The 141,706-nt window shown below is 49.8% G+C and overlaps 4 protein-coding genes across 7 annotated transcripts; 3 read left to right on the top strand and 1 right to left on the bottom strand.

Annotated features, from left to right (window-relative positions):
• The first annotated feature begins 25,038 nt into the window (after positions 1 to 25,038).
• VSX2 (visual system homeobox 2) lies at positions 25,039 to 65,278 on the top strand. The gene is made up of 5 exons (XM_074998802.1): positions 25,039 to 25,471; positions 26,560 to 26,644; positions 30,802 to 30,925; positions 63,034 to 63,214; positions 64,762 to 65,278. Exons 1-5 carry the CDS (start codon positions 25,039 to 25,041, stop codon positions 65,088 to 65,090), a joined length of 1,152 nt encoding a protein of 383 aa, XP_074854903.1. The 3' UTR covers positions 65,091 to 65,278.
• Positions 65,279 to 76,795: 11,517 nt separating this feature from the next.
• LOC142014351 (acetyl-coenzyme A synthetase 2-like, mitochondrial) lies at positions 76,796 to 94,189 on the top strand. The gene is made up of 14 exons (XM_074996789.1): positions 76,796 to 77,354; positions 79,113 to 79,209; positions 79,419 to 79,618; positions 80,677 to 80,852; positions 83,771 to 83,923; positions 88,676 to 88,823; positions 89,516 to 89,653; positions 89,894 to 89,986; positions 90,434 to 90,546; positions 91,196 to 91,322; positions 92,025 to 92,152; positions 93,147 to 93,210; positions 93,758 to 93,879; positions 94,013 to 94,189. The coding sequence occupies exons 1-14, from the start codon at positions 77,042 to 77,044 to the stop codon at positions 94,187 to 94,189; spliced, it is 2,049 nt and encodes a 682-aa protein (XP_074852890.1). The 5' UTR covers positions 76,796 to 77,041.
• A 1,551-nt stretch (positions 94,190 to 95,740) lies between these two features.
• On the bottom strand, positions 95,741 to 121,772 carry ABCD4 (ATP binding cassette subfamily D member 4). Of its 4 annotated transcripts, XM_074996793.1 has the most exons (19): positions 121,602 to 121,707; positions 118,602 to 118,729; positions 118,307 to 118,434; positions 117,800 to 117,939; positions 114,391 to 114,507; positions 113,931 to 114,056; positions 112,864 to 112,914; positions 109,987 to 110,081; positions 108,969 to 109,090; positions 107,366 to 107,457; positions 106,466 to 106,555; positions 104,743 to 104,948; positions 104,329 to 104,420; positions 104,085 to 104,121; positions 102,017 to 102,066; positions 101,550 to 101,602; positions 100,961 to 101,037; positions 96,096 to 96,211; positions 95,741 to 95,877 (listed from the first exon to the last, which is right to left on the bottom strand). In XM_074996793.1, exons 1-19 carry the CDS (start codon positions 121,646 to 121,648, stop codon positions 95,782 to 95,784), a joined length of 1,863 nt encoding a protein of 620 aa, XP_074852894.1. In that variant the 5' UTR covers positions 121,649 to 121,707; the 3' UTR covers positions 95,741 to 95,781. The 4 variants fall into 4 exon arrangements, with proteins under 4 accessions (XP_074852894.1, XP_074852893.1, XP_074852892.1 ...); XM_074996792.1 differs by lacking the exon at positions 121,602 to 121,707 and adding an exon at positions 121,744 to 121,772 and having other exon boundaries at positions 95,784 to 96,211; XM_074996791.1 differs by having other exon boundaries at positions 95,784 to 96,211; positions 118,602 to 118,726; positions 121,602 to 121,718.
• Positions 121,773 to 137,398: 15,626 nt separating this feature from the next.
• VRTN (vertebrae development associated) lies at positions 137,399 to 139,435 on the top strand. The gene has a single exon (XM_074998800.1). It carries the CDS (start codon positions 137,399 to 137,401, stop codon positions 139,433 to 139,435), a length of 2,037 nt encoding a protein of 678 aa, XP_074854901.1.
• The last annotated feature ends 2,271 nt before the right edge of the window (positions 139,436 to 141,706 follow it).

Below are 141,706 nucleotides of genomic sequence, written 5' to 3'. Positions count from 1 at the left end.
CAGTAAGTATGGTCCTGTTTTCTTGTCTTCCCACCTCCCCTCGATTGTAAGATGTGGACTTTGATCCTGTAAAATGTGTGTCTTCATTTGTTGGAAAAAATATCACAGAAATGTTTGCAGAATCAGGGCCATAGTTTTTCAGTGTTTTGTCTAATAAGTATGGTGTGGGTTGTGATTTGTAAGAGGATCATGAATAATCTGGTAGAAAATACAATTTAGGATAATATATCTTCACTACATTTTATGATGTACAGTACAAAACAATGTTCTTTGTATTATCTATATGTTGCTTCCAACTCTCATAATTTTCATGAGTATCACAGTATTTGCCATTTTCTTTAAGACCCAGCTGCTAGAGTCTAGTAATGATATGAGATTCTAAACTCTCATTTTAAAAGAATAAGTTTCTGTCCTCATGGGTGCAGAGAAAAGTTGGAAAATGTGACCTGAGTGCACCCTAAAGGCTCAGAAACCAAAGGTAATTAAAATGATCTGTCCCTCTGTATGCATATCATGATATTGGGCAACCTGACATACAATTTTTGACTGCTTGTGGCTTGCAATATTGCTGTCTGTAAAATTGGATAATTAAACTGTTAGTATTTTGCAGACAGAAGATAGACTGAAGCAGGGATGTCCTTACCTATATCCAGAATATACAGCTGTGTAAAGCACACACAAAATTGGGGCACTCCTGGATCTTAATGTCCACCCATCTGCTTCTTCCTATCCCTGTTCTGTGGCTGTTGCAGCCTCGTGAGTCATCTTCCGGAGAAGAGGTAGTTAACTTGAAAGTGAAATAGTCTTCCAGCTAGCCTATTAGCAGAACCCTGAACCTGTGAAAGAGTCATTCATGTGGTAATGAAGCCAATTAACAGGTATATACTGTCAGTTTCTGAATTTACTGTGTTAGTAATTTTCTTTAAAAATATTTGTACATTGGTGAATTACGATTATAAAATCATATCTTTAAAAATCATCCCTTCTCCTGGGACGCTGTCAGGCATAGAGGCACCTGTTTAAAAGTAACAGAGAGGAAGCCGTGCTAGTCTATACACTATCAAAACAAAAAGCAGTCAAGTAGCACTTTAAAGACTAGCAAAATAGTTTATTAGGTTTAAAAGTACTGTGTAGGCCTCCACAGATCCAAAGGATGCCCCTGCTTTGAAGGGTGTTATTTAAAAAGTAATAGATTATGATACAGATACAGTTCCATTGCTTTATTAATAACTGTGAGTAAGAGTACTACAAAGTGGTCCATTGATTGATGCAAGACAAATTATAGGTACTGAAACTACTTTAATGCTATATATGTTGAAACAAATAATTTGATTTTTTGTTCTACCTAAAATATGTAAATCGAAGTATATGTTTTTGGTGTCGGTATTAGAAATTCAAGGTTAAACTGTGATTAGATTGTCTATTGCTAATTTACCTATGCTTAGATTAGTGTTAGATTATTGTTACTCTATGAACTATAAGGATATTCAAATTTTTATGTACATTACAATAAACAGCAAAAATAGAGAAACAAAAGGGCATCTGCATAATCTTGGTATTAATTTTTCTAATGTCTGCTAATTTCAGTCTGAACCTTCAATTTGATGTCTTTTCTCTGTAATCAGTGCTCTCAGAGATATTTAGATTAATCTTTGTTATTGTGAAATTTGTTAAAAGTCACGAGCAGGAAGGATAATCCTGTGGTTACAGCAAAGAACTGAGAGCCTAAGAGTAACCTGATCTGTTCTCAGTCCTGCCACGGTTTAATGTTATGGCATTGGCTATGTCATTTGACAAGCTATATTTTCCATAAAAGCATACTGACTGGTGTTAATTTATGCTACCATCTTTTAATTTTTTGCCAATTCACTTCCATTTCTTCCTTCCCGTGACTTTGTATAAGATAGGTGCACTGGTCTATAGTTTGTTGGATCGTTCCATTTAACCTTTTAATATATTAGCTCATGATTAGTTTTCCCCAGTTCTCTGAAACTTCTCCAGTATTACAAAGATTTTTTTAAAAAATCAGCATCAATGTTTAAGAGAGCATCTCAGCCAGTTCCTTTAAAATTCTTGATGGCAAATTATCCTGTCCTTGAGGATTTAAAAATATTTAACTTTAATAGTTTCTGTTCAAAATCCTCACCAGTTAAGATGGAATAGGAAGTATTTCATTGTCACTGTAAGATTTGAAAATGTCATTTATCTTCTTATCAAATACAGAATTTCAATATTTATTGAAAATATCTGCCTTTGTTTTATCACTGTTGGCAGTTTTGGAAAACCCAGCTAGTAACGGTCCTCCATCATTGCTAGGCTTTCTTTTGTTCCTGATATATTTTAAAAATTCCTCCTTACCATTAACCCTACTAGCCACAGAGTTTTCTTTAATACCTTTAGCTTCCCTTATCCACTGTCTTAGTTTAATGTCTGCTAATTTATAGTCATTGCTTTCAACTTCTCCTTTTTATTTGCCAGGATGTTTAAATTTATTTTTGTCACTTCCACTTTCATCCTTACTGGGGCAGATTTTTAACTGAATAAGCCTTCTTTTGGGTTTAAAAATTACATATTTGAGGGTATTTAGTAAAATATCAAATCATTCTCCATCAATGGCCTCTTTAATTTTTCCCCTCTCTTTTTTGTTGCTTTCAGCCTTGAGAAATCATTTCTTTTAAAGATCTGTGTGGGTGTACGTATGACTCCTCAGCAATATGGTAACAGAGAAGTAGCCCTGTTAGTTTTTATCTCAACAAAACATAACAGCTGTCATGTCACAATTTAAAGACTAACAAAATAATTTATTAGGGGATGAGTTTATGTGGGGCAGACCCACTTCTTCAGTGATATATTCTGTTTGCATATTGAGAATATGGTCACTAATATATTCTGTTTGCAGGTGATGCATATTATTAACTCCCACAGGTCATGGCCACTTGTCCCTAGACAACCATTCGTTTGTAGTCATCCCCTCACCTGTTGCACAAGAGGTGCGGCCCTTGCCCTGGGCTCCGTGGTTGGCGGGGCCCTGGCTGGAGGGTTGCCTTTGTTTGGACTGCCCTCTGTTCGGGGAACGCTGGCTGGCACCATGGCTGGGGCACATGCGGCAGGCGGGCATCGTACCTGGGGGGTCGCCCTTCTGCTGCAGGTGCGGGGTTTGGGGGGCGCCCCGCTTGGCGGGCGCGGGAGCTGCGGGCTGTAATTAGCAGCACTGCGTGAGTGTGTGTGTCTCTGCTCTGATCGTCGGCCTGAGGCCGCCCCGCTCCTCACTGCTCCCTTCCACGCCCGGCCCGGGTGGGGCGGTGCCTGTTTGTATTTACCAGCAAACGCTTAATTGTTGCTCTGCATTTGCGCTTAATGCTGCTAATCCGGGCGGGCTGCTGCGGGCGACCCTCGGGGCTCCCGCGCAGCGGTAATTACTCCCCAGACAAACAAAGCTGGGCCGAGAGCGGAGCAGGGAAACCGCGGCCCATATTGCCGCGATGCCCCGCCCCCCTCTCCGCGGGATAATTTGAGACGCAAATCCCAGCAAAGACCTGCTACAAATTGCTGCAAATTAAGCTGATTTTGCCCCGAATGAGGGATTTTCTGCTGCAGATCAGCCCTTGGCGGGAGCTGATGAGGTGGGGATTAGAGCAGGGCCCGGAATCACAGGGCCGGGCTGGTGCGGCGGGCTGGGGGGAGGCGGCGGGCTGGGGGGAGGCGGGCGGGCGGGCTGGCAGTGAAAGTCCCGGGACATTAACATTTATCGATTTCTACTTTGCTGACATTTTATTCTATTACCAAGTTTCTGAGTAGCCTGCAATAAGATCCGGGGGCGGGAGGGGGGAGCTCCGGGGAGGGGGGGGACACACGTGGATTTTACCATCCACCCTCCCTCCTGGCACCAGGCGATGCCACCTCCGAGGGGCTGCCCAGTAAGTACTTAGAGCTGAAGACTTGACAGGGGAGCTCTGTTCCTAGCCATGAAGGTCCCACTGTGCCAGGGAGTCAGAGGTCCTTTAGCTCTGCAGAGATGCAGCCCATGTGTCAAAGAGCACCAAGCTGCTTTCTAACCCCAGAACTGCAACATGCCCAAAGCACTAGCACAATGGGTGCTAGGAGGAGCTAATTTATTCCCTTCTCTCCTCTTCCCGTTCATCCCTTTCTCTTCCCCGTGGCATCTCTTTTCCACCTATTCTGACCAGAATAGCAGTGTGTGTTGCAGGTATTTCACATTGCACCATGAAAGATTTTATGCTGTTGATGGTAAAATTAAAAAGATATATGTGCAAACAGTCCCTAGGAATTTAATCGACTTGATTTAATACTAATAGGAAACAGCAAATGGAATTTATGACTCAAAAAAGGAAGGGACTATTTAAAAAAAAATACAAGTACTTTGTGCAAACCAGAAAAAAAAATCCCAATCTGAAGAATTTATTAGAGTCTAATCCCCTCACAACAACCAAAACCGGGGCTGCCTACCCAATAATCCCGCCTGCCATTAAAATATTAAAGATAAATCTAATCGTCTCTTTATCCAAAATAAGCGACTTTTACGTGGAGAGAAAATGTCTAACCCTTGGGGAAGAGAATTACTCCTAATGCAGCAAATGGAATTCAGTCAGAAGGGCAAAACTGGGTTTAAAAGCAAATGAGATGGTAATAGAGATAAAGCCCAGTATAACAAATTAAAAACACTCATTTACATGAATTAAAATCTCTCCTAAAGGAGGATAAATGTTCCGAGTGGGAGGCTGTTGGACAGCCTTATTCCTTCTTGGGCCACAGGAAAGCACACAGACCTTCTAGACCACATGGCGGTCTAAGATGCAGTAATGGGAGGTACAGGGAAGGCTTTCACTGGCTCCCACCTCCTAGAGGCTGGTCTAATGTGTGCCCCACAACTGGCCTCATGCTGCAAGTCAGAAACTAGGGCCTCCCAAGTGACAGAAATCCACACCCCACAGCCTGGCATTTAACATGCCACATGGTAGGTATCCAACCTATGGCACTTGAGTGTGCATGATGAAAAAATGTATGTTGGATTATTAATTGAACACAGGTTCTCTGAGCCCTGCTTGTGTTAAAGGGAAGTGTTTAACTAGACCTGTCACTATGGGGAGTGGAGTTGCCCAGCCCTTGCCCAGCAGTCCTAGGGAATCTCTGGTGTGAGCAACAGTGCTCTGAGCAACCCCTGTCCCTTCCCTGCAGCAAATGCTCTCCCAGTGGCTGCATCACGGGGGAGGGAAGAGAAGCAGCAAAATAAGCGATCTTGCCTGCTTCTCTGCCAGGCTGGGGGAAACCTAGGGAGTAGAACAGGTTAGGAGGTGGTCACGTCTGCCCAGAGCTAGAGGTCATGCAGCTAAGGATGGTCCCTTCTCCCACACAGCCATCCAGCGCAGCCCAGGCCAGGGGAGAAAGAGAAGCTGAATTGGAAGACCAACAATCAGTTACAGTTTTCTTATTCCTTGCACCAGCCCAAACCAGAGATCCTGACAGTTGCTGTAGCTGCATCCAGCTGCCAGTGGTTACCTGCACGCCAGCTGCAAGTAGCTGGAACTCAGCAAGCTTCAGTCACTCCCACTCTCTGGCCCCTGCACTCCAGAAGGAGGCCCAGGAGATGGCTTTGCCTGTGTTAGCTCCGTGGAGGAATCCCCAGCAATAGACTTCAGAGCTTTCTGCTACAGCAGGGTTCAGCGACCTTTCCCAGGCGGAGTGCAGAAATTTGACCTTTTGACCTCTACATGGGGTCCAAGTGCCAGTGATACTTTTTAAAGTCACTAAGGCTATGTCTACACGACAGCCTAGACTCAGAATAAGCAGTTTCCGCTGTGTGAATTGCATAGCTTTTTTCGAGTCAATTTCAAAACAGGCTATTTCAAGGCACTCCTTGCTCCCCCTGCGATGAGGTGTACCGGGATCTCAGAATAGCGTGCCCATTGTTTTGAAAAATAATTCAAAATGATGGGCATGTGGCACAGACACAGGCCAGCTATTTTGGCATACTGCAGTATCCCAAAAAAGCTCCCACCTTGAAACATAGCCTAAGAGTCCTACTTACAATAGCTTCATTGCTACATTAAGATGCAGAGCTTTACCATTTAGGTGGTGGTTGGTAGCATTAGCTGGTCTTTTGGTGAGAAAGCTCCCGACTGCATGGGGAGGAGGGGCAGACCTGAGCTCCTGCTTTGCGTGTCAATGAAAATTGTCTTGTGGCTCTGGTGCTGGAGGTTGCTGACCCCTGTGCTATTGTCATGACTCCTGAGCGGCACGTGGGAAGTGCATGCCCCCAAGTACTGATTGCGGCTGCTTGACTGTTATGAAATGAGGTGCTCAGCCCCTGGGCTGAGAAGATGAGATATCCCTGCCACGCTGGGTTCCCAATCGCATACTCCAGTCTTCCAACTGCATACATTAGAAAATCCACATTCTGGATTCTACAGTCCCACACACAATCCTGACCCCATGTGCTCAGTCCCCCAACCCCACATACTGGATGGATTTCCCAGTCCTTCCACAATCCTCCACCCTGCACACTGGGAGTCCCAGTGCAACGTGGTATCTCTAAACTATCCCTTCCAGTCCCATGTGGCCTAGAATCCTGTATTTTAAAACAAACCTTCCGGTGCTCATGGTCACTCTGCCAAGTTCTCTGCTCTTCCTCTCTCCCCAATTACCAAAATGTCAGCTCTCAAAGTGGAGCACCTGATATCTAGTTTTCAGGAACAAAAAGAGAAGACATTTCTTATTTCACACAAAAGGGAAGGGAATTTTGTGCGGAGGAAAAAAGTCTTGTTGGTTGGCCTGATCTCTACTGTGAGCAAAAATGTCCATCCTCAAGCAACACCTGAAGGGAAAAAAGGTACTGTTCTGCTGAGTTCTGCATTCTGAAATCAGCTGCAGCCTCTTCTTCCAGTCCCTTGCACCTCCCCATCCATCACCCCTGTTGCTTTCCAAGTCCACCAGGAATTGATTGGTCTCTCCCAAGGCTGGGATGATGGGACAGTGTAGTACGGTTATTGGGGTGCAACAAGTGTGACCAGATGTCCTGACTGCACAGTCCCAATAGTCAGGATTTTTCTTATATAGGCACCTATTATCCCCCAACCCCATCCCACTTTTTCCAACTTTCTATCTGGTCACTCTAGCTACAACGTTGTCTTAGCCTAGGGAGGAGCCCTCTCGGGTGTGGTAATGTAGCCACTGTAGAGGCTCTTATCCACCTGCACTGCAATACTGAAATGAGACCTGCTCTGATGGTTCAGAAGCGTGTGGCAATTACGCTGTGGAACCTTGCAATGCCAGACAGCTACCAGTCAGTGGACAATCATTTCAGAGTGGGCAAATCTATGGTGGGGGCTGCTGTGATCCGGGTAGCCAAGGGAATCAATACCATTCTGCTATGAAAGATAGTAACTTTGGGAAATGTGCAGGACAAGGTAGATGGTTTTGTTGTGATGAGGTTCCTTAATTGCAGCAGGACAATAGATGGAACATGCATCCCTATCTTGGCATTGGACTACCTTGCCACAGCGTACATAAACTGCAATGGGTACTTCTCTATGGTGGGGCAGGCGTTGGTGGATCACAAGTATCATTTCACCAATACTAGTGTGGGATGGTCAGGAAAGGAGCATGAAATGCGCATCTCTAGGAACTCTGGTCTGTTTAGAAAGCTACAGAATGGGACTTTCGTCCCAAACCAGAACATCATCATGGGAGATGTGGTGATGTCAGTAGTAATTCTGGGTGACCCAGCTTGTCCCTTGTTCCCTTGGCTCGTGAAGCCATACACAGGTATGGACTGCAGTAAGGAGCAGATCAACTACAGTAAGCCCTCACTATGATGGACTAATCAGTGGTGGTGGTGGTGGGGAGTTGTCCACTACTCCTGAAAGTCCATTATATGCATAGGTTTACTGCCCACCCACCCCTGCCAGGCTCCCCCAACCCCAGCCCCACCCTCCCCCCACAAAAAATAAAACCCTGCCACTCACCAGAGCCACTGTGAATGGAGGAGCTGCTGCACCCCACTACGTGGCTGGAGGCACCTGGCCGCAGGGGGGAGCTGCCCTGCTTTGGCCAGAGCTGCCTTGCCATGCATGGCTGGAGGCACCCTGCTGCGTGGCTGGAGCTGCCTCGCCACGCATGGCTGGAGGTGTCCTGCCACACACAGCTGGAAGTGCCCCGCTGTGCAGCTAGAGGCACCATGTGGCCGGAGGTACTTCACCGTGCACGGCACCACTGCACAGCCTGGATAAGCCACCGCCATGTATGCATGGTGGCTCCGGTGGAGGAGGTGGCAGCTCCTCCAGGCTACACCAGCCATAAGTCTTAACTTTTTTTTGCAGGGGAGGGGGATGATTTTACAGACCCCAGGGGACTGTGGGGACCATAGGGGAGATGTCTATTGTTCCCAAAGTCTGCTAAATCGGGTCCATAAAATCAAAGCTTTGCTGTATAGGCTAAGCAAGTGCAGAATGGTAGTAGAATGTGCATGTGGCCATTTAAAAGCCAGGTTCAGGAGCCTCCTGACTCAGTTAGACCTCAGGAAAGGCAACATTACCTCATGGTGGCAACCTGCTCTGTGTGCCATAATTTATGTTAGAGCTAGGGGGAAAATTTCATGGCTGGAGGACAGAGACAGGTCACCTGATCAGTAATTATGAGTAGCCAGACACCAGGGCAGTAAGGAGAATACAGGAAGGGACACTACTAATCAGGGAGACTTTGAAAAACAGCTTAACGAATGACCAAACAGCAACATGACTGTCATGTCTGCTGCCCTTAAAGATGTGCCCCCTGAATGATGTGTGCTTGCCTGTAAACCACAACCACCCTCCTTCAACACAAGTAATAAAAACACTGTTTTGTTTTAGCTTAATCATTTTTATTTAGGGAACACTAAAGGAGTTCATGGCAGGGGCTTTGGGGGTGGGTAAGCAAGGGCATTTTGAAATCACAGATGGGGGAATGTCATCCTTTTGCTCTTGGACGCATCCCTGGGAGTGGAATGCAAGGCTACTCTTGACTTTCACCCCTGCATTATGGAGTGCTGCTGGTGGGAGGTTAGGGAACATGGTGAGGAGGGCACTTGGGCTTTATGGGCTACAGTGGGGCTCTGTGCTCCTGTACCAGGCACTGCAGGAGCTTTGTTTGCTGCCTCATCAGCTGCAACCTCTCCTGAGTCTCCAATTCACATTCTCTGAGCCCTGTCCTCACCTCACGGTCCGCTTTCCTTTCTTCCAGATCAGCTCATCTCTCCTCCTGCGTAGTTTTCCTCTACACATTTTACTGTGCCCTCTGCCTGCAAGTGGCTTCCATGTGCTTTATGGATATATTGTCCAGTGTTTGTTATTTCCTGCAGATGTGTGTCAGTCTAACAGCTGGAGGGAGGGACCAAGTGGTGGTCAAAGGGCCCACTGTTGAGTGCACTGCAACAAAACATATGTGAAGACCAGATATTAAGGAGATACATTTACTGTAGATAAGTTTAACAACACACAAAGGAACCTCATGAATGAATCTCTGTGAAAGACAATGGGGATGTATTCAATGCAAGGACAAATTTTTACTTTTAAGCATCCTCTCTGCAGCAGGTAGTACACAGAGATTTTAAGGGACCCGTTGACTTGGTTTGCTTCCAGCCATGGTAAGGCACAGACTGGGGGCATGCTTTCAAGCCTGTGATTGCAAAAGCAGTTTCTGCAGCTGTGCATGCTGCAAGCCAATGTGGGGAGCCTAGGGGCTGTGGCAGAGGTGTTTGCCGTGTGTCCCTAGCTCTCTCTCTCTCACCATTTGGTCACTCTCCCCTCCCCCTTGGCTGGGACAGTGAGAATTTCCCTTCCCTGAGCAGCCCAGGGAAGGGAGGTAGGTGGTCCAGGCATGGCTGAGCAGCTTGTGCTATCATATAGCAGCATAATGGTCTTTCCCCTGCATCCTCTAGGTTGCAATAAGAGATATTAGTCTCCTTAGACTAATCAACACTGATATGGAATGGATGCTGACTGAATGTGGGTGCAAGGCCGGTTGTTATGCTGTGCTCTGTGGTGCCATGACATCAGATTACTCACTGGTGGCTTGACATGGAAAGATGTTCTATCAAGGAGGTTGGAATAAGTCAGGCCTCCCCAGGAACCTCGTGGGAAGAATTAAAGAGTACCTGTCTGAGAGCTTCATGGAGACGTGCAAAGAGGATCAGCACTCCGTCCCCAGACATATTAACAAGTTGTTTTGGGGTCAGTGTACAGTGGCCACCACAGACCACACCCAATTCCCTTGTCCCACTTGTAGCATGATTAAAATGAGAACTCGTCAGAGGTGCCCTCCCCACTATCAGGGTCCATCTGAGAAATATGTTGGGAGGAGGGAATGAGACCCAGCAATACAAGAAGTTCCTGGCTGTCAGTGAGATCACCTGCTCCGTTCGCCTGCTAGCCATCGTTGTCCTCCTCTTCTTCCTTGTCCACCACGTCCTCCTTGCTGTTGCCAAAAGCTTCCTGAGGAATCTCTTTGGAGGTGTCCATATACTCGTTGGGGTTACTCGCTAGAATCCCACGTAGCTGCTCATAGAAGCGGCATGTTTGTGCGATGATCCAGAATGTCAGTTTGCTTCCTTTGTTTTATGGTACACCTGCCTGAGGGCCTTTATTTTCATGCAGCACTTCTGGGCATCCCTGGTTTATCTGTTTTCCTCCATGCCCTGTAAGTTCTTGGTATGTACATCTGCTTTCCTGTTGCTGCTTCAGAGTTTTGCCGGTGCAGATTCACACTGCCCTCCCCACCAGCAATGAGGTACTGGATCTCCTGCATGCTCCATGCTGAAGCTCGTATGAGACTCTGGGAATCTGTGGCCAGATGTGCTGCTGAACTGTGCTGTCTGCTCTGCTCCCCTCACGGGCCAAACAGGATATGACGTTCAAACTTCTCAGGCTGCTTCCTGCACACCTGGAGAGCAGACAAGCTGAAAGTGGTGGCCAGAGTGGTCACTGGGGCCCTATGGGACACCTCCAAGAGGCCAAGAATGTCAAGTTTTACAACGCTCCATCTGCACTGCCCTAGGGCCAACCACGCAAGATCGAATTTGCTGTTACTCCTTGGCTGTGTCTACACGTGCCCCAAACTTCGAAATGGCCATGCAAATGGCCATTTCGAAGTTTACTAATGAAGCGCTGAAATGCATATTCAGCGCTTCATTAGCATGCGGGCGGCAGCCGCGCTTCGAAATTGATGCGCCTTGCTGCCGCGCGGCGCGTCCAGACGGGGCTCCTTTTCGAAAGGACGCCGCCTGCTTCGAAGTCCCCTTATTCCAATGAGCTCATGGGAATAAGGGGACTTCGAAGTAGGCGGCATCCTTTCGAAAAGGAGCCCCGTCTGGACGCGCCGCGCGGCGGCAAGGAGCATCAATTTCGAAGCGCGGCTGCCGCCCCCATGCTAATGAAGCGCTGAATATGCATTTCAGCGCTTCATTAGTAAACTTCGAAATGGCCATTTGCATGGCCATTTCGAAGTTTGGGGCACGTGTAGACATAGCCCTTGTGTGCAAAAGTCAGCCTTAGGAGCCCTCAAAGTTAACAGAATGGATTCTGTAATGTGGACTAATTGCTTGGAAATTCAACCTAAGTCACCTAAATTTGACCTAACCTCCTAGTATAGACCAAGACTGCATGTTTTCTGTGACGAACATGGATTCTGGAGCAAAAGATGACAGCCTCCAAAAACTGTGATGTTCTTCAAACTGCCATACGTACTCTGTTTTGATCACTGGTTCTCACCTTCAGTAGAAGGCATCTATCTTCTCAGTGATAATATGCTAAGTATTCTTTGGGCCCTTTTTGGACGCATAGCATCTCATTGATTGTCTAGCTAGCAACAATAACCAGAAATGCTTACTTTCACCTTAGGCTTCCCAGGAGCACATGCTCTGGCCTGCGGAATTCAGGTTGCATCTTGGTGATCAGTTTTTTTCTACTCATGTTACAATGGAACAGTGAGGTGGCAAAAATGTGGATAATAACATTGTTTAGGTTTGTGAGGGAAAGACGGTGAAGAACTCTCGCAAATTCTGACAGAGGTAAGTGACTGGGCAGCCCAGTGAAAGCCTCTTCTTGGTGTGGAAAAATACTCAGAAACACAAACAGTGTGGGTGGATAACGAATTGCTTAGAACATATTCTAACAGCTTTGGTTGACCTCAGTCCCCATATGCCCTTAAAAGGGATGGGCCACCCTGTTGCAGAATGGTGTGGAACAGTAATTTGAGTTCTTCTAGTTACTGTATCTTACACTGCAAGAAAAGGGGGGCAGTCAATTAAATTGAGACAACAAATTTAATACATTGAAGGAAGAATTATATTACATAATGGATACTTAACCAGTGGAACTCGTTGCCACAAGATACCACTGATGCCGAGAGCTAGGCAGGATCCAAAAAGGGATCAGACATTTGTATGGCTAATGTGATCATTGATAGTTACATTAAACGGCATAAATCCTTCTAAAGGCTTATGCTCACGTCTTCAGTTACAAGACGTCCAATACAGGTCTGTCTACAGTGGGGCAATTTTCTAAATGATCTTTAAAAAGGTTTGGTTTAACTGATTTTTAAACACTCTTTTGTAGTGTAAATCTGGCTTTAGGTGGTTTGAAGTGTTCTGGTTTGTGTTCACTCAGTCAGGGCAGGTGTGCTACAAAGGAAAGTCGAATTAAGGTACACAATTCCAGCTAGCTTAACTAGGTAGCTAGAGTTGACGTACCTTAATTTGGACATCTGCTAAGGGGAGGTCGATGGGAGTTTGTGATATGGTTGACTTCCCTTACCCCTAAGGGGGGTGCAGGAGTATTGCAGTCAACAGGGGCGTGCTGTTAGTTCAATTTTGCGCATCCCCACTAGGCACACTAAATCAAACTCCAGAAGACTGACCACGGCAGGGTCGATCTTCTCTGTAGTGAAGACGTACCCAAAGTTTCCAGACTGCTTGAAACTGGTTTAATAAAAATCAGCAGCCTTCGACCAACTAAAACTCACCTATGCTATGGTTCTAAATAGTTTTAAAATCAGATTGAAATTAACTGGCTTCAAAACAAATTAGAAAATTTCCCTAGCACAAACAGGTTAATGTCTCTTGCCATATTGGCAGCATATGCTGTGAGACTGTCTTGCACCGTTCTCTGACTCAATAGTATAAGCCTCTGTCAGAGGCAAGACACTGTAGTAATGAAGCACTGTTCTGAAGAGGGACACCAACCCCTTAGTTCATAACAGTTGAAGTGCTTTTATCTGTTTAGGAAGCAGCTAATATGAAAATGTGTATATGGGAACCAGCAACCCCCAGAGTCTACTTCTTACCATTCAGCAGCAACGGCACAGAAAAGACATCTACTTCCTACTCTTGAGCATGAGAGATTCTTTATATTGTCTCAGGCCCCAAGCCTGAAAGGGCCGTTGCCATAAGCTATGTTTCACCTGTTGCCCAATACCTGCCACAGAGGAGACCTAAGCAGAGGAAATATTTTATCAATAGCTCCCCATTGCTTCAGCTAATCCCAAGCAGAGGATGCTCCATCCAAAGAATATGGAGATGTTCTACCCCAGGAGATGAGGAGAAAGAAGGATGTTTCTGCATGTGTAACAATCACCAGGTGCATGGGAAAAAAAGGAGACTCAGCACCTGATGGTGAATAGTGGAGAAGCAGAGCAAAATTCACTCTACTGATGTCAATGACAAAACGCCCATTGACTTCAGTGAAGCCAGGATTTGACACTCCAGTTTAATGGATGTAAGTGGAAACTGGACGGATGATTCTCAATAGATAAAATAATCAGTACTAGTCAGTACTTCTCTAGTTCCTTATTAAACACTGTGCTGAAATGAAACAACCTTTATAACCCTACTTGTGAGGTGGTCAAGTATAACAACTGACCATCAACTGCTAATAGGGAACAATCTGAAATGTATGTAAAAATGTTATATTCCATTACGCTTCTTGTATCCTGTGTATCCCACTGTATAGTTACAAAAATCAATAAAATGCTATTTAAAGAAAAAATATATCCAAGGGAACAGTTCAGTTATCCAAGGCCTAACAAGAAATCTCATAAGTATGTGTTTGAAAAGCATTACACACAAAGAACACCACAAGATCCATAGACTCAAAGATTTTGAGGCCAGAACTGACCATCTAGATTGACTGCCAACACAGTACAACACAGGCCTCACCCAGTAATTTCTGCATTAAGCCTATAGCTTGTATGTAATGTACGTAAAGCTAGAGCGTATTTTTTAAAAAGACATCCAGGCTTGACAAAAAGACTTTAGATGATGGAAAATCACTCTGCCCCGAAATAGATGTTACAATGAGTGATTACAATCATGCTTACATGGTGTATAACCCTTTTTTGTATGAATCTGTCAAGCTTCAGTTTCCAATGGATTGATCTCAGGTAACAGTGTACTGTATTTATTGATACAGAAGGTATTTGTTCTTGACCCAGTAATCCTATTATAGCCTACACTGATATGTAACAATACCCCATCCTGAATAATAATGATCACACCAACAGGTTTATTTTGTCTAGTGTCTTTCATATAAGAAGGATCCTAAATGCATCACAGCATAATGGATGTTTTGAATTGGAGAGGCAGAACCCACAAAGAATGGGGAGATGATATAGTAGATTGGTGTGGAGCTAGTCTACAGAAACTAAGCCACTCTGTACTGGACAGGTAAAGATAGAAGGAAATAGGGAGAGAAGCATCAGACACCAACAGGCGCGGAGCCCATGGTTGTTTTGATGATGGAATGCATCAGCTAATTAAATGAGGGAGGAGTTAAAATAAAAGTGAAGCATGAGAGAGTTGAAGAGTTTGAAGCAACATGGGAAAAATTTCACATGAAATTTGAAAAGAGATGGGTGGTAGATGAGCTGGAAAGATACAGGGGAGCCATTATTTGGAAGAAGCAGCAAAGGGCAAGGCTCTCATGCAAAGAGATGGCATGAAGTCAGAGGAGACTGGTGGTATCGAAGCAGATGGAGGAGCGGAAGTGGAGAGGAACAGCAGGAGAGATGGTCTGTGAGGCTGGCTGGAGCAAATCCACAAGAGGTTTTGTAAACAACGAGTAGGGCAATTTTGAATCAGATGCTGAAATAAATGGGATTGAGTGGGAATTGCACTGGGGGGGAGGGTGCTCTAGTCCTGTTTCTTCACAAGTGTGGGGGAATGGTGACCACTCTGTGCACACTGGACAACTGGGACTTCAGATATCAACAGCTGAGAACACTGTTAGCAAGAGGAGGTGAAGGCAGAGAGGGAGCCAAGGTAATAGAGTGCGTGGCCGGTACTGTGGATGGATAAGTGGGTTTGCTGACACAAAACCTGTAGGAGAAGAAAGCAAGTTCAGAGTCAGGACACTGCTCAAGTTAGAGATAGAAGAGGCAAATCATAGAAATGCAGGGCTGGTACAGTTTTCAACAGGTCACTTGGGTCAGCCCTTTATGCTAAGGCAGGATCAAGGGAACATAGACCCTTCCAGGGTGTTTTTCTAACATGGTCTTACAAGCCTCCAATGAGGGGGAGATTCCACAGCCTTCCTTGGAATCCTTTTCCACTGCTTAACTATCCTTGTAGCTAGAAAGTGTTTCTTAATAGCTAACCTAAATCTCCCTTGTTGCAGATTAAGCTGCTTATTATTCTTCTGTCTTCAATGGATATGGAGAATAATAGATCAGTGTGCTCTTTGCACCAACCCTTAGCATACTTGACGACTAGTATCAGGTCCCCTTTCAGTCTTCTCTTATGCTCGATTTTCTAAACTTCTCCTCAGATGTAAGGTACACAAAACTCTTTACTATTTCTCTTGCTGTCCTCTGGACCCTCTCCAATTTGTCCCCCTCTTAAAGTGTTTTGACCAGAATGAGACACACCACTCCAGCTGAGGCCTCCCAAGTGCTGAGTAGAGTGGAACAACTACTTCTTGCTTTTTACATTCGATACACCTGTTAATACACCCTAGAAGAATATTTGCCTTTTTCACCACTGTCACATTGTTGGCTCAATTTGTGATCTCCTATAATCATCAAATCCTCTTCTGGAGTATGCTGCCTAGCCAGTTATTCCTCATTTTAGAGCTGAGCATTTTATTTTTACTTCTTAAGGGTAGTAATTTGCCCGTCTTTATTTGATTGCATCTGGTTGATTTCACACCAGTTCTGCAATATAACAAGCTTCGTTTGAACTCTAATCATGTCTTCCGAAGTACTTGCATCTGCTCTGCTTGGAGTCATCTGCAAATTTTATAAGCATTCTTTCTACTCCATTAGCCTAGTCATTAATGAAAAAGTTGAATAATACCAGACCCAAGACAGATCCCAGGTGGAATCCCACTGGGTACGGTCCTCCTAGTCTGACAGTGACTCATCAATAGTTACTGTTTGAGTACAGTTTTTCAACAAGGTGTGCAACCAATTTATAGTAGTTTCATTTAGACCACCTTTCCCTATTTTACTTAGGAAAGTGTCATGCTGGATTGTGTCAAATGTCTTACTAGAACTCGTGCCATAATTACATCTACTGCTTCCCTTTACTCCAGGAGGCCAGTAGCCCTGTCAGAGAAGGAAATTAGGTTGGTTTGTTGTTATTTATTACAATAATTCCATATTGGCTATTACTTATCACCATATTATTTTCTGGGTGCTCACAAACTGGTTACTTACTAAATTGTTCCACTATATTTCCCAGGTATCAAAGTCATACTTACTGGTCTATGATACCTCAGGACTCATTGCTCCCCTTTTTAAATATGGTACTATGTGTGTCCATCTCCAGTCCTTCGGGGCCTCAAACTTCCTTCATGAGTTCTCAAAAATAATTGTTAACAGTTCAGAGTTTGCTTCAGCTAGTTGCTTAAGTACACTAGGATGAACTTCATCAGATCCTGCATACTTGAATAAAGCTAATTTATATTCTTGAAACTGTTCTTTTGCCTCTTCTGCCTTGTGTTCCTTGCCCCTAGTTGTTAATATAATTTGTGTTAAGCATCTGTTCATAATTAACCTTTTATGGGAAGAGTGAAACCAAATGTGCATGAAACATCTCAGTCTTGTTATTCTTGATATTGTTTATTAATAGCTTGCCTTCCCTGATGAGGAGTGGACCTCCTTTCTCCTTTGTCTTCCTCTTGATTCTAATGTATTTATAGAACATCTTCTTATTGCTTTGTATGTGCCTTTCTAGGTGTAACTCATTTTGTGTCTGAGCCTTTCTGATTTTGTCCCTACGTGCTTGATATTTGATACACATCCTTAGCATTTTGTTCATGTTTCTACTATTTGTCTGATTCCTTTTTGATTATCAAGTCACTGAAGAGCTCCTGACACAGTTTTTTTGGCCTCTTATGTTCCTACATTTTCTTCACATGAGAATAGTTTGTTGTTGAGCTGTAACTGTATCTCTCAGAAACTGCAGTTCTCCAGAACTCCTTTTCTCCTTAATTTTCTTCCGATTGGACTTTACCTAACCTTTCTCTGAGTTTGTTAAAGTCTGCTTTTCTGAAGTCAATTATCTGTGTTTTACTGTCCTCATTTCTTTCTTTAGAATCATGAAAATCGTCATTTCATGATCACTTTTACCCAAGTTGCTTTCCTCCTTCAGATTGGCAATCAATTCCTTACTTTTAGTTCGAATCAAGTTTCCTGGTTATTTCCCCCATTCTTTTGAGATCAGAAGTTGTCTCCAGTACATTCCAAGAATTTACTGAACAATTTGTGTTGTGTTACTTTTCCAATGGATATCTGGATAGTGAAAAGTTTTCAGTTGCTACCAGGTTTTGTATTTTGGATATTTCTGTTGCTTATCCTAGAAATGCCTCATCTACCTCCTCCTCATTGTGAAATGGAAGATCTGAGTCTGGGAAGCTCAAAGAGATGGCAGTAGACCTGAGTGGGGTGCCTTTTCCTAGGAAAAACACCTGTGTCTTTGAGACATTCAGCTGGAGGAAGTTGAGAAGAAGCCAAAGGTCCACTTGGTCAGGAGAGGGTAAAAGGATGAATCACAGGAAGTGTCAAAAATGAACAACAAGAGTCCTCAGCACAGAAATGATGGCTCAATAAAAGCCAGAGAGAAATTGATGAGGTAGGTAATTTGGCAGATGGTTCCGAACTGAGCTTTGTGGATCTCTACAGAAGAGGTGATCTTAGCACAATGTAGGTGTCACCACGAGAGAAGTACAAAGGGTATGATGGGAGGGAGCCAAAGTTGTTTTCGTAATTATGGAGGTAAGGTGAGGAAACTGGGGAGTTCCAAAACTATCTAAGGAGAAATAGGAAAGAAGAGAAGGAAAGATGGTAATGATATGCTAATGGTAATTACAAAGCTCATGAGATTCAACTTGATGAGAAGATGGGGGGTGAAGTATGTGGGGCAAAGGCAAACGAAAGAAAAAAGAAAAATTTCTATATTGGCATCCCACTTTCTTACTTTGTTCCCTGTAGTTCCTCATCTACTGAGATTGGAGGAAGATGAGAATGAAAAATCTCTGGCCCATATTTCCAGGAGCTTGAAACTACCAGATAGTGTTCTCATGGGGCAATTTATCTACCAAGGCATTTGTTTACCATCCACCTGCATAGCCCAGGGATTTTGTTGCTGGGCTAAATGAGTGTCTTTGTCATTGTGTTTTTACAATGATCTCACTTGCATTCGCAGTGGGGTTTGAACCAAGCCTTTCAATGCTCAGCCCAGGCATGTGTTACTTGGACTAATAAAGTGATTTGTCTACACAGCAGCTGTTGGAGATCAGTCACTTGAGCGGGGGATAAAGATCCATATACTCTGTGAGTGTGGGAAATCTACAGAGGGAAACCTCAAAACTGTTAGTTCTTGGCTTCTGAAAATGCCAAATTAATAATTATATTTTCCAGAGAGCTTTCAGGCACTGTGGCACCCTTGGGCTTTACCCAGGCCATGAGTGGATCTCTTCTGAGGTTTGGGTGTGAGCCAGGGAGGTATGTACTAGCCAATAAAGAGCCTTTGAGGCCTTCTGGCGGGAGCACCCACACCTTGATTTCCCCCCCACCCCCCATGCCTTAGTAGTGTCCCTGGCAAGAGGCTCTCCTGAGTCAGTTCACGGCTTGGCATTTTGGGGATTAATTCCCAGTCAATGTTCAGAGAAAGCTCAGGAAAGCCCAATCAGCTAAGAGCTAATTAAGTGCAGATGAGCCCATTTAGCCTGAATACCTTAGGAGAGGAAACGTGTAACCTCAGAAGGAAGAAAGCCTGAATTGGATGGTGATTGCTCAAGGCCAGCCATAGGCAAACAGAAATGACCTGTATTGGTTTGTTCTTTTTGTTCTATATGTTTGCAAGACTGGATAGACAGAATGGAATTACAGATCCATGTCCATCTGGACTAACAGCCTCCTGCAGTGAAGCCTTGTTCAGAAAGGTGGATTCTGTTTTCAAAGAAGAGCTACACAATGAATTGTTGCTTTCTTCCTCTCTCTTTTGCTGTTCTGCCCTTGGTTCTGTCTTGTACCCATGGGGCGTTCATGGTCACATGGGTGGTTGGTGTAGTTGGAGATCAAAGCAACCCAAATACAATCCAGAGTTCCAACAAGAGAGGACGTGTGTAGGTGTGGCTGTGTTTTGTCTCCAGAGTCTTCTGTACCTGACACACTTCCAGGAGAAACTGAGAATAAGCTAATCTATCAGGATGGAGATCTTGAAAGCTTAGGAGAGATCTCTGGCAACTGGCTGTCCTCAGCCACTGAATTTATGCCTGTTACAGATAAAATCTTGCTGGATCTGCCTATGGGTGACAGTTGAACCCAGTATCAGAGAGGTAGCCTTGTTAGTCTGTATCTTCGAGAACAACAAGAAGTCCTGTGGCACCTTAGAGACTAACAAATATTTTTGGAGCATGAGCTTTCGTGGGCAAAAAGCTGCTTCAAAATGAAGTGGCAGGGAAGGAGCCTTGCATGCTCAGAAAACCCAGGTGGATGTGGTTTATGGAAGGGTTATAGCACAGGCTCTGTTAATTTGTTATAGACATAGCAAAGAACTGGGCAGTGGAAGAGATCAGACTGGTGAAGTCTTGTGCACATGCTGTCATCTTCCTATTCCATTATTTATTACATAGTAATTTGTGCTGCTATGTGAGTCCAATATGGCTTTCCAGATGCCTTTTTCTACAACTCCTCAGAAAACACCATAATTGTTAGGAACTGACAATGTATCTGTGATTTGAGCAGCTAAATTGCTAATAATAAACATCATTTGGACACATTCTTCCTTGAAGGGTCAACATTTAAATGATGCAAACAACTTCTTCCATCATTATCTGCATTACTGTCAGCTGTGGGTTGTTCCAGATGGGGGACTTGAAGAATGCATGCTCCAAACATTTGCAGTGTTGCCAGAGGTGTTGCCAACAGACATCCAAACACATTGAATCTGTGGAGCACCTCTTAGCACCTGTTGACAGCAGGGCTACTCTAGAACCTCTACCTGCAGATAAAAGTTGTCCTCCTCTGATAGAACCCTAAGGGAAGTTCAAAGGTGCAAATGTATCTTACTGAGGGTGAGTTTCTTCCTGAAGACATACAGAGGTCCTAAGGGTGCCTAGATCCAACTCCAGTTACATGGGATTTGTCTATGGTCATTGCCTTCATTTTTCCTGAATAACGTGAGCCCAGCAGAAGCATGCCAAAGCTTTAACCTCTGCGAAGAAGCCAGGGGTTGACACTCTGTACCTACCCAACTATCTACTCTGTGTTGGGGAAGGTTGTGGCCAAGTCCCCGGAAGATGCATATTCTTGTGACTCTGTGATGGGCCTCAATAATTGCGGCCAGAGCAGAAAACAGCTCAAGACCCTTTTGCCCAAAAGCATTGGAGGTACTTCAAAGCCTGTTAAAATACAAAGCTTTGAATGACATAGAACCAGTCTAGGTAAAATATTGTTGAGTTGATTTATAGCCTATCTTCTCAGTTCAGATGTTTGGGATTGGAGCTGCTAACAATCCTGTGGCACAGTTCAACGAAGGCAGAGTAGCACATCATCTCTTGGGGCCCATGATGTAGACTCTTGCTCCCTGCATATATGCCAGGAGAGCTGTGGCCTCCTGGGTGAGACACAGGAAGATTTAGTTTCTCTGTTTTATCCCATGCAGTTGGGGTGAGGGCTGGGAGGAATGAGGCACAACATAGTTCTTCTGTTCTTGTTGAAGGATGAGTCCTGACTTTTGGGTTAAAAAGGTTTTTGCCTGTTGAAAAATTGCATTCAGTTCTATTTTCCTAGGCATACAGGAGTCTTTGTGCTTGAGGTAGGGGGTATCCTTTAAATGCAATGTAATCACTAAAAATGTTCTTCCGCCGTGGACTACTCTAATACCTAGTAATCAGAGAATTCCTCCACCTGCTAGAAAAGCCATTCTCAGCCCAAAGTCAATAGCCATTTCCTATTCCAAATGATGAGAATGATAAGATGAAAAATGAGGAGGGGAAGAGAGATGGGCAAATGTGGTACTTCTCTTCAGGAAGAAAAGACTGATCCTGCAGCAAAGTGTTACAGGAAATATCTCAGAGGTCTCAGTTATACATATGGCTATGTCCACACTAGAGGATTTTGTCCGCAAAATGGCTCTTTTGCTGACAAAACCCGTGGAGTGTCCAGATTCCCAAAGCATTCTGTCAACAGGAAGTTGACAGAATGCAACACTTTTGTCAACAGCTGTACCCAGCTTCCCACGAGGAATAATGCTGCTGTCGATAAACATGCAACAGAGGCTGGCCTGGATGTTCCAGGGGGCCCTCTGTCAACAGACAGGGCTTCCAGGACACCAGGCAGGCCTGTCTGCCATGCCTCCGGTTGGCCATTTTGCCAATGGAGCAGCTGGACAGTCCAGTCACTATCTGTTGACAGAGCAGCTCGCTCTTGCGATCTGCTTGGCAGTTTGGCCATGATCTGTTAACAGAAGTTTTGTCGGAAGATATCTTCTGACAAAAACGTCTGTTGACAAATCCCTACCACCTAGACATAGCCTAAGAAGGGGCTGGGCTGCACAGGGGATAGGAGGAGAAAGGCCACTGCCCACATAGCAATGGTGAGCTGTTGTGTCCACCTCGAAAGTGACGGAGGGAGAGGAGCATACTCTGCGCCACCAGCCGCTACACAGCTACAACAGGCACAGCATGTGATCCTCTTAGTGCTGCCCTGAACCTGGGAGGCAGAAGGGGAATTGAGGACTGGCTATGGCCTCACATTCACATCAGGACACTAAGACCTACTGGTAAAGCTGGAAAAACCTCACCACCCTGTGCACTCTGAGGGCTGACTTTGTACAACCAGTTAGCTGCCTTGCTGGCACAGCTGGGAATCCCTTGGAGAGAACTCTGCAGTCAGTGCTGTCAGTTCCTGGTCCCTCTACCTGACAACAGGTGATGCGACCCTGGGGTTCTACTGTCTCCAGTGATTCTTTGTCAGCAGACGGATCGCTGGGTGACCCTGCCTCTGCCAGTGCAACATTAAAGTTCTGCCTCAGAGCTCTACCATGCAGGGGCCAAGATATGCCAGGGACCAGACCAGCCCCAAGACTGGGGAACATAGGTGTGGCTTAGAAGCGCTTTCCCTCCCTGTGTGCAGCTCAGACATGCCAGGAGCTTGCCCTGAGAGTTCAGGCCATCACATTATCACTGTTTTTTCTGTGGGAGTGTTGTGTGGGGTGTTCTGCCCAGTCTGCCACTCTCCCCTGGCCCCACCAGAACATGGATGGTTGGACTTAGCCCTAAACACTGAAGTGTAATGGAACCTTGAGCACTGAGCAGCATCTGAGGGTAGGGTGGGAAAGCTCTGTAAAGCACTAATGCTGGCAGGCAATTGACATCTCTTTTCTTACCTACTGATAACAAAACAGCCTAGCCTTGGACCAGAGGGTGGCCATCGTCGCCCCCTACCATCCAGGGAATCTGGCTGCTCTTTATAAGTCATGGCAATTTCAAGCTGAAAAAGCCAGATTCTGAGTGATGCTTCTTTAGGGGTGGGGTAAAGATGGCTTTAAGATACCTCAGTGTCCACTGAATTCTGGCACTCTGGCTGGGCCAACTTAGAGCAGACCCAAGGCTGTTTGAATTTAGGCCAGTATTAAACAACTCTCTAGAGGCTTCTCTGCTGGCTCAGAAGAGCCAGTTGGCCACATACCCAGGGCAATATAAAAGAAGTGGACAGGAGGGGGCCCAATTGTCTTAATGTCTTAACCTTTGTCCTTTGCTTCTTCATAGAGGTCCCTCTTGCAGATGTTTGGACCTTCTTTTCTACCTGCTATAAACCTCCCTTCCCTTCTCCCCTTAGCTCATGTGTTGTTCCTCTTCAGTGAAAGACACAGGTGGGTTTTTTTTTCCTCTTACGCACTCAAGCTGGGATGCAATTAACTCGAAATCAAGTGTGATCAAATTTTATCTTGATGCGTGTGTGTGTGTGTCTTCCTTCTGTGGTCGAGAATGTTGCACTGAAAAGCTGAATGACCTGACAACTGGGATTCACTAAAACATTTGTTCTGTGACTCTTACGCTGTGGGAAGGAGAGTGCAAAGGAACTTAGCAGGCTTCTTCTCTCCACCCATTCTCTTCTAGTTCAGTGCAATGGGAATCCCACCAACTTCCAATTTCCCTTCAAGGGATTCTTGGGGCAGGAGGGAGAACAGGGTACTACGACTCAGCAGAGAAGGGTGCCATCCACTAACTGTCCACACAGTCTTCTAATGTGGCTGGAAAATTGGGGGTGCTACTGTAGTACTTGAGCAATGTAATAATATTAGCTTGGCATAAACTTCAAGGAGAGGATCATCAGGGTGACAAACAGGTTATAGCAAAGAGGCTGGGGATAAAATATAGGCTTGACAATTAGGAGAGCTTTCCTGAAAGTGAGGATCAGGGCTCCTCTGATGCTCAAGCACCAAGGAGGTGCTCTGCCTGCTGCTCAGGTTCTGGTCCTGAGGTGCCGCAGGCTTAGGAGTTGGGTGGGACTTCCTCTGTCTGCACTTCTTACCTGACTGTGAATCCCAGATGCAATGTACAGTGTGTATCTCTTATGTTCTCCACTTACCTTAGGTCAAGGGACACAACTCAGTTCAGTCCCCAGGTTACCGCCTTTCTATACAAATTGGCTAAATGCTCCATTTTGTAGCTTAAACTATTTACCTCAGAAATAATCATGCAACTAAGAAGGCTAACTATTCTGGGAGGAATCTCACAGCATCTCCAGCATCCTGCATCAATAGCACTTTCTGCCTCTCCCTCGGGGTGGGACATACAGTGCCCTCACACCTGGGCCTTGGCAGGCACTTCAAATTCCAGAGTAAAAAGTTAGGGTTAAAGCATTCCTCAGGCACCAGGATAACCCTTCCTGCCCCTGCCCTGCCCTTCCCCCATCTGTCCTGACAGCTTCCCCACAGCACACCCTCAGAGTGGGCTCAGCAGTGCCCCCACCCCGGGTGTCACATGCTCCTAGGTCCTCTCCTACCCTTTCCCCCTTTAGCACAGGCGTTGAGAAGGTTATGGGGCTGTCCAGCCCCTGCCCCAGGTCTCTCTCAGCAGGGCCTGGCGGGGATTCCTGCCCTTCTCTTGGCTTATTTCACATGCCAGCTGCGCAGCCTGCCCTGGGCAATGCCCACAGCCTGCTGGTCCTCCGGGGCCCACCTGCCAGGCCTCGTCCCCGTTCAGACCTGCCGGCCAGGGGCGTGTGGCACCCGGCACCTGCAGGCCAGAGGCTGGCTGGGGCGGCAGGGCACCTCGCGGACATCACTGATAGCACAGGACTCCTGGTTCCCCCAGGCCGGGCCCCGATCGCCCCCTGGCCGGGCTCCCCCGGACGCCGGCTCCCCCAGGCCGCCTCCCCGCGCTGCCTGCCGGCTTTTTGGAATTCCTAATCGCGTCTGGCCCCTGTGATTGGCTGCTCGGCTCTGACCCCGCTCGGGCTCCGGGCTGGGCGGATAAAAGGGGCCTGAGGCGGGGGCTCCCGAGCATTCCCGGGAGCGGGCACCAGGGACCGGCCGGCAGCAGCATGACGGGCAAAGCGGGGGACGCGCTTGCCCACAGCCTGCCCGCCAAGCCCAAGCCCGACAGCGCGGCCGGGGGGCCTGGGGCCGCGCCCGGGGCCGGGGCCGCCGGCGGGGCCAAGCCGAGCTCCGGGCCCACCCCGCCCCGGTGCACCGGCTTCGGCATCCAGGAGATCCTGGGCTTGAACAAGGAGCCGCCCGCGCACCCCCGGGCGGCCCTGGACTCCCTGCCCGCCGGGCACCTGCTGGCCGCCCGCTCTGTGCTCAGCCCCGCCGGGGTGGGCGGCGTGAGCATGGGGCTCCTGGGGGCGGGCAGCATCCCCGGCTTCTACGCGCAGCCCACCTTCCTGGAGGTGCTCTCCGACCCCCAGAGCGTCCACCTGCAGCCCCTCGCGCGGGCCCCCGGCCCGCTGGACGCCAGCCAGACGGCCAGCTCAGGTAGGCGCCGGCCCCGCGCCCCGGATCGGAGGGGCTGGAGCCCGGGCGCAGAGCAGCCCGGGGTGTCCACCCCACCCGGCTTGCTAAGAACTCGTCCAGGCGCCAGGGGGATGGAGGCGGGGTGGGATCCCCCGGCCGGCGGGTGTTCCACGCGGGGTGGCTGGGCGGGGACCCCCCCGGGGCGCCAGGGCCCCGAAGTCGTTTGCGGGAAATCGGGGCCCCCGCCCGGCGTTTGCTGGACGGCGGGATCCTCCCGGTCGCCTTCCCCGGAGCCGCGGGCCGGCCGGGCGCGCTTCGCCCGCAGCTACCGGGGGGCAGTTGGTACCTATGGAATTAATTCCCCCGGCCGCCCGCCCCTCCGGCCGCCCGGGGAGCACCGGCTCGGCTGTCGGCCCCACCCGGGGCTACGGGGCCGGAGCGGCCGAGCCCACCCAGAGCCTCTCCTATCGAAATGAGGGTCCCGGGGCCCAGCCCCAGTCGCGGCCGGGCGGGGAAGGGGGCCCCCGAGCTGGCGGAACGGGCCCCGGCCGGGGGGAACGAACCACCGCCCCGCGGCCCAGACCGGGAAGCAATCGCGGGCGGCCCCGGGGTCTGCCCGGGCGTGGGCCGGAGCCTGCTGGGGCAGCCGCGGGGTTCGCTCCGCCACCGCCGGAGTCAGCCCCGCCGCTGGGAGCCGGCGCAGCCCGGGCGCGTTCCGCCCCTCCGGGGGGCTGTTTGCCATCCGCCGGGATTGAACCGCAACGAAAGCGGGGCGGGGGATCGGGGCAGCGGCGCCCAGAACCGGCCGCGGGCAGCGGGGCTGGCGGGGAGCAAACGAGCCGGAGCCCAGAGCCAGCCCCCGGACGCCGGCTGCGGAGGGCCGCGCTAGCCCAGCCGGCCCGCGGGCTGCAGCGGCGGGAGCGCAACGAAATCTCCGCCGTCCGGCGGGAAAGCGAAGCCGAACCCCGGCGGGGGGCCAAGGCCCGGCCGGGCCGGCCCCTGGAACCCCCCGCCGGGCAGGGAGAGGGCGCTGGGCGTCTGGGGCCCCTGCGGACGGGGGAGGCGAGTCCCGAGCCCGCCCTCAGGCTGCGCCGCCGCTCTCTCCCCAGACTCCGAGGATGTGTCCTCCAGCGACAGGAAAGTGTCCAAGGCCGCCTTGAACCAGAGCAAGAAGCGGAAGAAGCGACGGCACAGGTAGGCGCGCCGCCCGCCCGGCTCCCCACGGCCTCGGCCGATCCCCCGGCCCCAGCCCGCCCGGCTCCGCGGGGTTACCCGCAACCCGCCGGCCCCACCTCGGCTGGAATCGCGCGGCCTTTCCCCCTGGCAGCCCCCGCGCCCAATTTCCCGCCGAGGGGCATCTGCGTCTGTGCGAGCCGTACCTCCCGCCTGCTGGGCGCCAGCGGCTGCGGGCCTGCACTGCACCCCCGGGGCGGCGTACCGGGCTGGGGAGACCTGCTGTAGCGCGGGTGGGTTTCACATACAAGGACATTTCAAGACAATCGAAATAAACATGAAATCGGCAATCTCAAGGAACCATCCCGGGCCCCCAAGCGGGTCTGGCCTTCTACTCCCCTCCCCGCCTCTGTTTGAGTCCCAACACCCCTCCCAGAAGAGCTAATTCAACCTCTGCTCGGCTGTGAACTCCCCTGACAAAGGGGGCAGGAGGGAGGATCCAGCTGGAGGGAGTCTTGTGCTTTTTGCTCCCCAGTCAAAGGCAGCAGGGTTGGGGACTGATTGTGAATCGCAAGAAGATTCCCCGCAGAGGGCATTTGACTCCAGTTAAGTAAACCCTGTTTTGGCTACTGGAGAGGCACTCTGTCCACAGGGATGCAGGGAGCTGAGGACCTATTTGAGCATGTGGCGGTTATGCCCGAGAATGAGAAGGTTTGGGGAGGAAATTAATAAAGAAATCCATCTTTTGACCAACTACCGGCTTCCTAGAGCTCCCCTGACCCCTTTACTTAATGGTCTGCTGAAGACTCCGCATTTTAAACATAACAGCAAATTATTATTATTTTTATTGCTGGCTGTGAGATTTTGTATTGGAAATAGGTGACCCTTCCTCCTATGCAATTCTGATGTATTAAAATATATACCGCCCTTGTACTAGAAAAGCTTTCACACCAACTACCCCGAACAAGAGAAATGCCGGGAAGAGAGGACAAGTATTAAAAAATGCAGTGATCTTTGCTGGTGGACTCTGAGGAAGAGGAGGGCTCCCCATCCAACCTGGCAGAATCTGTAGCCAGTTCCTTTGAATACTGATCTGATTCTGAATACGTAATATTTAATACAGCAACTTAAAGGTTTATTGTGAGTTTGTTACAATAAAAAGCTTGTTGGTTTAGATTTTTTTTAATTACTCCTTGGGATTTCTGCCCATTTGCTCTGGATTCTGGAACCTTTGCTCTGGATTCTGGAACCTTGAAACCAAGCAAGTACTTTACTGAAGTGTGCAGGCTCCAGTTGCGTCAATAGTTTTAAAATATTTCCTAAACTGAAAAACCATTTTTTTTTCCCCAGGACCACTAGAAACGGGAGTAGTAAGGTTATTGAGTCTGGACTCTGCAATGCAGTAAAGCAATCTTACCACCATTTATTAGGCGAATAGGAGTTTCTGTCAATCACTTATTCGTTATTGATAAAGTATTAAAGATATTCAGCAACAGGGAGACCAAGCAGCTGGATAGATACAAGAGGCTGGCTTGTTGGTTAAGGCACTTGAGTCCTACTGTGGAAATCTAAGTTCAGTTCCTTTCTCTGCCATGGGTTATATGATATTTTGCCTCTCCCTGCACCTATTATCCATCTTTAAAATGCAGGTAAAAATCATTGAGCCTCATAGTCTTTAGACCTGACAGTGATGGCCACAAGTACCTACCTTGATTCTAGGATTGCCTAGGAAATTCAGGATAAAAGGAGGTGAGACAGTCATCTATCAGAGATGGTTTAGGGATAATTAAATCAATCCTGCCATAATTCAGGATGGGTGGATTAAAAGATACCCTAGTGGAAGCCTAGCAAGGATGGTGTGCAAGAAGATATAAATATCCCAGGATGAGCTAGATTCCCTGCTAGAAGTCTCACTCCAATCCCGGGGGATTGACTAGTGAGCTGTGTGATGTACTTTCAAGCCAAACAATTCTATGGTTACCCCCAGTCACTACTAGTAAACATGGACTAATTTCCTCACTGAACAGGATTGGGCTCTGGGATGGGGGAGCTCTCAATTAGGATTGGAGTAAAGATTGCAATTGTATCAGGACTAGAGATGGATCGTGAGACTGGAAACAGGTTTTGGATGTGTTTATAATTTTCAATTTTAAATAGTAACTAACTTTCCATTCAGTGATTCTCTTTTTTAATAAGAAAAGCTTAAAACTGACAAATCTGTCTGCTGTATCTGGGCTAAGTGACAACTGGAGGAAGGATTATGTATTGTGGTAAAAGGGACTTGGACTAATCAGATATTTAGAAAGGGAGAATTCAGGATGAATTTCAGGATAGAGTTTCAGACAGTGAGCTGCACTTGGGTGGTGGCATCATCATTTGATGGTAGAAGTTCCAAAAACATGAGGGATTTAACAACTAGAGAATGAACTATCAAAAATAACCCTGCGTTGTGTTGGGAAAAGAGAAACTGAATTAGCTAATTGATCTTTTTTCATACCAGCGTCCAGGATTTCTACAAGAGCAGGAGAGCACAATGCAGATTTAGGAGTGAATTTAAGTAAATATTTGATCGCAGACTGGGTTCCCCTGCATTCACAAGCCCTTTTTGTTAATAATGTTATTCATTGGGTGGAATTCTTAGGTTCTGAATGCTGGAAGGTAATTCTGAGACTTTCTGCTCATGCTGTTGGGATGGTGTAGGTTCTTTTGAAATTCTAACTTATTTTAGCAAACGATTTTTAAAGTCTTCTGTCCTTTAGTTTGAATGTTTTACTTGAAGGGCAAGTCAGGTTAAAAAAAATGAGACTGCTGACAACTGTGTAGGCGGACCACACTTAGGCATCAGCGTTTCAAAAGCTTTGGGGATAGCTTGATGTGCAGGGAGGATTTCTGGCACCAGGGAACTGGAGAAAGGCCAGGTACCCAACTTCTCTCTTGCTAGAATCTTTTTGTGTTCCCCTGGAATTGTGCTTCCATCTATCTCAGCTCCCAGTTGCTGATGGTTTTTTTTTTTTTTTTGGTTCACCCATCCCAGGTTGATAACTGGGATTCAGGTGGAAACAACTGACTATTCAGGAAGGATTCCCAATGGGTAACTGGCAGTGTTCCCCGTAAGCTGAGTGCTTGGGAAGCCATCCTGGAGAGATTCAGGTGCTGCTCAGCTGATGAGTAGAGTGCCTTCAGCCACCCACAGAGGGCAGCAGGTATCAGAGCAGTAGCCGTGTTAGTCTGTATCCACAAAAACAACAAGAAGTCCCATGGCACCTTATAGACTAACAGATTTTTTTGGCATGTAAGCTTTTGTGGACATACATCTGACGAAGCGGGTCTTTGTCCACGAAAGCTGATGCTCCAAAAAATCTGTTAGTCTGTAAGGTGCCACAGGACTTCTCGTTGTTTTAGAGGTCAGCATGTGTTTCTTTTGGCAGTGCACATCTGCACATGTTCTGGGGCACAGAACACAATGTATTCTGCCCATGGATGGAAAAAATTAGACGGAACATTGGTAATGAGGTGATGCAATTCAGGAGGGAGGGAATTGCAAGTGGGAGATGGGGCTGTTGTGGGTTCCTGTGTAGAAATCAAGGAAGGGAACTGGCAGTGGGTATGTAGCTGGAGATGGCCTGCATGAGGGGAAGAGCTGGCTGGTCATATGAGCAAAAGCTGTGAACAAAAGCTTTGGGGGCTTGGGTGTGAGAGGATTGGCCTGTTTGTAAGCAGAGAGAGCCTGGGGAGAGATGAGATGCTGGGAACAATGTCACACCTCGTCGGTGCCTCAGTGCAATTTTCTGGAGTGTCTGGGTGGCAAACATGAAGGGGACCATATTGCTTGTGAAAAGGGAGAAAGGTGCTTCAGTGCCTTTTGGAAGGAAATAATGTCTGATACCTAATCTAGAGATTAGTCCTCTCGCTGTTCCTATTGGGAGGAGGGGCTGCCTAGGGGAGGCAGTGGCTAAAAGGGAAGGTGACTTGTAACTTTAAGAGAACAGAATGTCCTGGCACTTTCTGAGCCTTTTCTCAGCCAAGGGCCTGACCCTCTGTCCACAGAAGAATGGTAAAACACAAATCTGCGCAGGTTGTCCAGTTTTACAGATTTTCCTTTTCCTGGTTCTCTCTCTCCCTCTCTCTGTGACCGTGTTCAGTTTTCTGTCTTCTGATCATTGTTCTACTCCGTTCAGGACAATCTTCACATCCTACCAACTGGAGGAACTGGAAAAGGCCTTTAATGAGGCCCACTATCCCGATGTCTATGCTAGAGAGATGCTGGCCATGAAAACAGAACTGCCTGAAGACAGGATACAGGTAATCATCCCTCTCTGGGTCCCTTGGAGCAACCCTTGCATCCCTCCCTTTCCAAGCAGTGTTTGCTCTCTCCCTAAGGAGAAGATGCGGCAGCTACCAGCATAGAAACGGTCACATCACCATGAATAAAATTTGGCCCCTTGTAACAGAAATACCTAGGGAGTCATAGTCTCTGTGCTGCTTTGCAAACATCTGTTTGATGTATGTGTCTGATGTAGCCTGGTGGGTGTGGTGTTTTGTATATGAGGCTGTGCTGTGTGCTGCTATTTGTGTGTGTGTGTGTGTGTGTGTGTGTATTATGCTGTACTGTGCTGCTTTGTCTATTTATTTGTTTTGTTAACTTCCATGGCAGCTGACCCAAGGTGCACAGGATAATGGTTAGATTTTACAATAGGCAGAATAACCCAAAAATGAGGAGGTGCTGTACTAAAAAAGTCTGCAATGGTCAAAAAGTCCTAGATAGCCATGCCTTGCAGCTCCTAAGGGTCTCTGTGGACATTATCAAAGAGGAAGCTCCATAGAGACCTGGTCCCAGAACTGAGAAATCCTTCATCCCAGTCCAGTACAAATTGAAGCACTGACACGGGGGACCAGCTAGTCTCTATCCTCCTGGAGGTGCGTAGGAGGAAAGAGGAGGAGGGTTAGATCCCATTGTCTGGGGGTGCATCAGATTGCCTAGCGTAGCCATGGATAAGATAGTGTTATGAATGCCTATATGGAAGAGTTCCTAAATAAGGCCCATGCATGCACCTTTTATGCTCTGTTTTGAACTCTCCAGACAGGAACTTAACAGCTTCCCAGGAAGCCCTTTGGGGCTGATATTTTTCCCTTTGCACCTCTGCCTTCTTATCCCTCTGACATAAAGAGGGCAAAAGCAGCCATTAGGAAATACCCATGTTAGATTCTCTGAGTGGCACGGAACAACCAGAACAATTCTGGCTGTGCCAATGCCCTAAAATAGCTTTGGGCTTAGGACACATGAGGGTCGGGAGGCAGATGGCGTGTTTGGAGAGTGCTGTTTTCTGACTGTTCAAAGTCCACAGTGGAAGCTAGAAGAATAAGTAGATCTGCCACAGCTATTGTCCGATGTGGTGTAGGACCCTGTCAGCCCAAGAATGTGGGGATCACAAAAGTGGCTTAAAGTTATCTCTGCTTTCCCCTTCTGCAACCCCTGCTCCTGGTTCCTGAACAAAGTGTCAAAGTGTGGAGCTCTTCTGGATCCACTTACTGGGTGGATTCATTTGGAGTGAAACTTCTGGGCTGGCAGGGTTGAAAGTTGGCCTTATTGCCCTGCATACACGTGGCAGCTGCTTCCGTAGCGGATGCATCTCAGCTTCTCTGTGAATGCCTTGGCCTGGGTTCCTCTTTGTGCCACACTAAGCTGTTTTCTTACTGTCCCCCTCATTCTTTCAACTGAGCACCTCACACAGATCTGCTCTTTGTCTGTGCCTCCTTCAGTGCCTCTTCCCTTCCCCCAGGGGGCCAGCATGTCATTACCTGCCTAGCTCCACAGCACTGGTAGACTGCCCATTCCATGGGCTCACAAGAACCTTAGAGAACAATCGAGGGCACAGTACTTATGCTGAAAATTAGTGAGTTGGTGGGGGGCAGCGAGAGGGGGCATGGAGAGGAAAGAATGGAGAGAGTCTCCCAAACCCAACAGCTTCGTGGTTTTCTTCACATGCCACATTTCTCCCCACCCAGTGCTGTGTTAATCAAACGTACCATGTTGATAAATTCAAGTCCCAATCCTTCTATTGTTCTGGCTTGACTCATAGTGACCTCACTGCTGTTGCCCTAAGCAGGGGTTTCCAGCCAGCCTAAGAAATAATTAATTGACCTATTATCTGAAATAGGAATGGATAGAATAAGGTCTCTTGTTCCTCTTATTCCATGCTGGGATTTCATTGTCATGGGTAGAGCCTGACGCTCTATGCAGACAGAATTAGATGGAGAGCCAGTTAGGAACTTCTGGCTTTCCAGGATGTTGTTTCTCTGTAAATCAAGGTGCAAGAGGCCTGTGGGGAGGCAACACTGCTTGCATTTTCCAAGTGGAGCTGGATTATAAAGGCTAGTCTTTGATTTCCCACAGAAGGGACTTTGCCCTTTGTCTGTCTGGGAGTGAAACTTAGACAAAGACAGAACCACGCTATTGAAATGTAGAGAAGCCATTTACAGATCATGTTAGGCTGGTAGGTGGGAATTGACCAACATCTTCATATGTTGCAGGTCAAGGTTGCACATATAACTTCAATATCTGGGTCACTTTGTGAGCGTGTGAACCAATGCTTTGTTCTCTTATTTGGTAGCTGAATCATTTCTGACAACTATTTCTTCTTTCGCTGAAGTGCTAGCCAGTGATGAAACTGTTAGATGACTTCTGCATCACAATTTGTCATTGCTGTGATCTGCCTGGTCAACTGGCACTGGATGTGAGACCCATATAGCTGGGGCTGTTGACCCTATATGAGGGCATAATAAGCATCAGCATCAGTAAGGACACTGGTATTGATGTAATTCTGTGATCTCTGTCCTGGCATGAGATGCTCATGTTCCCCATCCCATAATGCCACAAAGACCTGCTGTTTCCCATACTGTTTCACTTTCACTAATTAAAGTGAAATGGTATTAGTGAAAGTGAAACAATATGGGAAATGGCAGGTCTTTGTGGCATTATTGGATGGGGAACATGAGCATCTCATGCCAGGACAGAGATCACAGAATTACACTGAGACTCTTAAGAGCTACAGAAAGAAAGGAACTTCCGTGTCATGCAGGCTGTCTCCAAGGGCCAGTACCTGACTTTTCCTTACTGTATGTTTTCTAATGTTTCCCTGGCTGCTCTTCCATGTTAAAAGCCTCTTCATGTACAGGGAAGAGGGTGTCGAAGATTGAAACACTCCTTGATATTTAGCCTCAGTACCTCCATTTGAAGTTTTATCCAGTAACACTCTCCTTTGTACCAGCCTGAATAATCTGTCTCCAGCCTTGGGAGTTATATCTTTTCAATAGCTGTAGACTGTTAACCTATTCTTCTCTCCCCACTGCCCTCTGCCCTCCAACCCATAGTCATTGCTTATCCGAGCTATAATATCTGTTTTTAATCATTCCTTCATAAATCAGTCTCCAACCCTTTACTCATTGGTTTCTCTTTTCTGAGCGCTCTCCAATTTGTCTTTCTGGTAACAAGGGCTTAAGAGCCTCTGGAAACATTTCAAATGGATTTACACCGGTGCTGTAGAGTGAGAGACAGCTACTTTCCTGAACCCTGCTGCCTGTCTCGCCCCAAACTGAGGTTGGCCTTGTTTTGATTCCACATCCCACTGCAAACTCCTGTCTGTCTAGTGGCTGTCCGCTATCGTACCTCAGCCTCCTTTGGACGTCCCTGCTTCCCAGCTTTCTCTCTTGCATTCAGCACTGTGGATTTCAAATTATCTTTCTATTTAAAATATTAGCTATATTTTTTCCTAAACTGAATCTCTCTGTATTCCCTGCCCAGGTTTCTAATATTTCCAGGGCCCCCTGTACTTCTCTATTCTCATGGGATTTGCAGCTCCTCCCAATTTAGTACCATCTGTGAATGTCATTAACATGCTGTACACTCCCGCTCTGGGTCATTAATAAAGAAGTTATATAAGACTGGCCCTAATGCCAATCCCTGTACATTCCCACTGGACTCATCTTGCACGTTGCCATTTATCACTGCCCTTTGCTTCCACTTTTGGATTGAGTTTTTGGAGGGTTGCAAGCACAGACCAATGTTAAAATAGATACAGAAGTAAATGGAAAAAACTGAAATTGACTAATTCTTATACACCACTCTTATAAGTAATATCTGTAGCAAAGCATACTAAGTTAGCAGATATCAAACACTAATCATTTCCTATTTTCATACAATATACAAATCAATAAATGTTCCCTGGTGCACAGGCAGTGAAATAACATGGGCATTAATTTTGGGGGGCAGTGAGTTTCCTCACTGTAAAGATGTCCCATGCTTTACTGAAGCTGGTGCTCCTTGAAGGAGCAGGAAGTTTTCCTCATTGGGCAGGTTTGGAAAGTCTCTTCTGTCAAAAGTAAACAGAGGAAGGAACTAGTTTTTCTACCAGGTTCTCTTGCTCAACATACACTGACTTGCACTGTGACCATTTCACAAGATATCAGCATTTATATATAATCCCATCACCCAAGTTTAGAAGAGACTGTAGCAGAACTGAAGCAACTTTTATCAAAATAAATGGCAGCCAATCTACATGGGGGCCAAGCAGGCTGCTCCTGGGTATGCATGCATTTAGTACATAACAGGGTGTGCCTACACTGCAGTCTCCCGGGCTAGGTAGGTAGAGTTGCACTAGCAGGCACTAGCAAGGTCTGGCTAGAGTATTGAGTGTAGCAGTGTGAGTGTTCCTGTTCAGACTGATCCAATCTGATCTCTTAGGCTTCAGAGCCCACACTTCAGCCGAGCCAGAATGTCCACACTGCTATTTTTAGCACAGTGGTCTGAACCTCACTAGGTTGAGTCTGTCCTCCCAGGCTGGGGGACTCCACTCACAGTTGCAGTGACAAAATGGATGACTTCAGAATCTGGCCTCTCCCATAAAATATAGACAGCCTATCAGCAGGAATCTAGTATTCATCTTTACCAATACGCTTCTTCCAGGAAGGATCCTGGTCTCTTACATGTGTTGTGTAGAATAAATTTTAGATCCATTTAAAAAATGTTATATTTGCCTAGCGTGGTAAGCCTCTTTTGTTCAAAGTGCTATTGCCTGTAAAAATCCAAGTATGGGATTATTGAAATAATGGTATATTGGTATAATTATACTGTTGCTTTCTGATCAGAGGAATATATTTGACAGCCTGATCAAGAAATTGGGTACATCCAGGAAGACAAGGCCTTTTTTGGTTTTAGATGGAAATTAGGATCATTTCCTGCGTGAATGATCAGTCATTGCAGAAGAGAGAAGGGAATGGAAAGTATTTAAGAATTCTGGCAACTCTAGTCAGTATAACCTTTGTATGGTGAGTATTCGAGCAGGTAAAATCAGACTGTGTAAGAAAAGAGAGACATTCAAACAAGATCTCTAGGATATGTAGTTCCGTAGGGATTCAGTGCTGTTTGGAATGGCCTGGGCTGTAGCCGCACCCTCCTGATAATGAATCCAACAGTGCTGCTGAACAACAATGGGTTAAGTTAAAAAATCCAAACAACTGATGGATTTCTTTCTGGTACAGAATTATAAAGATGATATTTTATCTGCCAGCTGTCAAAATACATTTTAATATCACACTGCAGTTGTTAAAGAAGTTTAACTGAGATTGGGACTGGAAGACTTGGGAGAAGGTAATTAATTGCAGAGTGAGGGAGAGGGGAGTTCATCCTAATAGTGTTTATCCAGGAAAATAGAGATTATGTATATTCTAGTTATGCAAGGCTGTTTTCTAAAGTGAGCGACAAAGGGAGGATAATTCAGCTTGATAAGGTCTGAAGAATCACTAGCTATGTGAACTCCAGTACCAAATTCTAATGTTCCAATGTCTCAACGAGCTGGAGCCCATGAGAAAGCGCCACTGGGGACCTCTTAGATGATGAAGCGCAGAAGGTCCAACTTGGGAGGGGATTGTTGTTCGTAATTTATTTTCCACCTGGAAATACAGTTGTTGGCATGAGTCCTTTTGAGCTAGAGGAGCCATAGTAAAAAAAAATAATAAGTGGTAGGACATTTAATTTGTCAAAGGCCAAGTTTTTGGAATCATAACCATTTTCATTAAAGGTCATGGCTGTTGAGAACTGGTACACTTACTGTATCAAAGCAAGGAATTTTGGCCCAGGTCCTATTGCTCAAGGCTAGAAAAGAGGACTAACCTCCCAATGGGATCAATGGCCTTTCTGGAATCTAGGGATGGAATTGCTGCAGAAATATGCAATTCATTCTACTATCTTAAGCAATATTAATATTATGAATTCATCTCTTGCCTGTGTAAGTACCATGTAACTGGTAAAGACCAGACCAGGGAGAAATTCTTTTGGCTTTTTAAAGTTTGGGATGACTGTATGCTCTTATTGAAGGGAAAAATAGGCCAGCATAAAGCACAAAGGCAGGTCATGATTACACACCTAGTTGGGGTAAATCTCCAGTGAGTATGGGGTACTTAATTGGGAAACAGCGTTTTTGTTAAATAATGGTTAAAAGTAAATAGTCTGTTTATCAGGGTTGAGAGCTTTGCCATGAGGTCCATTTGAAATAGCCTATTCTATCTTCTCAACAGATACATCATCTTCCTCTGACTCCTGGGGCATGGTTGGGCAATGAAATCTCAGATGAGAGTTTGTTAACGTCCTCTTGGCTTTTAGAAGTGTAGGAAGTGTAAAGGTGAGAGAAAACTGAGCAGAGGTAGATTAGTAGATTATTGTTCCATGCATTTCTTGAGGCATGTGCTGTTTGCCTGCACCTGTGTTTTAATTGGTATGTGAGGCATTCTCTGTTTTACCAGCTCTTCAGTAAAATACTTGTTTAGTTCTAAATTCATATTTATTTTGTTTTCCAGTGGAGTTTAGTTCTTGCGGTAATGGAATGATTTCATTCTCCTTTGTGGATGGCCCTACAGGTGGTTTTCAGTGTGTCATGCTCATGCTTGTATTCAAACTAATAATGTTTTGCGCAGGTACAAACTAACACCGCTACCTCTATGAGACTGTTAGTATAGCAGTGCCAGAAATGCACTAGTTGCTTTATGGACACATAGGAAGATGTGAACCCTGACCGAAAGTTTGACTTATAGGGAAAAGATGAGCTACAGTGTAGGCAAGAAAAAATGGAATGTCTGGAATACCTCTTCTTAGTGTCATATATTTTGCCTTTGTATTATGTAAGCTATCCCTGACTATCCCTCTGGCTAGCCATTAATGGCTGGTTAGTTTCATATAGGCATTGCTTTGGAAATGAACCGTTGGAAGGCATTAAAAGAGAAAATGGACCCGGTCATGCAGCACCCCACATGCCGGGGCTTTGCTGACGAAAGTACAGGTATAGCCAGCTAAAACAAATTAATATTTTGTGACTCAGATATCAAACATTTTATTTAACAGCAAATGCCTTAAATCCACTGACTTCCCTCAGCCACAAATTAATGTTTGGAACTCAGTGTGTTGTTTACGCACCACTCTGCTTCTTGTCTGTGGCTCTGCCTACTAGATGTTAAGGGCCATCTCAAAGAAAGAGGGAACGCATTCAAGCTGCCTGCGGAGTGACTGTTCTTCCCCCCATATCTCCTTGGGCTGCAAGAGTTAGTTACTGAGCCACTAGGTAGGGAGTCACTTACTCCCACCCATGGGGAATTTTGGGTACCTCGCTCTTGCTTTCCAGGCTACAGCTGGTGGGACCATGGTCCAGCAGATGTGAGGGAGGTCTCTGCATGGCTGAGTACAGCTGTGAGAGTGTAGACACTAGTTATTCTCCTCAATAAATTGTCCTAGAGATAGAAGTTAGGGGTAAAACTTTCAACTCACTTCAGCCCTTTTTTCGACAGTGACTTTGAAAATGGAAGCGAGATGCTCCTGAAAATTTTATTCTAAAATGCTCTGCTCGTAACTTTTATGTTCTGCACACTCCTTCCCCAGACCGACGAAGTCACTTCTCTAAAGCATACTTGGCTCAGTCTAATTCTTGACCTTCCCCCCCGACCCCTCCACTCTCTGATTTGCTCACCTTGATTATCTTTTTTCTGATTTGTTCTCCTTGCTTACTGTTTTTGGTTCTCTGTGCCTTAAATATTGAGTCTGTTCTGGTCTGGCTATGGTCTGAAGAAGTGGGTCTGTCCCACGAAAGCTCACCTAATAAACTATTTTGCTAGTCTTTAAAGTGCTACTTGACTGCTTTTTGTTTTGACAGTGTATAGACTAGCACGGCTTCCTCTCTGTTACTACTCTCTAATTCCCTGCAACTTCTCCAACTTCTGAGTTGGAGAATTAAAAAAAATTGAGGCTGGCCTAGTATCTTTAGGAATTAATTCTCATCATGGTGCATGTGAAAGGGACCAGATGACTGGTGTGTGTTCAGATTTTCTCTTGGTTTTTTTTTTATGACTATTATTTCTTCCCTGCTTTTTTTGAGTACCGCAAACTCTCAATATGCATGATTTCGACTTGCACTTAAGTTACATTAATCTAAGTTAAGCACAAGTTGAAATCCCATCCCCAGCTCCCTGCTGTAATCCCTGGCTCCCACAGCTGGGGGAAGCCGGGGAGAAGCTGCACCTAGCTCCCAGAGTGGTGGGGAGCCAGGAAACTCACCCACATTGGTCAGTGTCCTGGCTGCTGCACATCTAGGACTTGCATAAAATTTGAGTTACGCGAAGGGTGCACAGGAGCGCAACCCTCTCATAATTTAGGGGTCTACTGTGCAGACTTTTTCAAAAATTCAGTTGAATATCCCAGCCTTTCAGTGTCATGGTTAACTTCACACACATCCGATTTCATTTCTTAATAGTGCTTCACTTTTCCCTGATAGATCTCTGAAAGCTGTCTTGATTCTTCTTTGCCAGAATTAATTCGTCTTGCCTTTTGGCTGCCGTCTCTCTTACTCTGTGATTGAGCAGTGTTGCCCCAGTTCTTAGACCCTATATATAAACCTAAAAAGCATATTGTCATTGTTGTCTTGCATCCTAACCATTGGGGACATCAAAACCAGGAGAGAAGATGCAAATTACTCTTGTCCTTCCCTGACTTAGAGTCTGTATGGGCCACCACATGGGCGAAACCAGAGAATGAAATGAAGGATAAACTGCAGTACGGGACTGGTGGCTTCTGAGGCCTGCTCCAGGCCTCTTTTGCTGGAGGCTGCGTGAACAGACAGGCATCTCTTCTCTCTAATCTAAGCACTGCTAAGGCCAAGAGGGCCTTGCAAACTCCTGTAAACAGATCAAGTGTAGCTAGAAGCATCAGCTTAGAGCAGAAGTGGGCAGCCCAGGCTAGTGAGTGGCTCCCCCTTCATCTCAGTTCATTGCAAGATTGTTGTAACCAGCATAGTCCCCCAAGATAGAGTGGTTTGGCTAACTGCATTTGTATACCTAGAATTTGCAGTTTGTGCCAACTGAACCACAGTAGTGCTTTGACTGAATGCAAGAGCACACTTTGGGTCTCACAGTCAATGTTATGTGCAGTCAGCATGCACCTCACTTTACATTCCCAGGTCTGTATGTTGGGGGGCACCTCTCTCTGCCACAGGTCCAGTTTGTCTCACTTCCCCTGCACAGCACAGCAGGGTGGAAGCCAGCGGGGCATAAGGGGGAACCCAAGGCACCCTGGGAGCTGTAGTTCATTGGCCAGTCCCTTCCTGGAGCAAGGGACTACATTTCCCAGCATGCCCTGGGCTGCTAGCAATAGGAAAAAAAGAGGGATGCGGGAATATTGTTTTTCACTTATGATATTACAGCAAGCTCCCAGAAGGTAATTTCTGTAAAACCTTTATTACTGTATACTTTTTTAATGTTATAACAAAATCATGTTACCAATCATTGTTTCCACTCAAATTTTTCATTAACCTCTCTTATGCACACTCATTTTACATCTATTTTGAACTCCTTTCTATTTAAATAAATTGGGGTCCACATTTACCCAAAAAGCACACACACGCCCTAGAAATTCCTGTGTATGGGCCTGTGCATTCCTCTGCTTTATGTGTGTGTCGCTTTAGTAAAATACTCGGAAAAAAATTACATGGACAGACACCAGGGAGTGGAATCTGGCAACCCTGTGCATGAGCAACAGGAAACAAAATGTCTCTCAGGCCACACATAGAACACTGCCCGTGGACCACAGCTTGCCACCTCTGCCTTAGAGACTGCCATCTGACTTTGGGTACAATGTGTCTGCTCCCCTGCCCTGCAGCCAGCCTGAGAGGGACTGATGCTGTGCAGCCTGAGCAAAGACGTAGCTGAAGCGCTTAGCTAATACAGCTTGAAGCTTTATTAAATATTAATACATTAACATTAATATTAATATTAAGAAAACTTGTCCCACTGCCTTGATTTGCAGTACTTCAAACCCCCAACAGGGGAGGTGTAAGTGGAGTTTAACTGGTTTGTTTGCCTCCCTCTTCATGCCAGCATGTAGCGCATCAAACACAAACTCTTAGGTGAAGTTTTGGGATAAGGAACATGACCTTATGGTGGAAAAGTATCTTTCCTGTGCCTTAGGAGTGATAGCCATCTCTTGGCTCAGTAGGATCCCTACTGGATGCAACTTGGGGAGGATGCAGGGAGCCACCAAGGGCAGGGAGCAGTACTTTGCCAGGATAGACTGTCCTCCCGTGATACTTCCTTTTGGTTTATTCCCTTGACACACGCTCTCCAGTAAGTCTAGATTTTAATCCCTGTATGTCCTTCTCCAGTAGCATCTGCTCACATAACTGAATCTATTGTTTTCTGCTTCTGCTGCCCTCCTTTCCCCCCCAGTTCCCTGCTTTTATTCATCTCTTCTCCTTTCATTACCTCACTTCCTGCCCTAGCTCTGATTCCTCTGCTAGCTCAGCAACTAGATCCTTCTCCTGCTCTCCTTCTTCCCTCATCTCTTTTCCAAATGCCCCCTTCAGGTGGTTTCTGTACCTCTACCCCAGCTTAAACCACCTTCCCCTTGTCTGGCTTTGAGCCCAGAACAGCGCTCTGTGCTGCTGCATCACAGCTGGGGCAGGTGCTACTACCAGCGTGAGGGATTCTACACTTACAACTAAACTCTTATCCATTGTCACCTCTTTCCCCTGTTCTCTTGCTCCGCCTATGGGCATCTCACGGGTTGTGCTGCCTGGCAATGCATCTCGTCATACTTTGCTTTGTGCTTCATCTGACCTGGCTCCTTGGACTGCTTGGTGTTTCTTCCCTGCCCCATGCACATAGAGGTCTGGGATGAGAGCTGTCATGAGCATAGTGTAGGAGTTCTTACTGCACGAAGCAAGGATTTGCTAGTGCCACTTGCTATGTAATGACCGCAGGTCATGACTATCTTGCTCCCTTTCTCCTTGATTGTTAAATAATCATAAATTGGGTATTATCATTTACAGTGCTGCAACAACTGGGGACCTACATCAGTAGCAAGACCCAGCTGGGCCAGGACAGGAATGTCAAATGTATGTACTGCAGGCTGGGGCTGGCCTGTCTTGCTGTGTTGTCATGACCTGCATGACGTATTCAGATTGTGCAGAATGGCATGAGCCTCTAATTCCTGGCCAGGCTCTGTTAGCTAAGACTATAAAACCCACCTCGCACTCTAGCTGTGATTCAGTCAGCCATAGAGGGAGACAAAACACCAGACTGATTGGGATGCTGACTACCCTGTTAAATTGTTAGCCTTTAAGGTGCTACAGGATGGCTTCTTTTTTGTGATACTACAGACTACCATGGCTACCCCTTTGAGACTATTTTGTGGGGGAAAAAAAGTAAGTTTCTAGCCCTAATAGTTGTAAATAAAAGCTTCCATCAGAGAGCAGAACTCCCCCCTGCTTTCTAAGTCTGCAGCCTGCCTGAATTGATGACTCAGAGAGGCAGTCACTGTTCAGACTCCTATATTTCATTGAAGAGTCATCCAAAAGGACATATTAACATGGACGTGAATTGCATTACTGGTTCTTTTCACACATGGATTGGGGTCTGTATTTAGAGAGGAGTCCAGGGGGTTGGGAATTGGTCAGGAGAGACCAGATGAGACCCAGAAAACAGAAAGAAGGAGAGAAATGGACAGAGAAGGAAGAGAAAAAAAGGGCAGAAATAACTGTGGCCTAAAGGGGAGACACATTTTTCCTGCCAAAAGTGAGGGAACATGAGGCCAAAGTTCTTTACAAAGATCAAGAACCCAGATTCTACCCTTGATCTGTGTTGAATCTCACACTGATGGCAGCAGGTGTTCTGCTGGGGATGGAGGTGGGTGTGAGGTCGTAAAATTCTGCTCCCGTCCGCTGCCTACGATTGGCATCCAGCCCCCCTCACTGACTGAAGTTGGAGCCCTGGTGCTAGGGCTCCCCAGCGATAACGCCTGTCTGAAAAACTTTACAGCCCAAGTCATTTGGTTAATGCCCACATTACACCCAGCTCAGGTGTCTTGAGGATCCTGCATGGAAAGCTCTGCAGTGTGGAAAATCCGGAGAAGTGGACACTGGCTGAGGCACTTCTGGGAATTTTTTTCTATGGTAGGTGCTGATGGATCCCATTAGCATAACACCTGAGCACTGCACAGTCTTTTACAGGCTGAGCTTCCCAACAGCCCTCTGTGAGTGGGAGGTGCTGTCATGCACACTCTGCAGGTAACGGTGTGAGGCACAGCTGGACTAAGGGACATGCCCAAGGTCACACAGGAAAACTGGTAGAGTGAGGAATTGAATCTGGCTCTCTGGCTAACATCCGAACTCCTGGATCAACTCACTTATTGCTGGGTGTGCTAACTGGAGGTTCCACAGACTGTGCGCTAGCCACCCCTTGGCAATGTAAGCCTGGCATGGAGCTGTGTGCACACTTTCCTTTCCCTCTCCACCCGTGCAGATTTCACTTGGCTGCATGTAAACCTAGATGAGCCTCTGGCGACCTCTTGCTCCCCCATTCCCCTTCTTCCTTATGGGGTGGTTTCCACCCAGGGGAGGTGAATATTGCACAGAGCAGAAGAGGGGGAGTTGGTTAGCTGCTCAGTGTCTTGTAATCTTGACCAGCTGTCTGCTAGTGGTGGCTACCAGTCAGGGATCTGGGAGCCCTGATTAAAGGCGAGTTGCTGCCCAGGTACACACGCACTGTGACATTACCCTCCTGGTTCCATAGTGTGGGTCACCCTGAAGAATGCCAAAGCTGCAGCACTTCCCTACTATACCAAAGGTGTGGCTTAGAGTTTTGAGTGTGGGCTCCAACATCAGGCCTATCCCACTCTAAGCCTTACTCTTCATGTGTGATTTTTTCTGATCGTTCCTTTGGTGCTCCATGCCTCAGTTTCCCCATTTTTAATATAAGGAAGATAACACAGATGCATACCTCAAGGTTGTAATGACATTGTTTCAGGGTAGCAAAGCACCTTGCACGTGGCCGGTCCTCGGGATAGTGCTAGGTCTTGCTCTCTGCCAGCCACACGGCAGAGGGGGTTTGGGAGGGGAAGTAAAAGCAGAATGAAATATTCCAGATGGGACCTTGGCTAGAGGTGGATGGATAGCCAGATGGACCTAGAGCAGAGGTGGATTCATCTCGGCCATGAAGACTGTGCAGATATTCCTGGGCTCAGTTTATCCCCGAGGCTGCTGCTCCCCATGTTACAAAATTGCCAAGAGAGATATAATGAGTTGAGCTTTTGATGTAGCCTGACAGGAAGTTGGTCTTATATCTCCTCCAGAAATTTGCACCTTCCTATCACATTTCTCCCAAGCCCAGCGGTGGGCAATAATTTTTGATGTGGGGGTCACTCCAAGATTTTGGTAAGTGGTCAAGGGCCACACATTTCTGTGGAGCAGGTGTGGAGTCTGGGATGGAGATTGATTGCAGAAGGGAGCTCGGGCTAAGGGACTAGCGTACAGGGGAGGGTGTGGGGTCTGAGAGGGAGTTTGGGTGAACGAGGGGTAGTGATGGGGGCAGGGCATTGGGGTGCAGGGTCTGGGAGGAGTTATGGGGACAGGAGAGGGTTCTGGCTTGAGGGAGGGATGTAGAAGGGAGTGTAGGATCTGGGAGGAAGAGATGACCTGGGGTCAGGGAGAGGAAAGTGAAGAGGTTTTGGGTGCTGACTTGAGTTTTGGGTGTTGATTCTGGCCTGGAGGAGGAGTATTGAAGGGGGTACAGGGTCTGGGTGGGAATTGTGACTGGGGTCAGTGGGGTGCAGAGGGTTTTGGTGGTGACCTGGAGCAAGAGTAGATGGTGACCTGAGGCAGGGAGTTGGTGTGTGCAAGAGGCTGGGGGTGCAAGATGCAGGCTCTGGCTGGGATGCAGTTACTTAGGCAGCTCCCGGCCAGCAGCCCAGCAGGTACCTCAGGCAGGCTCCCTACCTGCTGCAGCCCTACAGCTCAGAGCGGCTGGCTGCTCCATTTGCTTCTCTGCCTCAGTGGGGAGGCTTCACACACTGCTCCTGCCCCCAGTACAATTTCTCAACTCCCATTATCCGGTTCCCCATGGCTGCCCTCCACTCCAACACAATCTTTCAGCTCATATTGGCCAGAACCAGCCAATGGGACATGGGAGATTGTGTTGGGGAATGCCAGTGGGAGCTGGAAAAATGCACTGAGAGGTAGATGAACCAGCTGCTCTGAGTCCTGGGGCTGCCTGAGGGTCCTGGCAAGACAGCCATGGACCAAAATGAAAGGCTTAGCAGGCTGGATCCAACCCACAGGCTGTAGCTTGCCCACCACTGCCCTAGCACCATGCTGGGGCACTGAGGGCAGCACTGAGACAGGAGGGAAAGCACGACCAAGCTGCGGCCTAGATCTCTTCTTTGGAGGTCCTTCTGCATCTAAATGATTATCTGTGGATTTCTGAGGAGCTGACCAGCAGAGCAGGGCCACAGGTTCCCAGAGAGAACCCACTCAATGTGGAAGCAACAGACAGGTGTCTGGCTGTGGACAGACTCCAGCGGGGCTGGCCTTAGCTCTTTGGGCGCTGCTGCTGCAGTTAGATTATTCCACTGGCCTTCAGGAGATTAGGCCACTTTCTACTCACCCTCATAGTTTGCTCATTTCTAGTGGCTCCTCAGCTCAGCCTGACACGTGCAGGACAAGAACTGGCAAAACCCTGTGTAGTATCATCCTTTGGGCTAACGTAAAAAGGCACCTTCAGATTTGTCTAGACCAGGCTCCGTGTGTATGTTTAAAATGCGTTAGCTACTGTGTTGTGTCAAGCATGTTTGAAACCCGGCCGGCGTTGCCTGGGAAGGTTGCATTTTGATGTGTTCTCTGAGTGAGGTGAGCCCAGGACTCCCCTCTCTAATCCCGTTTTTTTGTCTATGCCACATTGTGTCATGTCCTTCAGGGCAGGGACTGGGTCTGTCTTGGTTTGTAGTGCTCCCAGCATGCTTTTTGGGCGCTGTGAGGACAATCCATAACAATGAAGCCCTAAAAGTGGCAACATTCTTGCTCAGCCTATTCTCCAGCCATGGTGAAAGCCACAGCCGAGCGCTCCATGACTTTAAACCTGAACTCCCCTGCCTTAGCATCAGCAGTGACCATGGCTCCCCTGCACAGTGGGACAAGGTGCGTCAGGAACCCAGGCCCATCATCACTTGGTGCTTCAAAGAAAATGACCAAAATCTAGTCGTCAAACCAGGGACTGGGTAGGAGAGCAGCAAGAGGTGTGGAGTGCTGGTGCAATGCACTTTTGTGGGCTACCCACAAAGCGCATCACATGACTACACGTTCAGCCTGCAGGTGACCAAAGTGCAGACTGCTGTTGTCGGGTCCCCATTTAAGAGGCAAAGGTACCGTTTCTTGGCTGAGATGGAACACAAGCAGTTCTGGCTCCACCTTCTATCTGAGCTTCTGTGAGCAGCAAGGAAGCCGCCTTATGGCTGGCAAGATCAACATGTTTTTCTGAGAATGCAGCTGTGGCTACTTCTCCTTCCACTCTCCCAGCAGCGCCTTGTTTTCTCCAGGATTGATCTTTAGCTATCTGTTTCTTCTCCCTGTTCCTAACTCCCTTAGATGCTGGGCCATTAGTATGATAGTACGGCCATGCTCCATGAGGAGAACAAGAATAGGGTGGCATCAGTAGGCATTGTAGCCTAGAGTGTCCCACAATCACCCCTGCAACCGAAACTTGGGGATGAACAGGGATGAGCTTGGTAGGGTGTCACAGGTGAGAGCCCTCAGTGGGGTGCAAGAGTGCTCATCAGGACCTCTGGGATCTACTCTAGAGGAAGGAGCGAAGCCAGGTTAACATGACTCCAGCTACCCACGCTAGACTCCCATAGGAGAATCAGCCATAGCCCGTGTTCGGAGAGATGAAAGATGCCACCAGATCCAGCAATATCAGCATGTCCATAAACGGTACTATTACATTGGCTTGTCCAGCACTGATTCCATCCCACCTGCCACTCTGAGATCGGCATGGAGGAGATCCAAGGTGTCGGAGGAGAGGCGCTAGTGTAGTCCGCCTGCAGCAATCTTGTGGCCAAGGTAAGCTTGGAAGAGGAGAACTTCCAGACAGGTCGGTGGGTGGTGAGATCACTAGTAGCAAGTGACAGTTGCTCAAATGAAGGCCAGGCAATTGCATGTTTGAAAGTTGCTCATAAATTTACCCTCCCCCTCTAGAGGTATGGATGCAGGTCCAGAGGCAGGGGTGTTGCAAACTGCTGAGCCTGGAAGTAAAGGCCCTTGTCCTACAGCGTGGTGGGGTCCATCTTTCTGGTGCCTGTGCTGCACTCCCTTGTGATGGGTGTAGGCGAGCAGCTGGGACAATGCTAGTCGTGACTCCTACGATCAGCCATGCAGGCCATGTGCCACCTTTACTACGCTCATTTAACTTTTACACCCGCCATAGAAAGTAATTTCACTATAAATAGTGCCAATAATCTTGACATTACATTTAAATAAACAGCAATAAACAGCTTCCTGGTTTATCAACATGCTGCGACTTCCTTAAGCAGCCTGGAAGTTTCCAAGTCAGGCTGAATCCTCCACTCCTGAGCACTTAGAAGGAGAGCCCAGTACCAATCTGAGAGCAGTGGATGAGACAATCCTGTGATTGAATCCCTGGACAGCAATCCAGGGTCAGTGGGGAGTAATCAAGATCCCATCAAGATTTGCATTTTTATTATGATTTATTGAGCATCAGCAGTGTGATGGTGAGATGCAAAGAGAGACAGTGAGTCTCCACCCCAAGAAGTTTGCTTCTTAAATCAGACCCAGACAATGCAGGGGAACATATTTGGTGCAAAGGTAGTAGAATCACTATTGCTACTCCGGAGTTTTCATTTCAGTGACTCTCACTTCAGTGGATTATCACTTAAAGTTCTGGGGTGAAAATGTTTTTTAAGAAGGGTTTTGAATGAGGAGAAGGAAGCTATCTAATTGGTGCACAAGCTGAGGAAAGCATAAGGAGGCAGATTGTAGAAGAAAAGGCAAAGCCAAGAGTGGAAGGAGGTGGTCAGGAGAAGGTTGCAAAGGCAGGTGTGTCTTCATAAGGAGAAGGGAAGGAGAATGAGGGCTGAGATGCTGATAGGGGCAGAGTTGTTCAAGGCCTTCAAGGTAAAGAAAAGAAGCCTCCTAAAGACGGGAAGAATCCTTCCATCAAGGAAGAGTGAAGAGATTAAGGAAGTGGCATGTTCTCAGCTGCAGAAGGGGAAGATGAGTGAACACCTCCTGAGGTCACTTCTAGCCCTAGGATTCTATTACTCTGATTTTAGAAGCATTGTTTCACAGGCTGGAGGGGAGGGAACTGCAATGATGGAATGGAGGAGGTTGCAAGAGAGGGCCAGCCTGTTGTGATAGGTTTTCAGGGGTTGGAATTGAGAGACAGGGAGAGGTTTAGAGATGATACAAAGGAGGAACTGTCAAGACCCTTCAAAAGCTGCATATGTTGAGGGAAGGGAGCATCCAAAATTAGAGGCTGACAGCCTGGATGACTGGGTGACATTGGTGTTCTCAGTGGGCTACATACTGTGAAGCAAGGAGAAAGCTTGGGAAGAGGTATGATCAATTCAGCTTCTGCCTTCTTTAATCTGAGATAATTGCAGGACATCTCAGAAAGGTGCCAGCCAAAGATGCCAGATCAGACAAGATGTTAGGGATTGAGGTAGATAAGGAAATTGTCCAGGTAGAGATGACAGATGACCCTGTGAGAGCTGATCAAATCACCCAGGAAGGAGGGTTAGTGGAGAAAAGCCATCCAGCAAAGCTCATTAGAGCCTTGGCCACATTCTCCTGGCCGTCAGGTGGGGCTTATTATTCCCAGCTATATTCTCAGTGGGAGACCCCTTGCTTTAAGGAGTTATTCTTTAGTACCAGGGAACAGGTCTGGTAGCCTGAGAAAGCAACAGGAAGTCTGAGATGCAGCTAGTATTAGACCTTGACGAAATTTGTGGTGAAATGGCCGAACGTTGGTGCATCAGCAAGAAAAGGGGAGATTGGCTATGAAACAGAGTTGGGCAGAGACAATGGACTTTTTAAGGTCAGCTATTCATTTTCTCCATCTTAGACTCTCAGACGGCCATATACACCTGAATCCTAGTGACTATGCACAGTAGGTGCTGAGAGAAAGACGGAGGCAGAGAATTTGTTCCTGTCTGTCTAGAGGTATATATATTTGCTTGTGGCCATCTAGTGGACATTTCAGGATGTGTTTGTTAGAAGAGCATTCCATGCTCAATAACGTTTATTACTTGACAGATCTTTACTGAAATATGGTGTCAAAGTGCAGAGCAGGACTTGGTGTTTGTAAGCTGCTCTGTCACGGACACCCAGTAATTTAATCAGGTATGAGCCTGAAGAGCCACAGAAGGACAACATGTGGATGTGCAGTATGAAACTTTCATTAAAAACGACAAAAAACGGTCTTGTCCATCTCCCAGAGATTGGAGCAGAGGCTCTCTTGCATGGTTTGTCCCCACCAACCACAAAAAGCATTTTGTAATAGCCCGTGTTTTGTTTAAGCCCATGGACAGCCTTAGAAACTAGACATCTTTAAAATTTCTGTTTGCTCATTCTGATTCCCAACCACACGCCAAAGATGAAGGAAGTCTCTCTTTAGCGGGCACTGCTTCAGGAGTTCATAGACTAAACAAAGTAAGATGATTCACTCAATTGACTAAAGCACATTCTATCTCATCTTCCTTTGCAAAATGAGAGAATCTTTCTGACACAATTTACTAGTAGCAGCAGCACCAGTCATGAATTAATCATATCGATTGTGATTAGAAGAACAAAAGAGACAAGAATAACTTTGTCAAGCCCTTACACCGAAAGGCGGTGTGTATACTTGCATTCCTCTTTTGAAAGAGGCATGCAAAGGAGGGAAATGGCAAATGCCAATGAGGTGCAGATTTACATATCTGGTGCCTCATTTACATATTCTTCTTTCGAAAGAAGAAAAGCAGTGTAGATGCGGCTCTTTCGAAAGTTAACTCCATCTTTGAAAGAACTCTTCTTTCTATTTTTTGAAATAACATGCAAATGAAGTGTCGATATGCAAATCTGCATCTCATTTGCATGTTCGATATCCCTCATTTGCATGCCTCTTTCAAAAGAGGAATGCAAGAATAGAAACAGCCAAACAGTTTTACCCTGAGATACAGTGTATCATAGCTGAGATTTTGCTGTTGTGGGGTTGTGGTCACTCCATTGTTTAAGTAGTTTCTGAACACTCATGTATTCCAAGATTTTACAGTGAAGCCCTATGTGATGATGCAACATCACAGGTGGAGTGTGTGAAGTTCCAAGAGGGGATATTGTGGCACTCAGATTGTGATATATACTGGAGCTATGCAGTTGCTGTTTGAAGCACAGAGTTTCTTGATGCATCGGTTGCCTGTGTCTTAGAATCTGGCAGAAGGAAGGGGCTCAGTAGCAGGTTCAGAGGAGCTATGCTCTTCTGCTGTCTAAAGCAAATTACAATGAGCCAGAGGATGTTCACATTCATCTTTGGTGAGAATACTATGTGATCTCTCCATATTTGCTTCTTCCAAACTGATGGCAGGTTTCCAAATGAACTAATCCTAGTGCTCCGGGCACAGCAACTAGACATAACTAACACACACCTGGGGAGCAGGGTACTTGATCTCTAAAGATACAAGTCTCTGCTATTTGTCATAATGGTGAGCTCCATCAGTCAGTAGCAGTAACAGATCCTTGATCTTCTCTAACAACAAGAAGTCCTGTGGCACCTTATAGACTAACAGATATTTTGGAGCATAAGATTTCATGGGCAAAAACCCACTTCATCAGATGCATGGATGTGGCAGCAGTAAGGAGCTGCAAATGGCTTCTTTAAGAGCCCCAGGCAGTTCTAAGCTGCTGGTGACCCTTAGCAAATCTAATTGCCACCCATGTTTGAGTCCCGACCCATAGGTTGGGAATCCCTGGACTAGACAAAGAGAAGACCATTCCCTCTCATCTGAAAGGGACTGCCTCCCCATCTATTCAATGAGAGCCAGGATATGGAGCTAATGGAACCCCTGTATGCCTGGCTGAGGGAAGGACAGCTCCCACTGGCCCTTAAATATCAAAACCTCCCTTAGGAAACATTTACAAGTGTCAAAGATCTGGCCAACCACTGCCCTGTCTCTGCCTTCCGCTCCTTAGGAAAGGATATTGGCAAGCTTGTGGTGGGCCAGCTTCAGCCCTGACCTTTTTCTAATACCTCAGCTCTTGCAGGGCAACAGCAAAGGCACCAAGTGTGGTTTGGTGTTTTAGGTGCTTCAGAAGAATATCAGCAGCAACAACAGTAAGGGACGGGTATTGCAGAAGGTGGCTGGTGTGTGGCTGTCGTGAGAGAGTGGAACGGAAGAAGCAGTAACTGATCGTAGCAACATACTACAGCAAGCCAGGAGAAAAAAAGAGTTTCCTGCATTCCATGTGTTCAGTGCTGAGTGCGTGTGTCTGAAGACCATAAGTATGGCCATACTGGGTCAGACCAATGGCCCATCTAGCCCCAGGATTTGCTCTTCCAACTGCCAGTGCAACACCAGGTGACCCGGAGGGAATGATCAGAGCTGGTAGTCATCAGGTGAGCCATCCTCTGTTGCTCATTTCCAGCTTCTGGCAAACTGAGGCTAGAGAAGATGTGTGCAGTTCCAGCTACATCTAAGGTAGCCTGTGTGCTGGCAGCAGAGATTTGATGGTGGCCAGCGTTCCCTGTGAGCTGAGCACTTGAGCGGCCACCAACAAGAGATTAAGGGCCATCCAGCTGATAACCAGAGCACTCACAGCTAGCCTCACGTGTTTCTGTGGTGGTGCACATGTCTGAGTGCACATAACAAAATTCATTCCACCCAGGGATGGAAAAAATTCGAGGGAACGCTGATGGTGTCTATGACTTACCTTCTCTCCATTTTTGCCCTCTTGTACAATGTGTATAAATCTCTCCGTCAGCTGTCAGACAGGGACACTGGGAGTGGCAGTCAAGCACAGTAAGCCTCTGAGCCAGGAAAAGCAATCATCACCTGGATACTAAGCTGTCAACAAGGATGAAACAATTCAGAGTGATCGAGGCAAACAGCCCTAGGTTTGATCTTGACAGAGGAAAGACAGCCTGCAGGTCTCAAAGCCTCTCTCACCGCGGGAGCTGCTCTAGGCACCGATTTAAAAAGTAGCGCCAGGCTACAGTGCTCACAGAGTGGATTTGATCTGCATGAACGCCAGGTGATCAGAGCTGATTCAGATCATAAGCCTCACGGTCACATCTTTCCATGCAGTTTCCCCTGAATCCTTTAGAAATATGGAGACAGGATATAGTCTGAGGCATGTGCTGATCATGTGCTGCCTTACACAGACCTCTTCATTGGCTCCCTCTACTTTCCAAGCTTTCTCTCCTTACCGTCAAGCCCCCACAGGACTCCAGTCATTTACCCCGGTGCTTTGTCTCTCCATCCCCTTCCCACTTGCTGCCTGTGCTCCATCCAAGGGTCTGTCTTTCCTCTGGTCCCCATTGTATCCTCTCACTTTCCTCTTTGCACCTTCTCTCCTGCTTCTCCCAATACTTGCTACTCTTCCTTTTCTCATTCAGAGCCTTCCTTAGAACAAATGCCTTTCAAGAATGATTTTATGATGATTTGCTTCCAAATTAAAACTAACAAGAGAAGCTGCCATGTTTACGACATTGTCTTGGGCAGTTTTGCTTATGGGCTACTTGGGGCAGGTTCCGCGTATTCTGTTGTCTCTACAGGGTTGAGCACACAGATTGTGCTCAAAGTAAATAAAAAGGGTTCTGAAGTTGACACTGCAAACTTCTCCCAGGAGGAGCATCGTTTCAAGATGCTTTGCGTTGGTCCAAGAGGGAACCATCAGACTGGGGGAGATGCAAAACATTAAAGACATCCTTCAGCAGAATCTTGAGAAATTAACTGTCTCCATTTTTAATGTGCCCGTCAGTTTATGTATCTACGCGCATGTGTACATAAATGTAAAAAAATCAGGCCTTTCAGAGAGGACGCAGCTCTTCTTCTCTTTGTGGTGTATGCCTCTGTATGTGAGATCAGTACCGAGCTGGATGATAGATGAGAAATACTACAGGCCCTGAAAGGCATGCTCCAAGCTGGAAGGTCAGATATAAAAGACAGAGTTCCTGACGTAATTAGGGAATACTTGGTGCATTGGGAGGAAATCAGAGAGCAAATCAGAGTCCCCCTACAAAGGGCCCAAAATAGCTCTATTCAAAGTTATTGGAATGCAGAAGTCATTGAGAATTCATGTTGGTCACCCAGGCACAGAGAAGATGTTTCAGCAAAGTCAGGGATGCTGTTCTGGCCAGGCAGGAACTCCAGCAGCCTGTGACAGACAACGCAATGTTCAATGGTTTCATAATGATGAGAAGGAGCCACTAAGGCAACGCGATGTTCCCTCAGGCCTGGAGCAAAGCAAGTGTAAACAGATAGCTTAAGTCTTTCAGAGTAGTTAATATTCACTTTGACTTCCAGGAGCTTGAACTTCCCAAGGACATAGTCTCTGCTATGGTAGTGCAGTGCTACAGTGAGCAGTTTAGTCACCTTTGCGTTTCTAATGTTAAAACAAAACAGCCGTCGTGTAGCACTTTAAAGATTAACAAAGTAATTGAGTAGGTGCTACACGAGGGCTTTTTTGTTTTGATAGAATACATACTAACACGGCTATCTCTTCTCCTAATGCTGTGGCAATTGCCAGTGGCTTGCACATCACAAAACCGTTCCTTGTGAAGTTGGGGAGTGCAAATACTTAACTTTCTTGCCCTATCCCAAGCAAAGGTCAAGCTTCTATTAGGTGAGAGCAAAGTATATAGTACGTGTCCATGCAAAGCTATTCTGGCCTGCCACGATGGATGGCACCAAGACCAGACCTATGTATCAGCTAATGTCTTGATTAAACCTGTATCAGAGAGGTAGCCATGTTAGTCTGTAGCTTTGAGAACAACAAGAAGTCTTGTGGCACCTTATAGACTAACAGATATTTTGGAGCATGAGCTTTCGTGGGCAAAGACGATAAAGGGGGTCTTATGCTCCAAAATATCTGTTAGTTGATAAGGTGCCACAGGACTTCTTGTTGTTCTTGATTAAACCTGGACACTTCTCGCAATGCCCAAAACGTTCCTGCTGATTCAGCTTATGGAAAGAACTACAGAACAACAGTACCAGGCCCTTCTCAAAGCAAAGCCTACTCTGATCAAGGCACCGTAGCACTAACTAAGCTGCAAAGAGATCAGAGAGTAAAAGTGAAGCCATTTTCTCCAGGGAAAGAGAAGGTGGAGATAAGATGCCTGCCTGCATAAAGTGACTCCTCATTCGTACATTGTGGTGGTGACTGAATGGTTGTACTTGTGTTACAAACAATTCCACAGAATGACTGAGAATGAGGCACCAGGAAAATCAGAGAAAATTGAAATGGTTCCTGTTGTCTTAAAAAAAGGGCTTCTCTTGGCCCAGAGTTAGCTGAGAAACTGATCAAAGAAAACTGTGGACTGGATGTCATGAAATGGTTCCCCAGAATGTGACCTCTTTGGCCATGGAATCATCTCCCAAGAAAAGTCCCAGGGCTTGGGCCTTTCACATCTAGATCACGTCCTGAGAATAGACTGCGGGAAATGAGTCTGCACTGTCTGACAGCAGTGGACTGAATGCGATCGACTAAATCATGAGTGTCCAACCTTTTGGCTTGCCTGGGCCGCATTGAGTGAAGAGGAATTGTCTTGGGCCGCATATAAAATATATAATATAGTTAATGTATATAAATCACATAATAATGTTAAAAGTTTACGATCTTGTGGGGCTGCATTACTAGCTGTCCAGGGCCACATGCGGCCCGTGGGCCACGGGTTAGACACGCCTGGACTAAATCATAATGTCTTCCACAGTGTTGGAGAATAGGAGGAAATCTAAGGGTTAAAGGATTTCAGGAGAACTGTCAGTTACTGAAGGAGACATTATTAAAGGCACAACTGCAAACTATCGTGTTGCAAAGGAAATACAAGAAGGCTAGCAAAAGACCAATATGAATCCATAAGGAGATCTTTAATCACCTTAAAACCAAAAAGGAATCCAACCTTGGCTCGGTGTGCAGGGGCCATCAAAAAAGCAAACAGAGTGTTAGGAATCATTAAGGAAAGGATAGATAATAAAACAGGAGAAAAACCATAATGCCACAATACAATTCCATGATTTCTCAAATGTTGAATTCTTGAATATTACATGCCAATGTGGTCACCCCATCTGAAAAATGAAGTTGGTTGGAAAAGGTCCAGAAGAGGTCAACAAAAATATTAGAGGTATGGAATAGCTTCCAAATGAGAAGAGGCTAATAAAATTAGGACTTTTCAGTTTGGAAAAGGGATGACTAAAAGGGGATACGATGGAGAGCTATAAAATCATGATGTGTGTAGAGAGTACGTAAAGAAGTGTTAGTTACTCCTTTTCGTAATACGAGAACTTAACAAGCAAAAGGAAATAAAAACAACCAATCAAAAGGAAATATATCTTCACAAAATGCAGAGTCAGCCTATGGAAGTCATTTGCCAAAATTAGTGGAGGCCAAAAGTATAATAGGGTTCACAAATAAGCATATAATAAAATAGTATAATAAAAAATTAAAATAAAATAAAAAAATAATAAAAGCATAAGGACTCACAAGATAAGTTTATGGAGAATAGGTCCATCAATGTCTATTAGCCAGCACGGTCATAACCAGTCTTCCCTCTAATTCTTCCCACCTGAGTGGAATGAATTTTCTTATGTGCACCAATGTGGCGGTGCTGTGCGTGGCAGAGTTGAGGTGTGACACCATCATCTTCCTAATGGTGCACATAGGAAAATTAATGGGGTGCGGGTGAAGGGTTCTGAGTGTGGGAAAGGGTTCGGGCCTGGGGCTGAGGATCATGGTGCAGGAGTGTGAGGGCTTTGGCTGTGGGTGTGGCCTCTAGGGCAGGGCTGGGTTTGAGGGCTGGGACAGAGGGTTGTAGTGGAAAGGCTCTGGGGTGGGGTTGGGGATGAGGAGTTTGGGGTGCAGGTGGGGGGGCTCCAGGTTTGGGGAGGGATTGGACTTTCAGAGTGGGCACAGGCTCTGGGGTGGGGATGTGGACTTTGGGGTGGGGATGGAGATGAGGATTTTGGGGTGCAGGAGGGTGCTCAGTGCTGGGGAGTGCTCAAGGTAGAGCGGGGGATTGGGGATCCAGCTTACCTGAGCAGCTCTTTGCTGGGGCTGGCTGCGGCTGTAATCCCTTCTGCTGGCCACTGCAGATCCCTGCTTGGCCTGATGGGAAGGGGGTCCCCTCCACCAGCTTCACCAGCTCCCTAGTGAGGCCAAAGTGGAGGGGTTCCTCCCTGCTGGCCTTGGTAGATTCAGGGCGTGGGAAGAGTTATTTCTCGCCGCTGCAGCCCTGAGCTCCTGCATGGTGCTTAGTGGGAAGTTGCATGGCCATGCAGCTTAGGCGGAACTATGGACATAACCCCAAACTCTGGGTATATTTAAACCTCAATCTGCCAGAAGCTGGGACTGGACAACAGAAGATGTATTGCTCAGTAAATCACCCTGTTCTGTTCATTCTCTCAAGCATCTGACAGACAGGATACTGGGTTAGCTGGACCACTGCTCTGACCAAGCATGGCCATTCTTATGTAGAAGGAAGAGAAGGATGAAGGAACATGTAGGTCCTCTATTTAGCAAGGAAGAAAAACTAATATGAGATCAAGACAGCTGAGGTTTAATGCTTATTTTGCTCTATTCACTGAAAAGTTGAGCAAAATGATGAGCAGATATTCATCTCAACTAACCTTTTAACAACAAGGGGGAAGGAATGAAAGCCAAAACAGGGAAATAACAGGTTAAAGACTATTTAAATACGTTAGATGTATTCACTTTGGAAGAGCCTGATGAAATTCGTCCTGGGGTAAATAAGGACCTAGCCAAAACAATGTCAGAACCGCTAGCAATTGTCTTTGAGAACACGTAGAGGTCTGGTGAGGTCCAGGAGGACTGGACGAGGGCAGACATAGTACCTACCTTTAAAAAGGGGAACAAAGAGGACCCGGAGAGTAACAGGCCAGTCAGCCTAACTCTGATACCTGGAAAGATACTAGAACACGTTTTTAAACAATCAGTGAGAACCTAGAGGATAATTAGGGTTATAAGGACTAACTAGTATGGACTTGTCAGGAACAATGATGCCAAACCAATATAACATATTTCTTTGTTCAGGGTATTGGCCTAGTGGATTGCAGGGGGGGCAATAGATGTGCTATTGTTTGATTTACTGAGGCTGTTTGACACAGTTCCACATGACTATTTCATAAGCAAACTCCAGAAATGGGGTCTAGATGAAACTACTGATATGGTTGCACCACTGGTTGAATGACTGTTTTCAAAGAGTAGTTATCGGTGGTTCACTATCAAACTAGAAGGGGGAATCTACGAGTGGGACTCTAATGGAGTCCCACGTTTATAAATTATATTATAATAGTGACGACAAAGCCAAAATGAGGTGCTTTGATCTTATGGCACTTAAGCACTTTCATAATTTTTCATCAAAATGGTGACCAAATTGACAGTTCACATGAAACATTTTGCTCTTGCTGAAATAGCATTGGCCTATGGAAAATGGTTTGCCACCTGGCCGTGTGTTGCTGCTGTTTTCTACATTTGCTGTCTCTCCTTGGCTGTGGAAAAGGTACTGAGTATATTGTATCAATGCCCAGAGCCACCTAGTGGGCATTACCGATGCAGTTACATGAAAGAGCTAGGGAAAAGAGTGGCATGAGAGGTACCACCTTAAAGACTAACAGTTTTATTGATAAGGTGGTAAGCAGGTGGCCACGAAAGTGCATTACCTAATAAATAAAATGGTTAGTATTTAAGGTGCTACAGGACAGCTTCCTTTTTTTTTTCCTTTTCTTGAAGCTACAGACTCACCCAGCTACCCCTCTGAGCCTGGTCTGAGAGCTGTGTCCCTAATGGTGTGCATTCCACACAAGTGAGAGAGAGAGAAGTTCAGACCACTGTGTGCCCCAGGAAGGAGTGAAGAGCGGAGCAGCAGGAAGCATGCGGGGGGCTGCAAGGGGTGGGGGGAATGAAGTATTGAAGGGGAAGAAAGTGAAGAAGGGTGATAAGAAGCAGGGGTTGTAGTGGGAAAGAAGGGGGCATGTACAAGAAAGAGAAAAGGATGGGGAAGAGTTAGGAGCTACGTATAAATTGTTATACATTTTTTCTGAAACAAACACTTAAAATTAAGACCCCCCACCTGCGTACAATGCATTACATGTAGTAAATGTACAGTACAGTACAGCTCTTGGGGGAGAATCTCTGGCCAGCTAGGGTGTCACTGTATGATAATTTTTGACAAATGCCAAGATAATCTTGGTGCTCAGTTACTGCAGCACTGAGCATCTTAGAAATTGTTTACAGCAATGTAATTATTTGCAGCCAGCTTCCCACAGAAGCAGTGCCTAAGGTAGTTCTAATAGGATATCAAGGGAAGGACATGGGGCATCTATAGATAGGGAGATAACTGTATCTCTTTAGCCAAGGGAAAATCAGCACGCTCCCTTGTTTGGAGGGGAGAGGTTGGAGGAGAAGGGAAATGGTGCCTCTTTTTGGCAGCTGCTTCATGGGTCAGAGGTGTTGTGGTCTAGTGATATTTGAACCTAATCAGTTAAGAAAGGGCTGGTACTGTTTTCACTGTCGTTTCAGAGTGGGGATTGTGGAAGGTCCTGCTTTGTCCTCTTTGTACCAGAGAGGAAGGAGCTAGTGTCCTCTGGCTGACAGGCCTGCCACTGCAAAGCTCCCAGATAAAATGAACAAAGCAGTTCATGAGAAGGAATTCCTCTACCTCCTGACTGACAAAGAGCTCTCCAGCCAGGAGGGTACAGATGAATCCCAGAGTTCTCCTGCTAGAGATCTGTGCCTTCCAAACCATTAACAGTCCAGAAATCAGACAGCTGCAGATAGAAAATGCAAAGGATGTGTCTTGAACATTTAAGGAAGCTCTGACAGGCTGAATCACAGAAATCCCAGTGGGTTTGTCCCCTGATGTGCTGCTGGTCAAGCCACTGATGCCTTCCTTCCTGCCTCATGGGGCTCCCCACCAGCCTGTTCTGATGGACCAGAAGCTCTGGCCTCCCACAGCCAAGGCACAGAGGTAGGGTAAACACTCCACAGCAGAGCAACACAGACACTGAACCAGGTCAGCTCCAGGAGGGCTCAGTTAGAAAGGCTAAGCACTCAGAAAACCAGCCCCCAAAGGGACGAAATTTACATTAATCTGTCTTGTGCTGTATAAAAGTTTTACAATGAGAAAGCTTATAAGTCTGTCCTCTTTATCAATGAAAGATAGAGATGCACAGTGATTGCTCCCAGGTAATAAATATTTACACTGGGCTTGATAATAGACAAAATTGTTTCTGTTAAGTACAAAAAGTACGATTTAAGTTGTTGCAAGTGAAAAGAGTGAGATCAAAGTAAGTTACAAAGTTAAAATAAACAAAAGAATGCCAGTTAATTCTACTATACTAAGAAACTTGTTACATGTGAATTCTTACCCTAAACAGTTGATCTAAACTTCTTTTTCACACAGTAGGCAGCCTCCTAGCTTTGTACCAATCCTTTCCCTTTGTTCAATCTTAGATGTTTCCAGCAGGCATCTTAGGCAGTAAATTGGAGGGGGTGAGGGGGAGTATCCTGGCAACTGCCCCCAATTGTTTATTTTCCATCTCCTTACATCCTTTTTGCATAACGTTGGAATTCTTTGTGACCAGTTCAAACTTTTGTCACCTTGAGTGCAAAAGTATCAGATTAAAAATGGGTTTCAGCACCAGATGGCCTGGCCGCATCTCTTTCTAGGACCAACCACAGTTTGGGCTTATGGGACAAACAGGGCTATTTAAGATCATTGACTAGAACACTGAGCCATTCAGGTTCCAGGGCATCACTAATGGCCCTCATCAGCACACTCAGAATTACAAACAGATGCACACATCATATTTCAAACTTCATATACAAGAGTGATACATGCACAAAAATAGGAGATATGGATTCAGAAGATTATACCTTTCAGATTGCTTGATCACATGATGCATTTTGCATAAAGGGTCTTTGTGTTACGCATATTCGTAAACCAATTCTCACAAAGAACGGAGGGGTGTGACAGAAGCTATTTAACATTACTGTTTGGTGACGGAGCCATTGACTGTGAGTGCTTTGACTCCATTCCCTACAGGGCCTGCTATTGAGAGGGGCTGGGATGGGTGCAGCTGGGACAGTCACCTGCCATTCCTGACAGCAGTGGGTTCCAGCCATTTTTCATTTGTGGACTGCTAAAAAATGGCAGCATGGCCCCTTTGGAAATCTGAGCTGCAGACTGCAGGTGCTAGCTTGAAAACGACTCTCCTATAGCAACTCCTGCATGGAGAGGCTGGGGCCAGAGTCGCTAGCTACGCCTCTACAGCTAGTGTCAGGGTTGGCTTCCTGCTGCCCCCTTGTGGAAGAGAGAGGGACTGGAGGACTGTGCCACTGTCCCATACCTTACCCAGCGCATGGCAGAACAGGCTGGTCCCAGAAGGAGCAGTATCAGCCGTTCTGCTGGGCAGGGCAAACACCATTTTTGGTGCCACCGCCTCCTCCTGAGCAGAAAAAAGCCAAGTGCCCCCCCTTCAACAAAATCCCCCAGCAGAGCAGCACAGCGGCGCAGCGCACTCTGGAATTGGCACCCCTGCTCCCCCGCCCCAGGGTACAGAAGTAATTGGTAGTGCTGTGCTCTCTTTCCAGCAGCACCTCCTTTTGAGAAAGGCTGGCAGCTTCCCCACAGGGCTGCTCCTGTCTCCCCCTCCCGCTAGAGCTCCCTTCTGGGAGTAGCTGGACCCACAATTTTGCCATAACCTGGGTTGCTCCCCACAGCCATTATAGGTTCGGCCCAGACTTACGCATTTCAAATCGGCAAGTGCCGTGACTTTCCGCTGTGCCAAGGAAACCTGCCAGCCACAGCCCCACCGCCCCCACCTGTGATCCAGCCCCCACCGCCAAGTTCTCTCTTGCTGCCTGAATGAGCCTCTGGAGCTCCTGCCTGAGTGTCTCGCCCCAGCCCAGCCCACTTCCAGCCTCAGGCCCCCAGCTGATGCAGTGAGAGCTGCTCCCTTCTGGCTCCTGGCAGTGGAGGCACCAGAGGGTTAAGTTGTCAGCTCTGTAATGTTAAACAGGTGTCAAAGGCGCCTCCATATATCTGCAGAGTGAAATCAAATTCTTTGCAGTATAAAAAGATAAATTACCCAGGCGATTCCCGCCTCATCCCACTCATCAGGCCAGCGCCAGACGGCAAGCAATTTTTTTTTTAATGTGCTAACGACCTAATCAAGCAATCAAGTTGGAGAAGATTGCGGAGTGACCCCGAGCATCCATCTGCCAGTGAGACCCCGCCATTCATTTCCACTCCGCCATGTACGTCGCTGGAAAGGGGAAAAAAAAAAACCAAACCCTAAACAAATTAACACCCAATTTTCCATGAGTCTAATTAGTTAAATGAGGAGCTGGTTGGGGTGTCCTCAGGGAGGGAGGGGCTGCCTTGCAGAGAGGCGAATGGTAACTCCATGGCATTAATTAGCGCGGGTCAATGGCATGGTTCCCTGGGGACCAGCTGCTTTAATTTCCCGTGATATTTCAGTGCCTGAGGCCCATCGATTCAAACTGAAATTAACTTATTTTTCAATCAGGCCCGGGCTGCCCCTGGGGCTGACTCTTCCTTTGCCGCCTTCTGAATAGACCTCAAGCAATTTTTCATCTAAAGCTGATGCCTCTCCGCTGCAGGAAGGGAGGGAATGAGGGGAGGGCGATAGGAGAGCGAGACAAGAGGAATGGTAATCGGAGTGAGAACACTAATAGATTTCTGAGTGCTGCCCCCACACCCCCTTGGTGCCACCCGAGTCTGCTCACTGCCCTCTGGGTCACAGCCCAGAGACTATGCTGCCAATTTTTCTGAGCAGATGAGGGGCTTTTCAAGTGGGGAATTCAGGGCAAGGTGTGCCACTCCCCCCCCCCCCCCCCCACACACTCTGTGCACACCATCCTGGACCAGCCACCCCCCCCCTTGCCCCCGAGACCCTGCCGCGCACAGCCTCTCTCTGCAGCTCAGCCACCCAGTAAATAATGAAAGAGAAAATCCCAGGCACCCCAGCCAAAAGCTGCTAGCAAGAGACACTGCAATGGGAAATTAATTACATCCTGCAGCAAGGGCTGAGACTTGGCTCCAGCAAGGGTGGGGAAAAGACACAGTCTACTGGAGGGGCGCAGGAGGAGAGGAAAGACACAGCTGCTCCGGTAGGAGGCATGTACAGTTGTGTCGCGTGCGCGCTCTCTCTCTCTCTCTCTCTCTCACAAACACACACACACACACTCTCTCTCTCTCTCTCTCTCTCACAAACACACACACACACACACACACTCTCTCTCTCTCTCTCTCTCTCTCTCTCACACATACACACACACACTCTCTCTCTCTCTCTCTCTCTCTCTCTCTCTCTCTGCTGCCCCGGAGGGTAGTGATGCAGTCCCCAGGGGAGGTGCACACAACCACTCAGGGACAGACACAGCTGCTCCTGTGACATCTCCATGGCCCATAGATAGGCACAGCCCAGTCTCTCCTGAGAGACTGAAGGACATTAGCAGAGCTGTGTATGGAAAGGCCCATCATTGGCATACCAGGGGGGCCTGTGGGGTAGGATTGGGGGGGGGGGCAAGAGGGTGGCAGCTGGCCCATTTCCAGCCTGCCTTGTGCCCTGTCTGTTCATCAGGCTCAGTCCTGTACTTCTGTCATGAATAACGGCGCCTAAAGTCCCCCACAGCATTTCCACTCCCTCTGTCGTTTGAGCTCGTGACTCCTGAGGGGCACAGGTGCCCTTACTCTCAGGCACCCAAAGCCTGAGCTCCTGGAAGCGCATAAAGCCGCCCAGGCTAACCAGGGGGCAGGGCTGATTCCCCAGGCTGCAGTAACCGCTCTGCTTGTTGCAGGTTTGGTTCCAGAATCGGCGGGCCAAGTGGCGAAAACGGGAGAAGTGCTGGGGCAGGAGTAGCGTGATGGCGGAATATGGGCTCTATGGCGCAATGGTTCGTCACTCAATCCCGCTGCCAGAGTCGATCCTCAAATCTGCCAAGGATGGCATCATGGAGTCCTGTGCCCCTTGGCTCCTGGGTAAGAGAGCAGCACCCTACCTGGGCCCAGCCAGGATTCCAGGGAGGAAATTATCCTGCAGTCACGCTTTCCCCTTAGCACAAGGACATGACTTTTTCTGTAAGGGATTGGGCCCTGCGGCATGGGGTGGGGCTGCCAGCCCTGGGCCCTGGCTTGAGGGGTGAAGTTATCAGCCCCTTAGCCCAGGGATGGAGTGGGGTCCAGACTGATGGGGTGGCTGTCAGCCCTGGGCCCACACTCCTGTGCCATGGGGTGAGGGACACCACCCCTTTGGCCCAGGTTTCTGTGGTGCAGGTGTCAACACCCACCATATCCAAACCCATAGCAGGCTGGTTTCCCTGCTACACAGTAAGAAGCTGTCTGGGTCTCACTCTGGCAGCCCTGGGGGGGGCCCTGTGTGATCCTTTGCTCCAGGTGGGGAGAGCCAACGTTTTTGTGCCTGTGGTGAACCAAGTGTCTCCCTGAGTCCTCGTTTTGGGAGACTGGAGGGAGGGCAGATCCGGTACCCTGCTGCAGCTCTCTGCAGCAGAAGGCTGATTCCTGCCTGCCTTCTTCTGGTGGGCCAGGGGCTGTGTGGGTGTGGAAGTGGCAGATTCTCTTTCACACTCCTGTTCTTTGCTTCCTGTTTTCTGATCTATCAGGTTCATTCTGTTAAAAAGCTCATTTCTGGCCTCTTAGAATGCGCTGCCCTGCCCTTCTGTCTGTGTGAATTTGGGAGCGAGTGGGTGAGAGGGCAGGCTGTGCAGGAGGGAGGGGGCTAGGCAAAGGCCTACCTCTCGCCAGTCCTGTGGTTGGAAGAATAGACAGTCTCCTCCTGCTACCTGTATTATCAACTTGTATCGTCACTGTTCGCTAGCACCGGGGGACCCGTTCAGTTTGCCCCATCTGGCAGCCACACCCCAACCTCTGGGGCATGAAACCCCTGCCTCTTCATCATGTTTAGACTGTGCCCCCTGAACCGGCAACAGACTTCCACACATTTGTCCGCGTCTCAGGACTGGCCCTCGAGGAGTACAGGGATCTATCCCCTCCCACCCCTCTCCTCTCCCTGAGGTGTGGCCTGTCTCAGTTCTGGCCTCTCTCTAGCAGAATGATGGGGCATGTTTCCAGTTCTGTTTGCTGGGTAATAACACGAGGGGATCCACGCTAATAAAACTAAACTGGTTCTTGACTGTGAGCTGCAGAGTTGCTGCGACTCACATTCCTGCCAGGTGCACACAGCCTGACTTCTTGGTTCCTCCAATAAACTCCTCCATCCTGAAAACTGTGTTCCTCCCTTGTGCTTGGCCTCTTCAGAGCACAGACTCCTCACTCCGATCTTCCCTGGGCTCCCCCTCAGTGCTGGGCTGTCTCTAGCGGAGAACTGGCCTGAGTTCTCCCTCATGCAGGGCCCCAAACGACGGGCTCTCTGTGCGACTGCTGTTTGAAGCAAGGGTTTCTGCTTTTCCTTAATTCTGGCCTCTCTTTATCTTTGCTGTTTTCAGTTCAAGATGGCTTTCCCATGCCCAGGCGCTTTTCTAAACCCGAATACCAACAATTCTTTTTAGGGATGCACAAAAAGTCTCTGGAGGCAGCGGCTGAGGTGGGAAGGAAGCCGGAGGTGGAACGGCAGGCCCTGCCCAAGCTCGACAAGAGCAACAAGGAAGAGAGGGGCCCGGATCCCAAAACCGCCATTTCCCAGGAGGAACTGAGAGAGAACAGCATTGCTGCCCTCAGGGCCAAAGCTCAGGAGCATAGCACCAAAGTCCTGGGGACCATCCCTGGAGAGCCCCCGACTCAAGCCAGGAAGCCAGAGAAAGAGGAGGAGGCTGCAGTAGATGATGAGAGACAAATGGAGAAATCAAACTCATCACAAGAGGAGGAGAAGCAGATCTAGAGGGAAAGAGGTGATGGAAACCAGCCCCGAAAGACTCTGTCTCCTCTGGGGGCTGCAGCTTCCTCTCAGACTGACAGGGCCCCTCCAGCAGCCCCTGCACAGGGAGTGAGGCCCCACATGGTCTCTGTGCATTTCAGGAAGCCACAGGCTCAGGCCAAGTTCTGACTGTCAGGTGTGTCCAGAGACTGTTTCCCTCAGGAGTATTCGTGCCCCTCTACCCTCCCGCCCTCAGGGCTATGCCTGCCATACTGCCCTCTCCTTTCTGAGGGGTCAGGATTGATCACCATCTTCTTCTGAGAGGAGGCTAAGGCTGAGGCTCTGGGTTGCTCTGTACCAGCCTCTGAACCAGGTTTAGGTTGCCCCCGTCCTGGTCCAACACACACGGCCGCAGAACGAGTCCCTTCCCAGCCCCACCCATTCCCACATTGGAGCAACTCTCTCTCCCTGGTCCAGACGCCCCCACCCCCTCTCTGAGAGTGAGTCTGTCCCCTGGTGGATTTCCATCTGTCTCGAGCAGCATGGACACCATCTTCCACAGAGTGGGCTCCTCTCCAGTGTGTTTATGGCACCTGGACATCACCCAAGGACAAGCTGTGGGTGGGGCTGACCCACTGACCTCACAGGGAGCAGTGTGCTCTTTGTCTGGCTTAAAGCACTGCGGGACAAATCCATGGACGTGTTTGCGTAAAACAGTGAGTCTATTTAAATGGTGGTTTGTACATTCCACGTGTCTCTTTCCTGCCTGGTGGTAGGGCGTCCTGGGGCACTCTGAGATGGCGGGGGCGGTGTGCTGGATAACCGATTTTGGCCTCGGTTTTTCAGTAAGGCATGAAGGGGATGGGAAAGTGCAGGGTTAACTTCCAGGAGCTGATCTGTACAACCTCAGGTACCCAAGACCCTTCCCTTCCATTTGGGAGCATCCCGAATCCTACACTTGCCTTCCCCCCGTAGGTGTGCTGAAGATTCACAACCCACTCAGGTACCAGGTTCCTGCCCCCAGCGCCACCCTGAACACATTCTGCATGTGACATCAAGCCTGACAGGGATGCAGGATCTCACGAGTACCCAAGCATTGCTCCTGGGTTCACCCCTTATTGGCAACCAAGACCCAGCTCCCCGCCCTCCTAGGTACCTGGCATTCGGCTCCAGCCTCTTTAGCTGCTAAGCCGGGCGCTGTTGCTCATGCTGCGCCCTGCTCCATGCACTGTGTCCTTTTAGCTGTGATCTAGGCTGCCTCAGACAGTTCCTAGAAATGTTTGGTCAGCACCTTCCACTCCCCAGCACAAACTGCAGGGATTTAATCACATGGAGTAGTAACAGAGAGTCCTCATGGCAAGCGTGCTCTGGGTCCAGCCTCTTCCCCACAAGCTCATCCCACAATCCAATTTGACTACAGCCCCTGGAGAGCAGGGCATCCCTAAAGAGCCAGAGGCCTGCTGGCTCTGCCAAATCTCAATGCAGAGTGGGTCAAATAGTAGGAAAAAATATTCACGGAATAAATGGCTTGATATAAAACAGCTGCACTTGCCAAATCACGTATTTATTGAGTTAAACACCACCAGCTCTGGCTCTGCATTTTGGAGGGAGCACCAGCCATGCCCACAGATGCACAGGTCTGCTCATAAAGGCTCTGAGGCAGTGGGTCCCAAACTTTTCACTAGTGTGGACCCCCCCCCGATTTACCCCTCCAAACCATTTGTGGATCCCCTTGTCACCCTCCAAACCGTTTACGGACCCCATCAAAGCCAATTCTTGCCACTACGTACACATCATTGAATGAAAAAGGACACTACAACATAGCTTTTCGGACAGCAATTAATAACATTATTGGAAGCACTATTGGAAGATATTTAATTTAAAAATAACTGATTGTAACTTGGCAATTTATTTAAAACTTATTTTCTACGATCATTTTTATTTATCTTCTTATTTTTCACAGACCCCCTGTAATGCCCTCCCAGACCCTGCCTGGGGTCCATGGATCCCAGGTTGGAAACCCTTGCTCTGATGTGTTTCACACACCGACCCCCCCCTCCATGAATACACACAAACCCTGTCTCTAACAACCAGCAAAAACCCACTAGCCAGACACCACGGCTCCAAACTAACATTGCCCTCCCATCCTGGTGAGGAGTCACCCTCTAGGAAGGCGCTAGGACAGTGACTTACACCTGTCCCCTCTGTCTTGCTTTCAGCTGCGAGCTGCTTTCCCCCAGTGATTCTGTTTTTATTCTGCCCACGAGTGAGCCTTCCCTTCCATGCAGCCTCTGTTTGTCTTTGTCCCCAATTTGTTTGACGTGTTAGACAATAGCCCATGGTATGTAAATAATGTACATACAATGAGAAAAGACTATGGTATTGAGGTGTTTGAGGTATGGAACTGTAACAACTTCTAGTCATGCAGACCCTGTGAGTTACGTGCCATTTTCTGTAAAGGTCAAAATAAGAATAAAACTAAACTAAGCACAGCAACAAGTTTGGAGGCATCATCATCATCTTTTGGAGCAAGTGGGCCTGGTTGGCAGGCAGACGGCTCAGCAGTTTGGGTGTGTGTGTTTGTACTCTGCGTGTGTGTGTGTGTGTGTGTGTGTAGGCACACAAATAAGGGCAGGGAATATGTGGTCTGCACATTTTTCACCACCTCTCCAAGCAACCAGCAGAAAAAAAAAAAAACATGGAGGAGCCCAAAGAATTTGGTTTGTCCAGAGCCAGTGGGACCTTGACATGTCAACATCTGTTCTGAGCTCACCATGTACCACATCCCATGGGCTGCCAGATGTGGCCCAATGAGGCCATGGTTTCGTAATGCCTAGAGAGGGAGCTGGGTAGTGTTCCCAGGGAACTTGGGCAGCCACCCAGGAGCGAGTCAAATGCTGCCCAGCTGGTTGGCACAGCGCCCCCAGCTGGTGGCACCGGTTTCTGCCAGCAGCACGCCACACACATGCATCAGTGCACAGAACAAAATTTATTCTGCACGTGGCTGGAAAAAATTAGAGGGACTGTTTGAGCTGGGCCCCGTGACAAGGGACCAGCCTATTTCAAGCAGTACCGCATAAGGGGGAACGTGCTGCAGCTGGGAGCGCTGCCCTCAGGAGGCACATTTACATTTCTCTCCCCAGATACCACAGGCTAGTGTGGCAGGGCCAGGGTGGAAGGCCCCTCAGAGGGAGCCCAAACAAACAGAAGGGCCTCTGGGACAATCACAGGCAGCTGGGTGGGAGACGGCTCAGCCAAACTGGGGCCAGCTGGCCCCAATGACTGGACGAATAAGAGGCCTTTAAAAACCCTTTGCAGGGGGAAGGGCAGAGAGAGTGGGAGAAGTGAGCGGAGAGACACAAGGAGACAGGAGCAGTGAGCAGGAAGAGGTTTGAGAGGAGCAGAGGGGAGCAGCAGGAACACCGGAGATCACAGAGGGAGAGCGGGAATTTCTACAGACAGAGTGGGGACCCGTGACTGCTGCAGCCTGGAGAAGGTACCGGGGGAATCGTCTGCAGAAGTGGCCCAGGGAGGAGAACTGTTGTGCCAAGGGCTAGGGAGTCAGCTCCTCCCACTGGCAGCTGCACAGGGTCCCTGGGCTGGAACCCGGCATGAGTGGGTGGGGGGCTGGGTTCCCCCCAGACCAACCCTTGCCCCAGCGAGAGCCCTTAAGTGGTCCTAATGGACTAAGTAGAGGCCAGAGGCCCAGGAATAGGACTGGCTTTGTCACACTCGCTTACAGACACAGGCAAAAATGCCAGCCAGTTATTTCCTGGCCAACATGTAGGACAGACGAAAGCTGGCGGGGGGGCGCTCAGGGGAAGGTACTTGTGATCTACAGCGCCTTAGTTCAAACTTTCCTTAGCCCTGCTACCTGAGTGGACACATGCCCCTCCCACTGGGTTTCCAGTCTCACCCCTCATACGCACCCCACGTCAGCCCCATGCACCGCGTCTCACAAGCATGTACACTTGGGGCACACCTCACAGAGGGCACATCCCTACACTGAAACCCAGGCACGGCTCCGCTTTGCACCTCAGTGTGCCCGGAAAACACCCTGCAGACTGCCTGCACCGCCACAATGCCAGGCTTCCACTGTGTGCACAGCTACGCCTTGCGTGCTCAGTGCGCACACGGCCCCACATCACATGCACACAGCCTGTCTGGTACTCCTGCCGGTCACCTTAATAGTACTATATTGCTATAGAAGTGTTGCCAAATTAGCCCCCATGCCAGGTAGCTTGTAGTGATTGGAACTGTCTGGGTTAGCTGGGGACTCACAGCTTCAGATGGAAGTGTAAGCCTTAGTCAGCACTATTTGCAATAAAAGGCCACCATACTGTATCCATGGAGTCAAGTCAGCCTCCTTCCACCCCCGGGAAAACCACTAGCCAGCTTTTAACGCCCCTTCGTGGTGCAATGTTAAAAGTACAAAATGGAGGCAGGCTGTGTTGCTTTTATCAAAGAGGTTGGTGATGCTTTGGCCAGAATCTGGCACCCAGGACACCTTCCATCACTACAAAACCTCCCATTGCTGTTGAAATTGGGCTGGAGGCCAGGGGGGTGGATGGAGAGAACATACAGCACCATTAAAGCCATTTTCTAAAGTAGATGTAGGGTAAAAGAAAACCACCTGCAAACAGGCCTTCAGCTGCGAAAGACAAGTAAGCACCAACATGCCGAGGTGTCTGGCTTACATGGTGTGTCACAGGCAGAGCATGTCATGCCAACAAAGCATTACTGAAATGGAAAGGGCAAGTTTGACCTTTTACTCCAACCCAGTCTTTTTAGCACACACGTCAGTGACCGATGAGCCCTTCTGGAGCACACCCATGACCCAGCTGTGCCATTGTGCTACTCAGAGATAAAGCTATGCGGGGACAAGCAAACACACACTGCAACTCAGGAGGCAGCGTTAAATCATCGTCGCACTCCCCAAGTCTTAGCACCAAGCCCATGTAAGCCTGTAGCCTGAAACTTGTTCTGAATTCCAGCCGGCTACAGGCCCAGAGGGTGCTTGTGCCCTAGACCCAGGGAGACGGGGACTGAAAGTGCTGTTACCTCCTACGTAAGACACTGGGGCTAAATGATTACAAAAACCAAAAAGCCAGTCCCACACTAGTTGCTACGTACCCACGGTGGAATGTACCAAACGTTTGTGGACTCGCACCAAATACTGACTCATTCTCCCCACCCCACACGCACGCGCGCGCACACACACACACACACACAAGCAAACCCCTCCAAGCCAGAGGCAGAAAGTTCTGTGACTGGTGACCCAACTGAAGAGAGGAAGAGTTAGGCAAAGAAAAGATTGAAACTGAGACATTTTTATTCCTGTGTCCACACGCCAAAGGCCTCCTCAAACTAGCCGAAATGATAAAAGCCTTTCCGTTAAATGGCAACAAGGCAAACCAGGTGATCAGGGTATCCAATGCATGGGCCCTGGCCCTGCCTCAGAGTAAAAAACACCGTGATGGCAGCAGGCACCTGCATCAGGAACTGATACACATCGCAGTGAGTCAAAGGGTCCATCAGCTCGCTGCTCCTCCCTTCTGCCAGTGCCCGGCCTGGGCATGTGTGAGGGACCCTAGAGCTGCATCCCGTACCAGGATGGGGACAAGGAGTTGCATTGCAGGTGCTCCACCCCAGACTGGGAAAGGAAGGTGAAGAACCTCATGCTCAATAAGCAGATATGGGGTCGGGAACAAGTGCTGGGGGCTGTGGGAACAGGCAGGTATAGAGGGTCTGTAGAGTAGACTTGCCAAGGGGCAGAATTAGTTGCTAGAGGGGGTCAGGCAGATGAGGGCTTGGGGAGGCACTGAATTCATTAATCAGAGGTGTTGGTTTGGGGGAGATGCAGGAAGCTTTATGCCAGTGGTTCTCAACCCTCCCAGACTACACTACCTCTTGCGGGAGTTTGATTTGTCTTGTATACCCCAGGTTTCACCTCACTTAAAAATTATGTGCTTACAAAGCCAGACATAAAAGTACAAAAGTGTCACCGTGCACTTACTGAAAAATGGCTACGTTCCCATTTCTTACCACATAATTATCAAATACATCAACTGGACTATAAATATTGTGCTGACATTTCCGTGCGATACCTAAGCCTGTTTTCCATTTAGGAGCCTTGTCTGAAGCCAAAGCCCCTCTGCCAGGAGCTGACACATGTAACTTAGTTTCATGAGGCTCTGGATAATTATCCTGCTTGCTGCCCCCTATGCAAGCCCTGCATTTGTGATCCTCCTACATCCATCCTACAATCTCCTGGGAAATGTAGGCCTCTCTGCCTCGGTTGAGAACCACTCATCTTGATGAGTTGAGAACCTCCTGGAAGACATCTGAGTACCCCCAGGGTACATGTACCCATGGCTGAGCCCTGCTGCTCTAAGTTATCCAGAGACCCATGAGCGTACCTGTAGTAAAGGGCCAAATCACTTTAGCCATTGGGGAGCGCTGGCAAAACTAACTGCCCCTGCCCCAAACACACTGGCAAAGGGTGTGGGGGAAGGAGAAGGCATTAAGGAAATCAACAGCCTGAAAAATACAATTTAATATTTTTGGGGGGAAAGACATGCTTTTTGCAGCAAGCTATTGATTTGGGGTGGGGGGGCAGGCATGTTTTTGGAACATTTAGGGTTGGCAATTAATTTGGGAGGGCTTTTCTACAGACGGAAAGGGTGCTGCAGAGGGATACGGAGGTAGCGAAAGCATAAAGGAGCGGGGCAGAGAGGGGATTCAGGCAGAAAATTAGAGGAACATTTGCCAGCTCTGGACCCGTATACCACCAGCTGGTGGAGATGGGGCTTAGTGTTGCCTAGGGTGAAGAAACTGGCTGTGAGGTAGGATTGTATCTAATTTGCTCCCGTCTAGTGAGGGCACACAGACCCATTTATGCACAATTGGTTGTAGAGCAGACAGTGGAAATCTTGTATACAAGGCCCCAACCTGCTGCATAAAGAACAATGGGGGTTTATGCTTTTGTCACAGGGTCATTAGCATGTTGCGCACACAGTGATCTGAACAATGACAATCAGTCCATTGAGGGACTCATGCAGTGCGGTTACAGGCGTAACAAGTAACTCTGCCAATGGGTCTAATGCCTGGGGAGACGTTCCCCCTCCCCACCATCGCTCCTCTTCTCTGTGGAGGAAGCACCTCCTTGAGGACAGACCCTCTTCCTCACTGGTACCTGATCAGCACTCCAGGTGAGTCAGCGCCCAATGATCTGGGAAAGAGGAGCCAAAAGGAATCCCACTAAAGAAGAGTGAAGAATTAAAGACTTACTATCTTTCTGGTCTCCACCATCGATTCCCTCAGCAGGTCTGGCTTGGCACCAACATTGGCCTGGGCTTGTCACGGCTCCTTACTTCAGGAAGAAGGGGCTCCCTCAGTGAGTTCCTCCTATCTCATTCTTGCCCCCTGGAAAGCAACTGATTAGGCTATTTAAAAACAGCAACAACCTTTCCATTGCAAACTGTTGCTTGTTTCGGCCCCGAGGCACAGCCAAACAGAAAAAAGCTGGCACCCTGCATGTTCAGAGATAAAATAAATTCTGCAATGAGCACGACGCATGAATTAGATGCGATGGCTTGTAGATATTCACTACAGGACGCAAGTACCAGACGATACCCTCCAGTCCACCTGGGGAAGATGGCCTGGCTCGATCCCTTGAGCCCAGTTCACCACAGGGACATGGTCTGGCCCTAGGACTTGTCCCTTGGGGTAGGGGGTCGGAATGAGCGGGGGGTGGTGGAAGATGGCGCAGCTCAATATACACCAGTCCCACGGTGGTAAGTGCTGAGATCACAGTGGCACAGCTCGCAGGGAAAGCCAGCCTAGCTCGACACCTCTCTGCCCTGCAAAGAGTCAGGGTGTGCCCAGACGCTGCCAGCTCCTGCAGGAGAGGAGGGCGATTGCTTAGACAGGTGCTCCTCCAGCCCCTCACAAAGGAGAAGGACCAACTCAACATCCATGGTTGGAGTTCAGTCTGGACTGACACCCATAGTCACATGAGAGGCACATGATGTGACAAAGACCTCCACAGCCTAATGTTCTGTACTCTAGACGATGCTTGGGCCTGCTGTGAGTGCAGGGGGCTGGGTTGGATAACAACCTCTCAAAGTCCTTTCCAGCGGCAGAGTTCTGTGATACTGTAATTATTTGCTAGGCTGTGGGAGGCCCAGAGGCAGGGCTTTTGTGGGGACAGCAACTTTAATTTGAATTTGAGGAGCAGCTGGACGTGCCAAACTCTCAAGCAGCCACAAACAGCTCCTTCAGTGGTAGGGTCACAGCATCACTTTATAAATGTGGACAATCTGACAACACTAATGCCCCCCCGCCCCCAAGCATGCACACAGGCTATGTCTAAGCTACATTCCTCTTTTGCAAGAGGAATGCAAATGAAGGCAATCGAAATTGCAAATGAAGCACTGAGTTACAAAGCTCGCACTTCATTTGCATAATCTTATCTTTTCAGAAGAGCTTTTTTTCAGGAAAAATAAAAAAGCAGTGTAGATGGGCTTCATTTGGGAAAATAACCCTTTTTCAAAAGAGCTCTATAAGCCTAATTTTTTTCAGTAATAAGGGTTCCTTTGAGAAAAGGTTTGGTTCTTTTTTTCCCCAAAAGAATCCCAGCTACGCTTTTTTAAAATTTCTTCCAAAAAAGTGATCGGATAGGATTATGCAATTGGTCAATGTAATTTATGCAATTTGTCAATCAGCACTTCATTTGCATTTCCGATGTCCCTCATTTGCATTCCTCTTTCAAACAAGGACTGTAGTCCAGCCATAGGCTCGCACAGGAGTGAGCAGGATGAATTTAAAAATTAAGACAGACAAAAAAAAACCTCTTTCCAAAACCTCATGAGTTGTTGGGGGGTCACACACAGATTGTTGAACTTTCTGGGGTTGGCATGAGTGTTGGTGTCTGAATGCCAGAGATGTGTGGCTATTTTGAAAGGGAATTCATCAGGACAGGTAAGCACTGGGGGGCAAGGCAAAAGTCCCCCTGCTCAGTCCAGTTTTCCCCAGGGACCTAGCTTGTGTTCCAACTCCACCAACCATGGAACCAGTCAGGTAGAGAACAATCACATGCTGTGACCTGAAAAAGCCACTAGAGGTCACTCTTTTTCCAGTCCAGTAGTACTGAGGCTGCAAAAAGCTGCCCCTTGCCTTCCTGCCGGAAGCACTCCCAGCGCCTCTCCTCCCAATGTCCCAGCACCAGCCCAGCACCAGCGAGATTATTTGTTCCCTCCACTTTGATCCTCTCAACTGTGCTGGGTGCAGCAGCCACTATGACAATGCTTGCACCAGTGCAAGGAGGCGATGGCAGCTACCTGAGGGAATTCTCACGCTCCTCCAGACACCCGTCCTTGCTAAGCTTTCATCCAGCGGCTCTTCTCAGTGCCCTTTTAGATAGACTTGCTCGGCTAGGTCTTTCCACACAGCCCCTTAACAACAGTCACTCAGCCAGGCCTCCCTGCACCTGCTCCTTCACTGCACTCACACAACCAGGTGTCTTTACCCCTGCCCTTTAAATACAGCCACTCAGTCAGACCTCCCTGCACCAGCCTCACTTAGCCGGGTCTCGCTACACCCGCTCCTAGCTGCAGTTATTCAGCCAGAGTTCCCTGCCCCTGCTCTGTACATAGTCACACAGCACAGTTTCCCTGTGGCTCCCTCTTTAAGCCAGTCGCTCAGCCCAGCCTCTGCGTCCCTCCACCTGCCCAGTTTAATGACACACTTTCCTTCTGCCAGACCCACTTCTCACTCCAGCCGTTCTCCTCCCAGTCTATGGACAGGAGTAGACACCTGTGTTTATAATACCTCCTTGATGCTTTTTCATGCTTCAGACTCCCTGGGAGTCTGGGCTCCAGGGAAGGCCCGTTCCCTGGTGTGGGGGCAGGGGGCTGCTGCTGCACACACAGTCGCTCCTTCGCAATCACTGGGCTTCCCCTGTCGTCCCAGTGCCCAGATCCACACCTGAGAGCCCTAGCTGCCCCCTCTCGTCCCAGCCAGAGATTTAAGGTCAGAAGAAACAATTCAAGCACCTTGTCATCCCTCCTGAATGCCACAGACCAGAAGATTTCACTCAGGTCTAGGGCCTTGGCTATCAGCATAGCCGGCAGCGCTGCCTTTGCAACATCTCTGAGAACTACCCTAAACACTTGCACACAAACTCCACATCTCGGCCTTCTCTCTTGTCTGACTCCTGCCACCTCCTCCTCACCGGCCTCCCTACAGCTCATCTCACAACCCCTCTGCAGTCATTTGAACAAACTCCCGTTCAAATTTCCTTGCAGGACACTTCTGGTCTAGCCCCATCTTGGGATCATTTCCTCCTACTCCTCATCCTCCAGGCAAGCCTCCATCCCCTCCTCCCACTCCCTGAAGCATCTTCCCTGGCCTTTCATCAAATGACCGGCTCTGACTCGTTGACCCCTTTGCTTTTCTAAAAGCTCTAGAAGCTATGCCAACCCCCTGCCGTGAAAATGCCAAAAACCTGAACAAAACCATCTCCCAGGCAACCACATTTTCCTCTCATTCTGCACAGGAACCTGTGACTTCAAGGGTAGGGCCCCCCCTCTTTTCTGGGCTATTCTCCACGCCCTCCGTATCTGCAGGCTAGATTTTGGCTCCATTTTTGGCCCTTTGATGCTGTCCCCTAGTGCAAAGGGCTTGGAAACCTCTATCTCAGGGCATTCCCCTAGCATGGGGCCCTACACTGCTCTCAGCAGGGGTGCGCTGTGGTGTAGCCAGACCGGTCTGACCTATTCTAGGCTATGGAAGAATCTCTGGGCAGCTATCCAATGCTGCAGCTAAGTTAGGAGCTGTTGTATGTTACCCTAGGAACGGAGCTTAAGCTCACTGTTGCCTAGCCCTTGCCCTGGGGATTGCATCTGCAGGGAGGTGCAGCTCAGAATCTGACTGTGTCTCTTCAGTCCCACTTCAGCCAGGAAGCCCCTTGGGACAAGGAACTCATTTTTACAGTCACCACTAAAACGTTAAGAATTCCTGTGGCACCTTTTAGCCTAACCAATATTTTGGAGCATAAACTTCTGTGGGCAAAGACCCGCTTCGTCAGATGCATTAAAGCCCTGTGCACTCGGTGGTGGGGATAGATAGGCAGCAATGACAATACTGAGGATGTCACGGTCTCTGCCCTCTTAAGAGACAAGCTGACGGCGGCGATCTCAGTCAGCAGAGTTTTTTTATAGGCTCATAGTAGAGATGCAGACTCCCCACGTCCATGCTGGACTGTGGCTGACTGGCTTTGGAAGAGCATCTTTAGGAGGCTTCTGACTGAGAGACTGAAGCCATTTTTGGAACATAAAGAAATGGAAATAAGTGCAGGTAGACAGGGCAGCGTGCAGGGGGCAGGCACACAGACTGAAGAATCCAAATGGACCAGCTACACAAGAGCCTTAGGTGCAGCAGCCAAAGCAACCTAATGGACAAACTGCTCTATTCAACCTCTAAGCAAGGGCAGGTTCGGGGCAGGACAAAGGGATACTGTTAGGTGACACAGGCCAGCCTAGATTGTTCTGGCTGAAAATACAAGTACCAGCCAGTTCTGGCTTCAATGCGAGAGCAGCCCTCAGGACTCAGATTAGCATGAAGGTTATTCCAGTCACACAAACATTCCTATAACCCACCCCTTCTCCTCCCTTAAAAGGGATTGAATTTCCTTTGCATGTATGCATCTGGAACCAGGCCGGAAAGGAGAGAGAGCAAGAGAGAGACAGCGTGTCCAGAAGGAGGGGGGCACTTCGTGAGCTGAGTGGAGATTTGTAATCCAACAGAGAGAGAGAGACCCAGCTCAACACCCCACTGACCCAACTCAAGGCACAGCTCCTGGGCAGAGTGAAAGCACTTACCCTGGGGTTTATACCCCCTAGAAGAGGAGTGGAGTTCTGAAGAGCATTTCCTGCTTGTTGCAGAGTTGGAGATCTCTCTTGCACGCCTGGAGCATGGCCTGGCTGCTTCCCAGAATTTTCTGCCTAAAAAGCTTCTGTCAGTCCTCTAAAGGAATCTTTTTGTCTGCAACAGCTAGAGCTTGGAGTGGAGGGCCCCTGACTGCATATATGCCTGAAGCAGTAGCATTCCCTGAATCAAGGGACCACCCAGGGCTGTACAAAGTGTCGGTGGAGCAGGTGGATGCATTCTGGGGAGCTCTAGGGAGAAACCGACTCATGTGGATTAATCCTTTTCACTCTGTCCAAGACTGTAACTTACCACAGGGCCAGGTGTCCTGGTTCCTGGGAGGACAACTCAATGTAGCAGGTAAGCAGGAAATGAGACATCCTGTCCCCCTCCCCACTGTTTTCTGTCCTCTTGGGGACCTCGCCTGATCCTGGCATCTTCAGGATGGCTCCTTTTCAATCTTGTGAATCTATTGGCAGGAAGGTGCATGCCACGAATTTAGGCAGTGACTAGCGGGGAGGTTCTCTACCTGCAAATCCTGGTTTTAGACACTTTCTTGGAAGTGCATGGATCTGTCTTTCTCTGTACCCGGGAATCCTAAGTCAAGAGGGGAACACACTGAGAAATGCACACCCAAGAGAGGGGAGAGTAAGGGAAGAAAGTGAGTGTGTCAGAAAGCAAGGGTGTGAGTGTGAGACGCACCTGCTGGTGTTCCCCACTTTCTCTCGGGTGGTTGCTCCCAATCTTATTCTTCTCACACACAAGCCCAGGGGTGCTCTAAGGTGCCCCTAAAACCAACACTTTCACTTGAAGGAAAACCGGGGAGGTAGTGTTCAGCAGCATATTCTGGTGAAAGGGTCCAAATGATGGATGGTTCCTCAGACCCTGGTATGAGCTCAGCCAGAGAACTCCTGCCAGTAATGTTCTGATTGGCTGTGCAAGGAGGTATATGGTAGGTGTGTAACAATGTGATTGGATGCAGGGAAGTAAGTGTATCTCATTAGCATGTGTATGGCTGGACAACCATGTGCTGTGAGCCTAGCTGCTTTCACAAATGGCATTGCGAGAAGCAGCTAAGGTCACTGCACCTGGCCTGGCCTGTACCCTTTCATGGGCATTTCAGAGGTGCACCCACATGCTACTGGGGTTACCACTTAGAAGATGGTGCTTGTCTCATATCTGGTATCAAACCTCTTCACAGTGCTAGACAGCAGCATTATCAATCCCAACCACTCAAAAAGCAGCGGTCAGGTCCCCCAAACTGAGGAGATACAAAAAATTAGATTTGATTCATGTTGTATTTGCCTTCTGGTTCTGAGCCTATTTTTCTGGGGATTGTGTCACATGCTCAAGCTTTTCTCTGGACCCAGGAGTGAGAGGAAATGCATTTTTTTGAAAAAAATGAAAGTTGAACAGCTCACATAATCACAACCCCAGGAGCTGGCAGTCTACCACAAACAACATATGTAATGAGACTCCCAATAAAACATGTGTGGGCAACACTGAAAGGCTGGTGCTATCAGAGACGTGTGTGTTGGGATAACACTTATCAAGGTTTTGGCTGCTTGTGGTTGTTAAACACACCATGGAACTGTAAGTACCTCCAGAGTTCTGGCCTTATTCCATCCCAGGGGACTGCATTCTAATTCCCTCTGCATAGTGCCTCACTCACTGCCCATCCTAAACTCTCTCATGGAGTGCTACTGTCACTGTTTAATGGCTGCCCCACTCCACTACAGAGGTCGATGCATTTCAGTGGGAGGTGAAGTGCGCTCTGTGGATTGCTTGCCCACAGCACAGCGCTGTTGAGACATGACTGAGTTAATATTCACAAGGCCCAGAGGGCTGTAATGTTTATGTAAGGAGCAGTTTTTGGTTGGGAATGTCCCATGCAGATTGCAAGAAAGGAGGATGATGATGGTGGGTGAAGGTGTGGGATTGGGTTGGTAAGTCTGACCTGATGGCTGGTGCTTGCAAACATGCAGTTTAATGGGTTGAATACCAAATAAACTTACAATGCAGCCACCCTGTTTGTATTCAGAAAACAGAGTCACTAGCACTGGCTTTACTAGACTTGAAAAGAGCCAATTCCATATTGACAGTCAATATTCTCCTTAGTGAATTGCCTGGACCGACATGTCCACACAGCCCCAAACAAAGTGGCCCTAATCTGGGAGAAAGATGAGCCTGGGAAAGAAGTCCGGGTTACATACAGGTCAGTACTTACCCCGCCAAGGGGCCTTGAGCTGGAGGAAGGAAGCACAGAGGGCTGGTAATGTTATGTATCTGATTGAAGGCCCAGAGTCATTCATCTCCAGCTCTGCAGGACTCCCAGAAGGGAAGGGAGCCAGCCCCATCTGTTCCAGTCCAGAGGGGCTTCTGGGATGGGAGAGCTTCTAACAACAGCCTGGTTTCTTTGGCCAGAGAATTGCTTGAGCTGACCTGCCGCCTGGGAAACACCTTGAAACGACAAGGAGTGAAAAGAGGTGACCGGGTCACCATCTACATGCCCCCATGCCCTTTGGCTGTGGCAAGCATGCTGGCCTGTGCCCGCATAGGGGCCATACACACTGTGGTATTTGCTGGATTCAGCGCCGAGGCTCTAGCCGACAGAATCCGGGATGGTAAGAATCTTCTTCACAACTGATAAATGATCCACCGATAAGTGTGTTGTGCTTTCATCCTGTGCCCTTGGAGAACAGCAGCAACGCTTGTCCGCTTCAGTGAGCGGAGGGGGGGGCTTGAGGATGTGGCCTTGTCCCTGAAGGTTCCTGGCAAACTCCTCCTGTGCCAGTGTCCTCGTTTCTCCAGCCATGGGGGAAGAGTGGACTAAGGAAGTGGTAGAAACATGCAGGCATTGGGTCACGTGCTCAGGCCAGCCGAGACCACCACAACTTCTCGCAAGCTGTAGCTACAGACAAGCCCTGTCCTGAGCGACAGGTTGGAAAATAAAAGCTGCAGCTGGGAAGCCTGCTGAGTGTGGTGACCCGATTTGTGCAGGGATCACTTGTTACCCTTGCTTCCAGAGGGCAGGCCTGGTAAAAAGAGACACAAGCTGTAGCAGGGGAAGTTCAGGCTGAACATTCAGCAAAGCACTCTAGCACTAAGCAGCGCTCAGCATTGGCCTCTTCATCGGTGGGGCTCTCTTTAATAACCATCCTGTGCCCTACCAGGGATGATTAAGACTGCCTGCCATGATGATCCAGGATGGGTAGGACTAAATATCCCAGACGAGGGCCTGCCCTACTGCAACGTTATTTGCTAGGGCTCACTAGATGTCTCTCTCAGCCCAATGGATGCTCTGCCCGGCTTCATCAAATTCAGTATTTTAGAAATACGCTCCTAGAGCAGCAGAGTCTGTTGGGCATGAGGTTTGAGTTCGCTGCCTCATCAAAGGGAGACAAGGCCTGCAGTGAGCTAAGGAGACCCTTTAACGGGAACGCGTTTAAAACTGCTGTTCTTATTTTGGAGAGGGGCCGTGGAACCCAGTGATCCGAGCGGGAGGAGAGAGAACAGGCATGTGGTCAGGGAAGGGTTAAGGTGTGTTTATAAAGCCGGTGGGGTGCAGGGTCTTGACATCATTGGTAATAAGGATGGCTGTCAAGAGGACCAAGGGGCAGCTGGGCTGAGGGGCAGGGCTGAGCATGCGGCTGTTCGTTTCCTCTCTTTTTGTCCCCTGCAGCGCAGTCCGAGACTGTGATCACGGTGAACCAGGGGCTGAGAGGGGGCAAGGTTATCGAGCTGAAGCAGACAGTGGACGAGGCTGTGCATGAGTGCCCCCTGGTGAAGCGTGTTCTGGTGTCCCAGAGAACCGAGCAGAAAGTCCCAACATCAGACCTGGATGTGCCGCTGGAGGAGGTAAGATGCTATGTGGAGGCCCCACCACCTTCCCTGCCCCCCCCCCCCCAGGGTAGGGCTTCTGCTCTAGAGAATCAGGAGAAGTAGTGGGGGTGGGTTTCCAGCCTAGCCCAAAGGACCCTGTTTGCATATAGGTGTGCAGAGGACATCACTCTGAGGTAATGTCAAGGTCTGACCCAAAGCTTATTGCCCAGGCCAGGAATCTTCCCAACAGCAGTTGCCCTGTTCTCCAGAGTGATTGAATGAGTTAAAGTTGAGGGATTTGGACACGGGATATTCCCTGTGTAACATCAGGCACTGGGTCCACTAACCAGCGCCTGCAGTAGTGTGGGCAAGACCTTATGAACTATCTGGCTATGTGCCTCAGATTTGACCAGGAGCACGTCCTGCTATTCCAGTTCCTCACACAACTTTGTGTATACATCTCATTCCTGGCCGGCGGTGCCCCTGCTATTCCAGCCCGGGTGGGCCCCGCAGCGAGGGTTGCCAGTCATCTGGGTTTTGACCAGAACACCCAGATGACAAGGGATCCCTACAATTGAAGACCATGCTGATAAAAGCCCAGTGGGTGGCCCAGCAGGGACCTAGGGCTGAGGCAGGCTTCCTAGCTTTCCTTGCTCTGTGTGGTTCCCAGAAGTGGCCGTCAGCTCCCTGCAGCTCCTGGACACGTGGAGGTGCTGCACGCTGCCCTGGCCCAGTGTCAGCCATGTCTTCCATTGGCCAGAAACTGTGACCAACAGGAGCAGTCGGGCCAACCTCTGCAGGCACAAGACTAGTATGCAGCGTCTCCCTTGCTGCCTGCACACCTAGGGGGCTGCATAGACCTGGCAGCCATTTTCCTGGGAGCCATGATAGGCACTGCCAGGACCCTTCGCCCTCTGCCGTACTCCAACACCCTGCTTCAGCCCAGAGTCCCCTCCCATGTGCAGACTGCCTCCTGGAGCCCACACCCTCCAGCACCCCAACCCTCTGCCCTCTCCTGCATGCCAAAACCCTCCTTCCTCTCTGGCCCCAGCCCAGAGCCCTCACTCCTCTCCCACACCACAATCCCATACCCCATGTCAAAGCCCCTTCCTGCACACTGAACCCCTTGTTTTTGGCCCCACTCAGAGCCTGCACCCCTCACCCCCAACATCCTGCCCCAGCCCAGTGAAAGCCAGTGAGGGAGGGGAAGAGTGAGCAACAGCGGGAGAGCTGATGAAGCGAACACAGGCAGGACCTTGAAGAGGCGGCAGAGACAGTGGGGCACACGGACCCCTATGCTGGTTAGGGCAGTGGCTTTCTGAGGAAGTACATTGTTAGCTCCTGGGTTAAGAACAATTACTTCTGCCCTGTTTTGTGCACAGCTGTGCTCCCCGTGTGCGCAACAAATAACCTAGTTCACACGAGGCTTCTCGGAAGAGTTTTGTGATGGTCAGCGAGGTGACAGGGAACAAATGGCCTCTTCCTGCTCAGCAGATCTGCTCCCTGGCTGGGCTCAGCATTAGAACTGCTGGCTCAGTGAGTACAGCTTCGCGTGTGTGCTGGCTTGGAAGAGCCCACAGCTCTGGGAGTGGGACCTGGTGCCAATTCTGGACAGTGCATCAGCAGAATTTTTATACCCCCAACTGCAGAATCTTTATTACCAGTGGTGAGGTCTGAGCCACAGACAGCCGGCGTGGCCCTCGCAACCCAGGGGCAGCTGGTGGTGCCAGCATATGTAAGAGAAACCATCGGTTTACCTGAAAACAGCATCCTTGATCTGGCAGCAGTGGGGAATGCTAAACATGCTCATGCTGCCTCAGAGGTGCAGCCATGTTAGGCTGTAGCTTCACAAATAACAAGCAGTCCTACAGCGCTTTAAAGACTAACAAATGCGCTGGGTAACACGAAGTGGGTCTCACCCACAAAAGATCATGACTTAATAAATCCGATAGGCTTTAAGGCGCTGTAGGAGTGCTTGTTGTTTGTGATGCTAATCCTGCATTTTAAGAAGACAGCTGGATGAAGAGAACGTGCATCCTTGAGAGTGGCAGGGAATTCAAAGCTTAAGAGCAGCCGAGAAGATGCCAAGGCAAGACCTGGCTTCTCAGGAACCAGTGTTGCAGAAATGGGAGCTGAGATATTGATGTACAGCTTTCAGTCGGGCCTTGGGGTTGAAGAGAAACTTAAACCAGATGTGGCTGGTGAAAGGAAGCCACTGCAGGGGTGTGAAGAGAGAAGGGGCCTGGCCACTGCGGCAGCACCCGTGGAGGTACGTATTGGAGAGGACTGGGGAGGGAAGCCAGAGAGGCCGAGGCTACAGCAACCAAGATGAGAACTGGCCAAGGATTGGCCAAAGCTTTAGCACGAGGAAGGGATGGACTTAACAAATGGAGGAACGAAGAAGCAACAGGATTTAAGAGCCTGACTGTGGAAAGAGATCTTAAGATCTAGTTTGCTAGAGTGCTGTCCTGGCTGTCACAATATTGCCCCCCTTCAAGGCTGTGTTTGGCTGTCACCAGGAGGGATAGCTCAGTGGTTTGAGCATTGGCTTGTCCAACCCAGGGCTGTGAGCTCAGTTCCTGAGGGGGCCATTTTGGGCTCTAGGGCACATATTTTTTAAAGGGGGGGAAAAAGGGGATGGTTCTTGGTCCTGCTGTGAGTGCAGGGGACGACATGACCTCCTGAGGTCCCTGCCAGCTCTGTGAGATGTGCACCTCCATATACCAATATTAATATTAACCGAGCAGTGGAGGAATAAGCTGCGAGGGCGGGGGGGCGGGAATCCATTTCTCCGACGTGTACAAACCTGTCCATCCAGCCCTCTGGCTCTTAATATGTGACTAGTGAAATGCGAGGGCAGAGCACGTGAGTGGAGGAAAACCGGGGGGGCCGGGAGGAGGTCCTGGAGCTCCATGGAGAGCCCAGCTTGAGAACATCTCTGCTTTGTGTCACAGGAGATGATGAAAGAGGATGTGTACTGTGAGCCAGCCACCATGGAGAGCGAGGACCTGCTGTTCCTGCTCTACACATCAGGCAGCACCGGCAAACCCAAGGGGCTGGTCCACTCGCAGGCAGGGTACTTACTCTATGCTGCCATCACACACAAGGTAACGAGACAGACACCAGGCACGTCCGGTAACAGCACAGAGGAAGGGGGGACTGCCAGTCTCTCATGCCAAGACCCTGTCTCGGTCACCTGGGCTAAAGCGCAGTTGGGCAGCTGCTAATGTTACTGGGGTCCGGCTGCTGGAAGGCGAGAACGTTACCAGGAGCAGGCCTGAGTCTGGCCAACAGACGGCATCAGTGCATGCCTTAGAACAGCTCAGGGATGCATTACCTTTAGTAGCACCACAGACACCAGCTAGGACACTGCTCCAACATCCCGACAAGATGAGCTATGCCAAGAGGACAAGCGAGGGGGGAGGCACAGGCAGCCGAGAGAGGAACTGGCTGCTATTGTCCAGAAACAACCCCACCCTTTCCCTTCTGTGCACAAGCTCAGTTGCAGTTTAGCCAGCAATCTGCTTATGGGCCTGCAGTGAGGAACAGAGCAGGATACACTTTCAAGACCCTTCTCCTCGGTGTTCTGAGCTTCATCTACATGGGAGCATACATAAAAGTGAGAGCTCTGCTCCTGAGCAGAGGCCCCGGGGCGCTGAAGACAGACTGGGGGCCATATCTCAGTGAGAAGAGGAAGCCCCTAAACCAGGCAGCCATGAACGAGATGTTGGTCCCCTCAGCAGGGTGTCTGTAGGCAAGCCCTCTGAAGCTACAGCTCCCTTGGGGGGGAAACCACAACCCCACTGCCACGAGGCTCAGAGTTGTACAGACAGGCCCGTTGACAGAAGGGTGAAGAGGGGGGGGCAAATGCCCCGGGGCCCAGCATGTCAAAGGGGGCAGCTGCAAATCCCTAGGCCCCTTTGGAACACCACAGAAGTGCTGCTCCGAATGGTGCTGAGGGCTAGGATTGGGGGGGGGGGGAGGGGGCCCAAGGCCATGCTCCAGGCAGCGCTAAGGGCTGACTACTATCAGCCCTGCCCCTTCCACATAAAACTCCACACCTTCCCTCCCGCCGCCCCGCCCCACACCTCAGCCCCAGGCCTGCAGTGACTGTTGGCCTGGCTATTTACGGACTCAGGTTCATGCTACACCACTAAAACAAGCTGTGCAGATATTCCCACGCTGGCTCTAACACCTGCCCTCGATTCTGGGACACAGCCTGAGCACCAAGGTCTCCCTGGCTGTTTCTAGAGCGGCAGCATCAGCACCGTGCCCCTGCCGACCTAGGTGCTGAGACGCGCAACTGCAGGGTTGTTGGCGGTTTGCCGTGGAGACGTGAACGCGCTAGACACAGCGCTACGGGGAGCTCCCAGGGCGAGCCACATCAGTGTTCCTCAGACAGCACCGGACTGGACTGCAGAACAGTCCCAAGGGACTTGGGGAAAGGCTCATGGCTTGGGACAGCTCACCAAGCACCGCGCTTCTACGAGTCATCCTTTCTCATGAGACAAGCCCCTTTCTCAACAGCAGTGTTTATCCTCCTTCGCCTCTGAGGCCAGGGCAAGAAGCAATAGGTTAAATTGCAGCAAGGGAGGTTTAGGTTGGACATGAGGGAAAACTTTCATCCGGGTGCTTAAGCACTGGAACAAATTGCCTAGGGAGATTCTGGAACCTCCATCGCTGGAGATATTTAAGAGCAGGTTAGATAAATACCTGTCAGGGATGATCTTGATGTGGCTTGGTCCTGCCATGAATGCAAGGAACTGGACTCGATGACCTGTCGAGGTCACATCCCAGTTATAGTATTCTGTAAACCTGGGCTCCTTAGCCCTGGGTGTGCACCCTCTATAACTGACTCAGTGCCCTTCTCCTCTCCACCCAGGCCTTCTCGTGGACTTAGTGCATCTCGCATTCCTGTGAGGCCAATCTGGTGACTTAGTTTTGAAATGCCCTGTGTGCTTGGGGGGAGGGGACAGGTGGAAGTCAGTGAGCTGACACAGAATAAAGCAAATGCGTTTAACCCTCCGTAGACCGCTGGCTTCGCACAGCTGTCCTGCTGGCCCTTGCATTCTGCGTAGGTACTAGTGGCAATACAGGCACAGGTCATGAGAATGGAAAGCTGAAAGCAGGGGATGTTGTCCCCGGTTGGGAATGTGGAAAGCAGGCAGCGCTGTCCAATTCCAACATACAGCCACATTAGCTCCAGCTGCTCTGAACCACATGACCCGGGCTGGAATGAATTCCTGATAGTTTAACACAGCTGGGCTCAGCGAGCTGCAACTGCTTTAATACACTGTTACTTCATACAGGGAGGCAGGCAGTGAGTTTCCATTGCAAAACACACCAGACCCACCCCCACCCCTGGAATTCTCATCCCTCACTCTCCTGTCAGCATGGCCCACTTTGCAGGGAGCTGCTGAAACACTGCCACAGCAAACCGAATGGTGGCTACAGCCTGTTAATAAGGACCAGTTAGTACGGCTTTTAAAATGTTTTTGGAAATGGCGGGTCTCAGAGCAACGGCCAAGAAATGCGGGGCTTCCAAGAGACGTTACGCAGGGGAACTTCTTTCATGTTAAATAGACGGGAAATGGAGTCAGAGGAGCCAGGCCCAAGCAAAATAGAAGTTTCAGTCCCAGGGCCAGCCCTGCTATTCAGTTACCGAAAAACAGTCTGTCCCTCCTCCTATTACAGCACAGCGTCTGTAAATGGGAGGGTGTGAAAAGGAGCTCTGGCTGAACTCTGCATCTCTGGGACTGCGCTGAGCCAGCCTTACCTGCCAATGATTAGGGACAGAAGGGTGTATGCCGGCTAGCCCTGCAGAACCAGCACAGCAAGAAGAGGAGGTCTGGAATGTATTCAGACTTGCAGAGCGGCAATGCAACTATTTATTAAAGAACGCGGGTGGGGCGGGGGGGAGAGAGCCCAGTTCTGAGCACGGGGGAGTTTGAGGGCTGGCCATCAGAAAGAAACTTTTTTTTTTAAGGTAGCAAATTGCACAAATTAGATCTGGAGTTAGCGAGAACCGGAGGAGTATGAAACTCCATATCAGCCTGACCCTTCCAAGAGCAGAACTGCTCGCTGGGAGAGGGCTCCATGAACTGATTGCACTTGAGAGCTATTAATTTCCATGTCCATTTCTGTGTCTTGCTCTCTGGCGGGAGAAGGGGGAGGACATGGGAAGGCAGACCCCTGCCTAAGTCCAAATAATATTTTAATTTAGTATTTTAATACACCACTGTCACATCCTCTCTGCCTCATCTACTTTTCATACAGTATTATCTTTGCCTTTTAGGCAGTCTTTCTAGGTCTCAGTTCTATTTCTACTGAACCTTTTTGTGGGGTGATGACCAATGCTGGCTCCAGCTATGAACTTACTGCTGCTTTGTCTCGTGGCAGTATCACACACTCGTCCATTAATTATACAGCCTAACACTCTGCACAAGAGCAGCTCTTATCCTTGAGTAGTTCCAGTCAATTTAGAAGCCAGCAATGTGAAGGAGCAGTTCAGATGGTACATTTCAACAGGGATACCCCTACCCCGGCCTACAGTGAACGTCAGCGGACATCAGGTTGCCCAGTCAACCTCTGGAAGGGCCTTTTGGAGTTCCTGACAGTCCTCCAGTGTCAACTCTAGTAGTAAAGGGAATTAGCTTACCTGAATTTGCATCAGGATGCTGGTTCCTTTCTTCCAAATGGGCCTGAAGTTGCTTTAGTTCTTTGTTTCTGTTTCAGCAGGAGTCTAACCAGGACTAGGGCACCAGTGTGCAGGTGCTGCACAAAATCGGTCAGTCCCTACTTAAGGGCTAAACTGGGACAAGCTGTGACAGACAGGGTAGGCGAGAGGGTGGGAACCAGGGACTCAGCTGAACAGGAGCTCCCAGTGCACCACTGTGGCCAAAGAGCTAATGGCCATGCCCTGAGTAGGAGAGAAGATATTTTACCTTTGCATTTGGCACTGATGCACCTGGTGCTACTATAGCATGTCCAGTTCTGGGGAGCTGCAATTTAAGAAGGACATTGATACATCGGAGAGGGCTCAGATGAGCCACAGGCACGATTAAAGAATTAGAACACATGCCTTACAGTATCAGAGAGGTAACCATGTTATTCTATGTCTTTAAAGACAATAAGAAGTCCTTTGGCACCTTGCAGACTAACAGATATTTTAGAGCATGAGCCTTCATGGGCAAAGACCCATTTCATCAGATGCATGAGACACTGACTCATGCATCTGATGAAGCGGGTCTTTGCCCACGAAAGCTTATGCTCCAAAATATCTGTTAGCCTATAAGGTGCCACAGGACTTCTTACAGTGCTACACTCAAGAAGTTCAAGCTCTTTAGATGGAAGAGATAGTTAAGGCAGTATTTGATTACAGTCTAAATACTCACACTGAGAACAAATACTTGATAATGGGTTCTCCAGGCCAGCAGAGAAAAGTATATCACGATCCAACAAGTGGAAGTTGAAGCTAGATGCAGCTACGAATTCAGCCTGGAAATAAGGTGTACATTTTAACAGTGAGCATATTTAAGCATTACCCATCCTGAGGTGGATTCCTCATCAAAAGCAATTTTTAAAATCCTATTTTCTCCTAAAAGACGGGCACTAGGAATTACTCAAGGGGATTGTGGGGGAGTTCTATGGTCTGTGTTACACAGGAGGGCAGCTGAGATGATCACAATGGCTTCTTCTGGGCTTGGGCTCCACAAAGGGAAAGACAAAGCTGGCAAAGAAGGGAAACTTTAGTTACAGGTGTCTTGCAAACAGTTGGTGCTCTGACAACCTCCATGGTGGGGGCGGGGGGCCTGCCTTCAGCCTACAGCTCTTGCCTTTTTTTTTTTTTTTTTGAACAGTACGTGTTTGATTATCATGATGGGGACATCTTTGGCTGCATGGCAGATATTGGGTGGATCACAGGGCACAGTTATGTGGTGTACGGCCCTCTGTGCAATGGAGCCACCACGGTCCTTTTTGAGAGCACTCCAGTGTACCCCAATCCTGGTGAGTAGTAAGGCGGTTCAGAGGAGCCCTAGCGCTGCAAAGGGCAGGAGGAATGGGGTGTTGGGTTGGGGACCAAGGATTCTTCTAGCAAAATGCTCAGCAGCCCCTGCACCAGAACCATAACAAGTGATTATAAAAGCACGAATATAACCTAGCTCTGAAGTCTCTGGTAAGCAGGGAAGTGACCCTGGCTGCTCCATGCAGAGCACAGGGGCACAGAAGAGAGGACTGTAATTAATTCCCATCTCAGCCCAGGTTCCAAAGACTCCTGCTGTCATGGCACAAGTTGAGCGCCTGTGTGGCACGGAGGAACAGACTGAATTCATCTCACCCCCCATGGGAAGTGGCAGGGCGCCATCTCATTCCTGGGTGAAGCAATAAGGAGAAGCACAAATCCCTCCTCTTTTGGAGTAGCCTAGTGTACATTTGAGGAGTCACTTCCACATGGCAGGGTCCTGAGGGGAGTGCTAGCTGTGCCCTTGCCTGCAGCAGAGAGTTGTGGAGATGGTTATTTGGAAAGGCTCTCAAGGGAGGAACAGGCCATTGTTTCTCATGGGGTTTACCCTGAGCTAGTTTGGCCTGGCTGAGATGGCCACTGCACTGTTCTATGAGGGGAACGAAAGCAAGTTAAGTATTGGGATCAAGCTGGACGAGCCAATTCTAGAGGTAACTGCTCCAGTTTCCCATTCTAGGGCGCTACTGGGAAACAGTGGAGAGATTACGAATTAATCAGTTCTATGGAGCACCCACCGCCATTCGCCTGCTGCTGAGATATGGGGATGAGTGGGTAAAGAGATATGACAGATCATCCCTCAAGACCCTTGGCTCAGGTTAGTGTTGGTTCAGGGCTGACCAGACAATCACTCACACAGCTTACTAGTGGGCTGGATAAGCCATGTGTGTTGGTTCAGTACTTCACAGAGGCAGAACACGTCACGAAGGAGAAGACCTATTGGTTGGCCTAGATCCATGAGCTTGATGAAGCCAGTACATCAGAGGGTGGAAAACAGCAAGAGTGATATTTTCTCAAATGTCTCTTAAACACAATTCATCTAGCTTTCCTCTTGCAGTGGGAGAGCCCATCAACAGAGAAGCGTGGGAGTGGTACTTCAATGTGGTTGGTGATGCACGTTGCCCAGTAGTTGACACATGGTGGCAAACTGGTAAGAGCAAAGAAGACCCCTCACCTGCCTCTCCAGGCACCCAAGCAGTTCCCCAGTCACCTCCCCATCTTAGAGCAGCAATACACGTCTGGGACAGATCAGCAGGGAGGCAATTACCGTTTACCCATCTCCACACGTGTACAACACAGGCAACCTCTTGGCCAAACCACAGAGATAAATAGATGATAGGATTTAAAATTAGCCTGCAGAAGAGATGGTAATGACCATCCAGTGCTGGACTAGAGGAGCAAAAGACTTCCATCTGTAATTAATAGTCTTTTCCAGCCTCCTCCAGACAGCAGAGAGGCATAGGCCTAGATGCAGCAGTATCCCCCTGCCACCACACAGCCATTAGCCAAGCAAGGCTCAGGGGGAAGCTGGATTTCTTAGCGGCGTTCCATGGCTTTCACTTTGACCTAATCTCATGGGTGTCACCATTTATGTCAGAAACAGGAGGCATCTGTATCTCTCCCCGTCCATCCAGCCCTGGAGACGAGATTCTTCCAGGCATGGCCATGAGACCGCTCTTTGGGATCAGCCCCGCCCTCCTGGACGACAAGGTAATTTACAGCCATCAGTGCAGCAGTTCTCTTAGCCAGTGTTCCCATACTGTCCCCTCCAGCAAGCGGAGGCTGGAAGTAAAGCACTCACAAGTTGCACCCCTTCCCCAAGACCTTGTCCAACTCCCTTCAGATCCTTCTTGTTCGAACAACTTCAGCAGAGGAGCTGGTAGCAACCCCTGGCCATCTCAGCCTGTGCTCTTGCTCTTCTCTGTATAGCACCCTGTCCTGGGAGGAGCTCAGAGGCACGCCTCAGAAATGCTACAGAAGTGTGTTGCGGGACAGTGGGTTCCTGCTCCTCATAACTAAGTGGGCGATATGCTAGGCTTGCCACCACAGCTATGGCCATATGGCACTGCCTGTGGATCCTGGAACACAGTAGGGGGCACAGATCTGGATAAGAGACCAGAACAGGCTGGGCCTGGGTAAGAACTGGCTTCTCACAGATGCAAGAGACCAATCCCTGATGGAAGCTGTACATTGCACATCACCTGGTTGCTGACATGTGAACTGGATCCTCACCCGCTGTTCTCCACATCCCTCCCCATCAGAAGATGGTGCGGGGGTGTATCAGGTAGAACAAGGCCCAGAACTGACCATGGAGGTTACCCTCAGGCCCACTTATGACAACGCATATATTATTTTACAGGGAAACGTCCTAATGGAGAATGATGTCTCTGGAGCCCTCTGCATCTCTCAGGCCTGGCCAGGAATGGCACGGACCATTTACAATGACCGCCAGAGATTTCTGGAGACCTACTTGATGCCTTACCCAGGTATGGTCTGCAGGGAAGGACAAAGGACGATGCACAGTTGCTCACTGATGGGAGACTTGGAGCTTCTAGATCCGCATGGATGGTTAATGCACTAGACTGGAACATGGAAGATCTAGGTTAAATTCCTGGCTCTAGCACAAACTCACTGCAACACTTTGGGTAAATCCCTTCGGTTCCCTGTGCTGTTCCCATCCATAAAAAAGACATGGCTCTTCCTGCCTTCTACCCTTCGCCCAGCTCATCTCTTTGGAACATAAGCGCTTTGGCACAGGGATGGCTCCTTACTCTGTGCATACAGCATCATGGGGTCCTGATCTCAGCAGGGCCACCAATGGCTTCTGTAATACAAATAATGTCAGCTCCTGTAGCAATGAGAGAAGGGAAGTCTCTCCAGTCCATGGAGGGTTGCACTGTGGCATATGTCCCAGGCTTATAGGAAGGGGGCTGGTCTAGCATTGGAGAATGCACCCCAGAAGCGGAGTGGTAATGGACAATGCTCTGACCTGCAGAGCTGGAGGAGAAAGGGGAACCAAAAGGTCGACTGTGGGTACAGACATCCCTTTGCTGTGACTTTGGGAGCACCGGGGACTTAGTATACAGGGGGGGTGGTGTTGATGTGGGGGCGGGATGTACCTATGCCATGGAGGTACTGGGATGAGGGAAGTGTGTGCAGCTAAGCTCTCATGGTCCTGACCATCACAGGATTTTTCTTCACGGGAGATGGAGCCTATCGTACCAGCCAAGGATATTACCAGCTCACAGGACGTCTGGATGATGTAATCAACGTCAGCGGGCACAGACTGGGCACTGCAGAGCTGGAAGACATTGTGGTAAGAAGCTTGGGCAGAAGGAACTGGCAAATGTCTGACCCCTAAATTATATACAAGTTCAAAGAGCTGAGGTGGAGAAGCCTCTTCAGGAGGCAGAACAGGCGCAGGTGAACATAGCACCTTACTGTCAAGCCTCAGTTTTCTGCTCCAGCAGGAGGCCTTGTAGGGAATGGGACAGAAGCTGCGCCAGGAGCAAGTAGAGTGGAAGTTCTCATCTCTACCAGCTCCACGCTGATTTCCAAACCACTCTATGCCGCCCAGCTGGGGTAGCGATCACAATATGCAGCCAGGAGTTCTGAAGTCCCTCTAGGACTCCCCAGCATAAGTTCCACCAAGCTAGCTGCAGCTAGGAGATGACTTGCTGCTTTAATGGATGGGGGCAACCCCTTTGTCAAAGGGCTACACTATAGATCATAGAATCCCAGGGCTGGAAGAGCCCTCAGGAGGTCATCAAGTCCAACACCCTGCACAATGCTAAGTTCCACTTGCCTCTGCAGTATCAGACTAGGTGGTGACTATTTAGCTCAATATCACAACTAACCAATCCCACAGGCTCTATCCTTGCAGGCAAGGGAGGGATAAAGGTTTAGCCTGAGCCCCACAGTTAGCTTGGTGAACCACAAAAGATGCAGAACGTCCTGCAAATGTAGAAGATCCAGATCATCTGAACCTGGAGGCCCCCAAGGTTATGAGATGAGTGTCTCTCAGTGCTGTCTGGAGCAGATACATCCAGTGAGACCTTACCAACAGGTTACTGGATCCTGCTGCAGCAAGGATGGAAGGAGCACAACAAGCTGAAAGGAGAAACAGGGGGATGAGGCCTCTTACCTACACACTACTGTGGCAGGTAAATAGGAAGAGGGCACAGAGGCCACATTAGGAGCGCCCCATCCCCCTCGGCCTTACAGCTGGCTGCCCCAGGCTAGCGAGGGACAGGACAGGCTCCAGGCTGCAGCTAGCTGCTGAAGTGAAACAAGGGACTGTTTTGTTCCAGAATCAGCACGGAGCAGTGGCAGAGTCAGCCGTGATTGGCTTCCCCCATGAGATCAAAGGAGAAGGTGAGGGGTTCTGATTCAACTACTGCAATCTCTGTACAGGGTCTCACAGCTGCTGGGGGGGTGGTGGGGGGGAGAAGCCATTCTCGGGGTGAGTGGTCCGAGGGAGTGGGGATGCAGGAACCACACTCAGCATCTGCCTGTGCTTTGGTACAGTCACTGAGCTTCACACCGACTGTGGTACCCACAGAAAGCTTTGTGGCGCCCCCAGACACTGTGGTGGGAGTCCCTGCAAGAGCCACATAGCTTTGTGCTGCAAGGGGGCAAGTCTCTGGTAGCTTTACACTGCAGGGGTTCACAGGAAATACAGGACTCCCTCCAGCACAGATTCAGGAGAGTGGTCTCACAGCCTCACTGGAGGCTAGGACCTGAAGCCCTGCAGAGGGAAGACTCTGGTAAGATCACTTCAGTACAAAGGTTTGGCTGAGGGAGGTGCGGTGCCACTTAGGTCACAGACACACCATCGCAGCCCACTGCAGAGTGCTTAGCCCTGCACTGGACATCTTCCTACCTGACAGCTTGATGCATGAGTGCCTCCATCTCTTCCCAGGACCTTATGTGTTCATTGTGCTGAAGAAGGGCACCAGTGTCTCTCAAGAGAAGTTGAGCCATGAACTCAAGGAGCTGGTCTCCAAGAAGATTGCAAAATATGCCGCTCCTGAGTACATTCAGGTGAGAGTCCCCAGTGCACCCTGTATTGCCCTCAACCCTGTCCCAAGCACAGCACAAGCCCCTTCCCCATGTTCTAAGCTGCAGGCTGTACAGCTTAAGGTGCTGGTCCTTCCTCTGCTCCTTTCTGCCGCAGGTCACAAAGCGGCTACCCAAGACCCGCTCGGGTAAGATTATGCGCCGTGTCCTGAAGAAGATTGTAGAGGACAAGGCGGATGAGCTGGGGGACCTGACCACCTTAGATGATCACGAGGCTGTGGAAGAGATCATTGAGGGGCACAAGCGCCTCCTGCAGGACAAGCAGGGACAGTAACCTGAGTGCAGGCAGATTCTCCACTCCCCTTCTCTCCCCCTACTCATCAAATCAGGGACATAGCCTGGCAAACACAACTCTCCCGGCACCAGCAATTCAGCTGAGATTAGACTTATTTTTCAGACTGTCACAGCAGAGCCTTGGACTAAACCTCCAAAGCAGACAGCTCTTCTGAGAAGAGGCTGTGGCCAGGGGCCACTCACTGGGAAGGTAAGGAAGGGAACTGTCCTTCCTTACTGAGAAGCGGAGAGAAGCAGCTGGATAACGAGGAAGGAGGGTGGCTAACCCCAGACTGGAGGCCACTCTTCAGCATGGCTTCCACTTCCACCATGTCCACACAGCACATTCACCAACCACGCTTTTCCTGCAGCTGTTCCAAAACCACTACCACGACATGGGGAAGGGGTCAGCCCTAGGGAAAATGGCATCCTAAGTGATTCTGTATTGGGCTACCTTGTCTTTGAGCTTGAGAACAGCAGTAAGGGGCACCGGGGGTGAGGACTAGGTGCCTCCAGGCTGCACAGGGAGAAGTTTGAGCCCAGGAGCTTCCCTGGTCATACACCCCGACCACATCACAGGAGGAGAGAGGGGGCACCGTCATTGTCCACGGCCACAGGAAGGTGGGACCTAGGACCTGGCCCACTGGCTCCGCAGGAATAAGTCCTACTCCCTGGGCTTCTTGGCCAGGTTGGCAGCTCCAGAGGGCACTGCCCGCCCCCTGCGTGACCTGCCAAGGCTCCAGCCCTGCTTGCCCTCACTCCAGCTCTGGTCACTCAGACCCACCAGCTGTTGCATCCTTCCCCACCCCCAGCATCCCAGGCAGTCACCCATAGAAGTGACCCACAAGGGCAGCCCTGATACAGGACGACAAGAGGAGGCCGCTGCTGTCTGACACCAGCTCAGGCAGCTTAATAAATGCTGCCACACGTACCCATGCTAAGAGAGCCCACATTTTAATGCAAAATGCTTCTTGTGAGGTCCAGCCTGGTGCAAGACAACACAAACTATGGACTAATCCACCATGTGCTGGACAAGATCCTGAACAGACTGAGGAGACACAGGCCCCTGTTCATCCAGGCAGATCCTAGCCTCAGGCTCAAATGATTGTGATCCCTGTGGAGACCATGGCCCTCTGTGAGCCCCCTGTCACACTCCAGTCAAGCTCAGGCAACAGTGGCTCTGCCTTTGCACAGCACCAGGTGATGCCTTCTCCTGGCTCCCAGGAGTTCCCCGCCCCACTCTACCTAGTTATCCCATCTCATTGAGGCTCCTTCCACTCCCCCTGCCACAAGAGGCAGAAAGAGGGGTCAGATGTCAAGGGAATGGTCTGGGGAAAAGCTCCCTCTGCGAGGGGCAGAAGTCTCCACTCTCAGCTGCACCCAACACCAGAAGCCGTTTGGAAAACAAGCAGACAGGAAAGACTCAGCCCTGGTTTCGTCAGTAGAAACCAGAAACCATCACCCTCCCCCAGGAATACTTATTAGCTCCTGGCGGCTCTGCAGTTCCACACCTACAGAGCAGGCATCTCCTGCGGGGCAGGTAGTCTGTGCAGCTCTTGGGTAACTGGCCAGTCCCAAGCCTTGGTACTTTTTTCAGTGTCCCCCATTGGCTGGGAGCTGCCGCAGTCTTTCCGTTCTTGTTAGTTCCCACCTTCCTCTTCCAGAGAGTTTCAAAATCCAGCTGTGAAACTGTAAAGCAGCAGCACACGTCTGAGTGCCATGGCTAAAAAGAGGGACCCTTCCCTCTGGCCCCTGCACACCCCACTATTCCTCTCCCTCCCGGCCCAGCTCCCCAGCAGCCAGGCAAAACTGTCATTCATCCACCTGCCCAGTTCAGTCACACGTGCAGTCCGGAAGCTCACAGGACCCTGCATTGACAGGTACAATTCCATTGCTCTCCATCTCACCTTTTCCAGGCTGGCGCGATGTCCCACACTGACAAGTGTCATCCCCAGCTGAGCACACGTGCAGTATAGCTCATTCTCCACCTCCTCTGTCAGGGCACTGGTGGCTTCGTCCAACACTGAGAGCAAAGGAGAAAGCCCCATCAACATGGCACCATCCAGGTGAACTGTGCCGTCATGGAGGCCAGCCTAGCCAGTGCCTGTCCTCCGGCACGCTCCTCTCTATAGGTGTGGATTCTGGACTTAGTTGCTGAGACACTTGCTGACCTGCTGCGTGGTGCTGTCCAGGCTGAAGCCTCCTTACAGGAACCTGTAGGCAAACTAAGAAAAGTACCAGAGAAGCAGGGCAGGGACCCTGCTCACTGCTGGTCCCACCTCCCAAAGCTACTATGTGCTGAAGTAGAAACCTGGTCTTTCCAACAGGATTCCTATTCTAGGCAAAAGAACACAGCTCTTATGTACCCTCTTCCATCACGGCCACATGCCACCCAGGGAGCATCACTGAAGTTTGTCTTTCCTTAAGAAACACTCAAATGCCTTATGCTGAGGGGAATGTCCCCTCTGAGAAAGCCTCTAGGGCTGGAGACATTGGGGAAGTTAGAGCCCCGGACACATTCACTCCACCACAAGCTGGAGCTCAATTCTGTAGCAAGGTTTCCAAATTCAGCGGCACACTGGTGGGGCAGACTGGAAATAATGTGGCCATTTCACTTAAATTAAAAACCAAGTGATTTAATGAATATCACAGTCCTAGTGTCCCTGGGGTACTCGGTTAGAGATTAAACTGAATTTATTTTACAGATTTTTCAGTTTTCAATATGCCAAAAGATTTCTGCACTGGCGGCAGGGGTTGTGCAAAAGCAAGCTGCAGATGTTGGGGGCTGCATGGTAAGTACTTCCACCGGTGATTGACTTTAGCAGAAACGTCTACCTCAACCGTTCTCAAGGCTGCCAACGACATGTGGCGCTTTAGGTTCCAGAATCAACACCCCAAGGTGACGGGTGGAACAGATCACAAAAGCGTAGGGGTTAAAGGAACATCAAGAGGTCAGCTAGCGCAGCTCCTTGGGCTGAAGTGGTACCAAGCAAACCCAGACCATCCAGACATGCGTTTATCTCATCTCTTTTAAAAAACCTTCAGTAACAGGGATTCCATGAAGGCCCTTGGTAACAAACTAGCCTTGTACATGTTGCTCCTGCCCAGTTTGGCATGGTAGGCATCTGACTGGTCCTGAACAAGAGAATTTGCTGGACCAGAGGAAGTCCCCTGCCACCAGCCTCCTGGCACCGCCATGGAGCTGTGGCTGCAGCTCTGGTCCTGTGCTCCCTGGGCTGGTTACGGGGCTCAGTGCCATTTCCAGCTGCAGCACAGAGACTGTTGTCTCTGGCCCCGGCTGGCCCTACAGCCCTTAGCTGCCAGGTGAGGAGCATCTGTGCTCCCACCAGATGTTGCTGGACCATGGATGCTGCCAGACCAACGTGCACTGGTTTTAAGAGCTGCAACCTGTACTTAGGCTTCCCCCGAATACCAACATGCACCACCCCTGCCAGAGATTAAACGCATTACTTCTTGTACTTCCCCCAATGGACATGGAGAAAACTGATCACCATCCTCTCAGTAACAGCCCTTCACAGATTTAAAGATTTATCAGGTTTCCCTGTTTTTTTCCCCTCACAACTAAACATGCCCAGTTTTTTTAAACCTTCCCTCATAGGCCCGGCATTCTAAACTGCCTATAACTTTGTTGCTCTCTCCCACCTTGTCCGCATTTTTCTTAACATGTCATGCCAAGAACTGGTCACAATACTCCAGCTGAGGATGCACCAGTGCAGAATGGAGTAGAAAAAGTACCTCCCATGACTCAGACACGACATTCCTATTCACACACCGAGAATGGGTATTTGCCTTTTCTCAGATGCATCACATTGTTGGTTCATTCTCAAGGTCTGATGCCCTAGAAGCCCCACATCCTTTGCTGCCACCGTTAAGCCAGTTGTTCTCCATTTCATAGCTGTGCATTTGATTTTTCTTTCCGAAACCCAGCACTCCCGCAGGCTGCCTGTTGATACGCAGACAACTCTGCGCTGGTTATGAGAACATCATGTTTTCAAGCTTACTCCCACAGCCACTAGCGCCCAGAAACAAACAGGGATTCAGATTGCAGAGCACAATTGCACAGCATGGGGAGTGGGAGGGGTGTTCTATGGCCCTGCGAAGCACCAGCCCCCACTTAGAACAGCTGCCAGAAAAGGAAGAGGCGTCCCAATGTGCTCAACCTTCGAAAAGTAACTTCTGATGTTTTTCTGTGCAAGGGTGCATTGTGTGCTGTTACAAGCATCACTGACGGCTTGCAGGGAGCCTTGCCAAATACACAACCCCCCAGTGAAATTCCCTGGTAAACAAGAGCAAGCTAGGGATGAGATCACTTTTTCCCCACTTGGAATCTCTTCCCCCTCTCCACTTCATACCAGTCAGTTCCCACACCTGACCTCCTCCTGTAACAGAGATCACAGCTAGCCCCGTGCCAAAACGCTACAGGCTCACTACTAACAGTCACTGTAAATAATTCATGCACGAGCTTTTCCCTGGAAAGAAAGATGATCTAGGAACAAGGCAAGTGACAGCCTTCTCCCCAGCAACTCACTCACTGTGGGCCTGAGAACACTGTGCTGTATACAGCTTCCTGCTGGAGGCAAAATAAAAATCTGTACTGGTACTCTGGTCTATCTGCATGTGGATGAAGAATTCATTCTCACGTTACCTCTGGTATTACAGATAAAAGTCTGCACTGAAAGTGCATTATTAAGGTTGCGAAGTCACAAAATGCTAGGTTTGAGCTTGCCCATGCAACCAGGACCAGAGGAGGCTGAGCAAAGCTTCGTCAGTGGATTTCAGAGATCTTTGCTGACATCAGGGCAATGGTGAGACTCGGGAGTCTTGGTTTCCAGGGCAGGTTCTGGAAGGAACACACTCCAGAGGGCACAGCCTCTTCTGCTCCCTGCCCCACCTCCCATCCCCCACCAAAACTCAATTCTTTCTGCCCTCCAACCTGTCCCTTACCCATCCCTCTGACAGCACAGGAGAGACAAGCTCCCTACTCTCAGGTCTAGCACCCAGTTCTCACACAGCCTTCAGTAGCAATTGTAGGGGAAGTCTGACTCAGCGCAGGGCTTCAGCGTACCCCATGCAGATGGACTCTTCTGCAAACTAGCTCTGAAGCTCTAGGCAGTCTTTCATTAGCAGGTGCAACATGCAGTTTTTAATATGGAGATATATAAATGGACCTCGAGAGGGCACTGAGTCCAGTCCCCTGCCCTCTCAGCAGGACCAAGCACCACCCCCTCTTTTTTTTTTTTTTAAATCTATTTGCCCCAGGCACCTAAACAGCCTCCTCAAGTACTGAGCGCACAACCCTGGGTTTACAGGGCCAATGCTCAAAACACTGAGCTGCGCCTCCCTCCCTGAAACTTGTAATTCAGCTAAATTTGGGCAGATTTTTACAGAGGAGGGCACACTCCTGACACAAGGGCTATCACCTCCCTACCAAATTTCAATGGCTTGTTCAAAAGTATAGCCATGGGAGCCCAGGTCAGGTGGACCTCGGGATCCCACTCCTTAGAACCGGTTCCAGAGAGACCAGAGACTTGAGCTACTCAGACCCAGAAGAGCTTTTAAATACAGGTTGAACCTCTCTAGTCTGGCACCCTTGGGCTGGGGCTGGACAAGAGAATTTGCTGAACCACGGGAGGTCAATATTGTCTAGCACATTACCAACATTTCCTCTGCTTACTGGGCCCTTAGAGGACATTTAGAGGTAAATGACAGTTACATAACAGCACAGAACACTGAGAGCCAGGACTGATGGCTGTAAACAAACTTTATGAGACCACAGGAAATGTAGCCACACCCATTATAAGTGGTCGTCCAGCTAACTAAATCATGCCAGATTACGGACATTGCTGGATGAGAGAGGTTTAACCTGTACGCAGAAATCAGCACATGGGTCCAGATGCAGCAGCCCTGTGCGCATCCAGAAAGGAAAGCCCAGCCAGGGCCAGGCCACTGAGCCAACACCCATCTTAGAAAACTTCAGCCTGAATGATTAAAGTTTGGTGAAAGTTACAAACAGCTGAAAACAGGGTCTTGTAATGGTGAGTACTGGGCAAACTTAATAGGTGCTACTGCCGGCCCCTAGACTAGGGAGCTCACTAGCAGCTATAGGAGTGCCAGCAAAGGGGCGTGCTCTCAGTCCGTCTTTCAGGACATTCTGACCCATGGCAATTCATTCTCTCCTTCCTGTTCCCTTTGTCACTTTGCCCACAAGCAGCTTGGTGCCTTTTCCATGTTTTCCCCATCAGCCAGGAACATGCTGCCCTCTGGCTTGGTGCACCCTGGAGCCTTACTCTCCCGCAAAGCTCGCTTCCTCATACATGTCTTCTCATACGCTGCCACCTACTCCCGCCCACTGCAGCAATATTAAGATTGTGGAAAAGAATTAAAGACGCCAACACAGGAAAGCATCTCGTCTGCTTGGTCTCGGTCCTTTGGTTCTCCCTCACCTCTGTGCATCCTCTTTGGTAAAGTTAAGTCTAACAGACTGAAGTTCCCGAGGGCAGAAATTTGCCACATTTTTGTCCATCAGGCACCCTGAATATCTATGGGATGGTATAAATTGGCTCCTTGGGACAGATGCACACTTCAGCTGGCAGCTGGAGGGTGCACACAGGAAGTCATGAGAGAGGGCAAAGAGACCCAGATGGTTCCTGGCAAAGAAAAAGGATATTCTCGACGATCTCTCTCTCTCTCTGCCAGTTTACTCCTCTGGCTGCACAGAGACCTGCCTCTTCTCCAGCCGGTAGCCACTCACCCGCGTATCTGGGCTGGAGGTAGAAGAGCCTTGCGAATGAGAGTCTCTGCATCTCCCCTGGGGACAGGCTGTCATACCTGCAACAGAGCCATGAATCAAGGCAAGCAGCAATTAGCACCAACTTGCTAATGCTCCAAACCTGCTAACCCTCCCTGATGCCAGAGAACTAGAGGAGCAACTTTCTCTGTCTGCCTCACAGAGCTGTGGGCCCACGGCAGTCTCCTGCAGAGCCCCTCCCAGGTCTCCCACTCACAAGGAGCCATTTCCTTTCCAATCTTGGCACCGAGAGCTATCACACTGGGAACTTAAGGGTGGCTCTGCTGTCCTAGGCCCATGGATATCAAATTGCCCTGGGGGCAGATGTGCCTATGTGGGACCTTCAGACTCAGATGTTGGAGGCAGGGATGCAGGACCTGACATTCAGTGCTAAGACATCACCTCTGCTCCCAACTATTCTTCCCTGACCCCAATGCAGCCAGATGCAGGGGACAGTCCCTCCCTAAATCCAGTCAGCTGCATGACTGCTCAGCACTCGATCTCATCAACCAGGAGATCCGCATCACCCAACCTCAGACGCTGCACCACTTACCAGTTCCAATCCACCTGCTGGTCCAGTCCCCCTGTGCGTGCCAACAAACTGGACTGCAAATGACATGGAAAAGAAACTAAGGCAAATCTGAACATGTCCCCAGCTCTGACCAATAGCCTCCCATGGCAGATACTGCCCTGAGTAGAACCCACCCCCTTGTGCCCTGATGCAGTGCTTCATAATCCCTTTCCATGATGCTCCCACAGAAACGTGCTTCCTTATTTCACCTTCCCATGACATTCCTAATCCCACCCTGGCATCACCTCTGCCCGTGATACCTTCCCACCTCCTACGGCAATACTCCTCTGCTGAGCTGAGTGGGAAGGTTGTGTCCAGGCTATAGACAACACCCTGCACATGACACTCAGCCATTCTGTGCCAGGAGAGGTAGAACAGCACAGAGCCCCCGGCTGCTGGACTAGGACAGATCAGGTCTATTAGGTTGATCAGCTCCCATAGCAACTCACCAGCCCAGCCAACTCCAGGAATTGCAGGATCCTCTCATCATCTGCAGACCCTGCAACACAAAAGGCATCATAATCACATCCAGGACAACAGCACTGCTAGCACAGCACCTTCCTGAAGTCACCAAATACAGGCCAACAGAGACCCAAACAAACCACCTCCTGTTTCCAAGTATTTCTGGTTGCCTGGGTTTGTCAGTTTAACCAAGTCATTTACAGTCTAACTTTTGACTATCTGTACTGATGAAGAGCTGCGGGTTTCACACTCTACCTTTCACCCCAGGGTTAACCCTCAAATGGCTCCTACAGGCCCACTACACCCAAGGGAGGTTAAACACCAACCTCCAAGAGCAGCACTAGGAACCGAACAGACTTGTCACTCTCTCCAGCAGGCTCCAGAGCTGTATCTAGAGACTGAGTCCACTGAGAACAAGGGAGTTAAAACAGCAGGAACACAGAGACCCAGTGTTCAGTGGTCCTGACAGTGCCCCGCTGCCACAGAAACATGCGTTATACAAGGCTGCCTAGAAGCTCTCAGCCTCATGACGCAAACTGGAGAATCCAAGGGTCAGAAAGCAGGCCTCAGCAAAGGGGGAGTGCTGGGAGGTGAACAAGAAGGTCTGAGAAACATAGGAACGCAATCAAAGATAAAAGTGCATAAGCCACGTGAGCTGATCTGAAAGCAGACCAGAGGGACCAAGTACCTACATACATGCCTCTCTGAAGTAAAGTTACCCTTTGCCACTTCAGCAGTAGGCAGCTACAATGCACTCTACACTTGGCTACGCCTCCAGCCTGTCTGGAAGCAGGCTGTAGTTGCCAGTTTATTGGCCATTACTTCACTCAGACATCATTACACCGGAGCTCTGCTATCTGCACTGGCCTCCACACTGGTTGTAACAGATGGAATCCTACAACAGGCTTGGCCACTGGCTACACTGGTCACAGGGATGAGCTGGATTTCTCTGTCCCCCCTGTAGGATATCACCACCGCAAGGCCTGACTCTGGAGTACAGTTCCCATGGTTCTGACAAGGCCCGTATTCATTCACCTTCAGGACACAATGTGAAGTCCAGCTAATTTCCGCAGGTTCTTCTTCAGAGACTGGGTTTATTTAGAATAGGCTCCCTAGGCAGGATTTATACTCTAGGAAGCAGATATAAAATACAATAAAAGCTACAATAAATGACCCTCCAGCCCACCCTGGTACAGCAATAAATACCGATCATCCAATGGGATAACGAGCCCAGGAGCGGGCTGTGTAACAAAAAGCTGTTACATTGGACAAGTAGCCCTGCGGTCTGGGTAAGCTTTGGATGGGCAGTTTGCTGACCATTTCTTTTTAAAGCTTTGGGTCTGTACATTTAAGTGTTTGTTTAACAAACGCCATACCTAGATCTGCTGGGAAAGCTGCTTTCGAAAATCTAACTCAATAGCTATAATTTTCCAAAGTAACAAGCTCTAATTTGGTTCTGAAGAGGTCTGGTAGTAAAATATGTCGCGTAACAATACAAAGAACAAAGGGGCACCCTTGGAAACCACTTCAGCACCAAGAGAAAAATCTACAGTAACCTGGAGTACTTGATCCCCCTAAATCTGTTCTCCTGGGGGAGACCCCCTCCAAAAATTTCCTTCCTGGACCAGTTTCTTATTCATCAGAAGGTGCAGACTCAATGCTGGACTAATTCAGAACCTAGGGGAATTCATGTGTTTAGTAAGGATGATTTGAGTACGTCCCCTGCACACACGTGCATGGAAATCAGCAGGGAATCCTGGACGATTGCGTGCGTAAGTAGCAATGAACAATGATATGGAGCATAGGGGAAAGGGGCAAGTAGTGGCCAATGTGGCTTCCCAAAGGGCTGTTCGCAAGAGCGAATCCTCCTGGAGTGCACAGAGATCACAGAGCTGAACTCCAGACCAGGCTTTCAAGGAAAAGCTTAGGGCAGCAAGAGCAGACCGGGCTAGTGCTGTTAACGCATAGAGCAGGAGGGAGGTGCTGGGCTGGGAAAGGGATGTGCAGCTGTGTACACAAGACAGGCACAGCCAATGATCATTAACTTCCACTCACCTGAAACTGGATAAATCTTCTTCAGAGGGTAAATCACCTGGAGGAACATACCAAATACAGACCCATGTCAGAGGAAACTGGACATGAAGTTCGTCACAGCCACCCCTTGAGCCCAGAACTCAGACACAAGGAGATGCGCTGCCCTCAGTTCTCTCTCTCATGAGCCTTTACGCAGACCCTTGTTGTCCTGTCCCATCCCCTTGGTGCAGTCAGCCTGTAGGACCCCTGCACCAAGCTGACCCACCTGCTCCCGCAGGGTTCCATCTGTGAAGAAAGGTTTCTGCGGCAGGAACACCACCCCATGGGGGCCAAAGCAGGTCAGCATGTGGACTTGCCCTGCAGAGAGACAGAGTCACACCAATTATTTCACAAGCTCACCCTCTAGCCTCCGCCCGGGCGCAGCTCAGCACCAGGGAGATGCGAGCACCATGTAACGACCAGGCTTCCTTGGATCAGCGCTCGGGTGCTCAGCACAGCACATGGATGAGATGTTCACGCCCCAGCATACAGGAGAGGGGACAGCTTGAGCGTACCAGTGACAGCACTACACTCACCGGTGCCACTGGCCCCAACTTCCCACAAGTGACTCAAGTTCCACCTTCCGTCCTGCCCCCCCTTTGGTGGGATGAGGTTTTGAAGAAGAAGTCACAGTCCTTACCCCGTGTACTCTCCCAGAGGCCACCAAGGACCCTCAGGAGTGACGTCTTCCCTGTGCCAGTGTTCCCCACGATCAGCAGGTTGTTTCCTTGGGAAATCCGCAGGTTCAGATCCTTGATGAGCAGCTTGTCTGATGATGGAACAGAGAGACAGACTCGCTCCAGGAGAAAGGCTGTATCCCCCAGCACAGTCTGCTCTCCAGGGCCACTGGAGCCCAGCCACCAAGGCAGAGAGAGGAGAGAAAAGTCCAGAGTAAGTGACTGAGCCCTGAGGCAGTGAGGAGTGGATGCTTTCTAAAGGATTTATGCCTCCCCTAATGTAGTGTTCAGGGCCTAAATATTGCAACCACTAGACATGCAGGCAAATTCGACAGATTCCAGCTTTCGGCGTTAGAAAGCATCAGTTACTAGGGTATCAAAGTGCCATTTATACCAGCAACACTATGGAATAATTGGCTAATCAGTGGTCTAGCGTGGCCCACACAAGGCACCAGCATGCAGCAGGCACTGGTACAAGGTCATCTCACTCCAGACTCTTGAGAGGCCTGTACTCAGCTAGAAGGATAGCAAGACGGATACTGAGCCTGCTATAGGCTAATGTTGAAGAGCGATCTCCAGGTCTCTTCCAGTTGGCAGCTCTGGAAGGCTGTAGTGGGAACAAGCCCCACCGTGGATGGGCTACTGGAAAAAACAAAAAAGGCCAGGACATAAGGCCAGCATTTTCGGACTTGGGGGCTTGCAGTCCTCACCCATGAAAAGCAGGCCACGGTTACCCACGCCTGCCCTTAAACTTAGGTTTGCAAAGGTTGGCTCATACTGCGAAACATACCAAAAGGCCCCACTCCTCCAAGTACTGGCACTAATCCCACAAGTGGCAGGAACCCATGCAAAAGCATAGAAAAAGCTCTCTGTGTGCAGGGGAGTGCTCATGTCAGACAGGGTGGGGTGGTCTGCGACAGAGGCAAGAAGGAAATTGTTGAAGTAGAGCCCCATGTGGACTGATGTAACGAACCACGGGGAGCCTGAAACTGGCCAAAACCCTGGAGAATCGTATTATCAGGTACAAGCCCGCTGGCTGCTGGGGCTGGGGCAGGTTAGCTAGAGCTCCTCTCTCTTTACAGACTTTATTTACTATCTTCACTGAAATCCTACTTGGCACCACTGCACTGGGTGCTGCCTTTTGCACACGAAAACATGCTCCTGCCCCCAAACAGCTTCTAGACTCATTTGAAGCAAGACGCAACAGGTGAGCGTGCCAGCTGGAGGGGAGAGGGGTTGGGCAGTAACAAAGCACATGACCACACGATGAGGAATACATCGGCAGTAGGAGAGTTCAACTTGCTGGCCTCCGAGGGCTTTCTCACACACACCCAGCTACCAGCACCCGCCTCTCATCGAGCTCTTTGATTTCCAAGAAGCCTGTAGAGTCTTGATTTTCTAGTGATATGAACATATTTTCCTGCCTCAGGGAGACTTGGGGGACATGCCCAATGCTTACTTAATCTGTGCCTATTCCTCAGGCACACAGGATGCAAAGCTCTGCTCCCCCTTGGAGCACCCTGGGGGGATTCAAGGAGGAAGGACTCTCGGCGGCTGTGTTTGGAGGAGACCCTATTTTAACATCCCAGAGACACATCCAAAACACGGGCTGTGCTTGTGAGCTTTCCCCTCAGCCTGGGGACCCTGCCGCAGACAGTAAGTTACCATCAGGCTGGAGATACTCACTTCTCAAAGTCCCAGTTGGTTTTGGCTTCCAATTCACAGTCACTGTGTTTCCGGGAAAGAGACAGCAGCGTCTCCTGCAGCTCGCCAATCCTGTAAGGCGGAGGGAGCGACCAAAGTGACTCCGCAGCCCTCCCGGCACATTCCAGCCCCGTCCTCCCTGGGCTCTGTAGCACTGCATTTAACTTTTGGTTAGCCTGAGCAGTGTGCTCAGGGCAGTAGAAGACCCAGAGCAAGTCCAACCCTACAGAGCAGCCAGGCTGAAACCCTGATGGGACAGCCATTCCTGGGGGAACGAGAAGAGGTAAAAAAGGGTTCTCTTGGTTTGTAATTACCAAGCGCTCCTAAGCAGCAGGCATCATGGGAAGGAGATGCAGTCAGTTCAGTTCCTTCCACTGCAAGCTACTCACTGAACTTGAAAGTACATGGGCACCATTGGGCTGAGAATAAGGCCTGTTTTAAAGGAAGAGCTGCCCTTCCGTTCAGCATCTCATCTTCTCAGTAGCCTCTGCTGGCACCCGGCCTTTCAGAAAGAAGAGCTCTCAGCCAACCTTGCTTCCTAATGGGCCCACACCGTAGGGTACAAGGCAGTAACCTCCAATGTGAGCTCTCTAGGGCAAAGGCGGTCTGGCATTGGGTGTACAGACCATGCCTCCCAGCACCTGGGTTGGCCTGTGGGTGCTATCCCCACACTAAGAACGGTCCCTCAAACAAGCTGATCCCACGTTAGCAATGACCCCTTCCACGGGGACCCTGTCTAAAGGTACAAGCTTCCCCACTCCTGCTGGAGCTGCCAACCGGGACAGTCCCAGAACCCTTATCTTGGGGAACCAAAAACGTTCCCTTTCTGGCAGCCACCAGCCCAGCAACAGGCTTGGGGAGCAGGGCAGGGGCACATCTCACCGGTGTGTGTAGCCAGCCACGTCAGTCAAGGTGGTGGAGAGATCGATGAGCTGGCTGAAGCAGCTAATGAGGTAAATGGAGACAAAGGCATTCTGTGGAGAATCACAAGCCGGGAGAAGAGTTAGCACAGAGACGGTGCAGCAGCCCCCAGGGCGCAGCCAGCTGTTCCTGGTCTCACAGCCAGCAAAGCTAGCAGCAAAGGATACCATATGCTCAGCTAAGGGCAGCTGCCAGCGTTGGGCACACGCAGTTGCTCAGACTCCAGGGGAGTGGTGATTCAGCTCAGGGATGAACCAGGGAGAAAGCGACACCGGACAAGAGACCTAACAGGGTTCGCCTGCACCAGCCTATAGGCTCTGACCCAGGGGAGATCTCTGCTGGTGTCTGCTACGAGCAGCTCCTTCTCACTCTCCACAGCCCCTGAGTGAACCACCTCCACTAAGGCTTATGTTCCCCTGGAAGGAACATAAGCAGCTCACGGCAAACGCAACGACTGGCCGGGTGGCAGGAGTCAGAGAGGAGAGGGCACCAGGACTCGTTTTCCACTGGAATCGCCGCTGGCAGGAACCCCCTCCAGAACTCTGGACAAGCACCAGCTACTGAGGCCTTGGGTATCCCAGCCAGCAGAGGGCCCCTCAGTACTCTAAGGGTTAAAGCCTCCAGAAACTTTAAGCGAAAGAGGAACAACCAGAAGAACCACTAGGAATTCTGAATAAATAGGCTGCAGCTGTTTGGTCAGCACAGCCTTGAGTCCTGCCAAGCTGCACTGAGGCTCCTCCCAGCACCAGGGTCAACGTCCTCTCCCTGGTGTCACGCTGACCACTCCCCACCCACTGGCTGGAAGCGGCCTGTTACTCAGAGTCGGGTCTCTGCTACACAGCCTGCAACACTAAGGTGGCTACTTTTACATCTGCATTACCAGTCTCAGGCTGGTTTTTCCCCCAACTGGGAACAAGTCAGATCTGGAGGCCCCTCACTAGGGGCCTAGTGAGGCAACAGAAGTAGGAGAGAGATCAACCTCCTAGACAGAGCCAGTTCCATGCAGATGGGGACTTTTGGAGCCAAGAATCTGGTTTGTGGGCAGGCTGGTTCCATAAGCAGCCAGCTGGAGCAGCGGGCTTGGCAGTGCTGCATGGGCCCAGCCCTGCTTTGATACCTCGTGCTGTCTCAGCAGCATGCGGCCTTTCATTTAAAGCAGGAGGGCCTGGTCATGCAAAGCCTGCGTGTGTGCCTAGCTTTCCGTACGCGAGTGCCTGGGGTCAGTCATGCTTCTGAGAGTTTGCAGGCCCTGGGGTTACACGTCCAGCCCTTATGCGTGCAAAGCATGTCCTGAGCGTGACTCAGAGCGGGCAGCCACCCCTACAGAGGGCAATCATCCCGCAATCTCCAGCACTGCCAACCGCAGCAGGCGTGTCGCTCTGCTCTCACTGCCAGCCACCCCGGCCCTGCATGGCACCTTGCTCTCTTTGACCTAAGCACGAGAACAGCAGGAGAGGGTCAGCTTGGGCGACCTCACGCACCCCAGCCTAGTGCCCCGCAGGGCAGAAGGGGAAGAAATGCAGCTCACAGAACACGCTCCCCTGGGAGATGGTGCTGAACTCACCTTGCTGACCAGAGCGCTCAGCTCTGCCGGATCCAGGTCGCTGTAGACACCGCTAAAGATGGGAATGGCAATCACCACGTAACTCAGAATGCTGCCCAGATAGTCAAAGGTGTTGATCCCAACTGGACAGAAGCACATTGGCAGGAGTTAATGAGCAGGGAGCACTTTCTGCCCCAGGCAAACCCAAGTCCAGCTCCTGAGGCCAAACAGAACTAGTCCCAGCCCCGACTCATGCTGCACCTTGGGGGCCAACACCAAAGACTGTAAAAGACCCACATCACAGGGGTGAAGTCAGACCTGTTGGCATGTAGTTCCCTCAGCCAGGGCACCAAAAGTGGGGAAAAAAAAGTCATCCAGATATCACCACCCACACAGCTAGAGTACCGTAGACACCCAGCCTACTTGCTTCCAAACGTCAGAGCCCCCCCACTGCCTTGGAGAGACATGGGCGAGCAAAGTGGCAGGGCAGGACGCAGGCTGGAATATCTGGGGGCAGCTGGCTGGGGCAGGAGGCCTGCGTCACTGAGCTTCCTAAGAAACACAGGAAAGGCAGAACCGCTCAGGGTGTGGAATTTTCCCATACACCCTCCCGCTGCTCGCAAAGCTCTATCTTCTACCCCGAAGGCAAGGCACTCATCTGCTCTTGACCCTAACCACTAAGGGACTGGCTCAGTCAGGGCTGGAATCAGGATCCCCATCAAGCTTTCCAGGCAGAACCAACGTGAGAGGGGTATACTTTACACAGGCATAGCCTCAGAGCAGCTCCCATCCACCCCCACCAACCCTTCCCCCTCCCAGGTGCCCAGTTACCAGGCCACTCTTAGTGGGGATGCTCCTGCCACTGTTCCCCTGGCCTTCTGGCTTTGTCAGCATTCCCCTGTCCTCCTGTCCTGCAGCCACGGGCAATGGAGGAGCAGCAAGCACCCCTGCATGTCTCCGGAGACTCCCTCCCAGGCCAGAAGATCACCCTAATGGAGTTACCACCTGCCCTTGCAAATCAAGGAATTCCCCTGCTTACTGTAGAGCCACAGCTCCTTGCCCATCAGCTCCCTCTGTGTTTGCAGGAGGCTCTGCAACCGGCGGTCAGTTCTCATGTGCTCTACCTGCCCCGCCCTGCAAAACATGACAATAGCATGCCATGAATCTGCCAAGACCAGCCACGTGACGTGTGCACTGCATACTGATGAAAACACTGCAGAACTATTGCAGCTATCTGGAGCTTGCCCATACCACAGCATCAGGGCAATGTTATTGTGATGGCCAGGCACTAAACATGCAGGTGCTGCCTGGTGAAGTTGCTTCTCGGAAGAGCCTCGGCTGAGGCAGGTGACTCTGAGACAGACATACCAAGGTCTGGCAGATTCCATTAGACATGGAGGACAAAAAACGAGCCAAGTGGTGATGGCAAGGCCCAATACCAGACTAGGTGGCCCATACGGCTACTTCATGCACCTGAGCAAGGAGCCTTCTGGAAGGGCTGGAAAAAACAGCTGTGCTCCTGCAGCACAACAGGGAAGCACTGAGGTGAGCGGAGGTGGAGATGTCTAGCCTGTCTACCTGATCTATGACCTCCAAGACCACCAGGCCTTAACCTGGCCACTTCTTTATAACTGTTACCATACTGGAGCAGATGGGGATCAGTTACTGGTCTCTTGTGGGTCACTTTGGCTCAGGCCTTAAACATTCTGAGAAGCCAATCCCTGCAGTATTTTAAATCGCTAGTTCCAGTGAATCCCTGCCTACTGCGCTGGTGTCTGACTTAAGACTGGATTTCAAACCTGCAAGGCGGCTCCTTTCCCACCCCAGCTGATATAGTGACAGTCATTGTTGATTCTTAAACCTTGCCCCCTCTGACTACATACTGGGAGCCTAGATCCTTGCATCAGAGAGCGCCGTTTATACACCAAATCACGCAGGAGGGAGCCTGCAGCAGCTGCTTCCACTCATTTGCAATGCTTGCAGCACCCTCAGGTGGTGAAAAGCCAAAAAAAAGAAACGTTTAGTTTTTCAAACACAGGTTGTGTCCACACTGAATTGTTACCATCGCTGCTCCCCTCTTCCTGCGGCCAGGCTGTGCATGGTGCTGGCCCCAGGCAGAAGTACCAGTGGAGGTCCAGTGCAGCTGCTTTTACTGCCGTACTCTGGTCACAGCACGCCTAGATGATACAGCAGTGAATACGCTTGTGCCCATCTCCTACTACTTGAAGCACCAGGCTAGACCCATGGACGGAGAACTGCTACAGATGATCAACCAGATAAAGCCACTGAGCCACACACACAGTGCAGAGAGGGAGGGCTGGTGAAGGGGGCAGCTCCTACTGTCCCCCAGCGACAAGATCCCCTAGTGTTACGGCTAGAAGAGGAGAGGAGCATTGACCTCCTCTGTCTACAGGCACCCCACTCCAGACTGTATCACACTGGGGACCCACAGGCATCAGGGTTCTAGCCATCTGTATACAGCACCTTTAGCAATGAGCTGGGTAAGGCGGGTAAAGAGCATGTTGATTATGTTCTCAAGATGTACTAGACTGGGAGGCACGGCAGACACCATACAGCGCTGGGCAGACCCGACCTGGGAGAGCACACTCAGTTCTGGGCACTACAGTAGAGGCAGATGCTGGCAGAGTGAGTGCAGTTCAAAGAAGAGCAACAAGTGGCTGTGGGGACAGAGGAACGAGACAGGAAGAGAAAGAGAGAGAGCTAAGGTCTGGCTAACTGGGCTGACAAAGGGGAAAACAGACATGTAGTGGGATGAAATTAGGAAAAGGGAATCTTAGCACAGATCTCAGGAGAAGATCTTGACAAGACAGGATGACGACTTGAAGAGTCTCCCAGAGCAGAAGAGGAGGCCCCAGTGTGATGCATGAGAAAGTGGTCTGTAGACCACAGGATGATCCTAAATTGGACTCAGAGAAATGAGGAAAGAAGGTGGTTCCTCTCCAACACCTAGCATTTTAATGCACTGGGTGAATTTGTTGACCACTGACAGCATGTGCTGTGAAGAACCTCTATCACAATCTTAAGTCTAGGAAGTTATCGTCAGGTATGTCTACACTACTGGCTTATTCCAGAGTTATTTTTCCAAAATAAACTATTCCGGAACAACCGGTATACTGTACAGAGAAGCCCCAAAATAAGGAAATCTTATTCTGAAACAGTGTATCGACACGCAACAGACCTCATTTCAGATTAGAGCTCCTGGAAGCACTGCTTCCAGGGGGCTTTAATCTGAAATACTATGTGTACATAGCAGCTTTATTTCAAAAGAAGCTATTCTGGAACAGCTGATTTCAAAATAGCCAATATTCCCTGTCTACCCAGCTCCTATTGTGAAACATCTATTTTGAAATAGGCGCTATTCCTTGTGGAATGAGGTTTACCAGACACAAAATAAGGCATCTGCTATTTTAAAGTTATTTTGACATAGTGGTTATGTTGTATAGCCACTCACCCAGTTATTTTGCAATAGCAGCCAATGTTTCAAAATAACTTTGCTGTGTAGATACACCCTCCCAGTTCCTTTAAGGAAAAGTTTCTATATGACCCATGATAGGCCCCATACTTGAACCAGAGAGGGATCATAAGAGAGCAGCAAGTTACAGACTTGATACCAGGCGCAAGAGGCAGGAACAAAGGTCCTTTAGCAAAAAGGAAGCGACAAAGCAGGGCAGGTAGCAGCTCCTTCCCACTTCAGTTCTGGAATGAATGAACTGAGTAGTAACTCTAGGAGCTGGAAGGGTCCATGAGAAGACATGAAAGAAAACAGTATCAGAGAGGTAGCTGAGTTAGTCTGTATCGCCAGAAGCAACAAGAAGTCCTGTTACACCTTACAGACTAGCAGATATTTTGAAGCATAAGCTTTCATGGGTAAAGACCAGGTTAGTCCATCATTTACCTGTAGAAAGCAGCTGATTCTGCATTTACACGGATCTGCATATGCTTGAACCTGCGCAACGCAAACCCAAAAATCAGACATGATCACCCAGAGATTAAACAATGAACATCCCTGCAAAAGAAAAACACGCCCCTGGCCTGGCCATCATGCTGAGTGACCTGGCAGATTTCTAGCCTAGGAATGGGCCTGAACCTAGGGTCACAGGCCTTGAGCAAGGTTCAGAAGGTAACACCAGAGCAGGACAGTTCAGTGGTCTAGTTTGGTCTCCTCCCTTCTGTACCAATCATACTGGACCATCAGCATCCCGCTGACTGGGACTGTTCAGTATCCTGTTTACTAGCCCAGTAACTCTGATACCCTGGATGAAATCAACGAAGTAATGTAATCCAACATCCCCATGTTGCACTGTATCATACCAATGGGTACATCTCCTCCGCTGTCCACACCTCTGATTGTGATGGATGTGTCAGAGGAAAGGGTCAAACCCTTACAGCGCACCTGGTATTGACACCTGTGCATGGTTTATGCCCTCAAGCATCAGGAGAGATTTAGAAGACCAAAGATGGAGGGGTGGGAGGGACATTTTAGGCACATCATAAACGTGTGTGTGGTGGGAGAGGAAGGGGATTGCCCCAAATCTCAGCCACCATCCTTGCTGAATATGGATCAAAATCCAGCTAAACAAAAGCTCCACGTTCCCTTTGTTCCACAGCCCCTCACTGCAATTAGCAACAGCTGTGAGGTATCAGTGAACAGTTGGACCAATGGAGGCCACAGGCACCTTCTCACTGGGTCACAGTCAGGTGGCAGGGATGGCTGGGGGTTAGCAGATTGACCCTAGACTGGTCTTTCTGAGGCTGGGTTCAGTAGCTGTGGGCTCAAAGAAGCTGAGCAGGCTGACGTGTTTAGTCAGAGGAGGAGACTGGCCCATATGCGGCTAAACACTGAGCAGGCTGGACTGGGGACTGAGCAGGCTGGACTGGGGACTGAGCAGGCTTTTGGAGTTCCAGAAAGGAAGGGTCAGTGACAGCAGGACTCTTGGTCACACAAGGCTGCAGGGCACTCACCTGAAATCCCCCTCTAGCTTCTCCTGATGCACCAGTTTCGACACAATGGGACCCATCAGCACCTTGTTAACGACCGTCCCAATGACAAAATACCCAAAGATACTTACTGGGCCCAGCCAGCCGGTGCTAGAAGACAAGGTGGAGAGAGGTTAGCTCGTAAACCCAAGAAAGGCCACGTACTAGACTACCAGTGCAATCAGAGCAAAACCCACCCACTATTACCGGAGTTCACACGTAGGCCTCTCAATACCCATGGGAATCTGCCCTCACCCCAGCCCCCCGCCAAGTATATTCAGAGACTCCCCGCATTGTGTCAGTGCCCAGAACCCCCATATTGTGTGCTGGTGCCAGGATTCAAACTCCCAGCCACTGAGCGTTGTCAACCATAGCACACCCAGGGATGGTCTCAAAGCACCTTTGAAAGGTGCTGCACTTCAATGAGAAGGGGCAGAGATCCTACCTGTGAAAGCACTGATAGGTGTAGTAGCTCAGTGTGAAAGGAGAAAGGATGAGTTTACTGGCCACGGAGCTTAGCTGTCTGCAGAACCTCTCCACATCCTGACTGATTCGCTGGTCTCTGCTCAACATAAAACCAACATTGACTGTAAAAGCCAAATATGAAGCCAAGAAGAAATCAGGACAAGAGACAATAACGCTGTTAGGACATACTTGACTATAGTTAGTTCCTCCCCTCTCCAGCTTCTCCCTGCACACTGGGCAGGACCGTCCCATTTTCTGTTCTCAGGCTTTTATCCAATCCCATTTTTGGAGACGCAAGTAATAGGGCTCCCAGCACAGCCCTTGGGAAACAGTTCCACAACCTGACAGGCCTTACTGAGATGCTACTAACAGCATCCAGGCACAATGTTTGTTTCACGATCCTCATCCCATTCCAGTTTTACCCCTTAGCCTCTCCTGCCTTAGCGCTCACAACCCTGACCCTGCTTAGCCATCTCTTGGGGCCCATATCCATCACAAAACCCATCAAGTCACTTCCAGATCACTTAGCCCGATTATGCATAACACCACGGTATGGGGCCTTCTCTACACTGCCAAAGCCTGATCATGCCTAATCAGCTGCTTGATCGGATTGCGTCTCATGTGTAGGCTGGTCTCTTATGCAAGCTCCATATATTTTTAAAATCTTTCTCCACAAAACAATCCCTCACTTTCATTGCTCTCCTGTGAACTCCTTCCAACTTGTCAATATCTGCCTGGGAAGGAGGTGCCCTGAAGGAACACACTACACAAGGCATGGCTTCCCCAGAGCCCGGGGGAGGGAGCTGACAAACTCCCCTTCCTGTGTGACATGGTCCCCACGACAACCTCAAAACAGCACCAGGCTTTTGTTTGTGTGTTGCCCCATGACAAACAGATCCTATTGCTGCTGCTCTCTGCTGGCCTCACAAGTGTTTGTGACCACTTCTCAGCCAGCTGCATTTTAACTAGACTGGGAACCCATGGGAGGGATGTTGTCTTTTCTTTGCCTACTCAGCGAGGTTTAGGGCAGCATTTAATAAGCAGTATTAATTCAGATACCCTGCTCCAGCCTGAGCTGCTTGAATGAGCCACACTGACTGTGCCCATCTACTCCTGCCCTCCCCAGCACAGAGAGGAGCAAGAGAGAAAGAAAGGGGGGTAAGTCCCCAGTTTGATTTACACTGCGTGACCTAACAGGACACTGCCTCACCCCAGTTGCTCAGCCTCTACCCACAGAAATAAACACCAGACAAATTTATGTTGGAATGAAAACGATTCCATAGCGATGCAATCAATTCATTCTGCCACAGAGTTTAGGACTTGAGGAGGAACCAGAGGGCCTTGATTAAATCACGCATATCCCAAGGTTAAAGGCAAACATTTGCCTAAGATAGTAACAGAGAGGAAGCCGTGCTAGTCTATGCACTATCAAAACAAAAAGCAGTCAAGCAGCACTTTAAAGACTAGCAAAATAGTTCATTACGTGAGCTTTCGTGGGACAGACCCACTTCTTCAGACCATAACCAGACCAGAACAAATATTGAGTCTGTTCTGGTCTGGCTATGGTCTGAAGAAGTGGGTCTGTCCCACGAAAGCTCACGTAATAAACTATTTTGCTAGTCTTTAAAGTGCTACTTGACTGCTTTTTGTTTTGATTTGCCTAAGATAAGTCTGGTCAGGGCCCTATCTTAAAGAAGGGCTGAGTACTCTGAGTTTTTGGCACTAGGAGGCGTTAGATACTACTTTCTAAACCTGTTTCTGCAAGTTTGTTTCATGCAAAGTTTTGTTAAACAGCAAACATTTCTTGAGCTTGGTGGCACCTAAAGAATCATCGTTCACTGACACTCCTGTAACTCCATCCCACACGGAGGTAATGCTATGTCATTTTTATTACAGAATGATCACAATCCTCTTAGTTGAGAAAACTAAATTATCTGAAGTTATCTCCATTAACAAAAATTATTGTCCCCATTAACCAAACATTTCCCATAACTATCTCGAGGTTCAACTCAGTTCTCTGGAAGGCGTCACCAGTAAAAGAAGTGAATTGTCCCACTAGTTATACAAGTCCGAAGCAGTCGTTCCACAGCCTGTAGCAGGGCTGTGTCATAAAGCAGCTGTGTAACTTACTACAAATTGTTTTGTTTTGTTTTTATTTTGCCACAAATATTTGGTTTGGAATCTGAGGAAAAAAATGCATATCTCCCTTACTCTCTCCAACCATTACCCAAGTGCATCTAACGCTGCTGACTACACAAATCTATAAGCAGCCTGAAACAACAGCTCCAGGAGGGGTGATATGTAACTGAAGGGACCGCTCCCAAAGCCTCAATTGTTGATTCAAATGGCAACATTAACCATTTAGCCGCTTATCATTTTATCAGAATCATCCAGCTAATACACCTTTCCTTGCCCTGCTTGTTGATGCAGTGGCAAATATTGCAGTGGGGTGTAATGGAGAAGACAGCTGACCGACTTTGCTGAGATGAAGGAAAAGGAATTCAACTCTCCACCCGCTACTCCTAAGTTCAAAGTCACCTCTGATCCTGCCCACAAGGGCATGGGAAAGAGAAGATACGCCTCCTTCTTGAGTCCGACAGGCGTCTACGGAATGAAACAAAGCCACCTCCCAAGCCTTTCCTGGGGTGTCAAAAGCCTCCACTGACCCTGCATGGCTGTCAGAACCTTTTAATCAGGGCAATTTTTTTTTTTTTTTATTTCTGTGTGGTTTAAAAATCAAACCAGAGAAGAAAGCCTGTCCTAACGGAACGAGAGAGAAGGGACAAGAGGGAAGAGACCAAGTGCTGTATCACTCCAATGCCGCTGCCACAGGATAAAATGCTCCACTGCACTTGGGATCTCATTTATAACCAACATCACTGTGCAAATAACTAGTTTTGTTCTATTAAGCATCAAGTGGGCATATTTTCCCTGCTCCATATCTGAGCTCTGCCGAAGAGGGAGGATTTACCAGGGCAAAGCACCAACCGAAAGCATGATCTCAAATCTCTACCAGACAAAGGAGGGTCTTTGAGAAGGAAGCAGGACCCTGCAGGAAAAACTGGCTGTGGGGCCGGAGCGGGGCTGCATGAGGCAGGAAAGACATGGCAGAAGAAACCCACAGAAACAGCACCACTGTGAGAGCTTTAGGTAATGAAGAGAATTCTCTATCAGGAACTGACTCCTACCAGGTGCAGAGATGAGGTCCAGACCACCCAGACCTGGAGAAAAAAACCCAGACAGCAGAATAATAATATGCACATACAGCGCAAAATGGCCCCCTGCCAAGGACACCAAGAGCAGCAAGATACAAAGACATGGCAGCAAAGAGTGAGGAGCAGTTCAGGAGACACCAAGCAAGGGGCTGAAAGAAAGTGCGAACAGCCTACGGATTATCGATGTCCTCACACAGCACATTCAGTGTGTAATACACCTGGCCCTGGAAATAGTAGCCATGAAGGTATTCAGTGAGCGTCTTCCTCCAGTTCACATACATCAGGTTACAGATAAACTGGTCCAAGCTTTTCAGCTGGGATGATGCAAAGAGAGACAGAAAGAAGGGGAGGAAGAGCAATCATTAACAATGCCAAATCCAACAATAATCAGCAATGAAAAACTGAATGGCCCCCACTCCACATTCAACTTTCTTTACAGGGCAGAAGGGAGGCCCAGCCCCTCCGTTTGGGCATTGAGTTCCAAGAGCAGCTTTGTAGGCTGACAAGGGATCCCAGCCCGCCTGGAGAACCCAGTCTGAGAGCATATGCTGCAGCCCAGGGAGGGCTCTCCTTCTCCACAGGGTCCCTCTTAAGTGCAGGAGTAGAGGGAGGTGTTTCCTATCTTATTATAAGGTCCCTCTTTGCTCTCCCTAACCTTCAGGGAGCATGTGCCTCTCTTACCGTGGAGTTGATTATGATGAGTATCACAGCAATCGCAGTCAGGCTTTTGAACCCAGAGAAGTCCTTGCTCCCCAGGACCCTGTAGTATTGGCTGGGGATCAGTCCTACTTGGTAAATGACCAACTGCTCTGGGAGACAAGAAGAATACAGAAGGAAAATGAAGGGGTAAAGCAGCACAACCGAGGACTGCAAGAAACTTGCCCCAGTGTAAAGCCTGGCATTGCACTCACCCTCTTTCCCACCCCCATAACCCTCCCAGGCCAACCCAGTCCAGACCAGCCATTCACTAGCTCACCCAACAGGGCAATGCTCAGCAGGGTCAGGAACATGAGCACATTCTGGGAGGACCATCTGGGAAATAAGATGGCCTGGATTCTCCCAAAGCGTCGCAGGAACTGCAGATCCAGCTGTGGCTGGGGCCTGCTGAGATAGAGTAAGGTTAGCAAGCAGGCCCTGGACTCCTGTAGGTGCACTACCTAACCTGCTTTTTACAAGGAAGTAGCCATCTCTGCTCCATCTAACTCCCCCACCTGCTCCCCTGGGACCAGACTCTACCAACCCTTTCTCTACCACAATGGGGGAGCCGCACATCCTCACTAAGGGTTGCAGGAGAGGCCAAAGACTAACCTCATGGCACCAGAAGTCTAATGACGCTCAAAATAAAGGACTTTACATGCCAAGACAAAACACTCCAGAGCTGGCCCATGGAACATACGCCTGCTTGGTCCAAAGCCAGCCAACCAGTCAGGGGTCAAATGTGTTCCTGAGGATTCATTAGTCAGGCATTCCACAGCGGAGCATTTGTGCTGGAGGGTCCCAAAGGAAACCAGCCAAGAGGCTCCTCATGTTGAAGAATTCAGCTCCAGTCCCTTCTACAGACTGTGATAAGCTTGGCCCCTCATCCAGCTTCACGCACCTGACAGCATACAGGTCCAATGGCTGACCGGTGGAACAATTCCACCGAGCGTGAATCAGGGAAGCGGCTGCTCCAGAGTTCAAGATCTACCTCCAGGCAATACCCAAGAAGTCTGGCTATGTTACACTTTGGCAAGATGTATCTAACTTGTCCTGCCACTCTAATATTGGAACTGGGAAAAACTGAATTCTGCCTAGGGAGGGGAAAAGCACAATCCCTTAGAAAAGAGGCTGTCCTGACCAGCGTTGCCTGTAAATTGAGTGCTTGGGCAGACACCCAGAAAAGATTCAGGCACCACCCAGCTGATTCGCAGAGTGCCAACAGCGGGCATCCTGTGGTTTTATTGGTGGTGCACATTCATGCATGCCTTGCTGAACAGAACAAAATGTATTCCACTCACGGAAGGAAAATTATAGCGGGAAGAACTCCTGACTCTTGAGTTGAATCCTCCAGCCTAACCAAAGCACTGAGGCTAAAGTCATCTTCCTCTTCAGTTGTGCCAACAACTCCCCTTCTCTGGCTCACACTCTCTTAACTAGTTTCAGATCTCTTTCTATATCACATTCCCACCCTCGGCCCTGAGCCTCTGCTCAGCTCTTCCCCCAGCAACCATGTTTTGCTATCCAGTGGAGGCCACACACCACCCATGATGTGCCAGCTCCCCTTCCCAGCTATCTAGGTACTTGTATGGCACTAACTGCACAAGTATTCAGGCTCCTTTCTAGCTCCCCATGGGAAGTTGGGACATCCGCAAACCATCATACCTGGGGTCCTCCACATCACAAAACTTCCCTCTCCCCTTGCCTCGTCCTCCCTCCCTGCTTCCAGCTACAATTCCCATATACCCCCTGACCAGCCAGGACGTCCCCTCCCATGGCCCCCACCATCCAGCGTATCCACTGTTACCAGAACATCTCCCACCATATTCATAGACCCCCCAAAGCCAGTGTGCCTCCTGCCCAGCCAACAGGTTCACCATCCCACAACCCCCACAATCCCCACTCAATGCACCCCCTAACGTTCCTTATGCCCCGTCAGCCACTGTACCCTCCACACGCTCCACATTCCCTATCTAACACATCTCCTGTGCCTGTCCCCAAGCATCTCATCTCACTCCCCCTGCCAGCCATCAGCGCCCCCAAAACATCCCCCAGATCCCCCAGCCAGCACATCCCCCATCTCCTGCACCCCCACCACCACCTCCCAACATCCCCCATGCCCCCCAGTCAGCACATCCCATCTCCTGCACATCCCCTATCACCTGCGCCCCCACCACCACCTCCCAACATCCCCCATGCCCCCCAGTCAGCACATCCCATCTCCTGCACATCCCCTATCACCTGCGCCCCCACCACCACCTCCCAACATCCCCCACACCCCTCAGTCAGCACGTCCCATCTCCTGCACGTCTCCCTATCTCCTGCACCCCCACCAGCCATCAGCACCCCCCCAACATCCCCCGCACATCTCCCTATCTCCTGCACCCCCCACCAGCCATCAGCACCCCCTAACATCCCCCATCTCCTGCACATCCCCCATCACCTGCACCCCCAACACCACCTCCCAACATCCCCCACGCCCCCCAGTCAGCACATCCCATCTCCTGCACATCTCCTGCACCCCCCACCAGCCATCAGCACCCCCCAACATCCCCCATCTCCTGCGCCCCTACCAGCACCTCCCAACATCCCCCACGCCCCCCAGTCAGCACGTCCCATCTCCTGCACATCTCCCTATCTCCTGCACCCCCACCAGCCATCAGCACCCCCCAACATCCCCCACACACCCCCAGTCAACACATCCCCATCTCCTGTGCCCCCACCACAACCTCCCAACATCCCCCACACCCCCCAGTCAGCACGTCCCATCTCCTGCACGTCTCCCTATCTCCTGCACCCCCCACCAGCCACCAGCACCTCCCAACATCCCCCACAACCCCCCCAGGCAGCACGTCCCATCTCCTGCACGTCTCCCTATCTCCTGCACCCCCCACCAGCACCTTCCAACATCCCCCACAACCCCCCCAGGCAGCACGTCCCATCTCCTGCACTTCTCCCTATCTCCTGCACCCCCACCAGACATCAGCACCCCCCCAACATCCCCCAGCCAACACATCCCCATCTCCTGTGCCCCCACCAGCACCTCCCAACATCCCCCGCACTCCGCAGTCAGCATGTCCCATCTCCTGCACACACCCCTTCCCCACACCCCCAGCCATGAGCACCCCCAACACCCCCGCACCCACAGCCACCACGTCCCATCGCCTGCACATCCCCCCATCCCCCACACCCCCAACCATGAGCACCCCAAACACCCCCCGGCCACCACATCACCCCACCTCCCCCCACCCGAACCTTCGGTCGCCCCCACTCCGCTCACCGGCCGCCGGCCCCGGGGCGCCCCGCCGTCGCGCTCCCTTTAGCCATGAACCCCGCGCAACCTCAGCCGCGCCCACCCGGGCCACAGTCCGCGCAGGACCTCGCCAGCCTCCTGCCCCGCCCCCACGATGAATATTCATTACTTCGGAACACTCATGCACCGCCCTTCCTAGCTCACGTGTGTCGTCACCTCCCCCATGGAACTATAGAGGCTATGCACCGCGAGGCAGACAGGCACCGCTGGGACCATAGAGTTCTACAGCCAAGGTAGAGCAGTTCCGGGAGTGACGTCATCAACACGACTCCAAGCACGGGCAAATCCCGTACCATAGACATCCCGTCGGTGCGGCTAGAAAGGTCACGCCACCTGTGCTGCTGCTCCAGTTACGCGCCCACCTAGCGGCTCGGAAGATACTGCATTGCCTTCAGTCCTGAATCACCAGCGCCGCGCTCTACAACACAGCGCCCCCTAGCGCGACTGTCTGCAAAGCTGGGGAGAGCCCTGCTGGAAGGCACAGCTCCCCCTACTGAGTTACTCTGAGGCCTCCTTGTAGCGCCCGGCTTTTCTTCGGGCTTCCCCTGCAATTTCCAGCCTTTCTTCCCTTCAAAATTACATTCTTCCCCTGCAGCTGAGCTGTATCAGACTCCCGCTGAGCAGGAGAAGATTTACTCAGGGAGGCCTGGACATGACAAAGGCGATCTTTTTGAGTTATGGTAGAAATGTGCAGCTCTCCTAATAATAGTCCCAGTCGAAGATTTACAACATAGAATTATCGTCATTCAAATCCCTGTTGCCAAGCCTAACACTGGGAATAGAACAGCCTGAGACATAACCCTTCTCTGCTCAAGTATGCATGCTGTTTTCCCACTGTGAGCCCCTGGTAAAAGATGAACACCCAGTGATACTACTTAAAGAACAATAAAGCAGTGGGAACATAGGGCAAGCTTACACCAATTCGTCTTTTTAATCTTACATTTTTCACAGCTGTGTCAGTCACTGACACAAACTGCAGTGCTTACATACCTTTCCCAGAGAAATCTACATGCAGCGCAAAAAGCTAATGTTGAGAATTTCTACCCTCTACAAACCACGTTACCATGATGTTTCCAATCAAGAACTCTCCAATGATGATTCCAACACCAGTCCACAAACTCCTCCACTCTGATGTCCAGCATTTCTTCCTAACAAACAGGAATGGGCTGGCCAAACCTTGTCTCTTCAAACAAACAAAGACCAACCAAGCTGTCTGAATGAGCCAGGACTGGTTTCATCAACGTTATGGCTTGCAGACAAAATTTGAGCTGTCAACACAGCTCCTCTCAGGAGCTTCCCTGGCTCCACCAGCCCACAATGTCATGTCTAACACAGGGGTGCTATGCTATAACGGTCAGCAAAGCGTTCTGGTGCCTTCAGGTCAAAAATGCACCATCATTTGCTTTTGGGGAGCAAGGAGCCACAAAGACCCACCCTGCCTCATGAAGATCCCCCCAACTGAAAGAACACCCCAGCAGTGGCTAAACATTCCTCTTAAGGGTACCAGACAGGCTGAGGAAGGGAAGAATGGCAGGGTTGCTCGCTCGTGATGATGGGATGGAGAAGGCCTTAGAAGTTTCAGAGCAGCATCTCATATAACCAGAGCCTTCTGTGATGGTCCTGTTGCTCTTTTCAAGCAGGTTTCTCTTTCTGGGATCACACAACATGGGGCAAACAAAGAAGTAAACAGGTGGCGGTTATCGGTATAATCCCACGCATATCCTATGGTCCTGAAGTGAAACTCCCTTTTGTAGAGGATAAACACAAGAGGGCAGAGTGGAGGTTGGTGAAGGAGCAGTGGGGAGGAGGCAGAGTCAGACTGAAGCAAAATGGAGATGGCTCCGTGGTGGGAGGATGTAGTAGGGGGTAAAATAGGATCCATGCTGGAACCTAAATTACCACTGATTTTCCCAGTCCTTCAGCGATCTCACCCTTAATGCCTGATTCAGTTAAAATTATTGTTTTTGAAATGATCCCCTTAAGTCTGGGCTAGGAAACCTTTGTGTTTGAGGCAAACCTGATTGTAAAGGGATGTGAGCCACCTGAGGCCCTCATTTCCTCCCAAGCTCCCCATCACACCTGATCCTCTCTTGGTATCCCTTCTCCCACTGCACTTTTGGGCCTTCTCTTACACGTGCACAACTCAGAGCAAACTCCCTGTGTCCACACCTACACTCTCCTGTCCTGGCCGATCCCTCCTTGCAGCTCACGCATTTTGGCTGCCACCCCACACTCTTCTCCGCTCAGGCACTAGCTGCTCTTGTGCCTGCTCAGTTTAAAAGAGCAAAAGAAGACCAGAGTCTACATAATCAATTAAAATGCACACACTCTGCCCCCATGCAAATATTGCTCTGTCCTGGGCAGCATCACCATCTCCTGGTTCTCATCTAGCCCCTCCTACCACAGGCTGCTGTGAATCATAGGCTTATCAGTCATATTTAAAGGTCAAGCTCCAAAGGGCACAGACCCTCTCCGTCAAACAATGAGCCCCACTGAGCATGGAACATTATGGCTATAACATCACAGAAATAAAGGTCCATCATTGCCACACATACCAGGGATGGCAGCCCAGGAGGGCCAGTTTCACTCCACTGGAGCAGCAATCAATACGAGGTGACATTTGTGGACCTGGTCGTGTCAGTAATCACTGGAATTTATCTGCTTCACTCCCCTTCCTCCTAGGAAGATTAAGTGGCTTCCCACCCCTTTGTCCTCCCCTGCCTCATACAGCACCTGCTGTGAGCCCCATTTAGTGTATCAGTTCCGAGAATTTCCCCAGCCCCTCCTGACACAACCAAGATCAAGAACAAAAGAGGAGCTCATCCTCTGGGCCTCTCTATCAGCTCTTCCCCTTCCCCCCAAGGCCCGTGTCCTAGACAGTCGGAGCCGCTCTCAGCACTGAACATTTACATCTTTTATTGCACCCTTCCCACTTCTCACACTTCCGTCCATTCCAGGACATGCCTCAGGGCAGGGGCGGGAAGGGAGTCCTGGAGTTAGATTTTTCTGGAGATGTGCTGCCCGGTTTCCACCACAGGCTATTTCAGAGCTGCTGTCCTGAGGACAGGCTTCAGAAAATCCCCTCTGCATTGCAGAGCCCTGGCTGTGGGGTTTGCTACTGATTCAGAAGTCAAAGCAGGAAGAAGTCTAGCAGGGCCCAAGCCGGATGACCCCTCCGCCCTCTCAGCTGTGTAGTGTACATAACTCCCTCTGGTATAGTAAGCAGGGCTTTGGCCAGTCCAGTTCTCAATGAGCCATGAGATAAGGCTGCCACTCCCTTCTCTGTCCAGAGCTTTATTGATTTCACCACTCAGAAAATGCCTGAGATTCAGCCCGGCGTAAGTTTATCCTGTGGCTCTCTGTTATAATCCTTTGCACACCTCCCACAATCCTCCCACCTCCTGGCTGTTTGCACCCCAAGAACATGCACTCCGTTCTCCCCCCCATGTGGATATTCCATAACTACAGTAATTATCGTTCTCCTTGACACAGTGACTGTCCACTTCACAGCCACGCTCCATTGTCAGCTGCCTGTTCACCACATTCAGTCTCTTCCAGCCATTCCTGCTTCACAGGTTCCCTCTGCCACTGGGGAGCTGGCTTTGGGATTGTCTCCCTCCAGACACGCCAGCAGAAGAGTCTTATTCTGCTGTTTCCAGCCCAGGGTCCTCATCTCTAGGCTCCTTTGTAGGTTTCTGTATTTGCTGGATTTGGCAGCCGCCTCCAAATTTAGTATCATCAGCAAATTTCATAGTAAGTTTTTCAATCCCCCTTATGGATCGAAGAGAAAATTAAATATAATTAGGCCTATTAGCAACCCCTGCACTCCCACCCCCTTTGTCTTCCGCTTGCTCTCATGTCTCTCTCTGTAGGTTGCTGCCTGTCACCTTAGTATCTGCTTCTTTTTACCCCATTAGCTGTGCTTGGATTGACTATTATCTTCCAGAGGGCAAAGCAGCCTTGCTGTCTTCTTCCAGGTATCTCCTTGTGCTTCACCTTCCCACACTAACCTCTCTCCTCTGCTCCTTCCAAGCCCTACTGAAAGCCCCCGTTCCTGTGAAACGGGTGGGATGGAGATCTTCTCGGACAACCCCCCCCCCCCAACAAAGAAGACCTGGATAAGGCTCCATGAGAGTTCTTGGCACAAGCCTGGGAGGAAATTAGCCACCAAACTCACATCAGGTCTCTGCTGATCCCGGGGGGAGGGGGATTACTCACCAGATCTCCACTGCAGGTAGAGTTATTAGTGACACAGGAAAAGCAAGAGGAAAAGCAGCCCCCATCCCCTTCCACAGAGAGCCTGCTGGGGAGCCAAATGCTTTTATGTGCATGCGGGAGAGAAGGAAAGTGTGAGGGAATCACAAGAGAAACCCTTTGATCTTGACTTTGAACCTTTGGCAGTTCCCACAACTCTCCCGCCCCCACCACCTGCTGCCAGGAGCTTGTCCAGCATCACAGGACATGGGCTGGGATAAGCTGAAATCTCCCCCTCCTGTTTAACAGCAGGGAACTGAGCTGTGTGCATTACAGTCACCCCAAAGGACAGGCTCCCAGAGCAGGAGACCGAGCCCAGGCCAGGGTTAAATCAGTCAGGCACCCTGAACAAAAGGGGGCTGGGGGAGTAGGGCAGGTACCTTGTGAGAGAAGGGAAGAGGGCCTACGAGTGCAGAAGCCCTGAGCACATCACGGAAATCAGAGACAGAGATGTGCAAGTCATTTGGGTTCAATTTCTATTATCCCAGGACAGGACTGTCCCTCTTGTACATGGGCCAATGCATTGTCTGGTCTGAAATGGGCCCTGCCCTTTCATTGCCAGCTTTCCTGTGGAGGACAAGTTTCCCCCCGAGCCAGCTCTCTGAACAAGGTGTTCCTGAAATTCAGCCAACATTTCCTCTTCTTCCTTTCCATCCTGGCACCCTTGGTCCCAGCTCCTGGCATCATCTGAATTAGTGCCTCTCCCTCCTTGAAGCTTAACCCCTCTGATATTAGCCATCCACCCGCTCTAGTCCTTATTTAATCCAGCGGCACAGACTTAACTCATTTAATCCTGCCCCATAATTCAGTTGCTGTAGGCCTTGAGTTTTGTTGTCGCTCTTCTCTGAGCTACCCCTCTGTCTAATTCAGAGGTACCCTGAGCTGCACACAGTATCGCAGCAGAGAGACACACAGAGGCATTCTCCCTCCTCTGTCTCATGCTCTGGGGCTGCTGCACTGATCCACCTTCTGGTACCCTTTGCAAACTCCACTTTGCTTGCTGCAAACTCTTCCCCCTTCCAAGGTTTCCGCTTCTCTGCAGAACGACATGCAAGCAATGGGGGAGAAGCCCAACCACAAGAATAGATGCACAGCACCCTTAGCTCCCATAGACTTTCATGGGCATGGAGGGAGTCCAGCACCTGGCTGGACTGAGCCTTGGGAAGGGCAAAGAACTAAATCTGTTCTGAGCAATGGGGCTGCACAAGAGCCGAATCCGGAGTTAGACAAGTCACCTCAGCAACTAGCTCAGCAGCAGCCTGACCCACCCAGAACAGAGGCTGGCTCTTGGTGTGACACAGAAGATTGGGCAATTGTATGACATTCCATAGCCCAGTCCAAAAACAATGGGTCTCCTCCGTGCTCCTGTGAACAATGCTGAAGTCAATGAGTGACTCGGCCTAGCTCAGCACAGCATGCTCCAATCCTGTCAGGGAGGTTGACTCTGCACTGGAGTTGGTGGAGTGGCAGGGGAGAGTGTTTCCTTTGTATCGGAGAGAGAAGGTGGGATACATGACCAGGCCCCATCTGAGTCATCACATTACAAGCAACGAGCCCTCCTTTAACAAGAACCCAGCTCTGTGTCCTGCGGACATGCCTCCTCCACTGGAAATAATAAAAACCAGGGAGAGTTACAAACATCTATGGAAAACTGCATAGAAGTGCATGTGCTGATGGCGTAGAGCAGACAGGCCTCACGACCAGCATGGCTGAGACCCCAGCATGAGAATCTGAGCCCAGCTGGGGTTTGCACCTGTGTTCCCTGTAAGCTGAGCACTTAGGCGGCCGCCCAGGAGAGATTCAGATGCCACCCATACGATTAGCAGAATGCCCACAGACACCCATAGCCAGCCAGCATGTATTTCTGTTGGTGGCGTACAACGGCCGGTGCCTTGGCGCACATAACAAAATTTATGCCACACGTGGCTGGAAAAAAAATGAGAGGGAACACTGATCTGCGCAGTGCGCCCTGGGGTTTGTGTGAGGAAGGCTGGGCCTAGAACAGGCACATTAAAGCACAACAGTCGGAAGATCAACGGGTAACAACAGGTAAACCACAAGGTCTCCAGGACCTACAGCAAAACCCCTCCTCCCCCAGGCTCTTCAGAACCAAGTAACAGAGAGCAATTGCATCTCCCACTGACTTCAGCTAGGGAGCAGAAGGAACCAAGCACCAAAAAACACTAAATACTTGTTTATAGGCTGGCAGCTTGTGTGCGCAGTGATCTGCATAACAGAACTGCTCAGGGGTTTCTCTTTGTGTGCTTCCCAGCTCCCATGTTAATCACCGATCCAGCTGACTACTGAATTTACCAGTGTCCCTGGCCTGTGAGCCCAGCCCTGTAAATAAAACCAAAATGTTACAAAGCGAAGGGAGCATGAAAACATTGTTTGAGGATGGGGCCAGCCAGGCTGCCAGGCAGAGGTGATTCTGACTGAGCCCTCTAGGGAGAAGGAAATTAGCTAAGCAGCTTCCAGAGAAAAGGGACCTAATCCCACAGCTCTTTGGGTTCCTCTCCCTCATTCTCTCTTTTTGGAATGACTCACTTTGGTTTAATAATAGTGAACTCATTGGGCCTGGAATCCAAGTTCTGGGTGAGAAGCCAACCCCTGGAAATAGGGGCTGCCAGGGTTCGGAGGTAGGTTGGGTCAGGTCTTAAGCGGAGGGATTAAGAAGAATGCCCAGTAGCTGGGAGATGGGGCTGGTCACAGCAGCAATCTACAGGCAGTCCTGCCGTACTTCTCCTGTCAAAACCCTCCTCAAGATGCTTCTGGAGTGTGAAGTGGCAGCTGAGTGACACGGGAGGAGAAAGGGGGAGAAAAGAGGAGTGAGATATGAGGGTGGGGCATGAGAAACACCCCTCATTTCAATGGTCCCAACTCATTTTTAGCCTCAAAGCGACCTGCAAGCCATGCACATTTCCCACCCCTCCATTACTGCTGAACGTTACTGTATGAGAAATACAGAGTCACACACTGGAAGTTCCACAGAGTGAATTATGCGAAGGAAGGAATACTACAGCAAGTTCAGGACCTGCATCAATAGCTAGTTTGTGCCTCTCGCTATGGGTCTTGCTCACAAACCACATCCCATGCTTGGGCTTTGGCAGGTTGAAAAATATGGGACTGGGTTGGGGTCTGGACTAGTCCTGGCCCAGGAAGAAAGGGGTGGGTGGAGACTAGGCCACTGCAAAGGGTTTGTTGGGGGCCAGCAGAAATCAAATGGTGGCTAAACAAGATGTAGGAAGCTGACAATGAAAATAATGAACTGGGCTGGGGGTAACTTGACACCGGGGCTATACTCTTCCTATTGCTAATACCCACAAGGGATAATCTGATGTACGCTGAGCTCCCAAGCCCACTGGGATCCATTGTATCTGCCTGCTGTCAGTAACAAGCACCTAAGCCCCAAAGCTCAGGGCCCAGTTCTGAGGCAGTGGGTAGTCAGTCTCTTATTCTCAAATCTGAGAACTTGTTTAAACTTCCCTCATCTGAATTGTCCCACCCCAGAACTGGATGCTGAGTGTGCAAATGCCAAATCTATCACAAAGGCAGTAGGGAGCTGCCAGTGACAGAACAGAACCAGAGTCCTAGGACATAGCATTTATTCCATGGCTGCTGCTTCCACGCAAATCCCAACAGGGCAGGCAAGACATGCTTTGGAGAAGCCAGCGTGGAAGAGACATAGAGGGCGAGAGTGCAGGGGCTTGAGAAAGGCTGGCAGCAGGCAGTGGTTAGGTTAGATCACATGAGACAGTAGGAGAGGCTGTGGGACTGGCAGAGCTTTAGATGGAAGAAAAGGATAAGCTTTGGAATTTCAGGGTCTCAGGAGAGGTCTTAGAGGCTGCAAGATCTTGCGGAGAAGACTTGGGCTTCAGGGTCTCCTGAGAGGAAAGACTTTGAGGCAGTTGATTTTAAGGGTTGGGGGATAACGGAGCAAAACTCTCACGGGTTTTATTGTTTACACACATTCATGTCAAACCCAAAGAATGTGATGAATCCACTGTGCTGGGAGGGGCTGATAAGGACTGAGGTTTCTGAGGCCAAGAGAATAGGTAGAGGGAGGGAGCTGCTGCAGGCTAGAGCTAGAGGGAAGGGGGTGGTTTCTGAGGGCAAGAAAGGACTGAAGGGAAGGATGGAATCAACAAGAGAGGGACTGATCCACGCGCCAGGGAGAGCAGGGGAAAGAGGCTGACAGTGAAAGGGTGGTGGACAAGCCCTGAGTATAAGCTGACTGCTAGGAGTAAAGGGCAAGCGAGTGGAATACCAGACCTGGAGGGGGGAACTGGGTAAGGTTGGGTACCTCCTGGCTCTTGGAGGCCATAGAATCTGGTGCTTATAGAGAAGCAAATAAATCCCCATAATTGTTTCTGAAAGGCAATGCAGCTGAGACTTGGGTCTGCCGTATCAGACACGAGGTTCTATTCCTAGCTCTGCCAGAAGGGACCTGATCTGTGAAATGGGGAGAACGAAACATGCACCGCCTTGCCCAGGCATTAGGTTTTTGAAATGCACAGAACTTTACCCAGTCGTAAATTAAAGCAGTATGACTTGAACTCTGAGGGTCCTGGCTCCCAACTGCATGAACCTTTCCCATGGCAACAGGATATTTTGTGATGGAGTGGCTGTTTCCCACACTCTTTAGGGACTGGGCGTGTAGGGGCTGGAGAGCTGACTGGGAAGGGTTGGCTGGGCAGAGAGCGGGTAGAGAAGGGTGACAGCTAGCAGGCCAGGTAAGAAAACATTTGATTTTTCTTGCTCTGAACTAACAGAACACAAAATAAATCCAGGGGCTGATCCTTGGGCAAGAGGTTCCTGGGCCTTTGATTCTCTTTCAGTTGTAATTGTGGAAGCAGCAGGAGGCTGTTGCAGGGGCCGAGGAGGAAGCTGTTGGGGGCCCAAACCAATCAGTCCCTATACAAGCTCCCTTCCAGGGCTGAGTTTCCCCCATGGCTCCCAGCTCCATGGCTCCGACCTTCCTGAGGGCTTTTACATGTTGGTTTCAGAAGGGAGGTCTTCCCAGCTTCTTCTTGCTTTTCGGCTCCTGTCCTGGAAGGTGGGAGAGCAGGGCGTAGGCGAGGTGCTGGCCCTTTAAGAAGTCCTGCTGGCCTGAGTGTCTTGAGACAATAGCCATTATCACTTTAGCTTTGGAAGTGACCCCTGAATCTGCACTCCTTTCATCTTGGATACAAGAGCAGTTGAGGATGGACTATTTCCTGGTGGGGGAGGGGAGGAGCTGAGACCCCTTCACACGAGCCAAAGCCAATCACTCCAGATGGTTCACTCCAGATCTGAAACCAGTTCCAGTCTGAATGTGGGACCCAGCTGAGAACGTGGAGCCTGCTGCGCTTCCTGCGGCAGGGTTTAAATGTCCAGGGAAGGGCCTCGCAGAGGGAGCCAGGCACGTCGCAGCGCTTGCCGGGGGCTGGCTGGTGTGAGCAAGGTGAGTGTACGGGAGGCGTCTAGCGCCCAGGCCCGGCTCCGGGTGCAAGCCAGGCGCGGGCCGCGCCGCCCGGGGCAGCAGGGGCCAAACGCGTCAGGCCTCAGCGGCGGGGGAAGCTGCGCAATCACCGCCGGCCGCGGAGCAGCTGCAGCGTGGTGCCCGGGGGGCTGCGGCGGCTTCCAGCGAAGTCTCTGCCGCCCCCCAGAACTCCCCGTCGGCCCAAGCCCGGCTGCGGAGCTGCCACCTCCCCCGTGCGAGCGGGGCCTCCCAGGGAACTTCCAGCGGCTCCTCCTGGGGGCTGGGGCCTCCCGACCCATCTCTGGAAGGGCGCATGGGGCACCTTTGCATTGTCTCTCCATGTGGCCTCTGCCCCAGGGCCCAACTGGCCAGAAAATGCCTTCCCTCCTTCAAGGCTCATCACTTCGGTTCCTTCCTGCCCCCACCCCAAACACACCCCTGATTCCTCCTCCCCTTCCCCAGCGCCCTCTGACCGGGTGGAACCCCTGCACGGCTAAGGGAAAAGAGCCCCCCAGCTGCACTTCCTCTCCTTCAAATGCCACTTTTCAGACAAACACATGCCGACTTCCCTGGGCTGCACAGGGCTATGGAGCCACCGGCGAAGGGAACCCACAATGCTAGTCCCAGGCCTGTGCTGTCATCCCTGACATCACAAATAACCCTGCCCCTGAGTTGGGAATAGGGCCTTCCACATCTAGGGCCCGTGTGGAACTAATGGTGCAGAAGGAACTGGCTGGCTCCTGCAATGGACATAGGGCCTCCCCGCTTCTGTGCAGGTCCCATCTGACTCCAAAGATTCATGGGATATTAGCTGGGCTTGAAGAAGGCCTGAAGAATCTCTGAGTTACCTGGGAGCTGAACCTGCCAATATCTGTGTAGCATCTAAACTTTTTTTTTTTAAGGCTTTTAGCCTTTATTGCTCTGAGAAACTTTGTCTTTTTCCTGGGCCTGCAGGCAGCTGCCAGTGCTGTGGTTGCTGCTTAGAACTTACCCAAGCATCCCTATAGGGAAGTACTCCTGGGTTCTCTTTAGCTTCCCTGCAGTTATGAGCAGTTCTTACTCCTAAGCTACAAACATGACTTTGACACAGTGCAAGACATTTAAAGGACTTTCTACTGTGCCCATTAAGCTAACGCAAATGGAAAAATATACTCATTAATATTGGGTTAACCTCATGTGGCTGCTGCTTGAGGAACTGGAGGTGTTTATAGGAATGTTAAGATGAACAGGGCAGCTCTTAAAGCTGTTGTGTCAAGCATCCTGAGGACTCAAATCTTGTCTACACTAGAAAGTTTTGCCACTTAACTGGAATAGCTAAAGCCTCTGGACCCACTTTCCACTCCCAAGCCAGGTCTGAGTCAGACTTAACTATCAGGCCTAGGTGATGCTTGAAAATTTTGTGTGTTTCAGTTAGGGGGTATGATTTTTACATCTGTTATGGTTACACCAATGCAACTTCTTGTGTGAATGCAGTTATGCTAATATAAGGTTCTTTTTATCTGAAAACTTGTTTCCCTTCCAAATTGGAATAAGCTGCACAGGTATAAGTACTCTTACACTAGTATATCTGTATCCATGTGAAGGAGGTTTTTTTGTTTTATCCTTTAACTGTCCTGCTGTCCTTAAAGTGATAAAGGTGTGTAGTGTAGACAAGCCCTTCACACCCCGTCTTGGAGTTTTTCTTTATATCTACAAAGGGTAGGATGGAAGTGTTGTTGTTTTTGCCCTTGAAATGAAAGCTGAGAGTCTGCTGTGGTCATGTGACTCCCAGGGAGGTGAATCTAGGCACATTCTTAACTGTCTCTGTGCCTTAAATCAGCTCTGAGTAGGAAAGGAAGTACTGTCCCCTCCAGTCTTGCCCCAGTATCCAAGAGACTTTAGGGAAGGGTGGAATAATAAGGGAAGGGCCTAATAGGTGTGGGGACTGGAAGAGAGCTGCTTCTCCTCTTCCTGCTGTAGAGGAGTGGGCAAAGGTTTCAAGTTCATGTGATGCCTACTGACCAGAGACTAATATGAAAAGTACAGCCCCTAACCAGAGTTTGGAGTAGCACCCCACTGGGAATTCCTGCACGCTCCTCCACTCCAGGAACTGAGGGGGCAGGGCTTCTCATTGTGCCCCGGACCTCCCTGTTGGCCATATCACAGGCGTTCAGGTCAGCCTCTGGTATTAGGTGTCTGGGCTCCAGAATTTGAGGAATGGGTTATGGAGCCTCACCTCTAGGTCATGGGTTTGAATGTGGTGCTGGGCAGTGGTGGTGTATCCCTGGGCTCCCCAGCCAGCTGGTACTGTGAGTAACGAGCCTGTGACAGAGGAGAGGTGCCAGCATAGCTGAAGCTGCCAGCGAGGAGGCCATCTGCAAAGGGGACAAGGAGTTGAACTTAAGAACTAGCCACATCTAGCAGGAGGTGGTGGGTGCTGGGAGCTTGCGTTTCTGAGAGCTGCTTTGGGGATGAAACCAAGCTGGTTGTTTTAAAACTAGCAATCCAGTGCCTGGTGGCAGCTCCAAGCCACCCCAGCCCTGGCAGCTCCTTCTGCTGCCTGAAGTAGGGGGTCTGCATTTGGGATTTTTGCAGCAGCTCCACTCTCAGGCTGTCAGTCGCAGGAGTTGGAAGTGGAGTGCGGGCAGCAAGCCGAGCTCTGAGGAGGGGCATTAAAGCAGTGGTTCTCTCCCAACCACCTTCTCCACCCCATGATTTCAGACTTAGAGAAAAGGGCATGGGAAGCCTCTCTCACTGGGTCCGGAAAGAAGAGACTTCATGGCCCCCAGATAGACAGCCCTCAGTGAGAACATCTTACCTGGTCTCTCGCTCCCCAGGCTCTGAGTGGTGTGGGGCCAGCATATTCAGCCTGATGGGGAATGATCACCTTGCTCTCTGGGCTGGAAGTGGAGGATGCAGTGGCAGGATGTGGTTAGCCTGGTGGGGTGGGGTGGGCTGTACTAGCCGTTGCATAGAGGATTCACTGACACATGCTCTGCAAGTCCCAAGTGATGAGCAAATCTTGCTCTAACCAACCTCAGGGCAGAGGGTGATGGGGTAGCTAAAAGAGGCACTGGTGCCAGCTTCCTTGTTGCCCTGGGGTTGCTCAAGCCCTCCTCTGCCCCCTCCCCAGGCCCTGTCTGCATCCCACCCCTTCCCCCAAATCCCTGGCCCTGCCTCTTCCTGGTCCCACTCTGGCCCTCCCCCAAACACTCCCTTACCTGCTTCTCCCCCTCCACTGATCTGATGGGAGGGAGAAATTGATCACCAGGCCAAGAGGTGGGAGGCAATGGGAGGAGGGGCATCTGGTTGCTGGTGGATGCACCCGCTAATGGTGTGGTTTCCCCCCCGCCCCCATGGGCACTGCTGCCCTGTCACACCTGCAGAGTGGGCGCTTATGAAAACAGGTTACCGAGATAGTTGGCCAGTCTGAAGGTTGCTTCACAAAGCACCTCTGACAGCCTCAGTGAGAATGAAAGTAGAGCTCTGGGCCCAAATGGCAGGCCCACATCCAGCTATAGCAAGTCTTAAGGGCACATCTGGCTCCCAGGTGTGGAGCTTTGTCACATCTCTGTATGGACCAGCTATGACCCTGCCTGTTTCATCCTTTGATGGTGACGTTCAATCCTGCGTGTGGTGTGCTCAGTGCTCTCCAGTCATAAGAGAAGGCTGTGGGCTGAAGAGCCCACAAGATGACACCAAACAGAGCGCCTTGGAACATAAGGGCCATGTCTACACTAGCCAAAAACTTCGAAATGGCCACGCAAATGGCCATTTTGAAGTTTACTAATGAAGCACTGAAATGCATATTCAGCACTTCATTAGCATGCGGGCAGCTGCGGTGCTTCCAAATTGATGCGTCTCGCTGCCGCGCAGCTTGTCCAGACAGGGTTCCTTTTCGAAAGGACCTCGGCTACTTTGAAGTCCCCTTATTCCCATCTGCTCATAGGAATAAGGGGACTTCGAAGCAGCCAGGGTCCTTTTGAAAAGGAGCCCTGTGTGGACGAGCCGCGCGGCAGCGAGCCGCATCAATTTCAATGTCTCCTTATTCCCATCTGCTCATAGGAATAAGGGGACTTAGAAGCAGCCGGGGTCCTTTCAAAAAGGAGCCCCGTCTGGATGAGCCGCGTCAACTTCCAAGTGCCACGGCTGCCTGCATGCTAATGAGGTGCTGAATATGTATTTCAGCGCTTCATTAGTGGGCTAGTGTAGACACAGCCATGATGTTGCATCGCTCCTGCCCAGCCTGGCTGATAGCCATTGATGATGCTAGATTCCTGGAACTTATCTAGTTTGTGGATTTTTTTTTTTTTTTTTAAAACTCTTACAGGTCTGCCTTTTACAACATCCCCTGTGAGTGCGCCACAGGTTGACTGTGTTGTGTGAAGACGTATGTTTTGTTTATATTAAACCTGCAGCCTGTTTCATTGAGTGACCCCTAGAATCTGTTCAAGGCCCTGCACGATCCTTATGTGACCAGCTTAGGGCAGCTTTCCCTTCCCTACCACATCCTTCTATTATCCAGCCTCAACATGCTGCCTCTGCTAGAAGCCGGCTGTGCCTGCTTCCATGCCACCTGCTCTGCGTGACGCAACCTTTCATAGCTCTTCATTCAGATCCCGGAGACCTTGTAGACTGGCAGGGCCTTGAAGACTGTTACAAAACTTGATGTGATTAGTGAAACAGTTGGCTCTCAAGGCTGGTCTAGAGCAAGTAGGGATGGGATATGGACACAGTTTAAGGCCAGAGGGGACCGCTAGATCATCTTTCTGACTTCTTGTAGATCAAAGGCAACTACACATGCTTGAAACCCAACAAGATGGCCTAGATCTCACATTCCTCGGTTTCCACAATGATTAGGGTCTCCCGCCAGATCTGTGCCTGAACCAAGGGGAGGCTGCTGGCTCTCTCCTGACCCTAGGGCTGCTTGCTCAGACTCTCGCAAACACTCTGCCTCTGCTGACCCCTTTTCCTGCCTCCTTCCGCTACGGTAGTATCTGTGGCCATTCTAACAGCAGGGAATAACTGTACCAGGGGGATGTCTCCTGCTCTTTCACCCTCTCTTGCACTTTCAAGGGATTACAGGGGTCCTTTGTGCTGGCAGCATTCAGCAGAGCAGCCCTTAACCGTGCCTTTGGCACTGGAATGACTTGGGTCCTAGATTCCTGAACTCACGCTGGCTTCATACACTTAGCCCTTCTCCACGCTTCTGTGAGCAGCAAGCGCCAGCTGGTGGTGAAAAGGGAACGACAGCCACGATTGTTGCAGAAGTTGGAAGGTGTGTACTCTACTGTAAGTACAGGGTTCCCAGGCTGGGCACTGAGAGCTTTGTTGCTCTTACACTATGGTCCCAGCTTTGAAAAGGCTTGGCTCCTGCAGGTGGCCAAGCCAAGGGAGCTCTCTGGATTGAAGGCTCCCTTTTCCTAGGCAGGCTGAAAGCTCCTTGAGAACAGGTGGTGTCTCCTCTGTATTTGGTACAATCCTGTGCGCTGTGTTGCTTTAAGACTTGTTGTCACAGGAAAGCTGATGACCAAAGGGAGTGGCCATTCCCATCCCTCCCTCCAGCTGCTGTTGGATAATGAAATGAATACACCTCCCCTCCAACCTTCACTGTAAGATTCCCATGTTTTACAGTTGGGAATAAATGTTCTGCTCAGGCCCACACCGAGCACAAAGCCAGGCAAAGAACAAACAAGGTGTAAACTCCCCCTCTTTACAGCTCTGCTCACACAGGCCCAGAACTTGGTGTATCAGCCCCAGCTATTCCAGCCTTGCCTCAGACCCTCCAAGGTGGAGGAGAGAACCGCTGCTTCGAGTCCCTCTGGCCAGCCTGTCTGCTCTCGGAGGCCACCCATGCCATTTTATACATTGGCCAGAAGAGGTCGCTTGAGAGCAACACGGGACATCCATACTTTGCCCATGTTTGTGTTAGGAGCCCCAGGATTCCTCCTCTGACTCTGGAGGACTGCAAGCAAGGGTGGCCCCCTTGCAAGTGGGTTGGGAGTTGGTGGTAGGCATGGTCTCTGCTGGAGAGCTGGAGCTCACCCTTTGACCTCTTGTGTCTTGCAGGATGATCCAGCGGCACCAGCTAGTGCAGTCTGTGCTGCAGGAGTTGCAGGAGGCTACGGAATGCTTTGGGCTAGAGGGACTAACGAGTGCAGCCCTAGAGGCTGAGAGGACTTTGTCCTCTTTCTCCTTACCCAGCTATTGTGGGAGGCAGTTCCAGGAAGAGCTGGAAGTGGACCGGGTAGCAAGAAGCCTGTATCCGGAGGATGCCCCCAGCAACATGCTGCCTCTGGTGTGCAAGGGGGAGGGGAACCACCTGTTTGAGGCTGCCAGCGTGCTGCTGTGGGGGAACCCCAGCCTGAGTCTGGAGCTGCAGGTGCGCACAGTGGTGGAGATGCTGCTACACAAACATTACTACCTGAATGGCATGATCGACTCCAAGGTGATGCTGCAGGCCGCCCGCTACTCCCTGTGCACCGAGGAGTCACCCGAGATGACCAGCCTACCTCTGGCCATCCTGGAGGCCATTTTTGATGCTGACATCAAGGCCACTTGTTTCCCTGGCACCTTTGCTAACATGTGGCACGTCTATGCCCTGGCCTCGGTGCTGCAATGTAACATCTACTCCATCTACCCCATGAGCAACTTGAAGATCCGGCCCTACTTCAACCGCCTCATCCGGCCCAGGAAGTGTGGCCCACAGACCTCCACGCTCCACATCATGTGGTCAGGGCAGCAGCTCTCCTCACAGGTCTTCAAAGCTCAGTACTTTGTGGCTGTGGTAGGCCTGGAAGAGCTGGAACCCACAAGCCCTTCTCCAGAGCCTCCGGTCCAACCAGTTCAGACTCTGGAGCTGCTGAAGAGTGACCCCCGGTTGACCTACCTTGACTTGCGTGATCGGTACAGCATCACCAAGAGCACCTTCTACCGCTGGAAGCGCCAGTCGCGAGAGCACAGGCAGAAGGCAGCCACCAGGTTTGCAGCCAAACACTTCCTGCAGTCTTGCTTCCGAGAGGGCAACGTGATCCCTCTTCAGCACTTCCGACAAATGTTCCCAGAAATCTCCCGCTCCACTTACTACGCCTGGAAGCATGAGCTGCAGAGCGTGGTCAATGGCAGCGATGCCTTTACTCCAGCTGAGGCCATGGTGTCACAGGAGCCTCCTGGAGAAGATCCAAAAAAGCCGCACCCAGACAAGGATGATGCAGCAAAGCCAGAAGGTGGCCAGGGGCCAAAGATGCCTCCCCTGGAGCCCAAGCAAGCAGGAATCTTCATGCAAGGAGCCAAGTCGTACCTGGAGAAATGCATCTCGATGAACACTCTGGTGCCCTACAGGTGCTTCAAGCGCAGCTTCCCTGGTATCTCCAGGTCCACCTACTACAACTGGCGGAGAAAAGCCATTAATGGGAACCCCAACTTCAAACCCCCTCAGCCTCCCCCAGTCAGCCAGAAGCCCCTCATGAAAGGGAAGGCTTACCTGCCATTCAAGCCTGGAAATCTGTCTGGCAGGAAAAGGCTGAACGGACACCGGCCAGAGCCCAGAAGTCTCCTCCAGCTCAAACCCTCTCTTTATAACTGGAGAAAGCAGCTTCGTGACGTGGCCAAGAGGCACGTCCAGCAATGGCAGCTGCCATTCTGCAAGTTCCGACTGCGCTACCCTGGCTTCTCCTCCACAGCCTATTGGTTCTGGAAGAGAAGCAGCCAGCAGGCAAACAAGCAGCGTCTCTGGACCAGCTCATCCCAGCAGTTGAGCCAGGTTGTCTCTGAGGCTCCTGGAAAAGCAGAGCCTGGGATCAAGCCGCAGTCACAAATGGAAGTGTCCCCCAGGCCACTAGAGAAGCAGGCGTCAGTCACCCCCTACAACGCAACCATCTCTGGCTATGCCATGTCGGAAAGAGCCAACAGCCGGATGTTCGTGATGGATGTGATTGCCACTGCCCAGTTCAAAGCTCAGGCCAAGCTGTTCCTGCAGCAGCGCTTTGAATCGAAGACCTTCCCGACCTACAAGGAGTTCAGTGCCCACTTCCCCCTCACAGCACGTTCCACTTACTACATGTGGAAGCGTGCCCTGCACGATGGATTGACGCTGGTGGATGCTTGAGGGCAGGCAGCCTGCCAGAACCTGCTCTCTGGGTGGGAGGGCAGCATTTTGTGAGCTGCGATTCAGCTCTGTTTTACTTTCTCTGCTTTTTCTCTAATTTTGTTTTCCCTTCTGTTTGGCTAGATCTGGTCTTGGCATGCAGGGGCGAGGTCTGCCTATTGCCAGGCCCCAGAGGTGAGAGGAGTGGAAAGAGCTCTGATTTATGGTGGGTTTATTTCTGGGCAGCCAAGGGGCCCCAAAAGAAGAGGGCACAGGAAGCTTTCCTTCTCGTGTTTAGGCTGGGACGCAGGGTAGCAGAATGCAGGGGAGGGGAAGGATGTGGAACTCTGAAGTGTTGTTGTATGTGCCATGGCTGGAAAGGCCTTTAAGTCCTGGACCAAGAAGCTTTAGGCCTCTGTTCTAAATGCTACAGGCAGGGTTTATGGGCTCATTTCTGCCCCAGGTCACTGCCAAACCTGAAACCTTGTGTCTTTTAAGTTAAAGATTTTCTTGGGAATGAGGTGAGCCATACAGCACCTGGCACACAGAGAACAAGCTCACTTTGGCCTCGAGGTGGGGCCAAGCCTATCCCAGGCATGATGACCATAGGAAGAATTCCTACCAGCCCAGCCTTGGGTGGGATAACCTGGAGGTTGCACTGACTGCTGGGGAGCAGCATCTCTGGCTTAGTTTGGTCCGGTCTATGTTGACTTAGGAACTTTGAGTGGTTTTGCTGAGGGACAGCAGTGATGTGATCAGAGTTTTGTGACTATTAATGGATGCCACAGAGTCATACCACTGATCAGCCACTACCCTGCCTGTAGTCCCAGGAGACTTCCTCTTGCTCCTTGCTTGAAGGGTCTGTGTTCCTCTTTCCTTCTGTCTGCCCCTCCCTTCTCGGAATGATCAGGTGTAGGTCTCCAGCTAGCAGAGGCCTGTTGGCCTTAGCCTTGTCAAGCCTGTCTCTTGCTGTCCTTTGCAGGCGCTGGAGAAAGAACTTCCCTGCAGCCTCTGCCCTACTAGCAAATGACCTTACTGCTGTGCCTCGCTGCAGTCCCAGAGAGCACATGCCTTATGCTCCTGCTCTCCAGGCATGGCTGTTTCACAGGAGTCTGATAGGAAGCCCCAACCTGCTGCCTGCTGCAGGGGTAGAGCGACCACACCAGGGGGCCACTGCAGGGAGGAGGGGCTGATTGTGCTACCTAAACTGTACCTAAAGAAATGAAAGGTGAGGGGGAAAGGTGTCTCATGGCTGAGCAGCAGCTCCCTGTGCTGCAGCAGGGCTGGATGCACATGTGTGACCTGTAGAAATTTAAAGCAATAAAGACCCTTCTGCTCCCAGGCTCTTGTGGTGTGTCTCTGGTCTCCTCCCACCCCCCCAGTGTGACTGAAATACTTTAGTGAGGGTTGTTTGTTCTCCTGTTAGTTTTAGGGGAAAACCGGGCACAGGAGCCATGACAGCCTTTCATTAAGGGCCCAGGCAGCAGTTGTACAGAACTTTACCACACATGCCATCTGCCCTGAGCCTGGGGCATCACGAAGATAAGAATTCAGGCTCCCTTCCCCCTCCCTGCTGCAAAGGGCAAGGAGGGGGCTTTCAGGGAGAGCAGTGAGGTGCTTAATACACCTGTTCATCTCACTGGACAGCTAGCAGAGGCAGGAGGGGAGGCAGAGCAGCCCTAGCAGAGGGGGTTACTCTCTACAGCACATGCCAAGGGATAACATCTCAGGGTTAGGGCCAAGCTGGGCCAGATCCAAGCAAGTGTCTTAAGTACAATCCAGTCCGTAGTCAGAACAGGGTGTTTGTATTGATTTCACTAAGTGCCAGTAACAGTCTAGTCTTAGCTAATGATGTTAGAAAACAAGCTGGGATTTGCACCTGGGTGGGATATAGACATAATTTTCCACCTGCACTAGCCTGTCTGACATGAGTAGGCTTATAGCACTGGTGAGAGAGAGATACTACAATGACTGTCCCACCCTCTGGCTGTTGTACACAGAAGCAAACAACCCTGGCAGCTGCCCCAGGGAAGGGAAGCTACTGACTGTTAGAAACAACCCCAAATGGAGACTCCACCAGCTGCTTATTCGTTTATTATTAGTGCCCCCAGGCCCCTCATGTAGGGCACTGTCAAGACAGAGCTGAAGAGTCGGTCGTTGCACTGACAATCATACAACCAAAGGGACACATGCAAATCATCATAACAAGCGTGGGTCAGAGAGCTGATCTTCTCAGAAACAAATGATTCCTGTACTGTGGGCAAACTCATTTCCTGGCCTGGACTGAGGGGG

The sequence above is a fragment of the Carettochelys insculpta genome, chromosome 6, assembly GCF_033958435.1.
Source record: "Carettochelys insculpta isolate YL-2023 chromosome 6, ASM3395843v1, whole genome shotgun sequence".
Lineage (NCBI taxonomy): Eukaryota > Metazoa > Chordata > Testudines > Carettochelyidae > Carettochelys > Carettochelys insculpta.
The sequence above is the reverse complement of the archived record's forward strand: the minus strand, read 5'-3'. Positions and strand labels throughout refer to the sequence as shown.

Coding starts and splice junctions, on each gene's coding strand:
- VSX2 (XM_074998802.1), top strand. CDS start 25,039: ATGACGGGCAAAGCGGGGGACGCGCTTGCCCACAGCCTGCCCGCCAAG. Junction 25,472..26,559: donor CAGCCAGACGGCCAGCTCAG/GTAGGCGCCGGC, acceptor CTCTCTCCCCAG/ACTCCGAGGATGTGTCCTCC. Junction 26,645..30,801: donor CGGAAGAAGCGACGGCACAG/GTAGGCGCGCCG, acceptor TACTCCGTTCAG/GACAATCTTCACATCCTACC.
- ABCD4 (XM_074996790.1), bottom strand. CDS start 121,648: ATGGCTAAAGGGAGCGCGACGGCGGGGCGCCCCGGGGCCGGCGGCCG. Junction 118,730..121,601: donor CGCCCCGGGGCCGGCGGCCG/GTGAGCGGAGTG, acceptor ACTCTATCTCAG/CAGGCCCCAGCCACAGCTGG. Junction 104,122..104,328: donor ATGGAACCCTGCGGGAGCAG/GTGGGTCAGCTT, acceptor ATGTTCCTCCAG/GTGATTTACCCTCTGAAGAA.
- VRTN (XM_074998800.1), top strand. CDS start 137,399: ATGATCCAGCGGCACCAGCTAGTGCAGTCTGTGCTGCAGGAGTTGCAG.
- LOC142014351 (XM_074996789.1), top strand. CDS start 77,042: ATGGCCTGGCTGCTTCCCAGAATTTTCTGCCTAAAAAGCTTCTGTCAG. Junction 83,924..88,675: donor ATGCTGCCATCACACACAAG/GTAACGAGACAG, acceptor TTTTTTGAACAG/TACGTGTTTGATTATCATGA. Junction 91,323..92,024: donor CTACTTGATGCCTTACCCAG/GTATGGTCTGCA, acceptor TGACCATCACAG/GATTTTTCTTCACGGGAGAT.